The 144,179-nt window shown below is 49.2% G+C and overlaps 5 protein-coding genes and 1 long non-coding RNA gene across 9 annotated transcripts; 3 read left to right on the top strand and 3 right to left on the bottom strand.

Moving 5' to 3' along the window:
• Positions 1–46,025: 46,025 nt before the first annotated feature.
• On the top strand, positions 46,026–93,228 carry LOC144734921 (uncharacterized). Of its 2 annotated transcripts, XM_078617378.1 has the most exons (14): positions 46,026–46,341; positions 52,254–52,428; positions 52,875–53,002; positions 54,220–54,516; positions 56,906–57,388; positions 57,506–63,766; positions 73,725–74,966; positions 76,023–76,142; positions 79,235–79,348; positions 80,326–80,484; positions 80,890–80,972; positions 82,062–82,206; positions 82,487–82,669; positions 83,762–93,228. In XM_078617378.1, exons 1-14 carry the CDS (start codon positions 46,197–46,199, stop codon positions 83,803–83,805), a joined length of 9,579 nt encoding a protein of 3,192 aa, XP_078473504.1. In that variant the 5' UTR covers positions 46,026–46,196; the 3' UTR covers positions 83,806–93,228. The 2 variants fall into 2 exon arrangements, with proteins under 2 accessions (XP_078473504.1, XP_078473503.1); XM_078617377.1 differs by having other exon boundaries at positions 46,027–46,341; positions 56,906–63,766.
• Positions 93,229–95,740: 2,512 nt separating this feature from the next.
• On the bottom strand, positions 95,741–99,153 carry LOC144734922 (uncharacterized). Its single transcript, XR_013588571.1, has 2 exons — positions 98,886–99,153; positions 95,741–96,185 (listed from the first exon to the last, which is right to left on the bottom strand). It is a non-coding gene; the product is annotated as an uncharacterized LOC144734922 (long non-coding RNA).
• A 3,235-nt stretch (positions 99,154–102,388) lies between these two features.
• Positions 102,389–106,854, top strand: LOC144734751 (uncharacterized). The gene is made up of 2 exons (XM_078617108.1): positions 102,389–102,521; positions 104,844–106,854. Exons 1-2 carry the CDS (start codon positions 102,420–102,422, stop codon positions 106,392–106,394), a joined length of 1,653 nt encoding a protein of 550 aa, XP_078473234.1. The 5' UTR covers positions 102,389–102,419; the 3' UTR covers positions 106,395–106,854.
• Positions 106,855–108,289: 1,435 nt separating this feature from the next.
• TOE1 (target of EGR1, exonuclease) lies at positions 108,290–119,483 on the bottom strand. Of its 3 annotated transcripts, none has more exons than XM_078617141.1 (7): positions 119,149–119,483; positions 117,867–117,907; positions 116,859–116,955; positions 116,006–116,164; positions 114,254–114,516; positions 113,095–113,272; positions 108,290–111,205 (listed from the first exon to the last, which is right to left on the bottom strand). In XM_078617141.1, exons 1-7 carry the CDS (start codon positions 119,269–119,271, stop codon positions 110,474–110,476), a joined length of 1,593 nt encoding a protein of 530 aa, XP_078473267.1. In that variant the 5' UTR covers positions 119,272–119,483; the 3' UTR covers positions 108,290–110,473. The 3 variants fall into 3 exon arrangements, with proteins under 3 accessions (XP_078473267.1, XP_078473268.1, XP_078473269.1); XM_078617142.1 differs by having other exon boundaries at positions 119,409–119,466; XM_078617143.1 differs by lacking the exon at positions 116,006–116,164.
• Positions 119,484–121,096: 1,613 nt separating this feature from the next.
• LOC144734803 (gamma-crystallin S-like) lies at positions 121,097–128,966 on the bottom strand. Its single transcript, XM_078617185.1, has 4 exons — positions 128,922–128,966; positions 128,087–128,191; positions 121,886–122,128; positions 121,097–121,392 (listed from the first exon to the last, which is right to left on the bottom strand). Exons 1-4 carry the CDS (start codon positions 128,964–128,966, stop codon positions 121,117–121,119), a joined length of 669 nt encoding a protein of 222 aa, XP_078473311.1. The 3' UTR covers positions 121,097–121,116.
• On the top strand, positions 128,630–141,532 carry TCAF2 (TRPM8 channel associated factor 2). Its single transcript, XM_078617427.1, has 9 exons — positions 128,630–128,702; positions 129,749–130,390; positions 131,852–132,813; positions 133,904–133,939; positions 135,378–135,472; positions 136,578–136,794; positions 137,922–138,161; positions 138,736–139,070; positions 139,894–141,532. The coding sequence occupies exons 2-9, from the start codon at positions 129,753–129,755 to the stop codon at positions 140,131–140,133; spliced, it is 2,763 nt and encodes a 920-aa protein (XP_078473553.1). The 5' UTR covers positions 128,630–128,702; positions 129,749–129,752; the 3' UTR covers positions 140,134–141,532.
• Positions 141,533–144,179: the final 2,647 nt, after the last annotated feature.

Here is a 144,179-nt window from a genome sequence, read left to right as displayed (position 1 = left end):
GATTGGGAGTCGAGCAGGCTAACGAGTCGCCAGTAGCCAGTGTCGCATCTCGTCATTACCGGATTTTCCAGATGACAAGTGGCACTACCCCCCCCCCCCCCCCACTCTGTATTTCAAATAAAAAATAAAATCGGTGGTGCGTTTAATAACGCACGCTCTCGCTGTCGGGTGTGTGCGTATGACCAGATTTGTGTAACGCATGACTGCAGGGATTCATCTTCTTGGTTCTTTCGGCAAAGTCACGTAGAAGGAAAGACTTTAACGAAGGGGCACGCAGTTTCACGTGTGTCTTGCTTTCCCGGGGTATCGCATAATCATGAGAATACGGTAGGATATATGTTTTTTAAATGTATGCAATGACACAACTCAATTCTCTCTTGCAAAAAGGTGTTTCAAAGCTGCTACACGACGCGCCGCTCTTGTAGATTAACATCACAGGGTGTTTAATTTGCACTTAAAAGCCTGCAGCAAACGGCATGGGCGCTTTTGGGGGTCTCCCGGGAGAAATCTGCGCACGCTCCAGGAATTGAACCAGTTGACTCTGCGCAAGCCGGCGGCTCAGACGATATCAACGATGAGCTCTGTGGACCGTGTCAGAATCTTCAGTGAATTCATCGATCATCCGTTCAGGCAGTGCAAGCTGCAGCTCTAGTGCCGGTTCCCACGTTGTGGGCGAATACCGTCTTGGGCGACACGAGCTCGATTCCCACACACAAACGCCAACACCAGTGACGAATATCTGAACTGGTCCTGCCCCCCCCCTAGGTTGACTCGGCCTCAAACGAGCACCTGGGCGTGGTGCTGGCCACCCACCCTCTCGTGTGTCGTGCTGGCCTTCATACAGCGAGGGAAAAAAGTATTTGATCCCCTGCTGATTTTGTACGTTTGCCCACTGACACAGAAATGATCAGTCTATAATTTTAATGGTAGGTTTATTTGAACAGTGAGAGACAGAATAACAACAACAAAATCCAGAAAAACGCATGTCAAAAATGTTATAAATTGATTTGCATTTTAATGAGAGAAATTAGTATTTTACCCCCTCTCAATCAGAAAGATTTCTGGCTCCCAGGTGTCTTCTATACAGGTAACGAGCTGAGATTAGGAGCACACTCTTAAAGGGAGTCAATGGGCAAACTTACAAAATCAGGAGGGGATCAAATACTTTTTTCCCTCACTGTAGGTGCTCGCTAACAGCACTTGCCCCGACAGTCTATTACGACTAGACGAGGGATCTTTGTCTGTACTCTATAGCTGCTGTGACACAGTAGCCGACGAATTTACTCGGCAATTACATTCGTGCCCCATCGGTGGAGGTTCAGTGTAATGCACATGAGCCGCCCGGGACACGTTCATCTGAAGCAGGCACCATGGGATATTGGATTAAATGTAATTTCATTTCGGCAATGTCACTAATCATCTTACCTACATATTTGGTTTAATTACAATGCTGCAGCGGCAGCATCAAAACAAGCGTTATCTCTCCATCGATAAATCACGCCGTCCGCTTTGCTTTGTTTCCCATAACTGTTCACATGCATTGCTTGCGAAATTAGTTAATAAATGCACAACGTTGCTGTGTCTTTCGATATTAGGACTATCTGCCTAGCCAGTACATATTTTTTTACGCCTTTTATTCCATTCCAATTTATGTATGTTTTCCTTGAAACCGATTGCAAGCACACATGCATGTGAGTGAGCTTGCGTTTGTTGGGTCACGTAACCCGCGTGCTCCAGCCACCGCATGCCCAAGTAGCTTCTTTTTGGCCGGATACTTGGGGACAAACGGGCGCGGCACGGGCTAGAGAAGATATGTAGTGATGTGGTACAGGAGGATGTGGAGCTGATTGGACTTGCCGATGGCTGATACCAGCAGTGCCAAGATCGGCCTCTGTGGAGGAGGCTCGTGAAGGACGCTGCTGCTGGGCAGTTGGAGGAGACAGTCGCCCTACAACAACAACAACAACGGGGAGCAGAGCGCCGGGCGGCTAAAACGCAGAACGTTGGCACAGTGAGGAGCACCGCTGGTGCATCTGCCAGTCATCTCAGTCAACCCGTGGCACGTGGGTCTGTTCTGTGACCGCCTGTCAGCGAGCCTTCGACACTTCACGTGGCCCCAAAGTGCACCTGGCCTGGCACAAGCTCCGTGGTGATGTCACCACGACTTGTTTGGTGAACGGCCGTGGTCGATGTTGGTGAGCGGTAGTGCAGCGGTAAGCGAACCGACGACGCATTAGCGCTCACGGCCAACGACAACTCCGGTGACGATTATCTGAACCGGTCCTGGGCCTCCCCTAGGTCAACTTAGCCTGAAACGAGTAGTACCTGGTTCGATGTGTAAGCATTGCCACGAGGGAGACAAAGGCGGCTTGGGCGTGGTGCTGGCCACCCACCTCCTCGCGTTCCGTGCCGGCCGTCGTAGGTGCTCGATAACAGCACTTGCCCCAACAGTGTGCTAAGGCTATACGGGGGATCTTTGTCGTTGTGTGGGTGTCTGTCTGTGTGTGTTCGTGTGTGTGTCTGCACGAGAGGGAGTGCATGCGAATGTGTGCGTGCGTGGGTGCACTTGGGCCAACATTATCTTAAGGCTATACGAGGGATCTTTGTCTTTGTGCATGCGTGTTTGTGACGATTATGTGAACCGGGCATGGGCCTCCCCTAGGTTGACTCCGCCTCAAATGAGTTCCTGGTGCGGTGTGTAAAATCATCGTCGTTAAGGAGACAAAGGCGGCCGGGCGTGGTGCTGGCCACCCACCCCCTCGTGTGCCGTTCTGGCCTTCATAGGTGCTCGCTAACAGCACTTGTCCCAACAGTCTGTTAAGGCTATACGGGGGCTCTTTGTCTTTGTTGTGCGTGCGTGTTTGTAAATCTACATGGTTGGCTACATAGAGGTGCGAAAGAAGTTCAACAAACATTCAAACATTTGTGTTTGTGTGTCCACGTAGGGCCTTCTTAGGTGTTTTCTGACAGCACTTGCCCCGAGAGTGAGTTAATGGCTATATGGGGGACCTTTGTCTCTGTATGTACGGTTAATGGGAAGCAGTGGCGCGGTGGTTCTTGCACTGGGCATTACAACCTGAAAACCCCACGGTCGATTCCTGCTCACGGATAACATCAGTGGCCGCCCATGTGCGTCGTCTGAACAGCAGCACCAGAGTAGACAAAAGGCGACCAGGCGTGGTGCTGGCCACCCACCTCACTTCGTGTGCCGATGCGGGGGTGCTCGTCATAGGTGCTCGCCAAAAGCACTTGCCCCCAACAGCCTGTCAAGGCTATACGGGGGATCTTTGTCTTTGTGCGGTGCCGTAATTGCATCCCGGGGTAGAAATCCCTGGGGCGAGTGAACGTGATCCATGCCATGCCGGCTGGCGGAGTATGGAAAGCCGCAGTATTTAATTTTTAAACTCGCTATCCATTTCAGATCACCTTAGCGTGTCTTGCCAAGGCTTGCAGAATAGTCGTAATGGCCCTATAAATGTTTACACTTCACAAACTTCGACGATGTGTGTTGCGTTGCCGTATCTGTCTGTCCATTCGTAATGTCCACGAGTCCGTTGCGGTGATGCGCAGTTATGTTTTGACATGAGGACGGTCGCTTTAAACATCCAAACAGTTGCAATTATTTAAAATGGTCTCCACAATGACTCTGTGCATGTCCCCCCCCGCTCCCCATAGTATCCATGGATCACTCTTGCCAATATCATCAGGTGACAATCGCCTGATTCTGCTGATGAAACCCAGAAGGTCAAAACCATACCCGGAATTTGCTGCCTTCAGCAAATGTATTACCGCTGGATAATACTAATATTGTGTCTGTAAAGTCAATAGGAAACACAGTACAGAGTTCTGCAAACGTTTTTGCTTGCAAGCCACTTCCCCTATTAAACTGTGCCCGGCTAGGTGCCTCTGCTGTTTAACTCGGCTGACAATCCCAAAGGTTGTGAGGTCGATCGCCGGGTCAGCGGCCGACTCAGCCTGTCGTTCCTCCGGGTGAGGATACCACGAGTCGTACCCTTTCGCGCGTGGGACATCAATCGGTGGGCCATCGTTTTGAGAAACTCGCCCGCGCCGTCCATGGGAACGTGGACAAATTTTCCACCGCCGTAGAGGAACGCCAGCGAACACCCATCGCCGCTCATCGGAGAACGTAAATGTGACTTCGAGCGGACAGAGGGAAGGGGGCGATCATTTGCGCGCGTGTCGCTGTTGACGTCCGTCGTGGCTTTTCGTGAATCTCGACGCGTGCCAATTGTTGGTGCATTGCCAAGCCGCGAGTCGCTTAACATCGCACGCCCCGTGGGTCGCGATACGGCTCTAAGGAGCTGCTAGGGGGGGGGGGGGTGTGGTGGTTATAATTAAAGCTCCACCGCTCAAAAAAACATCATTTGTCTGAATCGCTGCGAATTTGTTTTCTGACACCAACAAAACAACTCCGCGCGTAACAACGCGTCAACGACTCTCCCCCGACGCACCTCTTGCCCTCTCCCCCGTGAACTTTTTACCCACGCGAGTTCATAATTCAACTCCCAGCTGTTAGCACGACACGCTCGCTCTGGGTGGCCCGAACGGTCGGGTGTCGGTTTTTTTACGTGTTTAGTTTTTTTTTTTACCAGCGAGGTTTTAATGTGACGTTGTTGTTGTTGTTTTAATGCCGGGGACATTAACACGAATAGGGAGAGATGATGTGAGAGACGTGAAAGGATGTGCGAGAGAGGAGAGAGAGAGAGAGACCGCGATACGAATTTCACATTCACGCTCTGTCGGATGGAAGCGTTTCGTGCTATCGCACAGCTCATTGGGCGCTTTTTGTGTTACCCCCGTTTCACCCCCCCCCCCATTCCCCCCCCCCACACACACACACAAAACATCTAAAACTTCAAATAATATCGGGCGCGGGAGTCTTTCTTCGCATCATCGCGTTTAAAGGCGTTGACCCATTCTGCGAAAGTCATTCGGTTGAGATGCGTGGAAATCGTCACGTTATTGTTGTCATTTGCTCCGTGATCAACTCTGGCTCGCTGTTATTAGCATCATTATTTTCAGGACTACATAACCACGAATCTGCATTGTTAGTTAATATTAATAATTAGTTTTTTTTTTTATCTAAATGTAGATTACAGTATTTTAATAATGAACTGCTATTCCAATAATCGTAACAATAATCAATAGAAGCTGTGGTACATTATAATATTATTCATTTATAATGACACGATCCGAGACATTTTAGGACGTTATTGCAATAATTACAATAATTATTTACGTTTCGTTTTCACTCCACTGCTGGATGAAGACTTCCCAATGGCTCGTACCGCAGTGCGATAACCACTGCGCCACCACTCATCTACCCCCCCAACCCACCTCCTACTCGTATAATCGGCAATTACATTCGAACAATTACTATGGTAGTAACAGAAGCAGTCTCAATGGCCATCCCTTCAATTGACAGCCGGTCGAGCACAATCGACTACACAGAGCACAATGTCCTGCACAGGGCACAATCGACTACAGAGAGGACAACATAATGCACAGGGCACAATAGACGACACAACCACGATACCATTTGAATAAGGACATTCAGTTATGGCTTCATCGGTTTTCATGCCCGGGCCTGTTTATCGCACAATAGGCAATTCACCCATGCGTGTCTGGGACAAAGATGCGACTGTCATAAAGCTTAGCTTCCTGGAAGAAAAATAAAACACCCATTCGGTTTGCAGGGTTCCCATCTTCCAGTGGTTCGCCAACCCCGCTCATTGCTCTGCCCTTTCATCTCTCATAATCACTGCACCTGAATGACTGCAGGAGAGGATTTGTCACTGCTGCCGGAATGATTACCCGTCCTGGGATAGGCAACACATTCACAATCGATGTTCCCAGTGGGAAGAGTCGTCATTGCGACAGAAGAAAAGACGCCTTCAATTCCCTTGCTATCTCCTATGCCACAACAAATATAAACTACTTTATTTTAACCCCCAAGGTTAAGCCCACTGAGCTATGAGATATTTCTTCAGCGGCTACCTGGCCACGCGTGATAGCTCGTCCAAGTGGCTGGCATAATCATAATAATCATCATCACACGTGGGATGTTTTTCGTTGTAACCAAATCATCTAAACGTGCGTTGATTATAAATATGGGGGGGGGCGGGGGGGGGGGCAACGGAGGAGGAACCTGGAGAAAATTCCACGCTGTGACCACCACGGGGAGAGAGAGTGGAGTGAGAACACGATGACTCCAAATATACGACAACAGGCGTTGTCAGCGTCCGAAATCGAACCCAAGACCCTCCCCCTGGGAGATCACCTCTCCACGGCGGGGCGTGACACACACAGTGTAGGGCGCCATCCTGTAGGCGTGTGTGTGTGTGTGCATAAGGGGGGGGAGCGGTGGTCCGGCGGTTAGCGCGCTGCGCTACGAACCCAGCGACCCGAGTTCGATTCCAGCCCATGGCCAACACCAGTGACGATCATCTGAATCGGTCGCGGGCCTCGCCTCGGTCGACTCAGCCTCAATTAAGTACCTGGTGTGGTGTGTGGTGAGCATCGCCACTGGGGAGACCAAAGCGGCCGAGCGTGGTGCTGGCCACCCACCCCTTCGTGTGCCGTTCCGGCCTTCCTAGGTGCTCGCCATCATCACTTGCCCACAGAGTCTGCGCAAGCTACACGGGGGATCTTCGTCTCTGTGTGTTGCAGTGATTGGCACGAACACGGCGCTTCAATACTGGCAACAACAACAACAACAGGGTCCAATTGAGGACAACTAAACGGGTGCTGACTGGTACGCGCATTCTGAAGATGGCTTTAAAGGCCCTCCCTTAGGTCGCCCGGCGCCGACATTGAGCGCCCGTTGTGTGGCAGCGCGATGATTAGCGTCGGGACGAGACGGACGAAAGGCAGCGGGAGACGTTACCCAGCCGTGCTTTGAGTCCAGCCTTCGTGCGAGCGGCTCGCTTCAGCTGTCAACACTTCTGGAAGGCCAAACGCGTGGATGCGCGTTTGCCTATTCATGAACGCGTGCACGCGCTGCCACGCGCGGGTAATTGCCGACATCGCTTATGCATGCACGCACGCGCGTGAGCGGGGAGGAGCGGTGGTGGAGTGGTTTGCCCACTGCGCTACGAACTCACAGTGAACCGAGTTCGACTCACTATGAGACCTGTTTTACCAGTGGCAATATATAGTAGTAGGTCTTTACCCTTTAAACTGGTACAAAACTGACACCTTTATACAAGGCATCATGTTTGCAATGATCACAACACAAGCAGTCAAAATGCAAACAAAAATAAACAACTCTGATAATGGTAATGATATGCACTGTCCTTGAAGTTGATTGACCAATCAATGAGTTCGACTCCTGACCACCGCGAAGTAAACATCTCAGCGGCAAATGTCATTTGAACTGGTCGACTCAGCCTTAGATTAGTACCTGGTGTGATGAGCGCACATCGCGGTCGGGTGTAGGGATATCCTCATCAATCACTCGTGCGCGTGTCCGCCTTTAGGGGTGTTCGCTCACAGCACCTGATCCCATAGTTTACATAGGCTACACGGGGACCTTTTTTTTAGTCTTTACGCCCATGCTTAAACACACACTAGCACAGGTACGGCGTACAGGGGGTGGGAATGCTATTTACACGTGACACCAAGCACTCGTTTAAGGCTGAGTCGACCTAGGGGGGTCCCAGTGCAGGCATCATTCACCACCTAAGTTAGCCAAACCCGGCAACGAAACCCGGCTGTGCGCTATACGGGGGACCTTTGTCTTTGCACGCGTGTGTGTGTGTGCGCACGTGTGCGTGTGTATGTGCAAGTGTGCGTGTGTGTGCACGTGTGTGTGTGTGTGCGCACGCGTGTGTGTGTGTGCGCACGCTTTACCCGACAAGGGCACGCGCCGAGTCCCTGACACGGCGGCTTTAATGCGCGAGACATCACACGGGCAGCGGCATCCCGTCCATTTATTCCCGTCAAATCCCTGACACGGCACACACCGAGGTCAAGCGAGTGCAGGCGAGAGAGGGGAATGGGGCTCAGGAGGAGGATGGGACCCCAGATCCACCGTTCCCACTATCTCGTCTCTTGCACACCACTACAATAAAAAACACACAGAGCGATCTCATTGCCCGCGCTGGTTAGCGCTGTGATCGATGTTACGAACGCGGCACTCTGTGTATGTATGCGTGTTGAACTTCTTTCGCACCGTACGTCGCCGACCGTGCTAATCGGAGGTGCGGGACAGTGTTCGGGGTTAGGTGTTCGGGTGTCGGGCTTGGCTACGTAGCATGCGAACTAAGTTCAACATACACAGGGCGAGGGCAAAAGGGTTTTCAGACTCCCTTTAAGAGTCCATAAACGACCGATCTATTAGCGTATCCACCCCCCCCCCATAGGAATGAATGGAGAACAACAACAATAAATAAATAAATACGTAAAAGTTTCGACTGATTGCGCTGGGGCAGCTCCCCGATACTGCCGCTATATCGACGCCGCTCGTCCGGGTAGAGGCGGCGATTTCCCAATCTTTCACCACACCCGTCCCCCTGCACGTGAAACACACACACACCACATACACACACCACACACTACACACACCACACACTCCACACACACCACACACCACACACACACCACACACTCCACACACACCACACACCACACACACACACACACACCACACACACCACACACACACGTGGCTTATACGGCATCCCATCAGCCACCACGGCCTTCTTCTGAGAGTGCACCATTTAGTCGGAATTTTTTGAAGCCCGTAATGTTGAGTTGCACCGTTTAACAATTTAGCCAAATTAAGTGCAAACGTAAAATTCCATACGGTGGTGTGTTGTGTTGCGTGTGTACAGTCAGTGTGTGTGTGTGCGTGCGGTAGTGTAGCGGTTTGTGCGCGCTGCGACATGAACCCGGTGACCCAAGTTCAATTCCCGCTCAGGGACAAGACCAGTGCCGGTTATCTGAAGCGTTCCTGTGCCTCCTCCCCTAGGTCGAATGAGCCTCAAATGAGTTCCCGGTGCGGTGTGTAATAAACATCGCCACTGGGGAGACAAAGGCGGTCGGCCGTGGTCCTGGCCACCAACCCCCTCGTGTTTCCGTGCCGCCTTCCATAGGTGTCTCGCTAACAGCACTTGCCCCAACAATCTGTTAAGGCTACAGGGGGGATCTTTGTCTTTTTACTAGGAAGTTGGCGTGGGGGACTTGATTTGTGGGGGGGGGGGGCAGAACAAAAAGCGTGAGAACCACTGACACAGAGGCATGAGTCTCCACACTCATCCTCATCTGCAGGTTGAAGGGAAGACGTCGCTCTATCGTGTTGGTTTAAATAAGATGCCTTACGCTATTGTTATTGCGAGCGTTTGCACGTGCGCGTCATGCAATTTGGCTCACGACTTTTGCACGTGCTGCTCAAAAAACGTACAGCGCGTGTACGTGTGTGTGTGCGCGCGCGCGTGTGTGTGTGTGTGCGCACGTGTGTGTGTGCGTGTGTGTGTTTATGTTCAGGGATCCGTGTTGGGACAACAGAGGAAGTTTAATGAAAAGGAATTAATTTCTGAGTCTGACTTAGGTTCTATCGAGCCGCGTCGCTAGGGTATTTGTGTGTGTGTGGGTGTGTGTGTGGGTGTGTGTGTGGGTGTGTGGGTGTGTGTGTGGGTATATGTGTGTGTGGGTGTATGTGTGGGTGGGTGTGTGTGTGCGGGTGTGTGGGTGTGTGTGTGGGTGTGTGTGGGTGGGTGTGTGTGGGTGGGTGTGTGGGTGGGTGGGTGCGTGTGTGTGTGTGTGCACGTGCATGTGGGGAGCGGTGGTGTAGTGGTTAGCGCTACGCTGCGCTCGAACCCGGCGACCCGAGTTTGATTCCCGCTCACGGCCAACACCGGTGACGATTATCTGAACCGGTCCTGGGCCTTCCCTCGGTCGAATCCGCCACAGATGAGTAGCGAGTGCAGTGTGTAAACATCGCCACTGGGGAGACAAAGGCGGCCGGGCGTGTTGCTGGCCACCCACCCCCTCGCGTGCCGTGCCGACCGTCATAGGTGCTCGCTAACAGCTCTTGCCCCAACAGTCTATTAAAGACTGTACGGGGGAATATTTTTCTTTACATGCATGTGCGTGTATGTGTGTCAATACGCGTGTGTGTGTGCGTGCGCGTGCGTTCACTGAACTGCACATTCCCAGAGACTAAAATTTCATTCTGAGCCATGAACACCAACAGTGGTCGTTATCTCGACCTGACAGGAGCCTGCACCAGACCACCAAGGGTACGCGTGGCGCAGATATTCACCACCAATCTCTCGGGAGAGACAAAGGTGGTTGCGTGTCGTGTGTGTGTCGTACGATCTCCAATGAACGCTGTGCTGCCACACTCTGCGTGTATGTATGGTGAGGTTCTTTCGCATCGTACGTAGCCAACCGTGAAGATCGGAGATTTTTGTATGATAATAATAATAATTACAATTATACAAGTAATAACGTTGAGTTTTATATATGCCGCATATTACAATCGCTGACGAACCACATACAAGCTGGGCAGCGGCAGGGCAGCGAACCGGCCATACCAACAATTGTCCAAGTTCTGCAGTCCTCTTGATACAAAGGGGACCGCAGTGGCGGTATGAAGGAGGTCGTGGGTTCGATCCCGAACCTGACGCATGTACATTTACAATGTGTATGTTCTCCCCGTAGTCGCGTGGATTTCTGTCCGTGCCCTTTGGTTTTTCCATTCACATTTAGAATCAACATCACGCGATAAATGGTCACGTGACAAGCCACTTTGTTGAGCTATCATCTGTGGCCCAGTGTAGTCGTGACGGCACCTGCCAGATGAAAGCCACGATGTTGCCACCGCCTGAGTTCAACTTCCAACATTTAAAATCTCTCCGCAACTGTTGCGAGATAATTGCCCCCCCCCCCCGCCCCGTGCGACTTCGTGTACGAGGGATTACATTTTTAAGGAAATAATTAATCTCAGTGGGCGTCTGGCTTATTTTACAAAAGGCAATGAATAATTCATTGATGCTGTTATTAATGGTTATGCTGTGCATGGAATTGACTGGCGAGGCGCCACTCTGGACTCACCACTACCTGTTCAGGGGTCAACTCAGTCTATCATTCCTCGTGTGTTGTTGTGTGGCAAATCAATAGCAGTTGTCTGATGGATAGTCCGACTCCTTGCCATGAGAACGTGGAATTTCCACTGCTGGTTCATCGTCACCAACAGTGATGAGCACTGTCGTATTGCTCATTTGAGAAACACTTTGATTTGTTTCGTCTAATATATTTGGTTTTTAGCTTTACTCAACACATCCTATTTCAATGCAAACACTTCCTGGGAGCATTTTGCTCTGCTGGAAATCTCTTCAGTGGGAATATTCAACGTTCCGCACGGATGGCCTGTCAAATATTTGCTCCCTAGAGGTGACCGGATGATTTGGGGTGGCTGAGTATTGACCCAGCACCGCTTGGGGTCAAGGGTTCAATTGGAATTCCAGCGGCCACCAGTGACCTAACCACGTGTTCACGTCAGTGACGTAACAATATTATCAGCTCAGGAGGTGCGGCAATTGGTCCGGTGGGGCCCCAATATTTGATTTGACTCGCACAGTCGCTCCTCGGCAATTATATATCACGGCTCCTCTTAGCTAATCGCATCATTAAGCTCACGGTTTCGAATATTTTACGCTGTAGGGGCGCTCCGTCTTGACAAAATGCAGCCACTAAAGCTCCGTCGTGCCTATTTTCAGCATTACGTGGCTGCCCTAATTGCATGAAAAAAAACGAGGAACGCTCGAATTTATGTTAATTTAAACCGCGTTTTTAATTCGTGTTTTGTTCTTTTACACTTTTGTTGAAAACATATCCCGCGGTGGTTGTTCAGGGGACCCCGACTCGTAGCTTTGGCCACCAGGGGAGGGGTGGGGGGGGGAGCCAAGGCAACCCCTGCCCCCACGCTCATTACGCTTCTGGTTCAAGTGGAGCAAGTTACTGGGCCTCGGATCGGTTACCGAGTTTTAATTGTTCGTTTAACTCGCCAACTTTATCTCTCCGCATGATAATAACATCATCATCATCATCATCATTCCACTTGAACCATCTGAATGATGATGATGATAATAATACCAACAATAATTGGTTGTATCTTCATGCAGGAAGTTCCTTCCCCGATAGCAGGGCACGCGCGCGCGTGTGTGTGTGAAATCTACGATACCCTCGTTTGGTGAAGGGGTCAACTTGGATGAGTTTCAGTACAAGCTCTGTGACCTCTCCTTCCGTAGGTTGGTGCCCAATATTGGAGATTTCGCTGAACGGCTCTGCGAGAAGTTTGCTGAATTGGAGTCAAATTGATAGAGAGAGACAAATGTAAAATAGAAACCCGCCTCGCTGCACTGCTTCCTGCTGACACCTCATTACGCGAGAGACGCATGGCCCGACGCAGTTTTCATTTCCCCGTGCTTCACCTATCCAACCCTGAGGTCACTTCAAGACAACGGCGACACCAACGCCAGGGCCGTTCTTCTGCCTATTCCAAATATTTGGCCATGAAATGAAGCAGTTGATGGAATTTTATTTGTTTGTGTTTGCGGTTATCAACGGGGGTTGGTTATTTTTCATGTATTCGCGCTTGAATATTTTTTTATTTTACCAGGTAAGGCCCCCACCGAGCTATGTAGCCCTTTTTCAGAAGCAACCTGGCTGTCAAACGAATGACAGCTTAACGAAGTGGCTTATTATCGTGTGGAAATGCACAGCAGCCAACAACTCCGAACGCGTGTTTCTCAATGTGGAGGGGAAAACCCGGAGGACCCGGAGAAAAATCCACGTGACCACGGGGAGAGAGACACGCGAACTCGAAATATACAGCAGCAGGCGTCAGGGTCGCGATTGAACCCACGCACTCCTGCATACCCGGCGAGGTAGTTAACGTCTCGCCACCGTGGAATACATTCAGAAGAAATCTCCCGTTAATTTAATTTAACTGCGCACCGCTCCTGAACACATTCCAGGAGGGGCCAGACCTGGAAGGAGACGCGTAGGACCTGTCTCGATGTCACCGTCGACGAACATTTCCCGTGAGCTACTGACGCGAGCGTTGTGTCTCTCTCGATTGTTTTCTAGTCGGACTACAATGCCTTCCTTCAGAAGGTTATAGCTGGGCAAGAAAGAAAAGGCTCAGATCAGGATCAAGTGTTGTATTATTGACGTATACGTATTGAATTACAGCATGGCCAATTTCACGCCCATCGCTATTTGGCAATTCAGAAATCATGACCCAATGTAATTTTTTTACGCAAAACAATTGTACCACGCTGCGGGAAGTCAGTGGTTCCCTATGGATCTGCTGTCCCCTCCCCCCCCCACCCCCCTTCCTTCCTTCAAATAAATGTGGAATTCCCACCACTGGTTCCAAACCACAAAAAGAAATATCATAAAACCACCGCCTTGCCGCGTGGGGACACACACAGTGCGCAGACGACAGAAACAGCCGCTGTGTGAGACCCACCTCGGAGAAAGGGGAGGGGGGCGAGAACACACGCGCGTCCGCAGTGGTTCCGCACGGCTCGTCGTGTCCCGAAGCGAACACGAGCTGACTGAGAATCACCCACGCACTGCCACTTCAACCCCAGAGCATCCACAGAGCTGGCTCGGTGCCCCGAGAGAGACGTCGGGGGCCTTTGCCAGGATGCGCGCGCTCTTGGTGAACGAGTTTGACCTTCGATGGGATTTTGCGTGGGTCTCGGTTATTAAAAAAAAAACTAGTAAAATATTTTTTGATATTTATATATTTCCAGGTAAGTCCTACTGAGCTATTAGATGATTTTTCAGAAGCGACCTTACCATTACAAATGATGGCTCAGCGAAGTGGCTTATCACGTGGAAATCTTTAGCAGGCAAATCGTCTGAACGCACGTTGATTCTCAATGTGGATGGGGAAAACCCTGAGGACCCGGATACAAAAATCCACGAGACCACGGGGAGAGCGAGACATGCAAACTCCAAATATACAGCAGCAGGCGTCAAGGTGGGTATCGAACCCACGACCTCCTGTATACCAGGCGAGGTCGTTAACATCTCGCCGCTGCGATGATGATGATGATGATGATAAGAGAGAGAGCCATGCAAACTCCAGATATACAGCAGGCATCGTCAGGGTCGGGATCGAGCCCACGACCTCCTGTATACCAGGCGAGGTAGTTAACATCACGCCACTGTGAAGATGATGATAAGAGAGATGGCCATGCAAACTCCAAATATACAACAGGCATCGTCAGGGTCAGGATCGAGCCCACGACCTCCTGTATACCAGGCGAGGTAGTTAACATCTCATAGCCACTGTGATGATGATGATGATCATAAGAAAATGCAAACTCTAAATATACAGCAGGCATCGTCAGGGTCGGGATCGAGCCCACGACCTTCTGTGTACCAGGCGAGGTAATTAACATCTCGCCACTGTGATGATAATGATAAGAGAGAGAGCCATGCAAACTCCAAATATACAGCAGGCATCGTCAGGCATCGTCAGGGTCGGGATCGAGCCCACGACCTCCTGTATACCAGGCGAAAAGGGCGGTGCAGTCCCTCCAGCTGAGCAGTGCAGTGCAGTGCACCCCGTGTAGTCTTCGCCTGCAACTAATTAGTCAAACTCACGAGGGCGGCAAGTGAGCGGAACCCAAACTGACCGCAGCGGGGCACGATTTAAGGGGTAAGTTTGAGGGATAAAAAACGGGGGCACATTTTATCATTTTAGCACCGTGACCCCAGGATGGGTAAACATTGCCAATATTTTACTACTTCCGTTTGGCTGGCTCTGTGCTCCAAGACTGCTTCTTCCCAGTGTCTCCATGGGGATGTTCAATTATTCTCTTCAAACAAATATTTAAGGCGCGTTTTCTCGAGCGATAACGTGGCAGACACAGGGCTGGCTGAATGGCACAACAACCACACAAATTGAGACTTGAAAGGTGCCAATTACACCCAGCGCGCCAGATTGTGATGTTTCCTCGTTTGAAAAATACATTTTGCACAACTTCAATAAATATCGCTTGCACAACAGTTTACAAAGGGGACAAAAGTGCAGCCCCTGCAATTTCTCACTCCACTGCTTGCAAAAGGCCCTCACCCACTCGAGGGAGATCTAGAGAGCCCCTCTGCAAGAGAGTTATGTGGCCTCATTTTCCACGTCTTTGAATTGGTGGGTGTACCCACACTTTACCCCACCGCACGCGACCTGCAGACCGACTAATGTGTTCCCATTTTTACTGCTGCGTGGACAGAGGCCAGAGGATTTCAGGAAAGTTCCCCATTGTTTTAACTTCCGCGCCGGGACATCAAAGCAAGCCGGAGCACATTTGAGAGCACGCGAGGTTGACAGCACATTAAGGCAGAGAGTCGTAGTAATAGCGGACTCAATATGTTTCAATTGCATTTAAGCTGAACTTCCTTCGCACCGTACGTAGCCAACCGTGCTAATCGGAGGCGCGGGGGAAGGACAACAAACGAAACACAAAAAAGAAGTTTGCTGCTGACGGCAATAAAAGTTGTTTAAAAGTCAAAAGTCTTTATGACCTCGCCTCGCCGGTGTTAGACCAGAGGACGCCAAAAAGCGAACAGTACAAGGCAATGCAAGCATTCACAGCTCGGCTGAAGCTAGTCATCATTTTGATACTGGCAAAAAAGATCTCATTGATTATATCAGTGTCTCTCCTGCATGGGGCCCTGAACCACTGGTGTAAATTCCACATTCCCATGGCAGGGGTCAGTCCCTCCTCAAGGTGCTCACCGTTGACGCATTGCATCGGCCCTCACAGCAATGACAGATCGAGTTGAGCCACACGAGGCGGCTTGGACTTTCTAGCGCGTGCTGCGAGCCACCAGGAGAGGTGCTCTCGCTCGGGCTGAAAGGGATTAACGCCAATGAAGTTCACTTCATTGCTGTGATGCAGGCTATAGCCTTTCGATTATTCCGGTAACGGCTATTAGTCTTTGGATGGTCGTGAACCGCAATGTACTATGTATTTATGGGTAAGGCCCCCTGAGATGTGTGGCTCTCTTTGAGAAGCGATCTGGCCACAAGTGATAGCTCAACAAAGTGGCGTTTCATGTGGAAATGTATAGCAGCCAAGTATTCTAAACGCATCCTGATTCTAAATGTGGAGGGGGAAACCCGGAGGGCCCGGAAAAAAATCCACGCGACCACGAGGAGAGAGAGAGAGAGACACGCAAACTCCAAATATACAGCAGCAGGCGTCAGGAGTCGGGATCGAACCCACGCTCTCCTGTAGACCAGGCGAGGTAGTTAACATCTCCTAGCCACTGTGGCGCCCCAATAGCTGCAGGACTGGCATGAACCCATGACGCAGTGACGTTCACGTGATTTGTATGGGCGCTGGCGCAAGTAATTTAACTGCCCCCCCCCCCAACTCTTCTCAATATCACATTGTCCCCCTCTTCAAAGGCCCAGTGCCGAGTCCCACATGCCTTCGGGTCGAACTGCCTCGCCACTCAAATAGCTATACGACTGCCGTTAGATTCAACACATACAAATCAACAGCATTGATCCTTACACACGTGGCTACGTGCGTACGTCGCCGCGCTTATAAATCGATGTAAATCGATACTTCGTCAGTCCTCGAGGTCAAACCATCGTGCCGCCTGGCCACATCTGCTGCGTGTGTGAAATATCAGTCGCGAGTTCAGAGCCGCGCGGTCGGGATACGATTTGGAGAATCGGGGTCTTGAGCCGCGGCGATTTGTGCCCGGCGGCTTTTCTGGACGTCTCCCGCCTGGATCGCTGGCAGCGCGACTGCGTCGAGGTTGATGCTGCTGCTGGACATTGAGAGTTCAGTTCGAATCAGTTCATTTGGAACAACCCTGAAAGGCAGTCAATCTTCACTCAACTATTTTTTTTTATTTTTACCAAGTAAAGCAAACGGAGCTATATTGGCGCTTTTTCAGAGGCGACCTGGCCACGCGTGATCGCTCGTCGAAGTGTCTGCTATCATCAGCATCATCACACGTGGGAATGTACAGTAGCAGCAGCCAAATAATCTAAACGCGCGTTCTGATTTTCAATGTGGAGGCGAGCAAAGCCGGAGGAGGACCCCAGAGACACATCGACGCGACCACCACGGGGATGGAAAGAACTCGCGCAGACTCCAGATGCACAACAGGCATCGTCAGGGTCCCGGGATCGAACCAACGAACCTCCTGCGTAACCGGACGAAGAAGAGAAACGTCTCCTCGCCACCGCGCCACGCGTGACAAAGCCCCTTTCGACGTTCAGTAGGAACCGAGAATGCGGTTCTCGTTTCACGTTGGCCGTTGCGAGAGCCGCTGATATGATCGTTCGCATTGGAAATGATGCCCGGGGGAGATCGATGAGCGTGCAGGGATGTCGAGGGACGGACGGATTGCGATCACGGCGTGGCAGACGCCGTCCCGACGTCCGATTTGCTCTTACGAATAAGCAGGACGGACTTTTGATGAGTTCATTGCCGACGCGTGTGTCATCTCGTCTGTTTAAAGAGCAGCTCGGTTCTGGGTCTCACGATGACAATTTCACGCCCTCAAATGCACTAATTTCGCAGGGCGCATTTCATCTCGAATCCCGCGTTATTACACTACGGAAGATTTAATTAAAATTGCCTACAAATCCGAAGCAGACAGATGATCATGATGATGATGAGGCGTGTCAAATTCCATGAGGCCGCCCTTTCTCGTAACAAAAAAGGGCCAAGTCGTCGAGATAAGAACACCGTGTGAAGATAAGAAATGTGGGCGCAAATGAATTGGCAATGGTAACCCTTAATAATTACGCGACCTATAAATCAATGGGGCAGTTAATTTCGATTGATGGCGGTGATTAACAAAACCATCCAGTGACTTAATTTCATTTCTTTTTTTTTCAATCTTAGCCCATTAATGTTCATCTCGTCGCTGGGGCCGTTCTGAAGGGTCACGTCCTCGCTCCTCGGTTGCTCGCGTGGCTCGCGTGGCTCGCGTCTGTGTCAAGAGCCCTGAGCAGTGAATGAGCCGGCCCTCCGATATTGACAAGGCGCCGTGGTTAGCGCACTGCGCTACGAAACGTGGCTCCCATGGGTTCGACTCCCGGGCGCAGCTACCAAGAGAGGCGAGTGATATTTAAACGTTTGCATATTTTCGCGCCAATTCCACCCGTACATACCACCCTGGAACATTGTATTTCCGCTACCCCTTCAGAAGACTTGGTGGATTCCGTCGTAATATACAGCAAGGTGGTGTTATTCAGGAAAGCCTCACCGAGTGTTTATTATTATTATTAAGTATTATTATTGTTGACATCTTTCATCAATCCCTTTGCGATGGATGTGGGCAACACGCAATATTCCGCACAGATGAGCTATTGAACCCACTTGCTGTACTGCCATCTACCGGCCATCTAAGAGTCGAGCGGGTTTGGAGCTTCACCCGTCTCCACCGCCTTTGTCCTTTGAGTCATCTTGCTCGACCACTGAATCCCAGGTGGACTCACCAGCGTGGCAGCCGTCAACACCGCGGCAGCATCCAGGGAACATGTCATCGACAATATGCACAGCAAATTTCTGCACAAATTACAAAGACAAAGATCCCCCCCCCACCACGCCCCCATTAGCCTGAACAGACTGTTGGAGGCAAGTGCTGTCAGCGAGCTCCTATGAAGACCGGAATGGCACACGAGGGGATGGGTTGGCCAACACCACGCCCGACCGCCTTTGTCTCCCAGTGTGCGATGTTTATACACAGCACCGGGTACTCGATTTGAGGCTGATTCGACCTAGGGGAGGCCCAGAACCCGTTCAGATAACCGTCACTGGTGTTGGCCGTGAGCGGGAATCGAACTCGGGTCCAGGCACAGTGCGCTAATTGCTGCACCGCCGCTCCACACAAATTATACGCAGTGTGCCAACGGGCGATTCCGTGGCTGTTCCAATCAAAACGTGGAAAATTTTCACTGAATAATAATTTTTAAAAAAGACGAAAACACCAACGTTTTTTTGGCGTCCCATTACCCCGAGCGAGAATATTAAGGCTTTAAACAAAATATCAGAGGGTCCCCGGTTGTGAGCTGGTGCGTGAACGTGATCTTTTTTGACGCACAAATCTTTCCGTTACAAAACTGCTTCGTGTTTTTATTTTTGCGTAATGCAGAACTTGAAATATCGCACACTGCCGACCAAGTAAAAAAAAATGTTTTAACCCAACCCAACACACGCGTGACATGAACAAATACGGGACAGTGCCCGCCTGTTGCAAATAAATTTGGGCGGTGATAGAACATCAGTGACATAACCCGTATTCACACAGACACCTACACACGCTCACACACACAGAGCAATAGTTTGTTTAAACATGACGAAAAACAAACGATGCCGTTATTTCGGACGCATAAAAACAAGTGTTTTTTTAAAAGAAATTCACAGGTACTGCGTGCACAGGTATAGCACACTTACAATGTCATCGTTTCATTATTTAGCTCTTGTCAATCCACTGCTGGTGGGCGTTGTGGTATGTTTGACCATACTTCACCTCTCTGGTCAGAGCAGCATGGTGAAAAGGGTAGGTGTCAGGACAGGGGGTAGGGCTGGTTTAGACATGCTACTGTAATTCGACACTGATGTTAGTCGTGACCAGGAATTTTACCCAGGTAAGATTCAGGCCCATTGCGCAGTGCGCTAACCACTGTACCACCGCTCCACCATCCATTAATACGTCTCGCCAATTCATATCGCCCCTTGTATGTGGAACTTCTTTTGCACCGTACGTAGCCAACCCTGCTAATCGGAGGTGCGAGGAAGGACAAAAAACTAACACACAAAAAGCAGTGTTTGGGTGAATACATCATTGACACGTTTGCGCAGATAATATCTATTGGCACAGACTGTTGGGGCAAGTTCTGTTAGCGAGCACCTATGAAGGCCAGCACGGCACACGAGGGGGTGGGTGGCCAACACCACGCCCGACCGCCTTTGTCTCCCCAGTGTGCGATGTTTACACACACCGCACCAGGTACTCATTTGTGGCCGAGTCGACCTAAGGGAGGCCCAGATCCGGCGCAGATAATCGTCACCGGCGTTGGACCGCGAGCGGAAATCGAACTCGGACCTCTGCCGGGTTCGTCATCGCAGCGCGCTGACCGCTACACCACCGCTCCCCACAGACACGCACGCAGACTCGTGCCACACACACACACACAGACGCGCACGCAGACTCGTGCCACACACACACACAGACACGCACGCAGACTCGTGCCACACACACACACAGACGCGCACAACGGCGCGCGATGAGCCCACACCCCCCCCCCCAGCAAGGCAGGGAGAAACGCCCCGCCCCTCTTACCCTGGCTAAAGGGCAGCCGGTATACATCGCGGTGGCAGCTTCGGCACGGCGCAGTGGCTAGGAGGCTTGCGAGCAGCAGCGAGTCTGCTTCTGAACCAAGCCCCCTTCCATCGTCTCCCCACAGCCAGCGGCCAGCAGCAACTCCGATTACCAGCAGCGGCAAGCAGCATCGTCTTCAACGCTGTGCGTTGAAGTTCCCCTAATCTCGACGGCTGAGACCACCCGTGCAGTTTTGCACGAACGTTTATAGAGAAGCGGTGGATTCCAAGAGCAATTCCGAAAAGTGGCTTTGTCATTTTTAACAAATAAAAAAAGGACCCAGGTAAGTTGCGTCTCGCTCGCTCGCTCGCTCACTCACTCACTCGCATCGGCCCGTTGACATTGTTGGTTTAATGCGGACTTGAATTGCTGGTGGCACGTCGGGATGTCGCTACGTGCATTGTTTGTAAAATTAATGTTTGGGGAAAAAGTTGCCTTCAGTGGCAGGTTCATACCGATCCTATCGGGGGGTGGGGAAAGAGTTGCATTCACGAGGTCGACCGACTCTCAAAATGAGCATTACTCCGTGCCGTGCGTAGACGTCACCACTGAAGAGACAAAGGCGGCCGAGTGTGGCGTGTTACCCTTAATATGCTCGTTAGCAGCGCTTGTACCGGCAGCCTGTAAGTATATGGCTAAACAGAAGACCTTTGCGCATGAGCCATAATAATACAGTTGCTCTGCAGAACGCAACGTGTATATCGGGCATGTGAATGTAACCTGAGCAAAGCATATTGATTTAATGATGTCTTGCAAGAAATAGTAATGCTATTGTCCTAGACACGTCCGCGGGACCGGTGGTGTATGCTGCATATTGCAATTGCCTTTACTCGCGATTGACATGCGCATTGGTGATTGGCTGTAACGCGAGACATTGGTGCTGATGTAAAATCGTGTGCAGGACGTCAACGTGTGATGCACCTTTGCATGGAAGACGTGGAGTTTGGTCGCGGATGAGAGCGACGTGTCATGTGAAAGATGTCCCTACTGGATATTTGTGAAACTACTGGACGTCTGCGGAAAAGAGAGCTTCATCCCATTATATGCATGTTGAACTTGTTTCGCACTTATTTCGTACGTAGCCAACCGTGATAATCGGAGGTGCGGATTCCTCCGGTATAAATACATATTATGCTTCTGAAAAAAAAACAACCTTAACTTGGTATTGCTCCATTGCAGTCGGTTTGATTTCGTTTCGCTGTGGAGGAAATTGCAATAGTGTGTTTGCAGCATGACACTCTCCATGCAATGCATTGTATGTACGAGCCTAAAGTACACCGATAAGGATCCACAGACTGATACAGCCAACAGCAATTGTACAGCTGTCAGTCGCTTGTTAGCAATGGCTATATTCATTGTATCGATTATTTGAGACGGAGCAAAATGGTCAGCTCACTGCTCCGAACCCGAGTTCGACACCTGGGCACGTCCATCATCCGTGGCGAGCGGTATCCGAACCGGTCGTGGGCCCTCCCCTAGGTACAATCGACCTTAAAATAAGTACGGTAGAGACATTCTCCACTCCTCCAATCCGCACTGGCGCACGGCAGCTTTCAACCAGCAGTGGGTAGACGGCAGAGGACGGCAAAATCACGATCGTCAGGGATGCACGTGGTAACGAATCGCGCTTCGCAGAGCGAGACCCCCACCTCCACTGCTGGGCGGGCGAGCGAGGAGTGAATGAATGAATGAACGCTCCGACGAGCAAAGTTCCTCTCTCTCGCAAGTTGCGCGCGGCAAAGTGAATTGTTCTGTTGCGCGCAGTCACTTCAAGATGTTCCTTGTTCATGTTTTTGTTTGTCGCGGTTGCACCCGAGTCAAGAGCCGCATGGCTCACAGGGCTACACCTAACACATGGAACTGAAACGGGCATCGACTGCTCAACCGCTCGTCGGCAGAGCGAGTGCCATTCACCTGGGGCTCTCTAACCCCTGCGCTCCGCAAGGATAAACACAGTTAATTGGTGCACAGGCCGCGCGAATCAGTCGCTTGTATCAACATCACATCCGATGCATTTTGTTGTGCGTGGTTTTTTTTGTTTTACGACAAACAAAAAAATTGTCGCGTCAGTGGGGGGGGGGGGGGCGGGGGGGGACGGTGGCGCAGCGGTTAGCGCATTTCCGCTACAACGGGGGGGGGGGGGTCGCGAAACCCTCGTCTCCTGCAGCCGTGGGGGGCTCCGCGAGGACCGCTGCGTGACGTAATCTAGTCACATGCATTGCGGCTCTTGAAATATTTTAGGGGGGTTTGTTTTATCAAATTCGAAAGTGTCTCCTTCTCTCGTGATCTTGGTTGCCGACCTCTAGCGCGCCGCAACAAACCCGACCGCCCACCCCAGTTCGACAACCCCCCCACCACCCCGGGTGGTCATGGCCATCATCAGTGGCACGGGGGTTTCTTCACTGGAGCGGAGCTTCTCATCAATCAATCCGCTTTGACAGCGGCGTGGTGACGAGGACGCCGCCGTACGGTCACACTAAACCGCTGAGTGGGGTTTGGGGGGGGGAAGAGACCTTCATCCAGCAGTGGATAGCTCAAGGGCGGTACGGACACAGGGGAGACATCCGTGCAGTATTTCGGAGGTTGCTACACGTCTCATCTCCACCGGATTATAAGACGCACCCCCCCCCCCACCCACCACTCAGCCTTGTATTTGGAAGCAGAAATTATGGGTGCGTCCGACAATCCGCGACGTGTGCGAGTGACCGACGACGTTTAACTTTGATCACAGCGTGAATACGGCACAGCGGTCTCGTTCGTATTCCGCCAGAGGATACCGGGCTGAAGCAGCGCGTCCTGGCGTGGGGTAAAAAGTGTGGCCGCTCCCACCTCTTCACAAAAAAAAATAAAAGTCGTCTGGCCGGCGTGGAAGAGTAGGCCAAAACACCCTCTTCGCTGGGCCCTCTCTCCCTCGCTCTCGAGCGCGCTCTACCGGCGGCAGTCGCGCGAGCGGCTCATTGCGGAGCTGCTCCTTTATCGTCCCTCTGAGAATTCCCCGCGACGACGTTTCAGGGCTGCAGCCAGCGACGGGAGCTCGGGGAACCGTGGATCTGTACCGGCGACGAGTCGAACATAATCCCACCATAATCCCTCGCCCCCCCCACGCGGGCGGGCGGATGCCGCAGATTTCCCGTCGAGTGCGCGCGCGCGCGGGGGAATTCCTCCCGCGCGCGTCGGGCGGCTTGGCCGATAGACCTGCCACGCGGTTTGAATGACAACGAGAAGATGGCCACGGCCAAGGGGGGGGGGGGCAAGGGGGGGGCAAGGGGGGGGGGGGGGCACGGCCAAGGGGGGAGGGGGGGGGGCACGGCCAAGGGGGGGGGGGGCACGAACGCACCCTGGGGGTGGGGGGGCGGTAAGGGTGGCGAGTTAGCACCCTGCGATACGCACCCGGCGAGCTGGCGCTCGACTCCCGCTCACGGCCAACGCCAGCTGACGATTATTATCGGACCCGGTGCCGGGCCTCCCCTAGGTCGACTCCGCCTCGAATGAGTCTGTGTAAACGTCGCCACTAGGGAGACAAAGGCGACCGGGCGTGGCGCTGGCCACCCACCCACTCTTGTGCCGTGCCTGCCTTCGTAGGTGCTCGCTAACAGCACTTGCCCCCAACAGCCGGTTAAAGGCTATACGGGATACATTTGTCTTTGTGCATAGCTTTCCACACACTCATTCGGGGATTCATTTCGTCCTGGGCCGAGCTACGGAAAAATCTCTCCCCATCCCCCTACCCACCCCCTTCCCGCTCTCATGGGGAGTCTGGGATTAGTGGGCTCCGGATACAAGCAATCCCTGTGTACAGAAAGTGTTGTCCGTAGCCAAAATGACCGTGTCAAACACTCTGAATAACTGCATGTGTAATAACCACGGAAACACAACTTCCTACGTCGTGATAGTATAGCTTAAGGAGTGGTAGCCACCACTCGCAAAACAAATAAAAGACCCGGCTAACCACGGCAGTGAGAGTAGGTGTGTGTGTGTGAACGCTTAACCCAAGATGTCACGTAAGAACCACAAAGATTCATCGGCGGCAGCTATACTTTTTTTTAAATCTACAATTAAACTGCTTGCTACGTAAACCAGATGCTCACCCTCTTCGCTCCATATTCAAAGCCCTGCACACCACGGTAGCGCGTCCCCTCCCTCCCTCCCGATGTATAACCCCTCCAATCATCTTCCTCGCACTCCCGTATTACAAACCCGTGTCCCCCTCCTGCATCACCGCCCAATCAACCCTCCACAGATGCACACGCCTTCCAAATCACCCCACCCGCTCCAGCCAGACAATAGCAATCACTCATGTAATCGCCGTGTCCTCACCTTCCCTTTATCAGCAGCAGGCCATGCTTTCCCACCTGATGACGGACGCTTGTGTTGCGCACGAAACGTCGTGATTTATTTTATTTTATATTTTATACCCACGTGACTTTACCGAAAGAACCAAAGAGTATGGATTCCTGCAGTCACGAAAGCTTCAAATCAAGATTCCCTTTATCGGTCACCATAAATGCATCGCTCTGGGCGGTCTACCTCGCTACGCGTGCACCCATCTCATCTCTGTGCGTCATAGCTGGGCCATTGACTTGCGCCCTCTATGTCAGTGCTATCCATTATTAAATGTTTTATTATATTTCAAATATGCGAGAGGGGAGTGGTGGCGCAGTGGTTAGTGCACTGCACTCTGAACCAGTCAACCTGAGTTTCCCTTCCCGCCCACGGCCATCGTGAGTGGCGAGTGACATCCAAACCTGTTCTGTCTGAGCCCCCTAACTTCACCAACTTGTACTGACTAGCGCGGTGAAGTATGGTCAAACAACCTCCCCCATGACCAACACATCTGTGGAGATTGACTAATTCGGCTGTATATTATTGATATGAATACAAAAATGCGTAATATGTTCATGAATCATTGAAACTATATACGTGCATAAATAATAATGTCAATAATTATGGATTTGATTCTAATTGATACGATAATTATTGGCATTGCTATTCATACTGAATGTGATTGTTATCCACAGCTGTGCAATTACGTGCATCAGATTTGTAGCGTGTAGGCGATATCTTTCACGTGTATTGCTGTACGCACGTCTCGTTTTGTCATGTATGTGAAGTACACGCATGTGGCCCGTGTCGCACCCAGCGTATAGTGCGTGCCCGCCGAACACATCGCACTTTGTGTGTGTGTGTGTCGCTATGCCCCATTGCTATGGCGCGTACGTGGAGCCACGCAGTACGCATCCATCGCTCATTGATGTCGTCTTCCGAGGGCCGTTAACGTGAAGTGTCAGCAGCGATCCGTGCCAATAAAACGCAGCCGCGTGCCCCCCCGCCCCCCTTGAAAGCCGCGTGCGTTCGTGCGTTCGTGCGTTCGTGCGTTCGTGCGTTCGTGCGTTCGTGCGTTCGTGCGTTCGTGCGTTCGTGCGTTCGTGCGTTCGTGCGTTCGTGCGTTCGTGCGTTCGTGCGTTCGTGCGTTCGTGCGTTCGTGCGTTCGTGCGTTCGTGCGCACGCGGCTGGGAAGATGCGGCAGGCACCCTCGTTCATCGCGTTAACGCATTCCCCGTGATGAAGCAGATGGCAGGCCGGTGATGTCCATTGTCGCCTTCCTGACGGAGAGCTGGGCTGCCATAAAATAGACAGCGAAGCAGGGAAGTTTAGGGAGATGTTTAGTCGTTGTTGTTTTGTTTGAACCGGAGGCTTTAGAGCTATGGCGCATTCCTCGTGAGCCAGAGAGGGTTTGGTCAGTGCCACCTGGGCTAGCGAACGTCACCAGTGGTGACCGTGGGAGATAATTTTGGGTACGTACACCGCCCTGTGTTGTTACACGCTCTTCCTATACAGGATGGCCCAAAAGTCACATAGGGCGATTTGAATTCTTTCAACACTGGCATGAAGACATTTTAATAGTTTATTCTTTAAGTTCATCTTGAATCTATTATTATAATCCTGTGTATTCTCACCTTGTGTAGATGTATCACGTCATCACATTGCCTGTCCCCCCACCCACACAAAAGCGATATTCTCTTTTCAAAGATACCAACACAGTAGCCTTCATTATCGAAATATTTTCTCATCGAAAGCTACCGCTCTGACGTGGCTATCGCACATATTTTCCATCTAGAGATAAGTTTATTTAATAAAATCATGGTTAGAATTTAACCCCCCCCCACCCCCACCGTGAGTGTTACTGATAAGAATTTTTTGTTGAACTCAAATATCAAACAAACCGAGGGGCATTCGATGGTGGTACTGCGTCTCCAAACTAAACTAAAGCTTAATTCTAGATTTGAAGCTTTCGTGACTGCAAGGATTCATATTCTTAGGTTTTGTCGGTAAAGTCACGTAGGTAAAACATAAAAATTAATGAAAGTAAAATAAAATAAAAATCACGACGTTTCGGAGGCAAGTCTCCGTCATCAGGTGGGACCGTCACAGCCAGATTTGCAGCAAATCTGGCTGTGACGGTCCCACCTGATGACGGAGACTTGTGTTGCCTCCGAAACGTCGTGATTTTTATTTTATTTTACTTTCATTAAATGTAATGTTTTACCTACGTGACTTTACCGAAAAAACCTAAGAATATAAACTAAAGCTCTTTTTTGTTTTACCAGGTAAGGCCCCATGAGCTATACAGGTATTTTTCAGAAGCGATCTGGCTATCACAAATGATAGCTCAACGAAGTGGGCTTATCAGCACGTGTGGACATTTATAACAGCAGCCAAATACTCTAAACGCATGATGTTGATTCTAAATGTGGAGGGAAAAACTGGAGGATCCGGAGAAATATCCACACGACCATGGGGAGAGAGGGACATGAAAACTCAAAATATAAAGGCTTCAGGGTCGGGATCGAACCCACGACCTCCTGTATACCAGGCGAGGTAGTTAACATCTTACCACCGTGGCGCCCTTAACCTGAATTTGCCAGTACAGGGTCTGCTCTGGTCACATACAGCTTTGGACAGCCAGATTCGCGTTGGCTATGCGTGGCTGGTTCAAATGCACCTCAACATTGTATGCAGAGGCACAGATGACCTTAACACTGTACTCCGCGCGCGCCTAGCCACGCAACGGGCACCCATACCACTCCATCTCAAGACTGGAGTATCGATCTGCCACAGATTTATATTCTACTCTTTCACATCAATCACGCTCTCTGCGCCATTAATGTGGATAATCACCGCATTTATTTTGGCAAGGCGGCTTTATCATAATATAACCCCACCAACGCCTTTATCCACCAAAAACACCAAAAAGAAATCAGTTTTCAAAAATAAAAATCTCATATTCCAGTAAATAACTTGTGGATTGGCTTTTTTTTTTAAACGAAACTACCACGGCTGGTGTAAAAAAAAAATGTATTTGCGTTGGTCAAATAAACGGAACGTATGCATCAATTCATCACCAGACTGTTGGAATGCAGTCTGGAAGAGCGGCTGGCGCGTCCTGTCGGTCTCGTGGCTGTGCTACTGCGCCCATATTTAGGGCCACCCTACGCAGACATAGTTTGAGTGTGAGGTGGGTCTGTGACTCAGAGGCGGTGTGGCAAAGCTCGGCACAAGTAAACCAAGCAGCGACGCTTAATGGCCCTTGATCAGCTCCAAGTGGGGGAAAGAGAGAGAGGGGGGGGGGGGTTCATAAGTCACGACCGAAACAAATCCGCTGCATCAAACATCAGTTAATATTCAAATCCTAACAACCGTGGTCTGTTCAGAGGCGGCAACGGCTTGGGGATAAGTGGAATGATAATTGTTAACGAAGTGATTAACATAAAAGCGAATTCAACTCTATCTTGACCCGCATCTCTCTTCTCTAATCTCACCACGTATATGTTTGTTGTGTGTGTGCCTGCATTCCCCTTATCTCACTACATCTCTCGTCTTTGTCTCTTTCGTCATCTCACTCACGAGTTTATAAATCAAAAGTAGGGGGGGGGGTAAAACCCAAAGATATAGTTCTACTTAGAGCCCTCAATGGGCTAAGACCGACACTGTCCACAGACGTGCTGATGCTAGGACTGCATCACCGGTGAGCCATCACCGCTGATTCAGCACCCGAGTTCAAATCCTGGGGCTCCCACCCAAGACAAAGCTGGCCTCTGCCCACGGCTGCACGCTAAAACGACGTACAAGTGAAGTTTCACCACGTGATTTCAGCTGCGCCGATCGCCCAGAGCACGTCCAGCAGGCAGGCGCTCATACTCATGCAGCCGCTTGCCTCCACGGCCGCAGATGATGGCGAAGCCGTGAGAAATTGCGTAAGCCCCGGGGCTTTACGTTTCACTCGATGTGTTGTGGAGTAGGGGTTATGGGTGTAAGGCACTACCACGAGGACACCGTACGCCTCGTCCAAGGAACGCCTTATTGTAACTAAGATCTGTGCTGTATAACAGGACGCAAATCAAACAGGTCCGAACAGCTTAATGAGCCGTTCTTCCTGAATTAAATACAATCCATCCACATTAATCCTCTATTATTGTACTCTGTATTCCTGTAATCATATGATCATATTGACAAATATATGTGAGGGCCCAATAAGGCACAGTGGTTGAGGCGTGGCAAAATAATTCCTGTAGCAGCTCGAATGAAGCGCAACTGTGTAAGGATATCGGATGAAGTCTATAACGTCACTGAAGTCGAAGATGTCACTATGATGTCTATGATGTCACGATGAAGTCTATGATGTCACTGAAGTCTATGATGTCACGATGAAGTCTATGATGTCACTATGAAGTCTATGTCACTGAAGTCTATGATGTCACTATGAAGTCTATGATGTCACTGAAGTCGATGATTTCACTATGAAGTCTATGATGTCACTGAAGTCGATGATTTCACTATGAAGTCTATGATGTCACGATGACGTCAATGATGTCACTGAAGTCTATGACGAGGTTGGTGACGGAACGACAGCCAGAGGAGGGAGGCAGAGAGAGAGCGCCCCGATTTTGAGGTCCGTCGCGGAGACGGAGCGATGAGATCGGCGCCACGTGACACAGTGAGAGCTCTCGTGCGCCATCGCCAGAGAGGCATTCTCCATCCGCCCAGCGTGGAAGAGGGTTCGACACTGGGATCGACACCGCGAGCACCGCCCCCGCCTCACGAGCACCCGGCAGCCACCAGACGGCGCACCGCGGCTGTGCGGACAGATCGCTTGCTTTGTAGAGCGTGTCGAGGGAGTTTGGGCTTTCCCTTGGCCAGCACGAGAGAGAGAGACTTTAGTTTTTCTACTTTTAAACAACTTTTATTGCCGCCAGCAGCAACAGCACTGGAGGCGATTCCGATGTGAAATACACAAAGTCACCAGCAACACAAATAATAGCCAAAAATCCACGCGCTGTGGCGCTAAATGCAGCGCGCACAACAAAAAGAAAAGTCACGTGGTGGTGGTGGTGGTCATCGCGCACGCCACGGTGACGAGCGAGCGCTTCAGAAGGTGAACACGAGGGTGCCGTCCACGCTGGTACAGAGAGGGGCTTGTCCGGCTCCCCAGCGTTCGAAAAAGACGTGCACATCACCGACAAACACGAGAGAGAGAGAGGGAACTTTGGCATTGCTCACCCCTCCGCCTGTTGGAACCTCTTTTTGCCCCAGGAAATGTTGCATCCCAAATAGTGCAACCGCGTGTTTTCCATCAGACGTCCCAGAATGCGATACTCATTTTATAGCCCCCCCCCTCTTCCGGGGGATGATGGTCTGAGTCAATCTCCAACCACGATTTACACAAAGCCAACCTTAGGGTTGGCAAGCCGAGCAGTTTAACGCCGACCTCTATGCCGCACGCATCTGTAGCCGTCACATAGTGGATTCACTGCGTTAAGTACTGTTAACAAAAACAATAAAGGCGCGGCCCTGCAGTTGCTTTGCTCACAACCACTGCTGCAGAAGGAGCCCGCGCTAGAGAGAGAGCTCTATAAAGCACTCCTGGAGGGCGTTTCGCCTCCTCTTCCAAATTGACCAAACTCTCTTCCAAATTTCCACATAAGCCACTTCGTTGGGATCCAACCCACGACCTCCTGTATACCAGGCGAGGTAGTTAACATCTTGCCTCAATTTGCAAATTATCAGACCCAGAAGGTCAAAACCAGCTCTCACACTGCACCCAGTGCCGGATTAAGCTAGTACGGGGCCTGTAGCATTTGGTATAAAGAGGCCCTAAATCAAATAAAAAATACCGGTGAGCCAGAACTCGAATACAAATCCTGGGGCTCCCACCCAAGATAAAGCTGGCCTCTGCCCACTGAGATATTCAGATATCCACTCAACCACTTTGATAATAATTTGCAATCTATAATTGCATAGCTATCAATAATAACAACAATTATAAATATACAGCCCTTTGCTGGATGAAGGCCTCTCCAAACTGTTCCAGTTATGGGGGGGGGAGGCTTGTTTGACCATACTTCACCACGTTGGTCAGCGCGGGTTGGTAAAAGGGGGATCCAGAACCTGGGACAATATCAGATATCGCTCGGCACCGATGTTCGCCCTTGGCCAGGAATCGAACTCAGGTAGCTTGGTTCGTAGCGAAGTTGCACGAGCCGCTGCGCGACCCTCGAATGTGTCAGCTGAACAGAATGAGATCATGGGCGAGCCAGGGCTGATTAGGAGAATTCCGTGACAATTACCGCACTGTATTACAAAATTGCCTCTTCCTGCGTTCATGTCCAAGACTAAACAAGACCACATCATTGGCACGGGAGGGGCCGACCACCCCATTGCAAACAGCAACGGTTCAGCAGCTTTTTTCATAGCTGGCCAAAGTTCCCTCTCAAAGTAAAGTTTGTTTCGTGTTAATCAATACGCGAATAAACGTCTTGTTTTTTTTACGTGATTTTGAAATGAATTCACTCAAGCTGCGTCTCAAGAAGCATCTTGCGTAGACAGGCACTCAGCTGACCGCTCGCTCCTACTCAGCTGAAGGCAATGCAGCGGCTAGCGGTCTGCGTAAGAGCATTTAAATGCTATCGAGCGAACACGTGCGACATCACTCTCTGGGTCATCCAACCAGGTGGCATGTGGCTCTGGAATGGAGAAATAAAAAGCCTCGTTCCTATGCACCACGGTTGGCATGGGCCCTGAGACTTGCATGGGAGAGGCCCTCTCTCTGTGCAATTCCTCCCTCTCTTCATAGCGCGGTGCCTGAGCCCCTTCCGGCTTGTGGGTCCCCGCTGCTACCTTTGCACACGAAAAAACATCGACGGTGACATGAACAGACAGCTGACGACATAGTGCGAAGGATAAATGTGAAGAAAAAAGAATAGTGTCTAAATGTAAATGATCGAGGCGATACGCACAAGACATATTTATTTTGGTTGCGGTTTGGCAGTTGCTGGGTGCGTGCACTCTCCTTTGTAGGCCTTGCAAAAGCATTGCGGTGAAGGTAAAGGTGCAGCTCGGCAATTTCCCGCTCTACTTTTCTCGTAATTATCTGCAAACCACGGTGGACGTGCAGTAAATACACAACCTTTATTTGCAGGCCTCGTGAGAGCCCATCGGAACAAGTCTCCTCTGTTGATGGGAGACCTGGGATTTCAAAAAAATGTAACGCTAGGCACGGAACGTTCAGGAAATAACAATCGCAGTCCATTCACATCACAAATGCCCGACAAATTAGGTTTTCAACAAATGTTAATGAAAATGTCCACGGAGAGTCAATACAAAATAAATCTTACAGCTATAGATTCCACACAATTTGCAACGGTTCACTGCCCTGATAGAGTTGTGGTTTCCGTGTTATGGAACGTTGTGTGGATTTATAGCGGTTTGTAGCTGTGCATAACTTGCTGATGACCCTTTATGTGGGCGATTGTCTCCCATGCTGCAGACTGCCCAAACTAGCACAGCAGTTAACAGATGATGATAGAAGCATGACACATTTGATATTGGGTTCTCATTGGGCCATTGAACGAGAACGAAATGTTAACCACCATGAAAAAACAAGATTGATGACATTTTCCAAGATGGCTACCACTTGTTTTTTTTTATCCACGACTGTCCATTTTTGACAGACAATTTGAGAAGTTGTCTGAATTTGGATGATCATATAGCGCCCGTGTGTGTTTGACCGTGCTGTAACTAATTCCGCTCTTAACAAATGCCCCATTGTTCCTGCGGCATCTAATCAGGATGCGTTTACGTCAATGAATCCCATGGGCCGAGTATGGAGGCTAAAACGGCAACCATTTTGTATATCCCCACGTGGCCTGCACCTGCTTGATGACATCGCCCAGTCTCGTATAACCCTTTGAACAATTCCTCCACAACATCATCTCTTTCATCTGCTCTGCTCAACGAAACTAATTCCAACCTTCTTCTTGTCTTGCAAAACAGGTTTAAATCTACCAACGATTAAAGCTTTCAGGTTAAAAAAAAACTAAATTCGAGATATCTCCCTCACTGTGTTTGCGTTTCACAGTGAGCGGGTGGGTGGGTGGTTTTGGGCTCATTTGAAATGCTCACGGGGCGAGAGTGTAAGAAGCGTCTTGTCGGCCGCGTCCAAAGTTGTGCCAAGTCCGCAAAGCGCTTGCGCGGAGCTCGCAAATGATGAATAGCGCACATTTTGTGGAGAATTTTCCGTGATAACCTTCACACCCCCCCCCCAGACACCATACCCATCCATCGGCTGCAACACACGTGACTTTGGTCTACGTCGGTTTTGTGAGCCACGCATTTTGAACTGTCACTCCCGCGTCCTTGTGAAATTACATTTTCGTTAAGTTCGCGCCGTTCATTATTGATGATGATGATGATCATATTGATGATGCGCATCCCGCTATGAATCCACTGCTGGGTGAACGCCTCGCCGAGCCGTATTGGTCACGAGTGGGTTGTGTTCGACCAGACTTCACCACGCCGCTTCAAGTGTCGGTTTGGTGAAGGACAAAAACAAACCCAGGTTTTCCCTGGTCCATAGCCGAGTGTTCAAACCAGGGTGCCCCCCCCCCCCAGGGCTATTCAGACGCACAGCCAGTGGCGGGTCCACTCTAGCAGATGAGAAATCCCGCGCAGACATTTTGCTGGGAGGTTTTTCTTTATCGAAAGCTTGATGTGTTTACTTGTTTATTTTGAATGCACGACAATGTCTAAGGCAAGCGGTGGCTGGTTTGCTGTTGCCAGAAGTGGCATCGCAGCAGACCTTCGCCTGGCAGCCATTTCCACGACGGCTTCGCGTTCCCCATCACCACTGTACCGCAGCGTCGCCGGCTACGGAGACTGAGTCGCCCGAATGGCCGGGCTGCCTCTCTGCTGACTTCGTAAGCCCTCGCGAGGCCAGGCTTTGGCTCAACTAAGTGCAAAATCGATCTTTATACGCTGCTTCCCCCCACCCCCCACCCCCTTCTCTCTAAAGCCACTGGTGATCGGTTTGACTCCGTCAAAACTCTGCCACACACCTCCCGTGTATTAGTGGGTGGGCAGCAAGGGATTCTGATTCAACATTCTGGCAGTGCTGGTTCGGTGAGTCGATTGGCGGTTCCCTGACCCACCGCACCTTGCCCACACCCCGGGTGAAGTTGGCCTTTGCGAGTTTTCGTTTCATCGTCGGTTCGGCGTTCGGTGGTTTACCGATGCGACAACATGACGAGGGCCATGGAACGAACCGTCCTCGGCTGTGTGCGCTCTCACGTTCTCAACAGATACTCTTAACCTATTAAAGCTTAGCAGTCGTATATATATCTATCTATATTATTATTTTTCGATTTAAAGCTTTCGTGACTGCAGGGATTCATCTTCTTGGTTCTTTCGGTAAAGTCACGTAGAAGGGAAATAATAAACATAATGATCTCAAAGTTAAGTGGAATCCCTCCCTGTAGAGGCGGTTAAATTTCGATTTACCGAAAGAACCAAGAAGATATATTATTATTGTTATTGTTTACGTGCCGTGCCTCTTGATGTCATAAATGTAAAATCGGCGTCTGTCGCAGCGCGTGCGAGCGAGCGAACGAGCGAATTCACGTCGCAGACACAAATGGAGTGCAAATTGCAATACCCCTTCAGGGAGTCATCCAGAAAATAACGCGCCTCGAACGTGCGGGCGAGCAGGTGATAGCCGTGCCACACACCGCGTGGATCATTTGAGCATACTTCACCACGCTGGTCAGTGCGCGTTGGTGGAAATGAGGGGAGGTGGGATAGACGTGGGAACGTAATACAGTACAACAATTTACTTTTCTGCAATGGCCACAGTGTAGCCCCTATGGGACCAGAATCATTATGCAGTTGTCATCATCACGACCACCACCATGATTTTATCTTTCTATTCGTCATGCGTAAATCATCATCATAACCTCTACTATATCACTATCAAAATCATCATTATGACCACCACCATCATCATTATAATCATTATGTAGAATCATCATAACCACCAATAGCATCATCCCAAAATCATAACTGAGCACAAATCATCATCACAACCACTGCCACGGCGCTATCGTCGTCGTGATCATCCAAACGTACATCCAACGCACTGCTGCGATTACAAGGGGACAGTTTGAATGCAAGAGCGCACTGCTTTTTTTTTGTTCCACGAACCTCAGTATTTCCACTTACTTGACCGAGCTAAATAAAGACCACAGCCCTCAATTTAATGAACCACACAAGTCCCCTCTCAATACTGGACCGCTGCCTCAATTCACGAATCAATGCAGTTCTCTTCATTTAGCCCCATGCCCTCATTTCTCGTCCGTCCCCCCCCACGTGGAATCGCGGCTGGGGGTTGAGTGGCGGTCGGGCCGCTGATCGCTCTCACCGTTCAGCAAGCCCCCCCCCACCCCCAATCGACGTAACATTGAGAGGCTTTCGTTGGGCAGTCTTTGTTGACAAAGGCCAAAAAATTATGAGTAAAAAAAAAAGAAAAGAAACACGATCGTACACATGCAATGGAGCATCATCCGTATAACGTCATTGTAAAAAGAGCTTCATAGCTCATCGGATTCCTCCGGTGAAAATAAAGATTGCGATTCTCATCCGTAGCCAGATTCCCACTCTCAAAATCCATCAAACCAAAATTTTAAACTGATACATTTTACGAGTAACTGCGAAGTTATGAAGTTATTTCACTATCCAAGGAAAGCATCACACAGTCGTAAGACTCGTTTACAAATCGGCCCTGCCATGGGAGGTTTGGCCACTTAATTGTTTTAATGAATGCTCTAACTGCCCTATCGAACTGTCTCCCTTGGAAAATGTTAATCTCATTGGACCATTACTTGGTTAAATCAAGGATATTGACTGGCCGATGCTGTACAATACTGTGCGTGTAGATATTCTCTCTACACTTGAGATCACAAGCTGTCGCTGCCACTTGTAGATTTGCTTTGGATAACATTTGCGTCGTCTCATCATGTATGCTCAGCCTGTCTTAATTATCATTACACGTGGACCCTGTATGAACGCTGAAGTTCTTTCGCACCGCACGTAGCCCACCGTGCTAATCGGAGGTGCTTCGTGTGGCGGTGAATACCCGTCATGCAATGACTTCTAGGTGAGATTGATGGACCGTGCAGAGTTAAGAGTCAGTGAAATTATGCGCCTGTATTTAGGCAGCACAGAAAGCGGGTTTCGAACAGACAACGCGCGCGCATTGCGCGGTGTTAATCCCCACAAGAGCCGAACAAAGCGGTCACTAGCGCAATTAGTAGGAATCGCGGAAAGATGCGTGCTTGGACTTACGCTGAGGATGCGTGTGGATCAGAGGGCTGACGAGGAGCGTTGAGGACACCGCATTGAACTGTCAAGGAACGTAAGTTGGCTTGGGCAGGACACGCCGCTCGAGGGAGCCGTGGTCGAGCCTAACAGCGCAGTCGCAGCCAAGGGAGGGAACGAGAGCTTGGAGAGGACGTCCATCCTGGAGGATGAGCTATGAGCTCGGCTCGTGTGCAAGTGCGCTCGAGATGAATTGTTCCGTGGCAGGACGGTGAGAGATGCCGATGGTTTTGGAGGAGGCCCTGATACAGCGGTGGATTCATGGCATCGGTTTAATTTTAACTTTTTTTATGTTCAGAAAATAATAATCCTACGATTCATCAGAATTCTTTATTTTTGTTTGGTTGATTCACATGATGTGGCTGAGTGCCACTCTTTAGCCACGGAAAGTGCTAATTTCCGAGTAAGGAGACGATAAATCACGTCCTCTGTCAACGACTCGAGTAGCTAGCCAGCGTCCCGCGCTCCAACGGGTGTCGCATGGCACTCATCTGTTTCCTGAATTCCAAGCCAGTGGTGCTAATTCCATATTCCTATGACAGGGACCAGGGCAGTCAAGATTAAAACAAAGACAATCTGGTGGTGCTCGCTTTACCTACATCGGATGGGTTAAATCGTTTGAAGTGTGGTTTTAAAAAATCCCGTCGACAACATACACAGCTGCAAAATGCACATTGTGTTGTTACGTTCACACGATGTACACGTACGTCAGTGATTGTTTGATGCAAACATTGATCCTCGCCATAGGTTGGAAACTCATTCTCTCAATTGAAAACCCATTTCTTTTGAACCGCTTTTTTGTGCTTAGTTTTTTTCCCTTCCCCCGCATACTCCGATTAGCTACGTACGGCGCAAAGGAAGTTCAACATACACGCAGTGGCTCAGACCTCAATGCAGTTTGCGATGCCACGTCTTGGCAGTGAAGTGCCCTGTTGCGGGAGCCCACTCCTTTATTCAAGTCAGCGCCTACTGATTTAAACCCCCCCCACCCCCTCCATATTTCACTGGACCAAGTCCATCAGTATAATAAGTATGTCCCACATCGATTTACGAGTCCACTCCGTACGTTCGTAACCCACGCCAGATTTACGCTGCAGCCCAACATTGGCATGACGCTGGCAGAGTCCAAAAGCCCTTGGCTGTTTTTTTTTGTCTCTCTCACAAATTCCCCCTCCTCCCCACCGCAGCCGTGCGGATCTATTTTTTTCGTCGTATTATGTTTTGAAAATTAACCGTCGCACGACGTTGAAACCAATCCCAGTCGTGGTCAAAACGCGAGCTCGGAGAAGACGTCTTTGCGGATGTCGAAGAGCCGGCACTGGCAGATGATGGCCACAACACCACGGGGAGCTGCAGAACCATTTCTCGAACAGCTTCAACAGACCTCTTCTTGGTTCTTTCGGTAAAGTCACGTAGAATGGAAATAATAAAAATAAAACTAAATAATTATCACGACGTTTCGGCCACAACGCAAGCAGCCGTCCTCAGGTGAAGAACAGGTCTGTCGAGAAGACAGACTCTCAGTTCGAATAATTTTATTATGTTTTATTTTTATTATTTTATTATTTCAATTCTACGTGACTTTACCGAAAGAACCAAGAAGATGAATACCTGCAGTCACGAAAGCTTTCAATCGAAATTCAACAGACCTCTCTCAGCCGCCGCCAGAATTCAACTCCTTCACGCTCCACAGCGAGGCGTTCTGTCACGTGCCAACCGCGTGAATTGTTACACCTTCGGAGTCGGGCTAGCCCAGGTTCAGCAAAATAAAACCTGTTAAGGTTTCTGTGACAGTCAATGGTGCATGGGTGGCGCAGCGGTTCGCGCAACTGCGCTGCTATGAATCTGCTCAACCTGAGTTCGATGACAGGCCACGGCTCGCATCAGTGGCGAGCGGTGTATGAACCGGTCCTGGTCATCTACCCCCCGCCCCCCCCTTCACCAACCGCTACAGACCTGGGCTAAGAAATATGGGCAAACAACAACCACCACCACCACAACAAGAGCCCTCATGATCTAACGGTGTTTGGGGAGGCGTTCGTCACCAGCAGTGGGCGAATAAAAGCATGTGCAGCCTTCAACAGTGGCCAAGCTTCGCCCATACTCGGTGAACTTGAGAGCGTTGTTAAATCCCCAGTAGCTGCCTGGATCCGAACTGAGAATCTCAGCTACCCCGGCTCAGTGTCCCACCCCCCCCCCCCCAAAACTGTCACCCCCCCCCGCCCCTTGCACCGTTCCATTGACAAGAAGGCTCTATGCCAACGGCAGCGAGCCTATTGATTCTTCTCTTGGCAAACTTTGAGAATCGCTATTTAATTAAACGAGGTCGGTCGGAGCGAAGGAGCTCCCCGTCTCTCCCGTCTCTCCCCCTCCCCCTCTTCCTCCCTCCCTCTCTCTCTACGTGCTCCGTCACACGTGCAGAGGGCCCGCGAATGCATTAGCACGGAATGACCCGCGGCTCCGTTCACGGCGACTCTCAGAGCGCTCTCCTGGAATTATTACATTTTCCCGATCTGTCAATCAAAAATCAAAAGACGTGTGCACACACGTGTGTGTGTATTTATATTACTGATTATCGAAACTAATTGCATTTTGTATTATTATTATAGAGGCATATACTGAGTATAGTGGATTATATTATTTGACCAAATCACCAATCAAATCATCACTTATTGACTCGATGTAATGTAGGTCGCCCTTGCAAAAGAGGCAAAGAATCGTGTGTCTCGAAGGGCATAAATATCACGATCATCCCATGGTTAAATAAAGGATGCTACCACTCCTACCCAGAATGCACCCGAAATATCGCCAGCTATCATGAAGCGAAGCAAATTTTGAGCCTGAATAGCGCTTTGGACGTGCGACCATCATGCGTAACAGGTGTTATGGGCTTCTGCTGCTACTGCAGAGGGCTTACGTCTATGGACAGCAAAATATAACGCGGTAAAATCCATTGTTGTACCGTACCTCTATGCGTTCGCAACTATATAAGCCGCCTTCACAAACCCGCACTGACCAGTGCGGTGAAGTATGGTCAAACAAGCCCCCACGACTCTGCCATCTCTAACAATTGCTGGGCAACGTTTTTGTTTATTTTACCGTTGATCGTCTCAAAAGCCATTGCTGGAAATTCCACAGTAATATGATGGAGCCCAGTTTACCCTTAAATAAATAAATAAATAAAGCCATCTGTCAGTGCGCTCGGTAGGTGGAGGTCATCTGGAGACCCCAGAGGGACGATGATGTCGTGAAGATGCTGGGGCGGGCTGTGGTGATCCTCACCATTACAGCAACATTAAATGTGTAACGATGTAGGGTGTTTAATGAAAATTTTGCACGGTTGGCTATGTATGGTGTGAAAGAACGTCAACGTATGCGTACATTCTAGACGATTCGAAAATGCTTCATTACAAGCTTCCCTAACAGCACCGTTCGAATGCAAAGTCATAATTATTCTCGATGGCAGTGATGGTGGTTGTGATTATGGTGGTGGTCATGGTGATGATGATGATGGCGGTGGCGGTGATAGATAAATTACACACAATTATATCTGGAACAGATGTGGCAACGCTGCATAATGAACAAATACGTTTCAATTATCATCTCATTGTAACATGTCGAAACCATTCTTTTGGTATGAATATAAACTCCACAAGATAGTACAATGCTGCGATTAAAATGCCCACCAGTATAGCGGAATGGTGAATTCCGTGGGTGTTATAGTTCTTGGTTGCACTGCCCTATGCATCTGATGGCACCTGAGTTCGATTCCAAAGCCCTGTCTCACGTCAGTGACGCGTGATATCCGAACTCTCCTTCACCAACTCGCACCGACCAGCGGAATGAAACACGGACAAATAAGCCCGAAGGGTTAGAGGTGCGGGGATATTTCCATACAGCAGTGGGTTGACAAAGGCCTATAAATAAATGTAAGCACATATTCCCGCAGCATTGGTTAAGGAGGATGCTGATTTTCTCGCAACTAAATTCACAAATTGTCGAGGGAGTTATTATTTAACCCCAACAACCTATATTATGGATTAAATTGGTCTCGAAAGCCTACGTGTTAAAGTGAAATGTCTCTTTTAAATTCGCGTCTCCGTTGCAAATCGGCTTGCTGTCTTGCACGACAAAGGGCGATGATGATAATCGAGACGAAAGGGGCCTTCGTCTATGCGGTGAATCCTGGCTCCATCTGGTGGGAACATCGTGAGGCTGTCCCTCATTCAATTCGGAGCGCGATTTATTTTCCTTCCCCAGCAACGTGCGATCTCGATCCTTTTTTGTTTTCTCCGAAATAGTTTTCACAATTGAAAAAGAAGATTGCAATTTTAAAAAAAATTGCGTGGGGGGTTTTGTTTCTCTCTCTCTCTCTGGGAGCGATTTGATCTGCAAATAAAGTATTTAAAAAGTCACCACCTCACAACACTTTACTAGAGGTGACACGCATAGGTGCTGTGTGAGTAACGTGGTGGGGCTGGTTATAAGCAACTGAAGCGAGGGCGTAGGGCCCCAAGCAGCTCAATGGGATGCATCAAAATATGACCTCAAATGCAAATCCATTTAAATATCGCAAGCTAATGAATAGAACAAACACATTAATCCAATGTTCTTCACTCATTTTCAGAGGCGGGGGGGGGCACATAAGACATCATCAGTGTGAGGGCCGCCACACATCGGACACAATGATGTTGTCACGTGTTGTGGATTGTCGGAGGGGCGCACCAAAGGCCACCAAGGGCCGCTAGTGACCCGCGGGCCTTGCAGTGAATACCACCTTGTTAACCAATCTAGCCGTGTCTACATCTCTCTCCCCTCATCTCACTATACATCTCCGTTTTTTGTATGCATCTCACGAACTCTCGATTGTCTTCTCGTAACCCCTTCTGCCATCTCTCTCGGAGTCAATGCATTGAAAGGGGACACACACAAACATCATTTAAACTGATAATTGTTTTTTTTACCCTTTAATCTGGCAACAAAACTGACACCTTTTTTACGAGTCGTGTTTGCATAGACCACAATACCTGCAGTCATAATGCAAACAAAAAACATAACTCTAATAATGTATGCACTGTCCTTGAAGTTGATTGGTCCACACCCGAGACAACTTTCCTTGGAGCCTAGTCTCACATGGGTTTTACTAGCAAATGAGGTACCAATGTGTAAATCATTTTAACTATTTCACTATTTTTTTTATTTTACCAGGTAAGGCCCACTGAGCTAGATAGCTCTTTTTGAGACGCAACCTGGCCACAAATGATAGCCCAAAGAGGTTCCTCATCATCACGTGAACATTTATAGCAGCCAAATACTACAACGGCTGCATTTTCCGCCGCACCTCCGATTGCCATGGTTGGCTACGTAGAAGGTCAACATACTTGCATACATTGAGCTGCCAATGGTCCAGCACCACCCCTATGTGTGTGTATGTCAGGGCTGGAGGGACAAGGGTGGCTGAGCATGATATTGGGCTCACCATCCATTTGTGTGTTCTGCTGACTGGGACCAGAGCTTGCGAGTGTTTGTGGTGCTGGCCACCCACCCCCACGTGTGCCATACCGACCTTCATATGTGCCCGCTAACAGCAGTTATCCCAACAGTCTGTTAAGGCTATACAGGGGATCTTTGTCTTTGTCTGTGCGTGTCTGCCAACCCCTCGTGTGCCGCCGTGACGGCCTTCATAGGTGCTACTCAATAGCAGCACTTGCCCCAACAGTCTGTTTAGGCTATAGTGGGAGGTTTTGTCTTTGGAGTGTGTATACATACGCGTGGGTGTGCCAACATCACTGGCGAATTATATCACAATTGGTCCTGAGCCTCCTCTGGGTCAACCCAGCCTCACTCAGTCCCCAATGAAGTGTGACATCATCCACAATGGGGAGATACAATATGGCCAGGCGTGGTGCTAGCTACACCACTCACTCATGTGCCATGCTGGCCCTTAATAGGAGCTTGTTAAGAGCACTTTCCTCAACTGTATACGTAAGCTTCATGGGTTATCTTTATCTTGTTCATTGTCTTTGTGGTATTAGTTAGTGGTGAGTAAACTGCGAGTTGTTCAATTGTACACATGTATCTTCTTGGTTCTTTCGGTAAAGTCACGTAGAAGGGAAATAATAAAATAATAAAAATAAAACATTATAAAATATTATTATTTCCCTTCTACGTGACTTTACCGAAAGAACCAAGAAGATGAATCCCTGCAGTCACGAAAGCTTTAAATCGAAATTTGTACACATTTACTTAACATCAGCAAGAGAGGGGAAACATATCAAATTATGGAGCATCGTTGACTGAACCACGAAATCCTCCTGGTGCCCAGGCAACGTCGCAGTGCCCTCCGTGGCTCAGACGCGGCTACAAGACGGTACTTAACTACATTGGCGTACGTGACCCGCATGTCCATAGCCAGGGCCAGTCTATCCACAGGATGGACACGTGATTTCACTAAATTTTTGACTAATATTGACCTCCGACCCACGAGAGGTGAAAGTAGCAAAAAGTAACCAGTGTTTGCCTTGCTAAAATATAAGCATAACTCCATTACAGTTCATGTTTTCATATACACATTTAACAAACAATGTGTCCACCAGCCTACAACTGGCTTCGCAGACTAATAATTTGAGTCTGATCAGCGGAGCCACTCTCAGCCGATGTTATCGGCAACAACATTCCGTATAGAATATGTGATTCCATTCAACATTGCACGCTCTTGATTTAAATAGGTCTGCACAGGTAAAAGTATCGAATTATGCACGTATGTTGAACTTCTTTTGCACTGTACGTAGCTAATCGCAGGTGAGATGGAAGGACAACAACACAAATTTAAGACGCTAAATTGGCGAATTAAAAAAACCCCCAAGGAAGTTGCAAGCTTTACAACAACAAAAATCAATGTCACGATGCTCGATTTATTTCATAATGAGCCACTGACGTGTTACTGTGACGCGTCGCGATGACGCAGGCGTTTCCACGCTCGTCATTCACCAGGAGCACGAATCGCGACGCGGTCACAATTATCAAATTTACAATCGCACGAAGCCGCGCGTATGTGCTCATGTTATATGTTTTCAGCTGCCACCTTCGCAGGCATGCAAATCTAAGAGCGCACACTCTTTCAATTACAGGCCCTTCAACAGTAACTCTTTGTCACTTGCAATTCATTCGCAACTGGAATTGGCACCCACGAACTTCCTTTTTGTTGGATTTTTTTCCTGATCATGGGGCCAGTAACTAGCGACGCTCGTGAATGTACAATACATAAAATATGTGCTCCAACTAAAGTGCCACCCATTCGGGAAAAAAAACTATCTCACGGTGACATTTCTGTAAATGCAATTCGTTTTCAGCCACAAATATCGGCCCCCAAAAACCCCAATCTCACCCAATAGGGATTCACAGCCACTGATCCCAAGGAAGTGAGTCCCATGTTCCTTGTAAATTCTGTGAAAACGAGCTTACAGCTCATCGGATTCTTCCAGTATAAATACGATTCTGATTCCAGATTCTGAATTAACTCCCTTGGATAAACTCAATCGTCTCAATGAAGCAATCGTAATAATACTAATAATTGAAATTTATAATGCTGATTCTATTCTAGGATCGCAAGTTATCATGAAGCGGTGAGCTTCTAATGATTATTCTTTGGGTCCTTCGGTAAAGTCACGGAGATAGGTTCAAATTAATAAAAAATAAACAAAAAACTACGACGTTTCGATCACAACACAAGCGATCGCTCGTGTTGTGATCGAAACGTCGTAGTTTTATTTTATTTTCATTAATTAGAACCTATCTACGTAACTTTACCGAAAGACCCAAAGAATATGAATTCCTTGCAGTCACGAAAGCTTTAAGTCAAGATTCTTCTAACGATTCACACGCAGTCATCTCACCTGCACCGTAATAATAGCAGCCGCTACAGAGCCATTAATTATACACGCGATGTGTGTTTTTGACTCTGCAGGAGGTTTCTTGCAATGGGCCCACTAACCCTACACCCCCTTCCCACCAGTTACCCCCTTGATGCGCTATTTGTATAGCTTAGGCAGTATTTTAAACAGCTTTCGACGGCTAATTTTGTGCGTTGTTAATGACTTCGTCAAGCTTATGAAATGCGCAGCACTTTTAGAATTACGTTCGGGGAGTTTGGCCATGCTCTGTATCTTTGGTCGGGATAGACTTTGTGTTCTGCTAGCTCAGCACAGAGCCAGGGTTCCCGTGGCTTGGCAGCTCAAATAATGACATCACCATCTGGTCATATCTACGAGGAACCGAAACATGACATCGGCTGTGAAATGAATACTTATAGACATTACCGCGTGGGGTTTTTTTCGCGGTTTTCCTGCTGTGTGGCTCTCCCGATGCGTTTTTCGAGTTGCACTGCATGTTGTTCGGTGTCAAGAACGGCCTCCATGGAGGAGGTTCGTGAGGGACGCTGCTGGGCAGTTGGAGGCAGTCGCCCTGTTGTTGGTAGGCAGACGCCCTCCAACAACAGTGAAGGGCAGACCAGAGCGATGCTCACAACAATGAGCGGAGTGCCGGGGTGGATAAAATACAGCGAGTTGTCACAGTAGAGGGCACAGGTGATGCGTCTGCCAGTCATCTCAGTCATGCAACCCATGACACCTGGGTCTCTCCCATGACCTCCTGCCAGCCGGCCTTCGACACTTCATGTAGCCTCGGAGTGCACTTGGCCTGGCGCAAACGCTGTGGCCACATCACCGCCACTTTTTAGCGAATGGCGGCTGTTGTTGGTGTTGAGCACGATTGTTGGACTTTCGCTCCATTTGCCACGGTTCAACCCAAAATCACATTCTGACGAACAGTAATTTGTATAATTAGCCATTGTAGTGATGGTGTCCCATGATCGTAACCACAAAATGTAACCCTCTCATGCACCATGCGTACTGTCGGGGGAAACTGCTGCTGTGACTTTGTTAATAATAAATTACATTTGTAAGGTGCATTGAATCAGTAGATCCCAATGTGCCACCGTGTATGGAAAGCCAGGAAATAAAAAGAACCTGCAGGGCAAACGGCCACAACAAGGGGCTAACGGCCAGTTTAAAGAGGCCCCGTTTCAAGACGGGACTTAGATAGCTCTAACTACTCTGATTGTCTCATTAGCAAAGGCAAAGCATTACAAAGCTTGGGAGCTTCACTGGCAAAAGCCCGATGACCTCAGGAAAATAGCCTTGACCTCGGAGTACTCAGTAGAAGACGATCCAAATATCTCAGGGACCTTGTTGGAGAGTAAACATGGACCAGTTCCTGTAAACATTGTTGGCGTTTCAACCACGTTATACACACGCAGACGCCTCAGAACCGTTCGGTGCATGCACAGTCCCCTTCCACAGGACGTCAACAATTCAGTGCGGCCACCTATTGGTGGAATGTATGAACACCTGAGCAGAAACACTGGGTAAAGCAGAGGTGGGAATTCAAGATGGCGGCGGCTCGTGCCGTGTCCTCTCAAAATGGCCATGATCAGAATTTTGTGAATAGATTACTTAACGAAAATGTTCAAGATATATCTGGAGGGCGGGAAAGGGGGTGTTTTTTTTTACTAAAAGGGTTAGATTTTTTGTACGTTTGGTTTAACATTTAAAACAAGAATTTAGCAGAAAGCCAATCCTCCATTGGTGGCTCTGAGCTAGCGATATAAATTCCACATTCCTATGCCATAGACGAGTATCTCTACATGAAGGTCACCTGTGGAGGGACAACATAGTTGAGTCCATTCCCAACTAGAATTTAACTCCCAACCTTCCATTTGCCAGTCTACACTCAAGTTCGTCAATCACATTGCCACCTGGCCAGTATGGTGGGCAGTAACGTGCAGCATTTGAAATACCATAAATGTGCGTGGAGCGATGTCGCAGTGGTTAGAGCACTGCACTATCAACCCAGCTACCCGAGTGTGATTCCCGGCCAGGGCTGACATAAGTGGCGAGTGATTCCTGAACTGCTCTTGCAGTGAACAGTTGTTGGTGATGTTTCATCGTACAAGCCCCGCAAGCTGACACGGCATGGGGCTAGGCCTGCATTCAGCAATGGTTTGACAACGGGGTAGCCCAAATCGATGCACGATCATGTCCGACAGAAGCTGTCACTCACCTGTATGTGTTTTTGTCCCCCGCTCCAAACCCCCAACCCAGGCTGCAATGAGGAAGGCAACACTCACGGCAGGCCTCCTTTTCACGCTGTGTGCATCGGTCTACGCGAGCAACCTGAAAGGTACGATGAGATCCAATCGCACTGCACTGCCAGACACCATCGCTGCACACTTTGCTCCTCGTCCCTGCTTCGTCCTGCCACTCGTAATGACTTCACTGAAAGGCACCTCATGGACACTTGCCGCTTGAGGAAACACAAAAGTTAGAAGTGATGTGCTGGCTCCTGCTCATGCTGTGCCTGTGTCTAACCACCAAACCGCCCTCGCTGACATTCTGGGTTTATATCCCAAGCAAAATGCCTACGGATTTCAGTCCAGTCACCAGCCAGTCAATTGTCCACACCTTCTCCGATTAGCATGGTTGACTACGTACAGTCCGAAAGAAGTTCGACAAACGTACATGATGCGTACGTTCAAGCATTCGCGGATTTATTTATAGGAAGGTCAAAGACGCTTTGGCAGAAGTCTGTGTCAAGGTACAAACAGAATACACGGAATGCAACTGGCCAAATATCCCAAGTAGGGCCCTCCTGAAAAGGGATACCACTGAGACTTGGCAAGGCATAATTTGGAAAAATAAAGTATCGTTATTATTTAATATAAAATGTAAAAATAAGTTTCTACTTAATTTGGTCATTTGCAGGTCGAATGGCTAACCACTAAAAAATTAACACGTGTTTTCAATATCTTTGGGAGTACGTGTGGTTTCAATTTGGGCAATTATGACTGCGCAAGAAATAGTTTTACATTTAATTTGACAAAACCCAGATTTTGAGTGCTTATTTGGCAGAGTGGCACAGATTTAACCACCCAATTGTGTGCACAGCTCACAACACTTCTTTGTTCCTGTATTAGAGAGACCCGGGACGTGTGTCAGGCACATAGTTAAAACAAAGGGCCCATTTTCACTTGGTAAAAAATAAATCACTATTCACGCATGGTTCTCCTGAACCAATGTGTCCCAGTAGTATGCATTTAAGCAGCAAACCCAGGACTGGCTTCGACTTTCTGAGTCTCATCAGTAGACAGTGGCCTGTGATAAATAAATAAATCACTATTCACACATGCTCCTGCTGAACCAATGTGTTCCAGCAGTATCCATTTAAGCAGCAAACCCAGGACTGGCTTTGACCTTCTGATTCTTACCAGCAGATGATGAAAACAACATTTATATAATAAATAAATAAACACAAATAATGCTGGCTGTTGACTTGCCCGTTCGATAACGTGACATGTAATAGCTGCTATCTTGTTTGGGGAAGTTAGTCGATCGGCAGGTTGCATGTGGTGGCGTAGAATATTGGTACCACCCCTCCCTCCCCACCTCTTCCAAGACTTCTATCCAGCATGGAAGATTGGCTTAAATAAAGGACCATCTAGAGGGGGCTATCTGGCAGAGGTCGCAACCGGGTACCCGATACCCATACCCTACCCGATACCCGGTATCCGTTTGCGACCCTGGTGCGGCCGGGTACGGGTAGGCCATGAGTCACTGGTGAGTAACCGTTTGTCACTCATTTCCCAACGTCTTGTCTCTTCTCACAATTCAAGTTCCTAGAATCAACCCACCCGCGCCTGCAACATGGCTTCATCCCAGAGGTCGCAATCCGGTACCCGATACCCGTACCCTACCCGTACCCGGCCGGGTACGGGTAGGGTACGTGTACGGCCGGGTACGGGTACCCGTATGTGACCCTGGTGCGGCCGGGTACGGGTAAGGAATCAAAACCCGTTTGCGACCTCTGCTATCTGGAGCTCCCTCAATGTGGAGGCACCCATCCGCCACCAGCGACGTGAGTGAGAAATCGCAGGGCTGCACCTTTAACTATTTGGGATCTGGAAATGTAATGACGCTTTGCACCGTGAGAGCGTGATAACATATACCCTAATTGGTGGGGAGTGGGGGGTGGGAAGCGAGAAACACAAAACGCTGAATATAAAGAGGGTAAGGGTATGACAGTTCCCTGGACAATTTGGAATGTGATCATAGGTTTTCGTTTAAAAGTGTGGCTTCGTGATCTAGCAGTCTTTAAATATCCACGCCAGCACATTTTCCCGAGATTTGACAGCTCATTTGCAGCTTGACCTTTCGTATTAGCGTCGTGAACCTGGCGACCGCTCGCATTGACATTCCCGTGTCACGTGACTGCCACCAAATCTGTCCCAACCCCCCCCCCACCATTTAACCCACTTTACGATTGCTTGCAAAGGTGATGTTTTCGTTAAATGTTTGACTTTATTAATTTTATTGTAGCAGTATTCCAAAACCATTGGAATGCAATTCAAGGAGTTCTGGATACCAATATTAATATAATTTACCAAAATTACAGTGCTAGTATTTCCCGAAAAGGGAAACTTCTAAATTACCATTTACGGCTGGCTTGGAAAATGAGCGTGCGACTGAGAACGCATTATAAACATTGAGGAAGAATTATTTTCTTTTTGGACAGCCACTCTTCCTGTTGACGTTGGAACAGAATGCACCTCCAATATTTATGTCCCACGCATGTTTGAAATTCACTCGCCACCATCATCATCAGCCATGATATATCCACTGCTGGATGTTTTCTCCCTCGCCTTGTATCCTGCAACCGTCCCCCGAATCGACATTCACTCCAGAGTCCTGATCACGCCCTTGCCTTCAGACCGCCGTCGATTTATTCCGACAAAAATGCAAACCTTTACCGCTCTCACTCGACTTATTTGACTTTGTAGTCGATCCGGAGATGTGGTTAATTGCACATTCGTTACGACGGGACATCAACAATGCTTTTTTGTTCGTTTGTTTGTTAACGAGTCCGCCTTGATCAACAAAAAAAGCGTCTGTGTCCTGCAGCGCGCCGATTTACCGTCGATGCACGATAAGTGGATTGGTGCCATATATGGACATCATCCCGAAGCACATCTGTGGTAGCCCCATGCTGTTCTAGGCACCACAGGTTGTTGCGCTGCACTTCTATGTTCCCCATTACCACGGTCGCAGTGTCTACCATCACTGTCGCCACACGGCTCCCCTCCACTGCCTCCCAAAGCTCAGTCATGCTCCCTTCTTTAATGGACACCTAAACTTACACACAACGTGTACCTCCATAATAGTGTTGTTGTCGTTGTGCCTGTTTGACCATCCCTCTCCTGGAGGAGGGCCCCCCCACTCCTTGCGGTCCGTGGGGGATATTGTGACCATATTTTTAGGTTTTTTCGGTAAAGTCACGTAAATAAAAAATTAAAACTAATAAAAGTAAAATAAAAATAAAATAAAAATCACGACGTTTCGGAGGCAACACAAGCTTCCGTCTTCGTGATTTTTATTTAATTTTTATTTTACTTTTATTATTTAAAAAAATTTTCCTACGTGACTTTACCGAAAAAACCTAAGAATATGAATCCTTGCAGTCACGAAAGCTTCAGATCTAGAATTGTGACCATACTTCACCACGCCGGCCGGTGCGGGCTGATGAAGGTAGCCATAGTACAGCATAGGCAGCCACTGGGAGCTATGCACTTTGAAATGTGAATTGAAAACTCATTTTTTTAGAGCTGCTTTTTGAGTTTAGTTTGTTGTCCTACCCCCGCACCTCCAATTAGTGCGGTTGGCTATGCACGGCACGAAAGAAGTTCAACATCCTGTACATACAGCAATGGATTTGGCTGCACTGCCCTCGACTTGCCCACAACCCCCTTACTGTCCCCGTCCTTTCACGTGAGGTGCCCACCGATCCAAACACTGTCCAGGCTCATGCCTCTATAGCTTTAGCTGCAAACCATTCGACGAAATTGTGCGCGCAATTATGGGCGATTAGCTCACGGTTATCGTTCGCGTTGCATCGGTGTCGCATTCCTTGATTGCGATTGGGGGAATGCGATTATGTTGAGCGGCGTGAGAACGTAAACGGCGTTTAGAAGTTGTTTAGTGGTGCAGTCACTGCCGGATTCTCCTGGTAGCAACAGCAGCTACACATGCTACGAGCCCCGCACTTTCAAGGGCTAAATGCTTTCAAGCTATCAATTCCAGTTCGGTGATTCTGCACTTGCTCTATTACTCTAGTACTATACCACCTTCAACTTTTATGAACGACTGGGTGTTTAAGCTAAACGATTTGGCGTATTGTCTGGCTGTATAATAAATGAAAAAATGCAATTACTTTGCTATGCAAGTAAAAAATTTGTGTTTTAATATTTACGTGTTTTTTGTTTTATTTAGGGCCCCCTTAGAACATATGCTACAGGCCCCGCACTAGCTTCATCTGGCACTGGGTGCAGTGTGCGAGCTGGTTTTGACCTTCTGGGTCGCATCATTTGCAAATGATGGCAAGATGTTAACTACCTCGCCTGGTATACAGGAGGTCGTGGGTTTGATCCCAATGAAGTGGCTTATCATGTGGAAAATTATAGCAGCCAAATACTCTATGAGACCTCCTTTACCAGTAGCAAAATATAGTAATAGGTTTTTACCCTTTTATCTGGTACAAAAACTGACACCTTTATACAAGGGATCATGTTTGCAATAACCACAACACAAGCAGTCAAAATGACGTCACTCCACATCGACCATCCCCCCTCATTAATATTCATGAGCAGGTGACGTCCCCCAAATGGACACCCCCCCACCCCTCATTCATAATCATGAGCGGGTGACGTCACTCCACATGGCAAACCCCCCCGCCCTCATTAATAATCATGAGCAGTTGACGTCCTCCAAATGGACCCCCCCCCCCCGCATTAATAATAATCATCGAGTGACGTCACTCCACATGGGGGGGGGCGAGGCGCCTCCTCCCCCCTCCTCGGCGTCAACTCACAACCCTCACGACAAAGGCAGAACCCTCACGTCACGCGATCTCCGTAACGCTGTTGAGACATCAAAGTAAAAAGGACGTCTTGATGAACAAGGGATTATAACCTTAAAATGAAATAAGTCTGTGTCACCGCGCCCTTACAAATTGTACACCAATGGATGCAATGAATATCACGTCGTGGTCTGCTTTCCGCTTGCAAGTTTCAGATTTACTGCAATACACCCATCCTTGGACGGAAAAAGGCTATTTTAAAATAAGAAAACTGCATCAAACGACTTTTGTCAAAAGCTGCATGTCTACAGCGTTGAGAGCGGTCCACGTACGTGTGTGTGTGCGTGCTTATATGTGTGTATGTGCGTTTGTGTATGCGTGTTTGTGCTATTGCGTAAACATCGCCACTGGGGAGACAAAGGTGGTCGGGCGTGGTCCTGACCACCCACCCCGTCATACACCACAGTGGCAGCCTTCATAGGTGCTCGCTAACAGCACTTGCCCCTACAGTCTGTTACTGGCTATACGGGCAATCTTTGTCTTGTCTTGCATATATATGGGAAGTGGTGGTGCAGCAGTTAGTGCGCTGCGCTTCGAACCCGGCAACCCAAGTTCGATTCCCGATCACGACCAACACCAGTGACTGAATGATTGTATGTTTGTATGTATGTTCAACTTCTTTCGCACCGTACGTATAGCCAACCGTGCTAATCAGAGGTGCGGAGGAAGGACAACAAACTAAAGACAAAAGGCAGTTTCCAAAGAAATTAGTTTTCAATCGAGTTCTAAAGTGAATAGTTCCAGTGGCTTCCTAATATTGGAAGGAAGAGCGTTGCGGACGATGATTGATTGACAGATTAATCACTTGACTAATTGACGGACCAATTGATTGTTCGACTCTTTGACTGCATGACCAATTACGTAGACAGACTGAACAAATGACGGATTGACACGAGCACGCACGAATTTTATCCTTGCGCATGATGATGATGACGACGACGACAGCAGCAGACAGCTCAATGCCAAAGTCGATGTCTGCTCGTCAGGAGAGGAGCTCGCTCGCGTAGTTTTGGCATTCCTCCGTTGAAGGAGCAAGCAGACCGCAGGTGATTGACCGCTGACTTTACTCATTCACTGACCGAACGATCGGCCGACTGAATCGTGCGGCATGCGCTCTGCCCGCCCAGGCGTGGTTTTCCACTACCGGGGCCCGGGCAGCCGCTACAGCCTCACGTTCGAGGCCGCGCGCGCCGCATGCCGGGACATCGACGCCCACATCGTCACCCCCGAGCAGCTGCAGGCGGCCTTCGAGGATGGGCTGGACCAGTGCGACGCGGGATGGGTGTCTGACCAGAGCGTTCGGTGAGTTTGCGTCGCCGCGATTTGCTCCAGCCACATAACAAAAGCTCTGGCCACCCATCCAGCTACCCAGCCGCTCCCACTCGAAAGCCCCAATGCTGCTTTTCGCACTATATTAGAAAAAAAAATTACTGGCTGCCTGGCTGGCACGCAGGTGGGCAAGGTGCACGGTGGAGAGCCGCTGAGGCGACGCCCCCCCCATACCCCTCCACAAAGACCCTGAATATTCTTGTCTCATTCATATTTATCATATAAAATGCATTGAATGTAATTGCATTGACGTAGGGCCCTTTTTTTCTTTCAAGTCATTACATTTTCAAACGCCGCAGTATTAACCAGGGCAACCGCCGGGCTCAAACCGCACACCTCTTGCGACAATCAACAGGTTTTCTCCGAGCCTGACCTCGCGCCAATATTCCCCCCCCCCCCTCCCCCAACCTACCCCCAAGGTACCCGATCGTGCATCCCAGACGTAAATGCGATGGCGACAAGATCCACGATCCCGGAGTGCGAAATTACGGTGTGAAGAGCCCCAATGAGATGTTCGACGTGTACTGCTACGTGGGGGAACTCCGAGGTGAGCAACGTGTCCCGCTCACTCGCTCCGTGGTGGACGGTCACTCCTCATACGCTTGTTTCAGTGTTTAAAACAAAGGCTTCGAGACAGAATTTGAAAAAAACTACATTTTTCGATTGCCTGCCAGGCCAGATTAGGTGTACAACAATCCCGCTACAGGTCAGATGCGATTGTTTGGAGAAAGCATATCCATGGCATTACTCTGGCTACCTCAACGAAACTACCACTAAGCTATGTAGCTCTATTTCAGAAGCGACCTGGCCACCAATGATAGCCCAATGAAAGTGGCTTATAGTGTGGAAATGTGTAGTAGCCAAATACTCTTTGTTTTTTTCAGTAAAGTCACGTAGGTAACAAAATTAATTAATTAAATGAAAACAACTACATTTTATTACGACGTTGCGGGCACAACACAAGCGTCCGTCATCAGGTGGAAAAGCATGGCCTACTGCTGATGCAGACTGTTTTAAAGGTTACAAATGGGTGTAGCCCAAGGGTTATAAGGAGTGGCTGGGTCTAGTGATGTTAATGTGAGAAATTAGCATGTAACTGGGTACGGAAGTAGCTATGATAATGTGAGAGATGAGCATTATGTTAAAGTGAGACATTTGGTTGACCTTATTCTCTCTGAGATTCGTGATAGACTAGCTTAAAACAGAATCCGTTTAGCGTTCGGTGAAGACACAGCAGCAGATGTGAGTGTGAAAGCGATGGATATTACCTTGTTGTCGCGGCATCTCTTGAGGAAGGTTGGCGTCTCGATAAGCTGCGACTTTCTTAATGTGGAGGAAAGAACCAGAGGACCCGCAAAAAAAATCCACACAACCACAGGGAGAGCATGCAAACTCCAAATATACAGCAGCAGGCGTCAGGGTCGGGATCGAACCCACGACCTCCTGTATACCAGGCGAGGTAGTTAACATCTCACCACGGAAAGAGAGAGACACGCAAACTCCAAATATACAGCAGCAGGCGTCAGATCCGGGATCAAACCCACGACCTCCTGCATACCCGGTGAGGTATTTAACATCTCGCCACCGTGGCACCCCACTGTATTTAACAATCTATTATCGTTAAATACAGTGGGGGGGGGGGGGGGGTGAAAAGCTGTGCCCCTGCCAACCCGCACGCGACATCATCTTCAGCGGTCGCCTATCTCTCCGTTGACCTCCGCCCCTTCACCCCCCCCCCCCGCGCTCGCGTTGTCACCCACCCAGGCGAGGTGTTCCATGCGTCGGCGATCGGACGCCTGACCCTGAGCGGCGCCCGCGACCACTGCGAGACGCTGGGCGCCACGCTGGCGTCGCCGGGACAGCTGTTTGGTGCATGGCGCCTGGCAGGGTTGGACCGCTGCGACCCGGGCTGGCTCGCCGATGGGAGCGTGCGCTACCCCATCGTGCGGCCTCGCACCAACTGCGGCGGGCCGGCCGCCGGCGTGCGCACCGTCTACAGGGACAAGGATCGCACGGGGTTCCCGGGGCCCGAGCAGCGCTACGACGCCTACTGCTTCCGCGGTGCGACGTCGCGACGATCTCTGTGACAAACTCGCCGATAAAAATTAATATTGTGAAAAGTAATAATCATTGAATTTCGATTTAAAGCTTTCGTGACTGCATTTCCCATAAATATGCTAAATTCCTCTTGATATGCAAATTGTTTTGTCAAGGCGCTTTTCCCCCTCCAACCCAGCTTAAATATACGCTCCAAGCCTGGGGTGTTTCATTCAGACGCTGTCTTCCCGACAGACCTGTTCTTCACCTGTGGACGGCTGCTTGTGGCTGAAACGTCGTGAGAATTATTTTATTATGTTTAATTTTTATTATTTTATTATTTCCCTTCTACGTGACTTTTCCGAAAGAACCAAGAAGATAATAATCATTGCTTACATACCCAGGAAAGCCACGATGAGTGTGAAGATTCAGCGTGCCCCTGCTGCATTGGGATGTTTGGGCAACACCAATGACATTTACACTATGAGAGATCTCCTTTACTTACCAGTGGCAAAATATAGTGATAGGTTTTTACCCTTTCAACTGGTACAAAAACTGACACCTTTATACAAGGCATCATGTTTGCAATAACCACAACACAAGCAGTGGGGTGGCACGAACCTAGTTTTGTAAATTACTCTCTTCATAGTATAATCACAGTGCCATCAAGTCAGATATAACCCCTTATTTAGCCATATTGAAAGACATTTTTTACATATTTTTTTCAAAGCGTTGTAATTTTTATTACAATTATACTAATTGTGGAAAGAATTGTCACGTAATAAGAATTTTTTTTTACAAATGTTGGCAGCATGATTGCACTTCAAATCAGAAGATGGCAGAGGAATGCGAAATTATAGAATTATTTCTGATGTTATTTCAAACGGTGTCTTATCCACACTCAGCGGCGCATCTTTTGACATATTTCCACGTTTTTATTGTGGCAATCAAACGAAGATTTGCATTTCTTAAATATGAAGCAAGATCAAGTGATGAGCCACATTTAATTTGATGGGTTTGGTGGTGTAATCACTTGGCGATCACTCTACCTGAAATAACTTTTTTTATTTCAGGCAGCTGAAACCCCGATTCATGCGCAGGGTCTCAGTGATGCCAGCTCACTGCTTTGACACAGCATCGCAGCCCGAATATCCTTATTCTATTTTTCTCTTTTACTGGCCACTTCATGTTACAAGTTTAATGCCTTTGTACAGCATCTGCAAATTTGACACCAATTTTATTACAAACTGTGCAATTGGAGTCTTAAGTATCCAAATGGTCTTTCTTCAATAACATACCAAACTGCATCATAGCTACCTAGGATGCAATGCATCAGCAACTTATATTATTTGGGTCTTTCGGTAAAGTCACGTAGATAGGTAAAACAAAAAACTACGACGTTTCGATCGCAACACAAGCGGTCATCATCAGGTGGAGAAAAAAGAGGGGTTAGCCGGGCGTAGCCCAAGTGTCAGCAGCATGGGTGGAGGAGCTTATATTAATGTGAGGGATTAAAAACGGTGGGCCTCCGCATGTAGGGCAGATAAGGTTATGTTAATGTGAGGAGTTAAAAAACTGGTGAGCAACGGACAGTGCTAAAATAGAAACATTATAGCCAGTTATGACTTAAACTAGTTGACAACGTCCTTCCAGTGATTGCTGAGTTTGTACCCATCCTCTCGGTTGAAATTGTGTCTGTATATATGGATGGCTTCATGAACGAATCTTTGTTGATAGCTAGTGGGTTTGCAAAGTACCTTCGTCTTAGAGAAATAAATTTCGTGCGAGCCAACCGCATTAAAATAATGATCCGCCACGGCCAAGGCATTGGACCTACCGTGTTTTAGATCTGCCTTGTGCTCACGAACGCGGTCCGAGACATGTCGCTTAGTTTCCCCAATTTAACCACTGCCGCAGACACAGCTTCTCCGCCCTACATGCGGAGGCCCACTGTTTTTAATCCCTCACATTAACATAAGCTCCTCTGCCCATGCTGCTGACACTTGGGCTACACCCATTTTAAACCTTTATAAACAGTTTGCCTTTAGAGGCTAACCCCTCATTTTTCTCCACCTGATGACGACCGCTTGTGTTGCAATCGAAACGTCGTCGTTTCTTTGTAATTTCTTTTTTTAACCTATCTACGTGACTTTACCGAAAGACACAAAGAATATTAATTCCTCCAGTCACGAAAGCTTTAAGTCAAGATTCATCAGCAACTTTTCATGATTTTACTTTAAACAAGACTATGCATATTTTTTCGGTAAATTTTGAAGCAGTCGTCTGTTACTAAATATCTACGAATGGGTAACTGTTCACAGACCACTTTAAGACTGTTCATATAAAGAAGGAACATGCAAAACGATGGCCACAGCACTGACGCGCTCTCCGCCGATTTTTCTTGCATGTGCAGATCACCAGGCCGAGGGCAGCAGCATCTTCGGTGACACAGCGGCGGCGCTGCCACGAGAGGAGATGACGATGTCGCTGGAGTTCGTTCCGGGCAGGGATTCTGGCTTGGAGCTCCGTCCAGCGACCTACCAACCCCAGCAGCACCGGCAGTACCTCACCGAGCAGCGCAACCAGTTTGTCCCATCGGATGCCACGGGGGACAGCATCCCCTTCTTCCACAGCGTCCAACAACCGCAGGGCAGCAGAAGTTCTTGGGGCCCCGGCGATGATGCGGAGAATGCGACAGCGCGACAGGTTCATGGCGCTTCCTCTGAGCGACACGTATTTGGGGTTGGCGCAGATGTCACCTTGGCAGGCCACGCGGAGGGGAAGCTGGAGAGCTCCCAAGATGGACCGTCGGACGGGCAAGTGATGAAGGTGGAGCGAGTGGTGTATGCGCCACACAGGAGGGTATTCCAGCCTGGAGCGACGGCGGCAGGGAGAGGTGGGGCGCACACATTTGCGCCGGGACGTCAGAGCGACGCACGCGGTGCGCACCTCGTATACGTGGAGACGGAGAAGCACGTGACTCACAAAGGCGTCGTGGTGCCGCGCCCCGCAGATTCCGAGACCAAAGCCGGGGCTGCCCACGGACAACGGGGCACGTTTCACCCACCGAGCGGAGAGACGTCTCATGTTTTGCATGGACAAACGGATTCGACTCGGGAAGAAGCAGGAGCTCATGAAGTTCACGAAGACACAAATTTGTCCCCTGTACCTCACAGCAAGGTTGATGACTCTCAGATTGCGGAAGGAGAGGCTGAAGGGTCTCACTTTGCTGTCATGAGCGGAGAAGAGTCTCACGTTGAACGCAGTGGCACTGATGCTCCCGCTGACATTGAGGGAGAAATTGATGTAGCCCAGGTCCCTCACAGTGCGGTTGATGAATCTCACATTACTGAAGGAGATGTTGAAGCATCTCACATTTCTGGAGAAGAATCACACTTTTCAAAAAGTGGGGCTGACATTCTTTCGGAAATTCATGAAGAAACTGATCAGTCGAATGTCCTTCATGGTGAAACCGATGAATCTCACATTACTGAAGGAGATGTTGAAACATCTCACATTTCTGGAGAAGAATCACACTTTTCAAAAAGTGGGGCTGACATTCTTTCGGAAATTCATGAAGAAACGGATCAGTCGAATGTCCCTCATGGTCAAACTGATGAATCTCACATGACTGAAGGAGACACCAAGACATCTCCCATTTCTACTTCAAGTGGAGAAGGATATCACGTTTCACAAAGCGGGACTGAGATCGCTTCAGGAACTCATGAAGAAAAGGATTTGTTCCACGTCCCTCAAATTGAAACGGATGAATCTCACATGACTGAAGGAGACACTGAAACACCTGACAATGCTTTTACAAGTGGAGAAGAAACTCATGTTGTGCAGAGTGAAACTGGAACTGCTGCTGAAATTCATGAAGATATTGATTTGTCCCAAGTCCCCGAGACTGTGATTGAAGATTCCCAAACTGTTGAAGGAGAGACTGATACATCGCATATTTCCTCGGAGAGTGGGGAGGAATCTGTCATACTGCACAGTGGGGCAGAAACTCCTCACGAGATACACGAAGACACTCACGTGCCCCAAGTGCCTCACAGTGGGATTGGTGAATCTCACACTGATGTCGGAAAGACTGAAATATCTCACATTGTTCCTTCAAGCGGAGATGAATCTCACGTTGCAGAGAGTGGGTCCGATGTTTCTTATGAAATCCATGAAGAAACAGATTTATCTCCGGTGCCTCACAGCGGACTTGAAACATTTCCCCATTTGGAGGGACAGCCCGACACATCTCACACTGCCATTGTGAGTGGAGAAGAGGATTCTCATACTGTTCAAAGCGGAGCTGATGTTCTTCTTGACATTCACGAAGACGTGCCAGCGTCCCAGGGTTCCGAGAGTGCCATCGAAGGGTCTCATGCTGCTGACGGTGAAATCGATACATCTTCCATCATCCCCCTGAGCGGAGAAGAATCGCCCGTATTACACAGCGGGACAAAGGAGCTTCATGAGACACACGAAGACGACCACGTGTCCCAGGTGGGTGACGGTGAAACAGATGAAGCTCATGTTACTGAAGAAAAGATGGAAACATCTCACGATGCTGTCACGAGTGGAGAAGAATCAGAAATTTCACAGAGTGGAATTGTAACTCCTCATGAACTTCACGAAGAAGTCGATGTGCCACTCGTCCCTCATGGTGAGGTTGATGCTTCTCATATTGCTGGAGAAGACACTGAAGCATCTCAAACTACTGTTGTGAGTGGAGAAGAATCACAGAGTGGCACTGACATACCTCATGAAATTTATGAAAACTCCGACATATCCCACATTCGTCAAAGTGGGTTTGAAGAGTCTCAAACTGCTGAAGGCGATGTTAAAACATCTCGTGTGCCCGTCGCAAGCGGCGAGGAATCTCACATCATTGAAAGTGGAGTAGATGTTTCCCATGCTGTAGAAGATGAATTTGGTGTCCGTCACAGTGGAGTCGATGAATCTCAAGCTTCCGAAGAAGTCGACGCATCTCACATTGCTCATGCAACTGGAGAGGAATCTCAGATCGTTCAAAGTGGAGATGATGTTTCTCATGGAGTAGAAGGGGAATTCGGTGTCCATCACAGTGGAGTTGATGAATCTCAAGCTTCCGAAGAAGTCGACGCATCTCACATTGCTCTTGCAACCGGAGAGGAATCTCAGATCGTTCAAAGTGGAGATGATGTTTCTCATGGAGTAGAAGGGGAATTCGGTGTCCATCAGAGTGGAGTTGATGAATCTCAAGCTTCCGAAGAAGTCGACACATCTCACATTGCTCTTGCAACCGGAGAGGAATCTCAGATCGTTGAAAGTGGAGATGATGTTTCTCATGGAGTAGAAGGGGAATTCGGTGTCCATCACAGTGGAGTTGATGAATCTCAAGCTTCCGAAGAAGTCGACACATCTCACATTGCTCTTGCAACCGGAGAGGAATCTCAGATCGTTCAAAGTGGAGATGATGTTTCTCATGGAGTAGAAGGGGAATTCGGTGTCCATCACAGTGGAGTCGATGAATCTCAAGCTTCCGAAGAAGTCGACACATCTCACATTACATTAACAAGTGGAGAGGAATCTCAGATTACAGACAGTGGGCTTGCTGTTCCATCTGACATTCATGAAGACACCCTTGCACCCAATGTCCCTCACAGTGGAGTAGATGAATCTCCCATCGTTGACGGCGATACTATGGTAGCAAGTGGAGAGGAATCTCACATTGCCGAGAGCGGCATCGGTGTTCCTTCTGACATTCATGAAGACACTCTTGGGCCCCAAGCTCCTCACGGTAGGGTAGATGAATCCCACATCGTTAAAGGACAGACGGAGACTTCTCACATCGCCGTAGCAAGTGGAGAAGATTCTCACTTTACAGACAGTGGGTTTGGTGTTCCGTCTGACGTTCATGAAGACAGTCTAGCACCTCAAGTCCCTCATAGTGGAGTAGATGAATCTCCCATCGTTGAAAGTGGAGTTGGTGTTCCTTCTGACATTTATGAAGACAGTCTAGCACCGCAAGTCCCTCACAGTGATGTAGATGCATTTCCCATCGTTGAAAGTGGAGTTGGTGTTCCTTCTGACATTCATGAAGACAGTGTAGCACCGCAAGTGCCTCACAGTGATGCAGATGAATTTCCCATCGTTGAAAGTGGAGTTGGTGTTTCTGCTGACATTCATGAAGACAGTCTAGCACCGCAAGTCCCTCACAGTGATGTAGATGAATCTCCCATCGTTGAAAGTGGAGTTGGTGTTTCTGCTGACATTTATGAAGACAGTCTAGCACCGCAAGTCCCTCACAGTGATGTAGATGCATCTCCCATCGTTGAAAGTGGAGTTGGTGTTCCTTCTGACATTCATGAAGACAGTCTAGCACCGCAAGTGCCTCACAGTGATGCAGATGAATTTCCCATCGTTGAAAGTGGAGTTGGTGTTTCTGCTGACATTCATGAAGACAGTCTAGCACCGCAAGTCCCTCACAGTGATGTAGATGCATCTCAATCTTCTGAAGAAGTCGACGCATCTCAAATTGCTCTTGCAACTGGAGAAGAGTCTCAGATCGTTGAAAGTGGAGATGATGTTTCTCATGGAGTAGAAGGGGAATTCGGTGTCCATCACAGTGGAGTTGATGAATCTCAAGCTTCCGAAGAAGTCGACGCATCTCACATTGCTCTTGCAACCGGAGAGGAATCTCAGATCGTTGAAAGTGGAGATGATGTTTCTCATGGAGTAGAAGGGGAATTCGGTGTCCATCACAGTGGAGTCGATGAATCTCAAGCTTCCGAAGAAGTCGACACATCTCACATTACATTAACAAGTGGAGAGGAATCTCAGATTACAGACAGTGGGCTTGCTGTTCCATCTGACATTCATGAAGACACCCTTGCACCCAATGTCCCTCACAGTGGAGTAGACGGCGATACTATGGTAGCAAGTGGAGAGGAATCTCACATTACCGGGAGCGGCATCGGTGTTCCTTCTGACATTCATGAAGACACTCTCGGGCCCCAAGCTCCTCACGGTAGGGTAGATGAATCCCACATCGTTAAAGGACAGACGGAGACATCTCACATCGCCGTAGCAAGTGGAGAAGATTCTCACTTTACAGACAGTGGGTTTGGTGTTCCGTCTGACGTTCATGAAGACAGTCTAGCACCTCAAGTCCCTCATAGTGGAGTAGATGATTCTCACATCTCTGAAGAAGTTGACACATCTCACGTTACATTAGCAAGTGGAGAGGAATCTCACGTTACAGAGAGCGGAATTGGTGTTCCTTCTGACAATCATGAAGACAGTTTAGCACCCCAAGCCCCTCACAGTGGAGTAGATGAATCTCACCTATCTGAAGGAGTGGACACAGCTCACATTCCATTAGCAAGTGGAGAGGAATCTCACATTACCGAGAGCGACATTGGTGTTTCTTCTGACATTCATGAAGACACTCTAGCACCCCAAGCACCTCACAGTGGAGTAGATGAATCTCACCTTTCTGAAGGAGTGGACACAGCTCACATTCCATTAGCAAGTGGAGAGGAATCTCACATTACCGAGAGCGACATTGGTGTTTCTTCTGACATTCATGAAGACGGTCTAGCACCCCAAGCACCTCACAGTGGAGTAGATGAATCTCACCTTTATGAAGGAGTGGACACAGCTCACATTCCATTAGCAAGTGGAGAGGAATCTCACATTACCGAGAGCGACATTGGTGTTTCTTCTGACATTCATGAAGACAGTCTAGCACCCCAAGCACCTCACAGTGGAGTAGATGAATCTCACCTTTCTGAAGGAGTGGACACAGCTCACATTCCATTAGCAAGTGGAGAGGAATCTCACATTACCGAGAGCGACATTGGTGTTTCTTCTGACATTCATGAAGACGGTCTAGCACCCCAAGCACCTCACAGTGGAGGAGATGAATCTCACCTTTCTGAAGAAGTTGACACATCTCACATTCCATTAGGAAGTGGAGAGGAATCTTACATTACAGAGAGCGACATTGGTGTTTCTTCTGGCATTCATGAAGACAGTCTAGCACCCCAAGCCCCTCACAGTGGAGGAGATGAATCTCACATGATTAAAGGAGAGACGGAAACATCTCACGTTGCCATAGCAAGTGGAGAAGATTCTCACATTACAGAGAGTGGGTTTGGTGTCCCTTCTGACATTCATGAAGACAGTCTAGTACCCCAGGTCCCTTACAGTGGAGTAGATGAGTCTCACATGGCTGAAGGTGAAACTGTAGTGACGAGTGGAGAAGAATCTCGCGTTACTGACAGTGAATTTGGTGTTCCTTCTGAAAAGCGCGAAGACACTGATTTGCTCATAATTCCTCACGTTGCAATCGATGAATCCCAAACTGCTGAAGGGGAGTCCAGTTCTTCTCATATTGTAACGAGCGGCGAACATCGAGTGACTGCAGAAGAAGACTCTCACGCCCCTCAGAGTGGCTTTGAAGCCCCTCTTGCGACTCACGAGGAGACCGACACGTCGCAGATTGCCCGTGCCGAAGACGCCGGTTCATCCCAGGTTATAATCTCGAGCGGCGAACCTCACCTTCTCGAGACGGACGAGTCGCAAATTGTCCGAGGGGAAGTCGAGACGTCGCAGAGCGCCATCGATGTCCCCGAGCTCACTCATGAGGAGGAAACACTGCCGGTCGCAGGCGAGGCCGACCATTCGGCCGAGGAGGCAGGAGGCTTTCCCCAGACGTCCATTGACACGGCCGCCCCACACCCGGAGGTTACCCCGCTGCCCACAGACACCCCGAGCGTGGACCACCTCGACGTCATCCCATACGACGGCAGCGCGGCAGAGCCCGGTAGCTCCCTCGCCCCCGAACAATCCGGGCTCCCCGAGTCCGAGGAATCGGAACACGAGACCGTATCCATCACCGTCGAAGTCCCAGAGTCGTACGAGGAGCTCGGCGTGCCTGGAGAATCCGGGGTTCCGGTTCAAGATTTGTCGGCTGCTGAGGAAGTCTTGGAGTCGGTGCCGAGCCAGGAGAGCGGCATGGAGGCGTTCCCAACGGAGCCAGGCTCGACGGCCGTCCTGGAACCGGAAGTGGGCGTGGGGTCGGGCGTTGCTGAGCCGGGAGGAGTCGTTGGCGCGACGGAGGAGGCACCAGAGGCGCCTGTGGTGCTGGAAGAGGGCGGGGAGAGTGGCGTTGGCGAGGGGCGAATGCCAGGCGGCGAGGACGACCTCTCCGGGGACTTCCTGCTCAAGTCGGGTCCTGGCTCACAGCTGCCCACTGACTTCATGGTGCCCGAGGAAAGCGGCATTGAAATCGGTGAGCGTTACTTGCCAACCCACACAACGGTGATTTATTTGTCTTGCACGTTTGTTTTACGCAGCCAAAATAATGGCAACACGTTAATTTAACTATTTTATTATTAAACTGATAAGCACACAACCTGTGGACTCAGCGCAGTGGAGTACAGTATTCATCAATTTGCGCTGAAGACATTGATTATAAGCTTGATTCGATGCTTTCGTGACTACAGAAATCCATACTCTTTAGTTCTTTCGGTAAAGTCCCGGAGTTAGAAATAAAATAAAATATTTTATAAAAATTATTTTATTCGGTAAAGTCACGTAGTTAGATATTAAATAAATTAATTGTATTATGCCTTTACCGAAAAAACCAAAGAGTACATTGATTTTAATAAAATAATTGTATTATGCCTTTACCGAAAAAACCAAAGAGTACATTGATTTTAATAAAATAATTTAGGCTTCCCCTTCCCCCAGATGTCACATTGTGAGGAGATATTTGTGGTAAGTTAATCCATGTACAGAACGCCCAGTAGGGAAGTGATGGCTCATTGGTTAGGGCACTTTGCTGCGAACCCGATGGCCTGAGTCCGAATCTCGCTCACAACCAACATCATAATAAACGTGTTTGGGTTTAGATCGCGTTATTTATAAATGTGTCGTAACCCTCCACCACCCGACACGGCCAAACAATAAAAAAATGTGTCAGGTTCACAAAAGACAAATAAATAGTTCACTACTTTAGCCCACCGGTGTGTTAAACTAACAGCCAACATCGGTGTCGAATCCCTAAGTCGGTCCTGGGCCTCCTTTAGGTCAACCCATCTTCAATGAATACCTGCTAGGGCGTGTAAACAATCAGCACTGGGGTAGAAAAAGGCGGCCGTGTGTGCTCTGCTAGCCACACCACCCCCTTGTTCGCCGTGCCAGCCTGCGTGGGCTGCTTGCTAACAGCACTTGCCCCAGCGGTCTTGTCCAAGGCTACACGGGGGGTCTTTGTCTTTGTCTCGCAAGTGCGACCCGCCACGAGCCCAGTTGCTGCAAGCTCCCTGCGTCTCCCGAAAGCGCGTGCGGTCATGCGAGTTCACGTCAACAAAACCCCGTATTCGTGACATGTTCTACTGCTGCAGCCCCATTCGCTTCACCTGGTGCTGGCAATGAAGAAATCAAGCGGCCCTTGCCTCAATTGAACTTACTGCACAGATCGTGTGTGCGTCTGTCTGTGTGTGTGTGTGGAGCGGCTTGCGTGCCCTGCTACGAACCCGGTGACCCGAGTTCGTCTCCCGCTCACGGCCAACACCAGTGACGATTATTTTAACCGGTCCTGGGCCTCCCCCAGGTTCGACTCGGGGGGCTGGTTCACAGGCGCGTGTGTCTGCATTAGAAGAACTATCCTCCCCATTATGTTTGTGGGCTGTGCTCACCTTAATAAGTGCTCACGAACAGCACGTTCCCTCGGTCGTGCTCATGCGACGGCATAAAGAGCTTTCTTTGTGTGTGTCCAGACTCGAAATGCATTAATTTATTATTCGTGGCAGATAAATTGCCGGTCCGCCCTCACCAATGTATCCCGGTCCAGTGAACTCGACATGATTACGTGGTGGTTTTGGCTGGGTCACACTGGAGACGAACAAGTCATTCAAAACTACCACCATTGGAACCTCCTTTGCCAGTAGCAAAATATGATTTTTTTTTTAATTCCCCTTTTATCTGGCAACAAAACTGACACCTTTTTTTTTTACAAGGAGTCATGTTTGCATTGACCACAATACCTGCAGTCGGAATGGCAACAAAAAACGATTAAATAATTATCAAGTCATTCAAAAGTCAAGTTAAGTTGATCTTCGGTATAGACAGCAGTCGATTTGCTTTCTTAAACACACATCGCACATGCTAGGGAAAGGGGGATTAAGTATCCTGCACACATTTATAAACCAACATGTGACTATCACACCTTGACACGGTATTGCGTCACTTATGACAGTTCCCTTTGAGGGCGGCTGAAATGGATGGAGAAAGGCCTTCGTTTGTGGGGCGAGAGCTCAGCTGCACATTTTAGTTCCGCTCCAGCCGGCCTTTATTTGCTCAGGTGAGAGAGACTGGGATTATCTCTTCTGCAAATAAAGGGGGTTTTGTGAGCTTAGAGCGAGCGAGATGCTCGTCAATTCTTAGGTCACGAGTTCAAGTCCTGGTCGGGGGGGGGTGACTCGGCCCATCATTTTTATCGGAAGGTCAATAAAATGGGTACCACTTTGCGGTAAATTGTCCTGCGGATATAGACTCGCCCCCACCGCAGCAATGCGGGGGATTTCCGCCACTGGCTCAGACCTGTAAACAGGAGATGAGAGCGCCAATGCCCTCAATAGCCGTTGAGCAGGAAGTCACTTTAGAGCGGACGATTGTCAAATGCGGGCTCTGGGTTATGGCCCGGCGCACAATGGTCCCACTTATGCAAGTAACACTCACAAGCAAGCCCATTGCCGCTTGCAGCACACACCCCCCCCCCCCCCTGTCGGAATGAATGAACGCGGCACCGCGGTTGAAGTTAGAGAACTGGGGACTCATTCCAAACCGACTCAAGAATGAGCGCGCCAACGGCTGAGCAGATAAAAAAAGAACTTTAAACTTTTATTTTAGCAGGTAAGGCCCACTGAGCTATATAGCTATTTATTCAGAAGCGACCTGGCTATCACAAATGATGGCTTATCATTTGACATTTATAGCATCCAAATTACTCGAAGCGCAAGTTTCTAAATGTGGAGGGAAAAACCTAAGGACCCAGACAAAAATCCACTCGCCCACGGAAAGAACACACAAACTCCAAATATACAGGTGTCAGGGCCGGGTTTAGAACTCACGACCTGGTCCATACCAGACGAGGAAGTTAACATCTACGCCACCGCGATTGCCAATAACATTTGATGACAATTTTCGTAAAATAAACAAGTGCTCCATGAATTGAACAAAAACAAAAACACAACTGACGTACTCCCCCACAGAGGTACAATGTCGCATGGCGTTGCGCCTCAAGGTGAGCACCTGTGATTTTGTACCAGCCCAGCCATTCAAACCCTTGGTGGATGTCGGGTGGAGATTTGTTGACAAGTCAGAGAGGGCCCAGCGGGAGGGGAGCTATTACAGGACGTTGCAGCGCCAAGGTGAAAGTGCTCCGGCCTGCGCCGCGTTCAAGCCAGACACGAACACGTTTCGCTTTCCACGTGATTTTATTTGCTGTTTTGCGGCGGAGTGTCACCTTGTAAGGTAACTGTGTGCCAACGCCTGCGAACAAAAAATCCCTTTCACGCGCGGCTCACTGGGTTCGGTGATTTTCCACGCACACGAAGTCCCCCATCCCACCCTGGCCCCTTCGCTCGCACCAAGTCCCCAATGCTGCCAGTGTCACGGGTTACTGCTTTCTTTATTTATTTGAAACGGGAGAAGAGGCCGCCTTTCTGCGTGCGTACCCACCAGCAGAGCCGTTGCGTATCTCTAACCGGCGCTCATAATCGGCCCGTTTGAGTAGAGGGAATTACGTAAAAACAAATGTCTGCGGTGGGCCACGTTCACCCGGGTGGCGTTGGCATCGGCGCTCGCCATCTGTGCCCTCCAGGCGAACAGACGTGGCTTGTCGCGCGTGTGCGGTGCTGCAAGCTGGAGGCACGCGCGTGCGTGGAGTCACACGCGTGCGCGCACACTTACACGAGCACAAAGACACACACAGATCTCCCACTGAGAGCCTGAGGCTATCGGATAAAGTGCTGTCAAATGAAGCATTCTCTCCCTTGCTCAAATCACCATCAGCTTGTGCCAATCCTCTCTTGGTGGCCTTGAGCCAATGGTGTAAATTCCACATTTCTATGGCAGGGGTTGTAGAAATCAGACGAGCACAATTGACTTTCCAAGGGCAGCATTCACTTTTTCGATGCCCGAAAGATAGCGGGCCGAGTGTCTGTTGGCGATCACCTATTCCACCAGCATCGCGCAAAAGGGTGGATGTTGTGGTCAGCATCGTGTCGGACGACTTTTGTCTCCCTGATTGATGCTGACACATTACCGCTGCGGGAAGTCACTTTAGGCTGAGTCATCCTCAGGGAGATCCACGCCGCGTGCATTTAGCCCTTGCTACTGGTGGCGGGCGCGTCCAGGAATCGTTACCCAGCTTCCCCGGATTGTGACGCGGAACCCAAAGCAGCACACCGCTGCATCCCATCCACGCTCGCGTGCAAACGCTTTACAAAATAAACGTTCTGGGATTAAACGCGTACGTGAAATCTCAAGAAGGGATCCATTCATGTGGCGTGTTATTGTTTCCTGCCGAATCGAACCTTGCCGACACGTGTCAGAGAGTATATTTTTACTTGCCACCTGTCTTCCAGAATTCCAAGTTGTATTTTGAGTGGGGGGGAAAAAATGTCATATTTAACGCCTCGACAGGATATCAACTTTGGCAACTACATTCGCCCATTTCTCACTACGTGGCCTTTCTGGGAATAATTTCGATCGCTGGGTGTTTTGCAAGGGCGTGTTTTGTCTAGGACGTTGATGGCTTCTCAAGGCCTAGTGGCATGCATCCATTCACACGATCGGTCTGACGACCATATGGAGCCATTGGAGAGGAATTGCAAATCCTGGGATCGTTGTATTTTAGAAATGTTGTCTCAAACTACGTCAATGCCAAGACAAACCTTTTTCTTAGCATAATGCAGCGCTGTATGCATTTTAAGTATTAATCACAGGAGATTTGAACATTCTGCCATACTCCCCACAGATGTGCTCCAAATTTTCCCAATTTTTTTCTCAATTGGAGACCGATCAGAGCTGCCATTGGAGGACGCTGATCTTGTTTATTTCTTTGCTGATTTTTTATTTTGTCCTCAGAGCACATCTCAGACATTCAGGAGGTGCACCCTTTCGGGCCTGGTTTTATTTTTAAAGGTGTAAGTTTGTACCTTTGTCATCAATTTTCCAAGTCTTTGTAATAAAATAAAACCACTTATTTGAGCACAAAAGTAACCATTGAACTTGTTAAATGACAGCAAATTCCGGCCTTTGCATCGCAGAGCAACCACGGAGTGACATCGCAGACCTATGACCAACGTCCATCAAGGGGTCCGTCCTACACAGCCACTCGACTGTGCAGCAGTTCGCTCGATACCCACCTGTTGACCGAACACGCTATTGTCTCTTGTTCTATTGTGTCTTGTTATATTGTCTCTTGCTCCATTGTCTGTTGCTCTATTGTCTCTTGCTCTATTGTCTCTTGCTCCATTGTCTCTTGCTCTGTTGTCTCTTGCTCTATTGTCTCTTGCTCTATTGTCTCTTGCTCTATTGTCTCTTGCTCCGTTGTCTCTTGCTCCATTGTCTCTTGCTTCATTGTCTCTTGCTCCATTGTCTCTTGCTCTATTGTCTCTTGCTCTATTGTCTCTTGCTCTATTGTCTCTTGCTCTATTGTCTCTGGCTCTATTATCTCTTGCTCTATTGTCTCTTGCTCTATTGTCTCTTGCTCTATTGTCTCTTGCTCTATTGTCTCTTGCTCTATTATCTCTTGCTCTATTGTCTCTTGTTCTTGGCCTGGTCGCCAGGCTGAGAACATCGACTCGCTACACTTGAGAACCATCGTAATGGTCGGGGAAGAACCCAGGGTTGAGACCCATGGTATCCATTCGCAATTCGTTCAGAGATATTAGTTCCACCTGACTTTCAGTCAGCCAGGTAACTTCATTTACTGCATTTATTATTATTATTATCATCAGCCAAGGTCAATCCACTGCTGGACAAAGGCCTCCCCAAGCCACCACCACCACCGCCGGTTTACAAACTTCAGATTGTCACGTTGTTACCTCGGGCAAGTGGCTCGTGAACACATTAATGATTAAGTGTCCTTGCAGAGATCTTTAATCACAATGTAATAATCCTTCAGGAGACGGCTTCGGAATCGGTCCTTTTTATTTCCACTTCACGATACACCTTGCTCACTCACTCTCCGTTGCTGGCAGACAACGGAGAGAGGACAGACCACCCACTAAGTCCCCGCCGCGCACGCGGCAACCCCCGGCCCCGTCCGCGCGTGACCCTGCTCTCCTCCTGCTCCAGTCTGCTCCCGATCGTTCTCCTCCCCTCGCTCTTAACACCTTCGTCACGTGGTTCCCCCAGCCAATCATCCATGGACAGCTCCGACCATTCTCGATGGTTCCCTGTCAATCCCGGGACCACGCCCCTCATCCGGCTCCCCATTAGCTGGGGCCCCGAATGGCTAAGCCCATCCCGCTGATGGCCTGTCATGATGACGCATGGGCCATGGTCCCTATCTCAACCCTTATTGGCTACAAGCAGGACCGGCAAGCCAATCCCCACGTGAACCCCCTGCGGCTGTTATTACAACAAGATAAAACATGTAAATGTAAAATATGACATGTATGGCGAGGAGACATGATAACCTTTGCTGCTGATGAGACGCTCTCCTAGAAATCCGTGCGGCCGATAAGTTGCGTAAAAGGTAGTTTTGTTACTATGTGGAGAGAGAAATCTGGAAAGGAAGCGGTGTTTATCTGGTCCCTCTATTTGTTGGAGAAGAGTGGTAGCTTTCACGGCAGATGTCTGTGTGTGTACAAAGTAACCCAAACGTTGTTGTTGTTGACAAACAGTGCCTTTTGAAGTGCAGCAAGCAGTGCCGAGAGGGTAGCATTTTATTTGACTCGATAACTCCGCAGAGAAATAACAAATAAGACTCCTTCCTTTATTTCAGCAGTTTGAAGGCACAGCAAAAAGAGGTCCCAAATTAAGTCTCAACGCGTAATATTGATCACCCACTTTGATTCCATTGCAAACCACATTTTCTCATCCTAATACCACTTTTTTTTGCCGGTTAATACATTTACGGTTTGTTATATTCGTGTTGCCCTCTACTGTATGTGGACCAGAGGTCACCTTAGTGGATCTCAGAGGCAGTTCTGTGATATCCGCTTCCGTGGGCTGCACTGCTCTGCGAGAGTTCCGATTGGGCTCTTCATCTCGTGACGCGACGCCTGTAGCACAATCGGGTGTAAAAATTGGGTAGAAAATAGCAAAAGTTGGAAAAAAATTAATTTAAAAAGTTTATTTTATTAGGTTACAGAGCGGCTCTGTGTGCCGGTAGCAACTTTGTTTGATGACGCTGCAGCACCCGGCTAAAGCCGCCTTCCATTGCCCCCCCCTCCTCCAACCAGAAGTGGCATTAATGCACCCACTATGGCTTTGCAACAATCTCTGGGCAGGCTTTGCCGTGGAAAAGCCAGCCAAAAATAATTCCATCGCTCACCTACTAAATGTTACACTGTCTTGATTTTCCTGGCCGATGCTCATTTTTGCGAGCTGTTCCGTTACGTTTTTTTTTACGGGTGGGTTGTTTTTTATGGAAAACGTCTGAATTAAACACGTGTTTGTTGTGTCAGGAGAGCCACGTGGCATTGCGGCAGGCGAAGGGATAAACGTTCTTCTTTGTGACACTCGGCCACCCAGGGACCGGCACCGTTCAAAACCCTCGCTTTACGCAACGCACAAGTCTCTGCCGAGAATTAAAAAAAACATAATATCCATCTTAAAAGAGCCACTGTACCCCTGCCGCTAAATTGGCAAGTAAAACATTATTTCAATGTTACGTCTGTCTCCATTAACTTTGCATCCCGACAAAATCTCACAGCGCTTGCTTTAATCACCCCGCGTGTGTGTGTGTGTGTGCTGTTAAGTGTTTATCACAGCAAATTGTGCCTTCTGTGTATTTACGCGGGATGTGTACAGTGGAGGGCATTGCGGTATCTTTTCTTATCATCTCTTGGCATTTAGCGAGGTTGGGGGCCTGACCGTATCCTTCACCGATGTCTGTGTGTGCGGTGTCTCTGTCTGTCCATCGCTGCGTCTTTCAGCTGAGACGACCTCCGTTCAGTGGTTGATGTCCATCAGATCATGGTCTTCCCCTAGCACTAACCAGTGTTCCCTCCATCACCCCGTCCATTGCAGCCAGTCACCATTCGTCCTGGTCGCCCGTCCGAAGCGCTGCGGCTGCCTGCACTTGACCTGACTTCGTAGCAGAGGTCGCAAACGGGTTTTGATTCCTTACCCGTACCCGTACCCGGCTGCACCAAGGTCGCAAACGGGTACCCGTACCCGTACCCAGCCGTACCCGTACCCTACCCGTACCCAGCTGGGTACAGGTACGGTACGGATATCGGGTACCTGATTGCGACCTCTGGGATGAAGCCATGTTGCAGGCGCGGGTGGGTTGATTCTAGGAACTTGAATTGTGAGAAGAGACAAGACGTTGGGAAATGAGTGACAGTTACTCACCAGTGACTCACGGTCTACCCGTACCCGTACCCGGCCGGGTACGGGTAGCCGGGCATCGGGTAGGGTACGGGTATCGGGTACCCGGTTGCGACCTCTGCTTCGTAGCCTTGAGTGTCTGCCTACTGTTTGCAAAACATCCTTCTTTTGTTGCACGCTTTTAATGAGAATCTTCAATAATGCTCTGGAAGGCTTTCGTCTCGAAGGCAGCGATTCCTCCTGTCTTCTGCTTTGCTGGTGCAAGAGTCCACATTTTTACATTCCCAAATGGTCTGCAATTAAATAGGAAAGTAACAATAGCAAGAACGGAACTACACTCCTCACATTGCCCCTTGCGAAAGAGGGATCAGTGGACCGTTGCGCCGTTAAACAAGTGACATCAGCCGGCATTATTCTGCAATCATTGTTGCTGCTTCCAAGATAATACCTGTTGGTGTTCACAATACATACACTGTAAGGGGTACTTCTTCCCCTGTATTCTAAAGGCATAGTTGGGTGGGGGGGTGATGCATCTTATAATGCGGTCGCTGTGTGCGCGTGTGTTTTCTATTTTTATTGTAGCAGGTAAGGCCCACCATAGTTTTATTTTCAGAAGTGACGTGGCCATCACAAGTGGTAGCACAAACGAAGGGAAATTTATTGCAGCCGAATACTCTAAATGTGGAGGGAAAAACCGGAGGGCCCGGAGAAAAATCCACGCGACTATGGGGAGAGAGAAAGAGAGAGACACGCAAACTCCAAATGTACAGGTATCGTCAGGATCGGGATCGAACCCACGACCTCCTGTATACCAGGCGAGGTAGTCAACATATCCGGCGATAGGCACTAACTGTCACACACTAATTGGAACTAATTTTCACAGTCTGGGATTTTCCATGGACACACAAGAGCGGTCTGCTCTTGCGAATTACATCATGGGGGCCTTTCATTGTCCACTGCACTGCAGATGAATCGCCTTGGCAATGTCCACAATAATTCAAACCATCACCCCCATGAACACCGGCTCAGTTGACAACTCGGCCACCCAGCCACACCGCCACCAAGTCCCGCGGTTTCTTTGTGTGTGTTTTTATGTTTTTATGCTTCCACTGCAGCGTTTGGCGGTGACAATGATAGATGCGGGCGTGAGCTTAAGAAAAGCCCCCGGCACTGTTTGTTCAAGACGGGTGTAACCGTACATGGGTTTAAGCAAAACACTAGGGCGCTTGTCCCTGGCTTTGCAGCCTCCTGCTCTGACTGCTCGGGACCACAGCGAGAGTTGCTCATGTGGCAGAGAGCCTCGCTGAGGCCGGCGTCTTTTAAGACAACAGAACAAAAATGCGGAGCGACGAGGAGGCCCGATGAGACACCAGGACGCCGCCGCCAGAATGCGGTTTCCGCCCGTCTGTCCGTGAGCTGAATAAATAAACGTCGCCGCACACGCTTCTTGCAACAAACGAACATCGCGTAAACTGTACAATGCGCGACGATGAAGCGAGAAAGCAGTACATGAATACGTCTCATAATGGGCACCCAGTAAAGATGGAACGTTGAGGCCCACGTTGGCCCAACAGTTACAACCGTGCGTGCCAACGTTGGCCCGATGTCGCCGCGTAAAATCTTGCTAATTCCGCCCGTAAAACCCAAGACGTAATGCTGGCGCCTCTCTTCGGCAGGGCTTGCATCTGGCGAGGGGCCGCTGCCCGAGAGCGAGCACACGGTGCCAGCCGGCGAGGAAGGCCTGCCGTCGGGGGAAGGACCCAGCGACATCCCGCCCGCTCCCCCCGGCCCCACGCTTCTAGGAGAGGGCCCCACCACCGAAGTGCCCGCCAGGCCGTCGTCCGAGCCCACGCACACGCCGCCGGACGACGCGTCGGGCGCCGGCGAATTCGACCCGGAGTGGGTGGCACCGCCGTCGCTGACGCCCAGCGTCGAATCCGTTCCGCCCGAGGAGGACGAGAGCGGAGAGCTCTACCCGGGCTCCGGGGAGGTCGTTCCGGTCGTCGCGACCACCGCCACCGCCGGGACGGGGACGGACGGAGACGGGGAAGGGGCGGAGCTCGTGCCGGTGGCGTCGGGAGACGACGACTTTGCGGAGTCTCTCGGTGAGACGGGCGTGATGAAGCAGGGCAGCGGCGGCATGGAGGGCCCCGTGGTGGAGGGGGAGGACTGGGGGCTGGCGCAGAGCGGCCAGGAGAACGAGACCTTGGTGGAGGGCGTCCCACCGGTGGACGTCATTCCGTACGGAGAGGAGCACCTCGTTCCGGGGATTTCGGACGAGCACCCATTGACCTCGGCCGAAAGCTCAACCACCGAGGCGTCGTCCGGAATTGGATCGGGCGTCGCTTATGGAGAGGCCTCCACCGTGGGCGCGGTGCCTTCCGCTCTGCCGGAAATTCCGCCGGCGTTGGTTCCTGACGAGACGAGCGGCATCACCGTGGGGTCGACGCCAGATGAGCAGCAGCAGCAGGAGGAGGAGGAAGTCGTGTCGATCGTCGCACCACCAGTCGAAGGACTTCCGGGTCAGCTCAACGAGAGCTCCGCCGAGGGTCCAGAATCTGGATCCACTCCCGTTCCGGATGTCCCAGAATTACTCATCCCCGACCACAGCGCCGTGGAGCCCGGGCAGTTCCTCACCCCAGCACCCAGTCCCGAAGACGGCAGCGGCGTCGTTGTCTTCGCAACGGCGCCCCCCTCCGTACCCGCGGAGACCGAGGTTGCCTCCGGCCTCGTTCCGGAGACGACCGTTGCACCCCTCGGCGTGACGGAGGGCAGCGTCGCCGAGGATCGCGACGGCGTCGTCGTCGATGGAGCGGAGGACACCGTGGTGACGACGGAGAGAGCGGACGTGCAGCAGGAGCTGGGGCCGGGGGAGAGTGCTCCAGTGGTGGAGGAAGCCATCTCGGAGACTCTGAGAGGTTTGTGCAACCGCTGCATTTGTTGTTTCTGATCTCCGTTGCCTTTGGTGACGTATTTCATCAAATATGAATTCGAATTATATATGAAATGGATGATTAATTAGATGATTAGAATTCTCCACCGCTGCCAAGAGAAGCCGCACCTAATCCCCCTGAATGTGGCCGAGATCTCACCAGCTCTCGGTAGCTAAGCAGGTTAGAGCCTGGGTGGTGCTTGTTTGAGTGACCACAATGCGATAGGCGTTGTGGGTAGTGGAGGGCAGCGCAGTCACTCCACCTCACATTTACCAACCCGCACGGAGGCCCTCATCCAGCAGTGGACTGACAGAGGGCTACCCGTGTACGTGTAAAGGGTAAAGGCACTGCCTGAATTTTTCGATTTAAAGCTGCTTTCGTGACTGCAGAGATTCATCTTCTTGGTTCTTTCGGTAAAGTCACGTAGAAGGGAAATAATAAAATGATAAAAATTAAACATAATAAAATACAATTCTCACGACGTGAGACGCTGTCTTTCCGACAGACCTGTTGTTCACCTGAGGACGGCTGCTTGTGTTGTGGCCAAAACGTCGTGAGAATTATTTTAGAATGTTTTATTTTTATTATTTTATTATTTCCCTTCTACGTGACTTTACCGAAAGAACCAAGAAGATGAATGCACTGCCCTGAAATTAGTTGTTCACGCCGCAGCTGGTGAAATGACCACCACTAGAGCGAGCCTCTCCAGAATATATTTGGCCTACTCTTCCACGCCGTCCAGACGTCCTGGAAGATATGGCAGGACCCATCCTGAGCCTGACCACGGGTGACCCGCCGATCGCCGCCGAACTGCCGTGTGCCCAACTGCATTTGGCTGCGAGAAATTTCCACGCGACAAGCCACTTCGTTAGGCTATCACTTTTGGCCAGGTCGCTTCTATAGCTCAAGTGGGCCTTACCTGATGAAATTACCAAAAAGTTAAATAGGACTGCTGACGTACACACGCGCACTACTAAAATGGCGTGAGAAACTCGGGCAGTGTTTGTGCCTTCACCGTGTCCTCTGAACTCCTTGCCGCAGCCATGCAGGGCTCCTGCTCCGAGGTGCCGTGTCTGAACGGAGCCACATGCACGGACACGGACGGGGGACTCCACGTCTGCCACTGCGCGCTCGGCTACACGGGCGACACCTGCCAAATCGGTGCTTCCTCTCTCTCGAACTCACACTCATGGTCCAGATTTGAAGCTCTCGTGACTGCAAGGATTCATATTCTTAGGTTTTTTCGGTAAAGTCACGTTTACCTACGTGACTTTACCGAAAAAACCTAAGAATACTCATGGTCCACCCTAGACCGCATCCATTCTTTCCTCGGTTGACGTTAAACCGTTTCCCGCCTTTGCCATGCATAGCGCCCTGAGAACGATCGATTAAGGGTGCTTTATACATTCACATTTGTTTTTAATGAGTTAATTTAGGGCCCAGCTAATGGGTAGCACTACCACTGGCTAAGCGGCTTCGTTGGCTATGACTTGCGTCGGGGTGTCAGGGCCCGGAGCCAGACCTGCTGAGATTTGGCATTCAAAGCCACGCAGCCGCTTACAGATTAAGCCCGGTGATGGTCCCAGCCTGGTCCCCTATGATTGCACGCAAATCCCATCATGTAATCTGATTTGTATTTATTTGGCTCTGTCCAACCGTCCCCCTCCCCCCCCCCCCCCGTTCTGAGCTCCGCGATGTATAATTTTATCAGGAGTACATGTCGTTTGAGCCAGCTGGGTTTTTAAATCCTTTATATTAAGTTCACTTGCTTGCTTGCTTGCGCGCTTACGACCGTGCAAATCTTTCGGTCGTTTTTTAACCCACTTCCCGTGATCCAATCGAGCTGACATTTTCCACACAGACTCGTTGTGCGTGACAATTTATTTTCGTGAAAAATGTTTTCCAAAATTTTCCACTTTTTAGGAAAAATTTTTTTCATATTTTATTTAAAATACCAATGTGATAAAAATGAAACTCTTACTCAAGAAAAACAGAAATGAATAATAAAATAAAACCGATGCCACGCATATAAAGGATTTATAGTGAAAAACTTTGTTTTTACGGGTTAATTTATTCCCCCCAGAGCGCAGTGATGGAGCGCCACCTCGCGTGTGTGTTGCCGAGGGGAAAGGCGTCAGGTGGAACCCGCTTGCCCAGAGTGCACGCTGATCCAATCACAGATGCCCCACTGATTTCCAATGGCTGGCCCTCGTGCGGGACGTGACGGGTTGCAGGAGAGACTCTAGATTTGAAGCTTTCGTGACTGCAAGGATTCATATTCTTGGGTTTTTTCGGTAAAGTCACGTAGGTAAAAAAAAATTAAAATTAAAATGAATAAAAGTAAAATAAAATAATTATATATTTTTTTATTTTATTTTACTTTTATAAAAAAATATTTTACCTACGTGACTTTACCGAAAAAACCCAAGAATATGCAGGAGAGACGTCTGTGAATCGGATTGGTTGAGGTGGAACAATCGGTCACCCCCCACCCGCTCCACCCCCCCCCCCCCCCCCCCACCGCATTCAGTTGGCATGACCCCTGACGGATTCTTTCTCGTGGGGGTCACATCACAGTCCCAGTGAGATGCCAATGAGCCCAGGATATGTACGCATCGCTGGACGGTTGTGAACAATAACACACAACGGCGGCTACATCGGGAAAAGCCCACCGGCCGAGTGTTCGCAGAACCGATAGCTATATTGAGATTGGTGGGAGACGTACAAAGGCTTTGAATTATAATGTCAAGTTCACGATGACTTCTCGCTTTTGGTTTCATGGGATGCCTCCGAATGGATCGCCCTGCCATCCGTGGTGCCATTGCGACACGCAGTAGAAGATAACATACGTGAAGTGGTGTTGCGTTTCGCGCTTTGGACGTGTTTATAACGTTGATGGGGTATCGAGAAAAACACCGGACGGGTTTCCATTGGCGTAGCAGCGGGCCGGACCCTTCGGTTCACTGCACCAGTTCTCCCCGCGGCTAGTCGGGCTTGCCATGGTTAGCCGCCATCTGTATACAATGCCACCTCGCACACCAGGGTGAACTTCGCATTGCCCTGCGGCTGTGACGGAGGATGGTTTGAAACTCGAATATTGCATCGCATTGCTGATTGTGCACGTGACAAACAACCGATCGAAGAGTGAGTTCAAAGACGAGCAGGGTTACAGCGCGGGAGGGGCGGCTGCTCGGATTTTACTCCCTTTCTCTCCACGTGTCACGTCCACTGTCATCGCACCTCGTTCCACCGATTCCCTCCCACCGCGCCCTCGGGTGCCACCCTCTCTGCTCCCTCTGCGCTGTACCGGAGGCATCTCCGTAAGCCCTGCAGACGCCGTCTTCTCGCCTCCTATCAACACGTGCCCAAACCGTCGGCGGCTCGCGCCTCCCTCGCCATTCTCGAGAACGAGGAGCCCTTCGCGAAGGATCTGACCTCTACATTCTTAGGTTTTTTCGGTAAAGTCACGTAGGTAAAAATCAAAATTAATAAAAGTAAAATTAAAATAAAATAAAAATCACGACGATTGATGTATCGTGCTGTGACGGTTCCACCTGAAAACGGAAGCTTGTGTTGCCTCCGAAACGTCGTGATTTTTATATTCTTTTTATTTTACTTTTATTAATTTAGATTTTTTTACCTACGTGACTTTACCGAAAAAACCTAAGAATGTGAATCCTTGCAGTCACGAAAGCTTCAAATCTGACCTCTACATTCCGCCTTCTTTCTCTCGGCGAGATTTTCCCAACGTCCATCTCAGCGTTGTTCCTCGTCTTTGACACCTTTTTCAAGCACTCACCGTCTCTCTCTCTCTCTCGTCTCCCTTCCTCAGTGCCCACAAACAAGCACGTTGTTAAAGACTCAACGAAGAGGATCCGTGGGCTTGATCTTCCACGAAGCCCACGATCCACCCTAAATCGTAGTTGCACAAACCATGGGAGATGCAGACGCCTGATGCACACCTCGGCGTGTTCAGTGTGCGACCGTGGTCATCCAAAACAGAGTAGAACGTAGAACGACGCAATGCCCCGATCAACAAATACGAAGGAGACGTCACAGCGATGCACCGCGCTACCCCTGACACGCTTGTCTGGGCTTGACCACCGGCATGTGAAATTGTCGTCGTCGTTCTGCATCTACGTCAGCAGCCGTACGAAAGAAGAAGTGTCCATGTGTGTGTGTCTCTCTCTCTCTGCATCACATGAGAGTCGCCGTCGTTAACGCGCGTCGTGCGCCGGTGGTGTGTGTTGCAGACATTGACGAGTGCCACTCCAGCCCGTGCCGGAACGGAGCCACGTGCGTGGATGGCATCCACTCCTTCTCCTGCCTGTGCCTGCCCAGCTACGGTGGCCCCCTGTGTGAGCTCGGTGAGTTTTGCTCAGTCGCATCGTTTGGCCGCGTTGTCGGTTGGGCGGAGAGACCGATTTGTCAGTTTGATGTCCAAATGCATCATCAGAGACTGCATTGAATGTGATCTCCCATCAACGGCCACTTTCAGGAATGCCTTAGGTCCCAAATGTGGTCTTACACACACACACAGGCACGCAGATGCCAGACTATAATAGACGCACCCTCCAAATTTGGCTTTCATATACAGGGGGAAAAGAGTCACTTATAATACGGAGAATACGGTAAGAGTACAGGGAGCACTGATAATAATCACGCCCATTACATATCCAGGAAAGCCTCACTAAAGACCTGTTTCCGGTGGGGGGGGGGTCCTGCATTGGATGTTGAGGGGGAGGGTAACCAGAATACAGTACCTGGAGAAACCCCACACATAAGAGGAGGTGACACTGAAAGCACCGCACAGAAAGATTCAATAATTCATTGTTGTACCCCCATCATCATGTGCTAACGTCACAGCAGAAGCAAGCAACGCCTGCTTTTTACAAACAGTGTCCCGTCGAAGCACGCTCAACCCTCAAGTGCATTCTGGGTGATTACCGAATTTTACAAACAACGGGAGGGGGGGAGTACAGGATTATTATTTTTCACCGTGACTTAAAATGTTGAAACAATTCAATCGACTGCCCAACTTTTTGACGTGTGCACACCTGTCAACCCACACGGTTTACCCCGTATTCTTGTGCAGGGAAATTGAGTTTTCAGGTCCATACGGCGTACAGCCCGTTTCAATTCGGGCTTTGTAGGATGAACGCCGAGATGTATAAGGGCACGGGGTGACCAACACAAGGTCTTAATTGGTCTGTAATGAGGCAGGCACTGAAAAGTGTTTGACGGGCATGCGCGTGTGGCCGCGTGCCACCATCTCTGACCACCTCTTTGTCCCCTTCTCACCTCCCTCCTGCTGCTGCTGCTGCCGCCACCGCCTGCGTCGCAGACACGCAGCAGTGCGAGGTCGGGTGGCAGAAGTTCCAGGGACACTGCTACAACTTCTTCCCGCAGCGGCGCAACTGGGAGGACGCGGAGCGCGACTGCCGACTGCACGGCTCTCACCTCGCCAGCATCCTGTCGTCGGAAGAGCAGCGATTCATAAACCGTGAGGGCCCTTTTTTGAGCTCCACGCAAAATTCAACGCGCGCCTCTGTGCGTACGAGCGTGTGTGGTTCTTTTGGTAAAGTCACGTAGAAGGGAAATAATAAAATAATAATAATAAAAATAATTAATTCTCACGACGTTTCGATTGCGACACAAGCTGTGGTTTTCACACCTGATGATGATTGCTTGTGTTGCAATCGAAACGTCGTGATAATTTTATTGTTTGATTTTTATTATTGTATTATTTCCCTTCTACGTGACTTTACCGAAAGAACCAAGAATATAAATCCCTGCAGTCACGAAAGCTTTAAATCGAGACGCACACTCGTGCACGCACACACACGAGCACGCGCGCGTGTCGACTCAAGTCGCGTCGCTGTTTCTGCCTGGCGCCGTGTCGAGACAGGGATGGCCCAGGACTACCAGTGGATCGGTCTCAACGACAAGATGTTTGAGCATGACTTCCGCTGGAGCGACGGACACACCCTGGTGGGTACAGACATTGCAGTACAACATCACGCATCTGACCGTTGAACTGGCGCAGTAATTGTGCATGGTGCCGTGGGCGGTATTGATATCAATTGTACATCCTTTACATATTGTGGCGATTGTATCACTGACAACGACGCTCACCTGACGTGGTGGACACCACGTGACACGGATGATCAGGAACGTAAAAGCAAGCCCTCTGATTGGCGCTTCACAGGCCTGATGAGAGGTGGCGAGATTGAGTTGATTGGTGGAGAAATACAAATGGAAAGAATGGGAAATGGAGGATGATTGACAGGGAGGTCGGTTGGGATGCGTGAGAGGAAGTGGGAAGGTGATTGGCTGGAGGGAAAGGGGGTCAAGGAACGTTCGAGAAAGCGGCACGAGAGATACATAAGTGGAGGGGGGGGAGACGTGAAATTTAGAGACGCTTGGAGCGAAGGGAATACAGGAAGACCTCTGCCTAAGGAATCAAAGACTCCGATTTGTTGAAGCCCGCTGTGTCGGGAGTCACTCCACATTATTCGAACCCGGCTAGCTCGGATCATAGCGTGGGGTGCTAACAGTGCACGACGGTGTCACAGTGAAATTTACATATTCCACGATGTTATTAAAAGGATAGTGGGCCAATTGATGCGTGTCTCGATTATTGTTCAATTTGAAGGGAAACAAATCACTTACAGCCTAGTGCTGTGTACACCAATACTAACACTCGCCTTTCACCACTCAATGACGTCACCACTGCACCTGTGCCAGGCCAGGTGCACTTTGAGGCCACGTAAAGTGTCGAAGGCTCGCTGACAGGAGGTCATGAGACAGACCCAGTTGCCATGGGTTGGCTGAGTGAGGTGACTGGTAGATGCACCAGCTGTACCCCCTACTCTGCCAACTTACTGCATTTTAGCCGCCCGGTGCTCCGTTCGTTGTTGTGAGCGTCGCTCCTCTGCCTTCAGTTGCATGGAGATGGGATGCGATGTGAGGTGCTTTGACTTTTTAAGCCAGGTGCCCCTATCAATGCAAATTCATCACCCCCCCCCCCCGCCACCATCCCTGTAAATTCAACAATTTTATTGAAAACGCATTTCGCAGCAATACGAAAACTGGAGGCCAGCTCAACCTGACAGCTTCTTCTTTGACGGCGAGGACTGCGTGGTGATGATCTGGCACGAGGACGGCCAGTGGAACGACGTCCCCTGCAACTACTACCTCCCCTACACGTGCAAGCGCGGAGCGGGTGAGAGTTCAAATCCAGAACGTGGTGGACCTTTTTCCCTTGCCTCCAACGCAAAACCTTTTCCACTTTTGTGCATGAGCAGTATTACAATGCCACTTACATCTCTTAACGAATCGTTGTATGTATGCGTGCGCGTGTCCCCGTGTGAAGCAGTGGTGCAGGAGCTACTCTACTTCGTTACAAACCTGGAAACCGGAGTTTGATTCCTGTAGCTACGAACCTTGAAACCCGAGTTTGATTCCCGCTCTCACCGTGCGTGTTGCGCGTTCCACCCTGGCAGTGTCGTGCGGGCCTCCGCCCATCGTGGAGAACGCCATGACGTTCGGGCGACTCAAAAGCCGCTACGAGATCAACGCCATCGTCCGCTACCACTGCCGCGAGGGCTTCATCCAGAGGCACTTCCCCGTCATCCGCTGCCACCCAGACGGGAAGTGGGACGAGCCACGCATCACCTGCATCAACCGTGAGTCTTGGGCGAACCTCGCTCGGAGACGCAAGCTCGATTCTCTCTCTGAAATACACTCGAAACTACTTTTTATTTTTACCGGGTAAGGGCCCACTGAGCTATGTAGCTCTTTTTCAGAAGTGACATGGCCACAAACTATTGTTCAACGAAGTGGCTGATCGTGTGGAAATTTATAACAGCTCTTAAACGCATGTTTATAAATGTGGAGGGAAAAACCGGGGGACCCGGAAAAAAATCTTCACGACCACGACAAGAACACACAAACTCCAAAGCTCACATTGCCATCATCAATACAATTACTGTGTTCCACGGACTATAAGATGCACCTTTTCCCATGTATTTTTAAGACAAAAGTTGCATTGTGTCTTATAATCTGAAGAATGCATGTCTTCCAGTAGGTCATTAATGTATTAATTTTGTTCATTTTATTACTTCCATTCTACGTGACTTTACCGAAAGAACCAAGAAGATGAATCCCTGCAGTCACGAAAGCTTTAAATCGAAATTGTTCAGCCTTGATTGGGCAAAACCTTTAACAACAAAATGTTTAAACATTAAATCTAATTAAGACGTGTTTAATCTCCCAGAAGGACAGGAAAAGATAGAGAGAGGTCATCATAGCTTTTTGTCCCATAGGGGATGAAGAGGAGTAAGTAAGTTAATCTGCCAGAATACATCTGGATCAGGCCCATTTAATAATGGCATCCACCACTTAGAGCACCATACAGAGGTGCGGGGAAGTATGTACGTTGAACTTCTGTCGCACCGTACGTAGCCAACCGTGCTGATTGGAGGCACTGTGACACGGCTGACTGTGTCCGCGACACAAATTAAGCCTCACCCACTACTTCCAGTCCCACGGTAAATAGTGGGAGGAGATTTGAAACTTTTATTTCCAACCATTTCCATGTTATCGGATTTGTAGAGTTATCGAACAAAATAATCATGAATCAATTCCTTAAATGATTGGATATCCCAGCTCTGAGTTGAACACTACATTTAAATGTGTACAGTGCTTGAACAAGTCACTTGAATGCAATTTGTCAGAATGTCTTCCCATGTTAATATTTCTTTTGTTTGCTTTTACAGCCGGAACTTACAATCGGATTCCACAAAGATATTCCCTCCAGTGAACCCCACTGAAGACTCCACACATTCCCACGGTGCCCACCCAGGAACGATCCAAACGTCGTACACCACGTCTCGCCCTTGAGCCGTTGGCCCAAAAATGGCTCATTGGTACCACCTAGGGGGGCAAATGCTACCAATGATTATTTTAAAGAATTTTAACATTACGTCACGAATATGTCTGATAGCAAGAACACCGTGGTAGTTTTTTTTTTTTTACGAAAAAGGTCATCGAAAAAGGTCACCGTGTTAAATTTGATGGAGAATATTGTTTCAGAAGGGAAACAACTGAATGTGAAATTAATCGTCGATGGAATATGAACATAAATATGAAGTGTGTCTATAGAACAGAGAGTATGTGTGCTAAGCTTTCTGCCCATGGCGGATACTGGTAGCCTTTCCAACCCATGTGGTACCAACCAATCCCCTTTGAACATCTACTATACACTGCCCAACTACAACAATATAGAGTGACGCACTTTTTACATTGTTGACGTTCTACCTTCTACTCCTCCCACACCCCCATCCTACTTTAGCCTTATTATTTTTACCATGCTCTTGGCCAAAGCTGAATTTTAAGTGTTTAATTCAGGGATGGATACGTAGAATAACGGTCAGCTGGCAAATTCTGTGGCTAGAAAGAGGGCAGAACAATGTTCGGTCACCCCCATCTGAAAAAATGGTTCGCTCCGTAGCACATTCCCTGTAAACTCATGCTTGCTTAGTTTGGACTGCGGGTCGGTCTATTGTTTTATTAGGGGTGGTTTAGTTGTTGTGCCCTCACCGTCCAGATTTGCTCGGGGAAGTGAAAGCCACGGTCGTCAGAACACTTGGGCAGCAAACGATGGACAAAGGAGGCACGTATTTTTTTTCTTGGTATTATTTGGAAACCAAACTAAATTATTTGCTTCGGGTTTTCTGGAACCAGAAGGCAATTGTAGCAATGAATTCTAACATGGAGGCCAGTGTGTGTACCCACAACTTAACAAAACGGTCTCTTTGTACTTCAAGCATTCAAGTACAGTTTAATTGTTTCGTATAAATACAGTATATTACTGTTATAAACAAATGACGTGTTATTTAGCGACCTGCAATATTGAATAACGTATTTAATTTGCAGCTGGGTGTAAAGGGCATGCGACCTAATTTTTGTTTTCTATGCGGGACCATCGCGCTGTTCTGCGATTCAAAACCAGGCAATGCCCTCGTCGTTTTTGGTCTCAGAATTGGGCCCTCACTCGACTCGACAAACGTCTGTGCCCCGTTACGTCCGTCCGTCCGATGCGTTCACCTCCTCGACGCGCCGCGATGAGGGAACCATGCTGCCAGACCTGCTAAACGCTACCCACGTTGTTCTGATGCTTCACCAGACCAGTGTGTGTGCAAGTCTGCCTCTAGTCCACCTCGTGTCTGTGTCACTGATTACCAGCATCCTCAAGGGCGATTGTTAAGTCTGGTGGCACATTGTCGCTCCGGCTTCAGGTGGTGGCAAACTACACTCTGTGTTTTTTGTTTTGTTTCTTGTTTTAAGCAAAGCAAGCTCGTGGTTTCGTTGATCAGCGTGATAACTGGATTGTGATAGTGACGCGTTACCTTCCACCTGGCAGACTGCATGATTTTTTTTAAATACGGCTCCATCTGACGGAGGACGCTTTGACAAGGCCACCTTTCCCGTTCGCAGTATTAAAGTCGAACTGTTTGCTCGAAACTGGCAGACCCAGGAGGTTAGGGCCTATTCTTTGTATTCAGACTGGAGCAAAAGGTTAGCTCTTGAACCTCATCTCCATGACCAACTTTTTGGTGGACTGGCACTAGCCTTGTGCATCTCCATGATCTCGTGAAGTTGTCCCGTGATATCATCATTATTATTAGGCTGGCCCTACCTAGTCCACCAGGTCTCATTTTAGATATAAATCCGGACAGCATCAATATGCTGATGAGATTTGCTTACTAAGTTCAGCATATTTGTCAACAAGGAGAGGCCGAATTATAACACTTGCTTTGTTTTGAGAGCATAATTTAGTCAACATTGTTTGTTATAAACAGACAAATATTAAAAGTATTGTTTTTTAATACACAATACTTTCTGACGCACACGCCCACTCATCCTTCCTATCCCATAAACTAGGCGAGTGCTGCACAGCAACATTGTGCCATCCCTAGGTGAGTGGCTATACCACATGAGATGGGGAAAGGCAAAACGCAGAGCTGTCAAGTTGGGAGACGGCAAAGCCTAAGCCTGGCCAGCAATGGTTGTGAGATTGATTAGCGGCGGTGTGAGTTGCGGGTTTGCGGGGGAGGGAGGTATTATCAAGGAATGGGGGAAAATGGGAGCTGTTTTCGCATTTGCAGGCTGTACCGTTATGCCGTTTACTACAAACCGGTCAAGGCTTCCCAGAGGTTTTTTACCTACGTGACTTTACCGAAAAACCTAAGAGTATATTCCCAGAGGTTCCTGGAGGCCTGAGGCAGAATGCCACGTGGGACCCGTTTATTATTTGGCAATAAAACAACCCTGATGTGAGGCCTTCATTCCTACAAGGCCCAGTGCAAACGGCTCCTTTTACCTCGCCCCCCACCCCCACACCTTTCTGGGCAGGTCTGGTATGGCCTGCAGCGTAGTGAGAAACAGAGCAATTGCGTGAGACTTCCAAGCTCTGGAAACGAATGGTGCCTGGGGCACGTCGTTTCCGCGATGCCACGCATTGCTGGGCTGGAGCTAATCCGGCTCAACGTCACAACGCGCAGATAGCCTGACCACAGCGAGTTTTGTTTCATGGAGATGTAGGATTTTCCGCCTTACTCAGGCGATGTTTTGGGCACGATTGACATCTTTCTGATCCATGAGGAATGCAGACCGTGACCCCGGCACTGACGTGGATTACAAACTTCGGCGAACACTCGTTTTGTGACGGCGCTACTGAAACAATATCCAATCCACGAGATGACTGGCTTGTCTCAGATATTTGTGTCAGCCATTTTGAAGATTCCAGGCCAGTCATTCAGAGTAGCATGGAATGTGTATCCTAAAAGAGACTTTTACCGATATATTTGTCCATCGCCATCTAGCAGGGTGTAAGCAATGCGAGGTGAGTGGAGGCAATCAAATGCACAGCTAAAGAAAATATCGACGATTGGAGGGTTAGATACATTCATGGAACAGACACATTTTAGGTGGCTCTAAAGTATATTATCCCAGACATCTTCCAGCGTGTCACTTAGCTGTTGGTAGGCTTTGCATTTTGATGGAGCAACTCTTCTGTTTGCAGCCGATGATCATGCCCTGGAATTGTATCAAATAGCCAGTGCGTTGCGACTAGAGCAATCGGAAATTGGAGAAAACCCAGCTTTGTCCATCATTCTCATCTCTATTCAACGGTGAGCAACCAATCTTGCCAATATCATGTCATTTGCCAGAGCGTCATGGCGCGCGCCCTTCACTGCAGCAGCAGGTGGCAATAATATAATTTTATGTAAATTCGCTGATAGGAGCAACCGTGCAGATTAAATACCATTGCTGTAAAGCCAGGTCCACACTTGAGCGATCAGTTGCATGTAACCCAACAATGTATATGCAACCGGTTTTGAGCAGTTGCACTGCCGGTTGCTTGATGTAGAGATAGATTCTACTTTCAAAGTATCTGCTCAATGATTTGGGCAACTTACTCGGACCACCATTGCAATAACCCCCCCCCCCCCCCCCCATTATTGCATTGTTGCGTTGGTTCCCCATCTCTTAAACGAGCGGTTATTTAAGATCACGCTGCTCGTATTCAAGGCCTTGTGAGAGCTGGCTCCGCTTTATATTCACGAGCCAATTCAACCGCAATGCCCTGGCAGGGTCCATAAGATCCGTCGATGCTGCCCTCCCATGTTACACCTCGATGTCGGTTACATTCTTGGGGTGATTGGGAATTTACCGTGGTGGTCTCCCCCCCCCCCCCTTCCCCGGTTGTAGATATCCCGACCGTTGGAGATCAGGCTCCCGGGCAATGCTGACAGTGTTTCAATTTCGACTAACAACCTATCTTTTTTAATAATAAGGTTTCTCCTTCATTAGTTTTCTTCCCCTTTGGCTCGTATTCTGCCAACCGCCTCTTTCTTCGTGGCTCCTTGAGACTTTATGAAAGGCGCTTGACAAGTGCACATTCTTATTTCTGTAGCGATGTATTTCATCATGCGCACGCTCGCGAACTGCTCGCTCCGATGTGGACAACGCAGTTGTAGGAGACTACGTTGATTTCCAGAGCGACGTGGTTGTGCAACACATAAGCCCGGTGTGTGCTTGGCTTAAAGCTGTGCTTGCTGATGTTGGAGACCATCCATCCCATCGTTGAGACCGTCCCTTTACGTGTGTGTGTGGCTGTCAGGTGGCTTTTGAGAGCAAGACAGAAACGCTGTACAGACTTGCATATTATTAACACAGTAACAGCTCACGGCAATTAACTGGTGACATGAACAGCGTGGGAAGTCGTGTGTTACAAATCATCGGAATAGTCTGAGGTGACGTCTTAACTTTGTGTCCTATTTTCAAAACCTCTTGACTACCACTGATATGTATACATGTTTTAGTAATATATTTCTTGATGCAAATACGTCGAAAAAGCATTGCCTCAGCTACAGCATGTTACGGTAATGCTGGCATCACACAAATATGGTTTCCATTAGCAGGCTTGTCATCAGGAACACAGTTAAATATTTAGATCAGCGTTGCCACATGTTTGGTAGTTGTTGTTTTTTCCCATTTATTATTGTCAAAGTCTTTCAACTCCGACGTTCTCACACACGCAAGTAAATAGTCCAGGTTTTTACCAGACCCAACCTTACATTCTTATGCAAACCAAACTTGTGAAGAAGACTTCGCTCGACAGGATGAAGTGACATCCTGGTCAGCCAGTGAAAATCCCAATTGGTGGGGGGGGGGATACATGACTGACTGTTTGCTGAGTTGTGTTTTTGGTCAATACATTCTTGAAAGGCCCCTATTTTAAGTTTCAAAACTAGTAACTCAATTCGGTTTGTTCACACGTATCGCACATTTTCTATCCGTTGGGCTTGCAGGGTTTTATGGGTTGTTTTCCCATAGTCATGTCCAATTGCAAGATATATACAGCGTGTCATTTTTAGAATGTTGTCATTTGAAAATGGCAGGATCGTTTGTTGCGGTTGACTTTGGAAGAATGGAATCGAATTTGATTCTTTGGTGTCGCTCACAATAAACCCTACCGTGAATATGCACATCAACCAAATGATCAGCGGCAACGCTTGCAGCCCCATCGACCGATCCAATGATGAAGAACGTTCTGGCTAGGGAGCCTTAATTTGTCTCACAGACGTGACCAATTTAATTGAATGGCTATCGACAGAGACCGAGCTTCAGTTAATCACACATATGGTCACTAGTGGCTGCTGTAATTACAGAAAACTCGACCACGTTTTTGTTAATGCAGTGTTTAAAAAAAAACTGACTTCGGAGGCTGTGTGAGCCATGGAGTTGACATTGGTAATATCGAAGCTCGTGCAGGCGATTCCATAACTTTTTTACAAGAAGCCAAACTCACAACAAATGCATTGACGTGTAGCTGTTGCGTTGCTTCTTTGCAACTTTGTTGACAAAGCTGTGACTTTGTTCTTTACCGTTCTGCAAATGTTACCTTCTTGCTTCTTGCAAAACGCTTGAAATGACCACGAAACCGATCGCTATGATAGAAAAAAAATAGAAAAAAATAGAAAAAGCAAAAAATGGCGAAAAATATGACAAACCCTCAAAACGCAACGATTAAAATGAAGATGGAAATAGGTACGAACGTTACATAAGTTGTTTCCATTTTCATTTTTAGCCTTAGGGGTCATCCATTTAGTACGTACGCAAAAATCTGTCAAAACTTAATCCCTCCCCCCTCCCTGTATGCACGCGGACTTTTTACACCCCCTCCCCCCACCTGCGTGCGTACGCTTGACACACCCCCCCCCCCCCCCCCGAATCCTATAGAACGGACGATATTTAATCCACGCAGAAACGATCAAGGATTAATAATATTAACGTGTTTCAGCAAACAGACAGTCCACCGCCGGACTATCTAACTCATTTAAAGACCAATGTAGACAAATTATTATCGAGGCTTCACCCCCCCCCCCCCCCCCGTTTGCTATGCGTACGAACATTGTCAATAGACCCCCCCATACGCAAGCGTACGCATTTGGGTTAACCCCCCCCTCCTCCCTTCATTCGTACGTACTAGATGGATGGGTCCTTAACTCTATGTAACAAGCTGAACCCATTAATTTTTGTCAAGTGATATTCATGCCCTCCTCCCCCCGTCCCTGCCTGGCTCCAAAATCCTCGGCCACTATTTCACAAATCTCCTCCCTGCCGCGACCCCATTTCTCCACACCTCACAGGATTTCCTCGACCCCCCAAAAAAAACAAAATCTATGTCCGCCAATCGCCGCACGCACCGCTGCAAACATGTTTTGTGTTTACACTATGAGACCTTCTTTACCAGTGGCAAAATATAGTAGTAGGTTTTTCATCTGGTCCAACACCAGTGGAGACTAGGCTCTAAGGAAAGCTGTCTCGGGTATGGACCAATCAACTTCAAGGACAGTGCATATTATTATCATCAGAGTTGTTTCTTTTTGTTTGCAATTTGACTACTTGTGTTGTGGTTATTGCAAACATGATGCCTTGTATAAAGGTGTCAGTTTTGTACCAGTTTAAAGGGTAAAAACCTACTACTATGTTTTGTGTTCTTCCACAAACACCTATTTTTTTTGTCCCCTAGAAATGAACGACATCGTGCACAGCCAGGCTATTGATCAAGTCGACACAAAGTGACCGTTGGGATGACAGTGTAAGGATTCATTGCGGCGTTTTGAAAGTTATAGCTTGTGACTTGGGCACACACGCCGCCAGCCTAGCGTATTGTTTCATAGGTGCGGTCTTCCAATCGCGAAGTTCCAGAGGCATGAAGGTCGTGGTTGTGAGTTCCTTTTTGTATTTGGCCATAAGTCCCAACTGGGTGCTGAGATATTGTTAAATGAATGTTTTAAGAGCCATTGCAAATTGGGGTTTTAGTGAACACTGTTATCTTAGCAACTTTTCAACAGTATGATACAGTGCTATTGTAATATTTAGTAGTAATTGGCGTTTAATCGGCAACATCTATACTGCAATCTTCGTTCTACCCTCAACGTTTGAGGTTTGTTATGATATATTATGGAAGGACAAAGGATATTTAACATTTAAATGTTTTAATTAAACCGTTTGGTCATGCATGTAAGCCATTATTTACATGGATCCTGCGATTACAACACCTGTACACGTATGGTCGCCAGGTAGCTGGTAGGATGTCCTATGAAATATTATTGACTGATGGTCACTTTAGTGATCACGCATAAGGAATGACTCCGTATGAAATTTGCATTCGATCTGAATCCTCCACAAGGGGGTGACTTGTTCGGAGCATTCTCTTTGAAAACGTTACAGGATTCTTGTATAGAATGCACGCGTGGATATCTGCTGAATATAACCACCAATATTGACGAGTAGGCAATACTAAGCCTTCACTATTACGTAGTGCAGCTTATACTTAATATTTGTAAGCGAAATATAATTGCCAAAAACGAAGCACATATACGTACCGCGATGTTTGTATGCATGCATACAACATGAGGAATACTTTTTTTTTTAAGGTGACCATTCAAGTGTTCTGTGAAGATTCCAGATTAAATGTGTTAATAAAACTGTCCTGTGCATGCAAGCAGGTTATTTGAAAACTATAACCGTATTGTTGACGCACAGTGATGTATGTATATAAACACCAATGACACTAAAGAAGTAATCTACCCATACATGGACTCACCCACGCGTATCTATATGAAGGCATTTACTCTACATTCACTATACAGTATTCATCATACACATCATCTCATATCCCACTACAATCATATTTGGTTGGTTAATTAAGGCTCATCTCATGAGGTTTCTCCTCTTTCATCTCCACAAGGCACCTGTGCTGTCGACATCCGATCAAGTGGAGAGCGTCATTAGGAATCCTGGCAATACCCCCCCAATGCCTAGAGTCTTCATTGAAAAATATATGTCTTTACGGATGTCCGTTTTTGGAATTCCGTCAAGAGGAGGTTAAAGTCACTGTTGTGAAACACTGCCAATATCTTTTATTCTAAACATAGCAACAGAAATCTTGAGAATTTTAAGGTGAACAACTTTGGTGTCCCGAGGTGATGCTTTTTTAAATTGAGAAGCCCTACAATAGCACTCGTGTCATCTTGTCCGAAACATGTTCAAGCCTATTACTTGTTTTAGTGTCCCTCATCTGTGCATACGAGAAAGAAAACCAGGACAATTATAACTCCAGTTTGCTAGAGTGTGCATGGTCATACGGTACTGTAATCAAGCTCTCCTGTTAAAAAGTCTCTGGAATTTTTAAGCCAAGGAGCTCATTTCATCAAGTTGAACAGTGTCCTCAAAATGAATGTTGTCGCTCACAAAGATATTACTATGATTATTGTTAGTATTAAAACCAACGCTCTGGTTTCAATGAGCTATAACGATGGTTACACGGCAGAGCTGTCCCACAATTTGTGGACTGTGAATATAACACAATGCGTGCGTTGGTGAGAATTATTATGCTGAAAGCAATGAAGACCGATTCGAGTAAGAGTGGTCACAGAATGTGTAACGTCTGCATGTGTCCAAGTCTGTCTGTACAACTACGGTACTGATATCAAAGCTTTAGACTTAGTTTAGGCAACTAGCATCAGATAAGTGGGGGTTCTGAAGTGGCTATTTAACTCAGCAATTATCAATTTATCAACGGTCTGTCCTGCAATGCCAGAGAACAAAACAAACTCGTGCTGTGGTTCAAACCATTCATGGGACATCGGAGGTGAATAAGGTTTCAGCCTTTCCAGACGGATTCTCGATTATCTGTTTTGTTCATTATTACTTTATTTAAGAAGTCTCTTCAATGCTCTTGTAACTAATATGTTAATAAGCAAAAGACAAGTCTGGGAATGTCGTTGTGGTTAAACAAGTTTTTTGTGTGTTCGCGCGCTAGTCGTATAATTGCTTTTTTCTTTTGCCTTTATTTTTTCACCAATTGCGCATGAGAAAACATTTTAAACTGTAAAACTTCAACGAATAAAATGGCAATAATCTGACACTTTTTTATTATTATTAAAAGTGACCAATATTGTGCGTACTGTTGTGTGCTAGCAGGGCTATTATGCTTTGCTGTGTTAAGAAGTTATGGAAACTTAATTTCATTCCTTCCTCTCCAGTGTTCCAAATAGCGAGAGACTTTAAATCGCTCTGTTGTTTTATTTTATGTTGGGCACGAAACAATGTGAGTGGTCTTCATTGTATGGAATATTTTGCAAAGTCATTAAAAAGTCACACTTCAGATATCCTCGTGTCACACTTGAGTCCACGCGTTGTGTGTTTGAGGTGTCAACGGTTCCGTGACTGAGTGTAATGTTTATTAATAAGTGATGATACAAATTTGTCGATCCACTTCTGGATGAAGACCACATTTCACCGCTGGTATCAAAGAGGGTTTGGTGAAAAAAAGTGGCTCGAAATGCATACATATTCTTTGGTTATTCCAGTAAAGTTACGTAGATAGAAAAAACAATTAATTTGTGCATTATTGATTTGAATTATTAAATTGTAAATATTAATTGGGCATGTTTAGTTGTAAATTTTAAGTTTAATTCCCTATAATTTTATTTAAAATATATTTTCACCTATTTAATTTATTTCTGTATGCTGGACATCCACTTCTAGGGTCCATATTAAATTAGTCTGGATTCTACAGATATATTTTATTATCTGTATTACATATATTATCTTGATTTTCCTGTCATTAGTTTTGCCCTCTATTTGGCTTTGTTCACAGTCTGTGGTCACTCTCTGTGTTGAATATATTCTGGACAGACATGTGTCAGATTCCGGGGGTTTGTCCTTTAGAATCAAGTTAATCTAGTTCTTAATTTCACCATTTGGCCTTCTCCACATCCATTTCCAATATTCCTTCTTTTGAAAAATGTATTCAAGATGTTTATTGTCTTTGCTGGCTGCAGACTGGCTGTATGCAGAGACAGGCTTGGTCCCATGGAAACTAAGCCTACCTCATCTAGGTTTCATTGCCTGGGGAGGTATGGGGTCCTGGGTAGAGAAACCAGGCTAAACAGGCCTGGTCCAGGGAACACAAGGCCTACCTCGCCAATGTTTTATTTCCATCCTAGTTGCATGTAGGTTCCCCTGGCATTCATATACCTCGAAGAAACACCCAATGCACTGAACTCAGGATTTTGAGTCTCCTGCCCTACACGCAATTTTTCCCTGAATGAGTTTACAATGACACATTTCGAGATGCTCTTACACAATAGGACTGGGATACACATTCCAGAGTCACTGTGGATCCATCTTCAGCCATAATTGACCTATGGGGTTTCTTTGCTTGCTCGGGTTTTGGTATAGCATCACGGCCAATACTTCATAGCCATCATTTTTACATCGGATTTTCCTTCACGCTGAGCTCACCCTTCTTACAGCACAGGGGCCCGATGGTTCACTCTCACCCCCAATGCCCCCCCTCCCACTCTCTGTTATATGGGAAACTGATGACAAGTTAACCTTCTAGGCAGTGGCGGCTCCTGCAAAATCTCTCAGGGGGGGCAAATGTCTGGATGATTGATAAGGATAAGGTCCACCCATGCAATGGATAAATTAACAGCTTAAGCATGTAAAGGCAACTTCACTTCTTTAATATTAATGAAAAATAAAGTGACTCTTACAATACATCTTGTTTGTTTCTATACTCACTATTAATATACAATCCACTCAAGTTTATTTTATTAAAGATTCCACTAGGTGGCGACAAATTATATTGTTGGATGAAACGTGCTTACGTATGATGACGTAAGCACGTTAGGGCGAGCCCTCCCGGAAGCCATAGAGAATGCATTGCAGCGCCCCCGTTCGAAAAAAAACATGTTTGAATGTAAGTCTATGGGGCCACTCGGGGCGATTCTCAGCCGGAGTGAAATCGCCCAAAAAGAGGCGGTGCTCCACAGAACGTGACATGACGCTGATTGGACTATATCCAGAGGCACAGTGACGGCTAGCGTGACTCTGTGGTTGAATGACATTGGTGGTGCGTCGCCCAATCGCCCTAATAAAGAAACCGCCCCTGCTTCTAGGCTATCGGAATGAAACCAAAAAAAAACTCCCGTGCGGAGGACAGGTTGGGTGGTGAGCCCCGGGTGTGTGTGTGGGTGGTGGGGGCGGGCGGTCGGCATCCCGCTGCTCCGGTCAGCTCGTCCAGTCTCCCCGTGTATGTTGAACTTCTTTCGCACTGTACGTAGCCAACAGTGCTAATCGGAGGTGCAGGGGAGGGACAACAGACTAAAACACATAAAGCAGTTCTTGTAATACGTATGTGGAAATGCGTGTTGTAGAGGTTCCCGTTTCGAATCCGGCAGGCTGCCCTGGTTATTACTGTGGGTGTATAAGCCATACATGTATGCCGTCGGCTTCACATTCAAGATACCTTAACGTCATGAGAAAAGAATAGGCTATTGTGTATCGGCATCGCGGTCCAATTTAAAAAAATGTATTCGCAAATAACTCAATTTAGATTATACATCGCAGCAGTCACCACCCAATAACAAATGAATGTCCACTTACAGGCCAGGTGCTGAGTCTCTTTGCGCCACACAAGGACAGCTGCCACCGGGGGTGCCCTTAAAAAAAAACGTGAATTGTAGCAAGGAATCCCGAATATCACTGAGGCGCGTGCTGCTGGCACTAGAAGACCCCTCCTCTGGTCTTTGGCCCCAGCTCCACTGCCTCCACTGGTGCAGCAAGACAAGCTCCTCGGCGACCGTAGCAAGACACTTGGAAAGCGAAGGTCGTACAAACATCATTTAATATCCAAATAAAGGTGGCAACCACGGAGACAAACAATAGCAATACGACCATGGTGCACTCCAATCAATAATAAAATCACTGCATGTAAATATTATCCCCCGCCCACACACACACACAATTAAATATGATCAGGGGATGTGCTCATAATGTTCCTATTGAGGTCGTAGCGCATGGTGGAAATCTGTCCTTGGGGTCACATTGGCCTGGGCTGCGCGGTGCGTCCCAGTGACATCACTCTCATGCGAGTGACTTTCGTGGTTGTGGTTGTGGTGGTGATGACCGGCCAGTTGCTCGTCCGCGCGTCCCGAATCCTTGATCGTGTGATGCAAGCCGAGCCACAGCGCCATGGTGAGCAATGCGAGACCGGCAGCGACCCGCGTGCACGTCTCCAGGTGACGCGAGGAACGGACCAGCCGAGGTGGGGACCTTGGAGCAAGGAGGGAGTTGTGGCGAAGAGGGGAGACGCAAGACTGGTCACACCACCTCCCGTTTCATTTGACAACAACGACGCACTTTGACAATTCAAATACATTGTTGCACTCTTCATCAAATGGGTTGCATGACATTTCAATTGCATGACATTCACATCAGTAGCAGCAGCAGCGTCGTGTTGGGCAAAGGATGTATCGTTGAAAGTGACCGAGTTGGACGTTTAGATCAAATAATGCATTGTGTTCTGGATTGGAAGTTTTCGTGACTGCAAGGGTGCATACTCTTTGTTTTTTTCGGTAAAAAGAAAGAAAGAAAATAAAAAAATATTTTTTATTTTATTTTTTACCTACGTGACTTTACCGAAAAAACCTAAGAGTATAATACATTGTGTTCCTGTGTGGTTGACACAAGTCAAACCGCAAGCAGTCGACTCTGCTTTCCTTAATTGATTTGGCGTTAAATATAATTCGTACAGCACATTGATGCTTGACAGGTGAAATCTGATACATGATAGTGGCAATAAGTTATAAAGTAATTTCCGTCGTATCGTAATAGTTAACCACTATATGAAAGCTATTGCATTCAACTTCGAGCTCAGTTGATACAGTTGTGTTTGTGGTCATTATTACAGGAGAAAATTTGTGTAATAACCCGAGGGAAAGGGTGAAGAGGAACATCGGGATAATGAGCGGAGAGGAGAGGGAAGGAGGTGTAAGCAGAGGTAATGAGCGGAGGGAACACACGTGGGATCTCATTTGTGTGCAGAAAACTGTGTTGCACTCATTAGTGTAAGCAGGGCCGGTACATTGGTGGGGGTGCAGGGCCCGGGACAAACCCCACCGCGTGGGCACCCCCCAACGCCTTCAAACAAAACTGTAAGTATTATATCTGACACCGTGAGGTCGAATCACGCCCCCCCCCACCCCGAAGCGCGGGGCCCGAGACGGTCGCCCCGATTCTCCGTACCTCTGAGTGTAAGACGTAGGATTACAATTCTTTGTGGGGAGGGACAGGAGTGGGATAAGAGGGGGCTGGGGGGGGGCACGGAGAAGGGTATAAGGAGGAGAGCGGGGTTCAGGGAGAGAGGTGAGACCAGAGGCAGAGAGAATATTGCGGAAGTCAGAGCTAAGGGAGGGGAATGAGGGTGGCTGGACCCGGCGACTGCAGAGCCAGAGCCAAGTTCAAGGGGTCCTGTCCGATAGAGAGACGCACGGTTCACGTTCGGGGCGTTAAGAGTTGAGAAATTGGCGGGATTCGAGTGGGAAACACCAATCGGACATATTACGCATACAACACAGATAGTTAAGATATACAATTCACTTGAGTATATAAAGTTTGGTCATTTTATGCCTATCAAAATGAAGGCCATTGTCAGTTGCAATTGCCAATTGTGGTGGTGGCTTGCTTGTAGGGCAGCGTTCTCCCCTAATTTTCAGAGGAGGGCCACTTTGGCCGATAAGACACATTTGAAACCATTGGGGATTTGACAGCAGCCACGATGTTATCACGTGCAGTGTCTTGTCGGTGTCGGGGGTGGGGGGGACGCACCGGGTACTCATTTGAGGCTGAATCGACCTCGGGGACGCCCAGAACCGATACAGATAATCGTCACTGGTGTTGGCCGTGAGCAAGAATCGATAACGACCACCCCCTCCGCCTCGCTCACCTGGCCCCCACCCCTCACTTGGCTCCTCCTCCCTTGTGTGACCCCTCCCCCTCAGGCTTGGCCCCTCCTTACTCTATCTGACCCCTCCCCCCTCGCTCACCTGGCCCCTCCCCCTCGCTTGGCTCCTCCCCCCCCTTGTGTGACCCCTCCCCCTCAGGCTTGGCCCCTCCTTACTCTATCCTGACCCCTCCCCCCTCGCTCACCTGGCCCCCACCCCTCACTTGGCTCCTCCCCCCTTGTGTGACCCCTCCCCCTCTGGCTTGGCCCCTCCTTCCTCTATCCTGACCCCCCCCCTCACCTGCCCCCCCTCGCTTGGCTCCTCCCCCCTTGTGTGACCCCTCCCCCTCTGGCTTGGCCCCTCCTTACTCTATCTGACCCCTCCCCCCTCGCTCACCTGGCCCCTCCCCCTCGCTTGGCTCCTCCCCCCCTTGTGTGACCCCTCCCCCTCAAGCTTGGCCTCTCCTTACTCTATCCTGACCCCTCCCCCCTCGCTCACCTGGCCCCCACCCCTCACTTGGCTCCTCCCCCCTTGTGTGACCCCTCCCCCTCTGGCTTGGCCCCTCCTTCCTCTATCCTGACCCCCCCCCTCACCTGCCCCCCCTCGCTTGGCTCCTCCCCCTTTGTGTGACCCCTCCCCCTCTGGCTTGGCCCCTCCTTACTCTATCCTGACCCCTCCCCCCTCGCTCACCTGCCCCCCCCCTCACTTGGCTCCTCCCCCCTCGCTCACCTGGCCCCTCCCCCTCGCTTGGCTCCTCCCCCTTGTGTGACTCCTCCCCCTCTGGCTTGGCCCCTCCTTACTCTATCCTGACCCTCCCCCCTCGCTCACCTGGCCTCTCCCCCTTTCGCCTCGCCTCATCTCACCCGGCTCCTCCTCCCACGTATCTGGCTCCTCCCTATCTGTATTGTCCCCTCCCCCCTCGCTCACCTGTTCCCCACCCCCTCTCACCTGGCTCCTCCCCCTCTCACCTGAACCCCTCCCCATGCACCTCGTACTCTGACCGCTGCCGGGGGGGTGGGGAGTCTCTCACCTGAGCAAAACGACCTCCACTCTTTCCGCTTCCTCGTCACTGCTCGCGGCAACCCTCTCGTAGCGCAGCGACGTTTCGATACTGGCCATGTCCAGCGGTGGATGGTCACGAGGACGAGGTGATGGGGACGAGGTGACGGGGGTGAAGATGACCGAGGAGATGGTCGCACAACCGATGATGATGATGTTGTTGACGATGGCAGAGGGCCCAGCCTCTCAGCAAGAGCCCCGGGCGTTCCTCCTCCTCCTCTGTGCCCACGTCACCTCGTAGTTTATTTATGGGGCCACCTCCCGCCTCCGAGGCGGGCTCACAGAGACGACTCTTTATTTATTAAAACATTTCCCCGTTGGGTGTCCCATGAGTATATCGATTGACACGTGGCGGACGCGTGGCCAGTGACACCTACGGTGGCACATTGGTGTCCCCACCGCCACAGCCTTTCGCAGAATGTTGGGGCGAGTGGCACCTGTGAAGGAGGCCGGCACGGCACACGAGGGGGTGGTGTGGCCAGCACCACGCCCGACCGCCTTTGTATCCCCAGTTGTGATATTCACACACAGCACCGGGTACTCAATTAAAGGCTGATTCGACCCAGGGGAGGCCCAAGACCGGTTCAGACATTGTAGTTTTTTGTATTTCAATACGGGATATACCTTATGTGCGTTATACGTATGTACTGTATGTTGAACTTCTTTCGCACCGTACGTAGCCAACTGTGCTAATCGGCGGTGTGGTGGAAGTACAACAAACATTTAGCATCATTAGAGGCATCAACACCAACATAACAACCATCACTTCCTTGATATCCAGCATCACGATCAGCATCATTGCCAGCATCACCACGGCAATCACCACCCCTAAGGGGTCTGTGGGGGTGTAAGGGCTGTGTCTGTGTGTGCGAAGGGGCTCTATGGGGCTTGTGGGAATGTGAGGACTGTGTTCGGGTTATTACTGGTAGGTACCTCCTGGTTACACCAGCCCACAGGGGATTATTGTGTCCGTCGTGCAGGAAGTGGCTGGGTGGGGAGGGAGGGGCTGGGTGGGGAGGGTAGGGTGGGGAGGGGCTGGATGGGGAGGGTGGGGCTGGGTGGGGAGGGTGGGGCTGGGTGGGGAGTGGGAGGGGTGGGGCTGGGTGGGGAGGGGCTGGTCACCCCGTGGTGCCCTTATAAAACTCAACGTTTAACCTACTCACGCCGGCTTGTGCCCACCCTCACAGTCGGGCATATTTGCGGAATACACCACGCCGCCGTTGACCCTGGCCATTGACCGAGGAACCCAACGTTCCTACCAGCTCCCTCCGCAGGAATGTGTTTCGTGGTCTGTGGGGTCTATAGGGGTGTGTGGGGGTATTAAGGGTCTCTAGCCGCATTAGGAGTCTGTGAGAGTATGAGGGGCCTATGGGGTATTTGGGAGGCCTGTGGGGGTATTGGGTGGCCCTTTAGGGGGACCTGAATGGAAACGTATATTATAGGCGACGTTTCGGGCCATGCCCCTTTATTTTTAGGTGCTCTCAAACAGGGTAATCCTTAACACCATGGCGCCTGATAAGAATTTTAAAAAATTATTCAACTTTGAGAGCAGTTTTTTGGTTCATTTGCAAACGAAGCGTTACCTACGAGTAACAAACCTCCATTCAGTCATCAGGTGCAGAGATCGGTGGTGTCCGCGGTGTTTCGGAATGTTGTCCTCTGATGCGCACCCCTAACGTTGTGGGCAGGACAACGCGTGACAGTTGGGACTGTCACGGTGACAGTTGGGAGAGTCACGGGGCCGGTTGGGAGAGTCACGGTGACGGTTGGGGGAGTCACGGTGACGGTTGGGAGAGTCACGGTGACGGTTGGGAGAGTCACGGTGACGGTTGGGGGTGTGCGTGGAGGGGTCTTATACACAGCCTGGTGCAGCAAGGGACCACGGTCAACAGTGCGCGGTGTAATTCACGCGGACGCGTTTGGCTTGCGGCTGTCGCCCTGCTAGTCTGTTGTTGTTGTTTGATGCGGACCCCAACTGTCGACGGTTGCAACGGCCGCCGAGCGACGGTTGCCAGCTGTGTCCAGCAGTCGGCGCTGTTGTTTCACGTCTGTGAAGACATTAAGTTCATCATTTGAAAGGCTGACATCGCAATAGGTGTGTTACATGCACTATGGGGAGTGGGAGGGGGGCACTGGTGGAGCCAGTGGGGTGGGATGCACGCGCCCCCCCAATGATGCGATCGAAATTAGGGATTTCGATCGGATTATTGGGATTTAATATTGATTTGAAGCTTTCGTGACTGCAGGAATCTATACTCTTTGGTTCTGTCGGTAAAGTCACGTAGGTAGAAATAAAATAAAACAAATCACGACGTTTCGATCGCAACACAAGCGGCCGTCATCAGAAACAGTTCCTGAAGAACCATAGAATATATATAAGTGTTTTTATTTTACCAAATAACGCTCACCGAGCTTTATATATTTTACCTTTTTTTGCCTTCAGGAATGACCTGGCCACAAATGATAGCTCAACTTGAAGCGGCGTATCAGTGTGGAAATGCATAGCAGCCAACTACTCTAAACGCGTGTTGATGCTAAATGTGGACTGAGGAGCTGGAGGAAAACAATTCCACGCTTCCCGATTTTGGGGGTGCTATTCAGGCGTAGGATTTGCACTACTGCTGTCTCTCATTTCGCCAGGCGAAGGCAAGAAAGTCTTGTAAATCTAACTGACGTTGTATGAGGGCTATCTAAACATTGGAAACCTCAAGTCAAGATCACGTAAATGTGGCTGTAAGAGACGCGCATCATTTGCAACGAGCGGACAACTTCAAATCAGACTGTTGGTAGTGATGGGACTTTAAGGGTAAACCTCGATAGTGCAGGATCAGCGGGGAATAATGGACGAGGAGGCGATGCGGACATCAGCGACATTGCCAATGACGACCTCTTGATTGACCCCCCCCCCCTACCCACGTGTGCCCCTCCAGGCCCACGTGGCTGTGGTACACGCTGCAAGGAATGGACAACACCAGCATCTGCAGCAGCTGCAGTCGCTGCAGGTCTGTGAGCGATGGAAGCTTCGGGAGCAGCAACAACAGCAGCAGCAGCGGCAGCAGCTTCATGGGCAGCATTTGCTGCCACGCGTGCTGCAGGTTTTCCCTTCACATTCATCTCACTGCTGCACTTTGCTCACCCCAAGCGCGTCAGGATAAATGGATGGCATTGTTATTACTATTCTCCCGCGTTCAAAACAATATATAGACCTCCGGCCAGATAGTGGAAACACGACTCAAAACGGCGCTGTAAAAATAATGTATCTAATGAGGAACAAGCGGAAAACTTAAAAGTCAGACGTTGGCAGTAATGGGAAGTTAAGGAAGGATGAATATGAAGGAAGAAATGACATGACAAGGTGATGCGGTGACATCAATGACATTGACCTTGACGACCTCTTTACTGATTTTACCTCCATTTCAATAAATCTGTCTTGCCCACCCCCCCGCTCCCGAGTGCTAGAGAGAGGCAGCAGCAGCAGCAGGACCAGCTGAGAGAGCAGCGTTTCATGGAGCAGCATGTCATGCACCAGCTGCACCAGCTGCACCAGCTGCATCAGCTGCACCAGCTGCATCAGCTGCATCACGAGCAGCTGCTGCCGCATGATCAGGTTTCCTTTCACATCCACACGAGTGCGTGTCCTCGTACCTCGCCCATTGCTGATTTGACCGATCGCGCCCGAATGTATTGAGGTATGCAGTTCTTATACACTGGTCAACACACTTTTTCTGGCATAAGGTATTCGAACGGTTTTAAGGTATCAGTTTTTGTCTATCACATCAGGTTTTTGAGATATCAAATATTGCATTTTCAATAAAAACTGCGGAAGAAAAATATTGAATAAACGTGGATATCTACATAAAATTATATTATAAACACACTATCCTAAAAATACAGCACCATATTTTAACACTAAAGCAGTCACTTACTCGCAACAACTTGCAATCATAAGTGACAGAGTTAATTTCGGGTAAAATCAATGAAAATGGGGTATGCCGATAGCATAAAATGAGATGTAATAGAGCAAATCTGAGATCAGATTTGGAATCAGCACCCTAAAGTTAGTCTAAAACAACTGCAATAGTGTTTTTTTGTTGACCAGTTTTATTCTTTGATTCTTTCGGTAAAGTCACGTAGATAGAAAAAAATATAAAATAAAAGTAAAGTGAATAAAAAATATCACGACGTTTCGATCGCAACACAAGCGGTCGTCATCAGGAAAATGGGTTCGCCTCTAAAGGCAAACTGTTTATAAAGGTTTGGAGATGGGCGTAGCCCAAGTGTATCAGCAGCATGGGCGGAGCAACAATGCCAATGCAGCAGCAATGCCAATGCAGCAGCATTGCCAAAGCAGCAGCAATGCCAATGCAGCAGCAATGCCAATGCAGCAAAGGGCCGCCAAGAAATCCCTGCACTCTGCTCCACACACCACACTGCTACGGTGGAGGTTGATTGATAAGAAAACATAAGTCAAGTCATGACCCAAAGTGGTTGATGACATCTTTGCAATGATTCCTGAGTCTATGACCTTCCTCTCGGTTGAAATTGTGTCTGTGTCTGTATATATGGATGGCTTCATGAACGAATCTTTGTTGATAGCCAGTCGGCTTGCAAAGTACCATCGCCTTAGAGAAATTAATTTCGTGTGAGCCAGCCGCATTAAAATAATGATCAGCCACGGCAGAAGTATTGGTCCTACCGGCTTTCAAATCTGCCTTGTGCTCACGAACACGGTCCGAGACATGTCGCTTAGTTTCCCCAATGTAACTGCTGCCGCAGATACAACTTAGTTTGTAGACGCCGGGATATTGCATGTCAGGAATCGTGTCCTTCACAGATGGGATCAGATCACGAATTTTATGTACTGTGTTAAATCGGACCTGGATCTTGTGTTTGTCTGCAATGTATGGCAGGGTGATGGTTTTGATTGGATCCTCAGATGGCCCCTTCCTCACGGTTGGGGTGATGGCTTTGCGGATTGTGTAGTCAGAATATCCATTCGCCTTGAGAGCTTGGTGTACGTGTTCGAGTTCACTAGTTAAGTGTTCATAGTCAGAGATACATTGGACTCTATGGTGTAGCGTTTTGATGAGGGAATTTTTTTGGGATGGATGGTGGTGGGAATCAGGTTTTAGGTAGGCGTCAGTATGGGTTACTTTCCTGTAGACAGAGTGGCTCAATGAGCCATCTGGTCTTTTTGATTAGGACATCCAAAAAAGGTAGCATGCCATCCTTTTCTACCTCCATGGTGAATTTGATGGCTGGGTGTATGGAATTGATGTGGTTGTCGTTCGCTCCAATGTGGCTCGGCCACTCGCGGGTTGACCGGGAGATTCCTAAACATTATTATTACTAATTACTTTTTCCAGGTTTAAAATTTAAATATTCTGTGCCAGTCACGACAGCTGTGGGGTTAGTATTAGTAGTGGGTTTTTTTCTCGCTTTTAACGGCATTCGTCCCCATTGCAACAATCAGTCTGCAAGATGTGGCGGAATGTGCCAGAATTATTCATGAGCTGGTATGTGTCTTGTTGTGTGTACGTGTGTCCTCGTGTGTGTATGTGCTTGTGTGCATGTGCCTGTGCACACAAGCAGTGTAGCGATCAGCGCGCTGCGCAACGAACCTGGCTACCCGAGTTCGATTCCCGCTCACGGCCAACACCAGTGATGATTATCTGAACCGTTACTGGGCCTCCCCCAGGTCGACTCAGCCTCAAATGAGTACCTGGTGCGATGTGTAAAGATCACCATTTGGGAGACAAAGGCGGCTGGGCGGGGTGCTGGCCACCCACCCCCTCGTGTGCCAGTGCCGGCCTTCAGAGGTGCTACTCGCTAACAGCACTTACCCCAACAGTCTGTTAAGGCAACACGGGGGATCTTTGTATGTGTGCTCATATGTGCATGTGTGCATGTGTTTATGCACGTGTTCAAGGAACAGGAGCAGCTTGAGGACCAAAAGCAGCTGGAGGAACAGAAGCAGCTCAAAGAACAGAAACAGGTTGAGAAACGGGATCAGCTGAAGGAACAGAACCAGCTTGAGGAACAGAAGCAGGTTGAGCAACAGAAGCAACTAGAGAAACAGAAACAGCTTGAGGAACAGAACCAGCTGGAAGAACAGAAGCAACTTGAGAAACAGATGCAGCTCAAGGAAGAGAAGAATCAGCTCAAAGAACAGAAGCGGCTTGAGGAACACAAGCAGCTTGAGAAGCAGAAGCAGCTTGAGAAACAGGAGCAGCTGGAGGAGCAGCTGGAGGAACAGCGGCAGTTTGAGGAACAAAAGCAGCTGGAGGAACAGAAGCAGCTGGAGGAACAGAAGCAGCTGGAGGAACAGCGGCAGTTTGAGGAACAGAAGCAGCTGGAGGAACAGAAGCAGCTGGAGGAACAGCGGCAGTTTGAGGAACAGAAGCAGCTGGAGGAACAGAAGCAGCTGGAGGAACAGCGGAAGTTTGAGGAACAGAAGCAGCTGGAGGAACAGAAGCAGCTGGAGGAACAGCGGCAGTTTGAGGAACAGAAGCCGCTTGATAGACAGAAGCAGCTCAAGGAAGAGAAGAATCAGCTAAAAACACAGAAGCAGCTTGACAAGCAGAATCAGCTGGAGGAACAGAAGATGCTCAAGGAAAAGAAGAAGCAGCTCAAGGAACAGAAGCAGCTCGAGGAACGGAAGCATCTTGAGGAACAGAAGCAGCTCAAGGAAGAGAAGAATCAGCTCAAAAAACAGAAGCAGCTTGACAAGCAGAATCAGCTGGAGGAACAGAAGATGCTCAAGGAAAAGAAGAAGCAGCTCAAGGAACAGAAGCAGCTCGAGGAACGGAAGCATCTTGAGGAACAGAAGCAGCAACTCAAGGAACAAAAGAAGCAGCTGAAGGAGCTTAAGCAGCTGGAGAAACAGAAGCAGCTGGAAGAACAAAAGCAGCTGGAAGAACAAAAGCAGCTTGAGGAACGGATGCAGCAACTCAAGGAACAAAAGAAGCGACTGAAGGAGCTTATGCAGCTGGATAAACAGAAGCAGCTTGAGAAACAGAAGCAGCTGGAAGAACAAAAGCAGCTGGAAGAACAAAAGCAGCAGTTCAAGCAGGAAAAGAAACAGCTCAAGGAACGGAAGCAGCTCGAGAAACAGAAGCAGCAACTTGAACAGGTGCTCAAGGAAGAGAACCAACAACTTGAGGAACAAGATCAGCTGGAAGAACAGCAGCAGCTTAAGAATCAGCTTGAGGTACAGAAGCTTGAGGAACAGAAGCAGCTTAAGGAAGAGAACAAGCTGAAGGAACAGAGGCTGTATGAGGAACAGCAGCAGCTTGAGAAACAAAGTCAGCTTGAGGAACGGAAACAGCTTGAACAGAAGCAGCTTGAGGAACAGAAGCACCATGAGAAACAAGCTGCTGGAGAAACAGAAGCAATTTCGCTGAGCCTCAAGACTTTCAGTTCGAGTCCTGCAATGGGATATTTGCTCAATTTAAGTCATGAGTCTCAATACACTTCATAGCTTCACAGGTAGATTCAATAATGCATCGTTGGACTACCACCTTCTAACCACCTCAGTCATATATTAACCAAACGAACATCTTAATTTTTAAAGATTACATTTGTAAAAGGTTACATCGCCGCTAGGGCGGGTTTGATCGACAGCAGCCGGGGTTAAATGCTGTTGGATAACATTCAAGGTGATCCGTTTATAGTTTGTCCACTGAATAGCAGGGAGACATTGCAGAGAAAACGTGTCCCACCAATCTCAATGCACGCGTTACATCTGTTCACACTCTGTGATATATTGAGCCATCGCTTTCGCAATGTTCAATTTGCTGTTGAGAAGAACGTTAAGAGGGTTATTAAAATTAGTCTATCCATGGACCGTCCTGTATTTGCCACGGTGCACAATATCCACTTGTTGAAAAACTATCATTTACTTTGTAATGTTTCCTTTTAATAAATGGTATATTCCACTCTATGTTGGCTCCCGCTGGCCGCTATCCAATTTCAATCCTGATCCAGATGTAATCATGCCCCTTTCAAAATACGGCCGTTCAACGTTGCTGTGTAATTTTGATCTTGTATTGAGACGAGCGGGGGCTGGGTCGACTCGTGATAATGACGCCACAGGCCGGTGGCACACACGTGGTTTCCACGTGGCACACACGTGGTTTCCACGTGGCACCGTGCACTGCATTTAAATTAACACCAACAGCAGCATCCATGATCAGTACACCACTCCATCTCGGTGGATGTTCCAAAGGGTCGCGTTCAATTCTTTGACTGCAATTGCATGACTTCTGTAGTTACCGTATTCTATACATTACGGACTAATGTTGATGATAGGTGTGCTTAATGAAGACACGTTTAATCAACTGCCTACTACTTGCTCTTAGATTTGGATCACAAACATGGTCATTAAGAAAATGGAACAAAAACGTCAAGGTGCACGAAGAAGCATAGAAATGGGCACGCTTGTAAACAAATATAAAGAGGAACACGTGAAACAGATCACAAACTTAATTAGGATTGATTCACGGGAATTTATGAAGGGAGTGGCAGTCACAGCAAGGAAACTACTCTTTGGTTATTTCGGTAAAGTCACGTAGGTATAAAATCTATTAAATTAAATAATGACTTCATTTATTTTATTTTATAGCTGTGACTTTACCGAAAGAACCAAAGAGTATGGATCCCTGCAGTCACGAAAACTTCAAATCTAGCAAGGAAAATGCCCAAGAGGTGATTAGTGCAGATGATAATACCTCTATATACGCAGTAGATGCCTTCTTGGAGCTTCGTATATTTAAACTTAGTATACTGAACACCTTATAACTTTATTACGACAAGGATGCGTTCCCAGCCTTCATAAACTTACCATATTGTAAACAGACAATTTATAGTGAAAATAACATTATGTAATACCACGTGATAATTAAAACTGACAGACTGATGAATGTTATATTTATTAATTTAAATGTATTTATTTTTAGCTTTGTGTAAAATAATGGCTAAAAATGTCAATGTACGCTGTACCACAACTTTGTTCAATCAATATACGCATATCGAGGTATTATTGTATTGGATCATGTGTAGTTTATAGGTGGATTATCACATCGCGGGATCATGAGAGACGGTGATAGCTTAAGGGCACCTTCATCCACCATATGCAAGTACTATATGCAGTAGACCTGTGAAGTTGAAGAAACTTTAATCAATCTCCATTCTTACCAGAAATACCGCACGAGGCCTGCAGTGCAGCATTGTGCGTGCGAGCTTTGGTGGATCCCATTGATGAAATGCCCTCCCTACGTGCAAGATCCAACGGTGGATTGACCACGGCTTAGGTTAATTAAAATATTAAATGAGACATCAAAATCTAATGAAGCTTCTGCAAAAAACAAAAACTCATTTGTAAGTCAAAATGTTTTTTTTATTTTAATAAAAACACGGACATTTTAGAATACTGGAAATTCTCCGAGACATTGCTAGGCATCATGGAGGCACAGGGAAATGCATTGTGAACATTGCATACATTTGCAAGTAAGATTAATACGTTGTGCAAGTCGAAACCTTATGACAAAGTAAAAACATGTCACGCAACCTATTTTATTTTTGGTGTTTTTCCACAATTTCATTATTACTGTTACTATTGGCCTCATGTCATGAGACTTGACACCTGTTTTCCACTGGCACATCCAAACTGTTCCAGAGCCATGCCGAGCCAGCTCTGCGCGATTCAGGAGGCGCAGGTTGTTTTTCCACTGCAGAAGCAAGCTGTGCCACTGACGTCGCACACGTTGAACGAGTGAAGATGGATGTACACAAACTAATAGCCTTTAACAGACTGTTGGGGCAAGTGCTGTTAGCGAGCACCTACGAAGGCCGGCACGGCACACAAGGGGGTGGGTGGCTGGCACCATGTCCGGCCGCCTTAGTCTCCCTAATGGCGATGTTTAAACACCACACCAGGTACTCGTATGAGGCAGAGTCGACCTCGGGGAGGCCCAGGACCGGTTGAGATAATCGTCACTGGTGTTGGCCGCGAGCGGGAATCGAACTCGGGTCGCCGGGTTCATAGCGCAGTCCGTTAACCAATACACAACCACCATACACACTCACACAGTACACGCTCACCAATGGAGCACAAAGTGGTTCTGGCTCGGCTCGGAAAATAGCCAGTGGAAAATCACCCATAACACGATAGCCCCGTGCTGCCGCGGCTCAGATGTGGCAGTGGAAAATTGACTATAAAAATACACCCTACTCTTAAAGCACACTGCATAACCCCACATGTTCGCGAATGACCCACAATTAAAAATATCACATATTCATGGTATGTCCACGCTTAACGCGTATTCACACAACGCATTTTCACTAGAATGCGGTTCTTCCATGATGGAACACTTCGCACAGCGGTCGACGACAATCTACTTTCTTGAGCTGCGCAGGTAAGATAAAGTACGTGGAATGCGCAGTACCCTCAGTTATTTGTCCCGCCATCTGACCATGTGTGTGTACATTGTATCTTGCCGAACTTTATCATTACATTATTTAGGGGGAGTTTATTTTCGCTTAAACGTGTTTTTCGCTTAACACGGCACTTTACAGGAACGCATCTACCGTGTTAAATGAGAACTTGCCGTACTTCTGAGATCCCTTGAGTGACATTTTTATCCACAACATTAGGGGCACACATTTTCACTTGATGTTCAAAGGATAGTAAAATCTTGATTTGAAGCATTCGTGACTGCAGGAATCCATACTCTTTGGTTCTTTCGGTAAAGTCACATAGGTAGAAAATAAAATAAAACAAATCACATTTCGGGTGCAACACAAGCGTCCGTCATCAGGTGGGAAAGCATGGTCTGCTGCTAAGGCAGACTGTTTTAAAAGGATAATCGTCACTGGTGTTGGTAGCTGAGTAAAACAGTCTGCCTCAGCAGCAGACCAGGCTTTCCCACCTGATGACCGACGCTTGTGTTGCGCCCGAAACGTCGTGATTTATTTTATTTTATACTTACGTGACTTTACCGAAAGAACCAAAGCGTAGCATAGTCAAAGTTCAACCAATATGTTTAAGTCCGGAAGAAGGAATTTAGCCCAAGTGAATAATTTTTTATGCCATTTTTGTGCAGTTATCAGTGACTGGACTGGACTGGGCCTTGCTGTATATGCTTATGAACTTACCCAGCCAGTTTAAACACACAGGTGGCTAAATGGATTACAACCTACTACCAGCGTCAGTGCTGCTTACCAAAGCCATCTGGTCACCTTCAGTCTCCTTTTCACTTCCTTAGGGTACCAACATCTGTCACCGACTCAATGGCATAACAGACCAAGGAGTGATTCGTAATAGATGTTTGGGTTAGGTCATATTATGATCTGGCCAAATTTGTGTCATTTCAAAAACTCCACCACCGCACGATACTGCCAAACAAATTATCGTATGTACAAGCTGGCCAATTATTGTCTCATCTGCTAAGTTGAATGACACAAAACTTGGCCAAATAACTGTGGCCTGACCTAGAAATCAATTACGAACCATACAATTGGCTGTAAATACCCGTGCATTGGGTTCGACCGAGGAGCCATTCACTCAATGTGTTTGCCCAACCGTGTCATCTTATCACGATGCGCCCGGGACGAGTTCGAGTAGGCACTCTTGTACACGTGCAGCGGCATAGCCTTGCCACTCAGATAAAGTTTGTTGCGGCAGCTCGGAAGCCAGCTCTCCGTCACGTCTGGCACAATCTGCTCGCCCACATCGCCTCCACACTGGCTAGAGCCCCCGTTTTGGAAGGCAAGGACGCTGGCAAACACAAACCCCGTCATGAACGCATCAAAGCCCGCCCGGTGACTCCCAGACGCCACTGCCACCGCCGAATTCATCAGTTTTATCTCCGACTCTTTCCCGTCACCTGGCTCGCCGCCATCGTCATCATTGGAAATTTTGGCAGGTGCCTCGATTTTGAGAGGCACATCCAACGGGCTGGAAACCCGCTCCTCTAATTCCACCGTCTCCAAGTGTTCCTCGCTCATCCTGGGTCGCTTTGACACCAAGTCGTCACCAAGGTCGGTTTCTCTTTTGGCAACGGTTTGGTTGTCCCGAACGGCTTGGACTTCAGCAATATTTGCTGGGTCATCGACGAGAACACCGGGCTGGCTGCTGGGGCTGCCGTCCGTCTCGCTTTTGGCACGAGATTTTTTCCGGGATCGTGAGCGACGTTGCCGCTTGGTCTGGACCAGCCTCTCGTGGTCATCCAGGATGCGTTCCATGTCGTGCGAAAGTGGACACTTGACTCCCAATGAGCACCAGCCATACCCCTGCACACGCGCACACACACCCAGGAAGCCACAGACAATGGGCACAGTTAATTGGCCCAGCGGTAGCGCGTTTACCGCTCATTAAATATGTCTGCCGTTCAAATTGCAGACCGCCCCAATTAATGCTGCAGCCGTATTAACCATAAAAAACGATGCACCATCCGCTTCATTAACCGCGGACGTTATATATCCCCCAACGTCATTCGACACGAGTAGGCCAATGTGTGCTGGCGTCATGGTCCAAATTTGCCATGTTAAAAAAAAATATATATACCACAAATTACTCCACTGGGATTGCACGCAACAATCAGACTATGTCAGCTGGTAAGCCCGATTCAGGCAGGTTTCTTACAAAGACGACCAACCAACGCCCCCTCCTGGTAGTCTAATGCCCAATTGTCCTGCACAGGGACAGCTGCCACTTGAGGTGCCCTTTGAATGTTTAGGATGAGATGTGATACGCGAGGTGCTTTGAGTTGCTGAAGCATTTAAAAGCACACGCCCTTATCAATGCAAAGACAACTTCATTATTACAATTATAATGATAAGGATAGGTTAGCGAGGCAGGCATTCTAAGCGACACATTGAGGTTGGCAATCTTGGGATCTTAACACGTGATGGAGGGATACTGAGAGTATGCTCGTTGGAGGTCACACTTCGACTTTTTAAAATATAGTTGCCGAGCACAAGCCAAAAGACCCAAACATTAAGTGGCCAGTAACAAACAGCACCATCAATAATGTAATAGCTAAGAGTCAAACATTCCTTGATTTTTCGATTTAAAGCTTTCGTGACTGCAGGGATTCATCTTCTTGGTTCTTTCGGTAAAGTCACTTAAAAGGGAAGTAGTAAAATAATAAAAATAGGAATGAACAAGTTCACAGGAACAGTAACCATGGTAGTAGCGGTGAGAATTTCCTGGGTCTATCATTGGAAAACTTGGTATATTCCGTGAGGTTACATTGATATTAGCCAAGCTGTAAATTTCTTCCCAGTAAAAATCTCTCATCTGCGACCCTATTACCTGTGACTCCTATCATCCAAAGGAGCTGTAGGATACGTGAAAACTCCAATTAACCACGGACCTATTCCTCCAATTATCAACTGCCATCTACAAAATGTTCCATAAGTCATTGCGAAAGGGCTTACAATTACCCATGATTTTTTTTGCAATTACACACGATTATGTGATTTTTTTCCCCCACAATCGGCTGTTAATCCCACGGAAAATAGAATCCACGACATTGTTTGCCCACATTGCACCGGATAAGGGGAACTGTCGTGCACGTTCTCGTTTTAATATCACACCGAATAAGTTTGTGAGAAAATTCACACATTAATATTGTGATGCATATCCTGTGTACTGTGGGTTCTTTGCAAGCCATCTGGCTACCATGAGAGGTTCGTTCATGAGGCTATTCACAAACACAGAGATAATTTCAACTGAGAAGATGGATTCTGGCTTAGCAATCATTGGAAGGATTTGATCAACCATTTCGGGTCTTAATTGATTGTGTTCACGCTTACGGTGACTTTCAGACCGCATTCCATTTTCTGCTCCCCCCTCCTCTTTTATGAACATAGATGGACTCGTCCATCTGGCCAACTGCCAAATCGCTGTCCGTGGTGCTGACGTCAGGACAAACCGCCACTTTTTCAAATTTTCTTTCTGTGGATTTCACACCTGATGATGATTGCTTGTGTTGCAGTCGAAACGTCGTAAGAATTTTGATTGTTTAATATTTATATTATCTTATTATTTCCCTTCTACGTGACTTTACCGAAAGAACCAAGAATAGGAATCCCTGCAGTCACGAAAGCTTTCAAAATCAAAATTAATATTATTATTACACGGTGCCATCATGAGAGGGCATGGTTGTAGTGGTTACCGCAAACCGCTCGCATATGGCAGGCTCCGTCTGCATCGCCTCCTCGCTCTTCTCTGGGCCGGCACGGGGCTCGGGGCACAGCCGCTCATCCACATGGTCCAGCAGGGACGGGGGAACGTCACCAAACTGCACGTGCACGCCGCTGCCCACGACGCCCGACTTCACCCCTCCCCGTGTACTGTGAGAACACACAGAGAGACACATCACTCCCCGTGTACTGTGAGAACGCACAGAGAGACACATCACTCCCCGTGTACTGTGAGAACACACAGAGAAACACATCACTCCCTGTGTACTGTGGGCACACACAGAGAAACACATCACTCCCTGTGTACTGTGGGCACACACAGAGAAAAACATCACTCCCTGTGTACTGTGGGCACACACAGAGAAACACATCACTCCCTGTGTACTGTGGGCACACACAGAGAAAAACATCACTCCCTGTGTACTGTGGGCACACACAGAGACACATCACTCCCTGTGTACTGTGGGCACACACAGAGAAAAACATCACTCCCTGTGTACTGTGGGCACACACAGAGACACATCACTCCCTGTGTACTGTGGGCACACACAGAGAAAAACATCACTCCCTGTGTACTATGGGCACACACAGAGACACATCACTCCCTGTGTACTGTGGGCACACACAGAGACACATCACTCCCTGTGTACTGTGGGCACACACAGAGACACACCCTCTCTGTGTACTGTGGGCACACACAGAGACACACCCTCCCTGTGTACTGCGAGCACACAGAAACACATCACTCCCTGTGTACTGTGGGCACACAGAAACACATCACTCCCCGTGTACTGTGAGAACATACACAGAAACACACCCTGTGTACTGTGGGCACACACAGAAACACATCCCTCCCCATGTACTGTGGGCACACACAGACAATATCACGTGAGTGGCTATATCGGGTGGTGTAGGGTATCACAAAAAAAGATGTGGTCAAAATATTTAGCCTACTCCAAAAATCAATTACAAATCAAACATACATTAGCTCATCCAAAATGCTTGTATCAAAATGCTTGAGGTCGTAATTGACCCTTTCACATTCCTTGTTGGTCGAATTTTCAATTGCTCCAACCTGCGCCCGGGAAAATAACTGCACAGACACAGGCACAGATGCGCCCAACACCTTACCACTTGCGGAAGGCGTACTCCAGGAAGGAAGCTGCCATATCCGTTTCTGTCTCCACAATGTGCTTGGTGTCATAGATGCCGGCTGGGAGCAGGGTGGCCAGGTCGGCCATGAAGGTTTGTAGCGTGGGTGGCAGGGTGGTATGCAGAGCCTGGAACAGGAACGCCAGGTCCAGGAGACCGTTGTGCAGCACTAGTGGCCGTTCGGCAAGCACCACCTCTGAGAACAGAGCCCGAGCACCAGGCGCTGTGCTGTCTGAGGCAGTCTACGGGCACACACAAAGACAAAGATCCCCCCCGTTATAGTCTTAACAGACTGTTGGGGCAAGTGTTAGCGAGCACCTATGAAGGCCAGCACGGCACACAGAGGGGGTGGGTAGCCAGCACCACGCCTTTGTCTCCTCAGTGGCGATGTTTACGCACCGGATCAGGTACTCAACGGAGTCGACCTAGGGGAGGCCCAGGACCGATTCAGATAACCGTCACTGGTGTTGGCCGCGAGCGGGAATCGAACTCGGGTCGCCGGGTTCATAGAGCAGCGTGCTAATCGCTACACTCGCACTCCCCACACACAGACACCCACACGGGAGCAAAGGTGTAGAGAGGAATTGTAGCACAGGGCAAAATATAGCCACCAACAGAATTGCTGCATATTAACAGGATACGCATCACAATATATATTTTTTTAGAAACACTTGCTCAACACAGGCCCAAAGGCCCAACGTGTCAAGCATTCAGCAACAAACAACAGCACCATCAAAGCTGTAATATAGAGTTAACACGTTGACTCGCGGTGTGTGGCGAGTATGTTGGTAAGCAGATGAGTAAGTGTGTGAATGAGTAAGAGGGTGTATTGTTATGACCTGCAGTATGGTGGTACAACACAGTATCGATGAGACTTGGTTAAGGGATCAATCAGTGAAATTCAAGGGAACATTAACCATGGGAGCAGCAATAGAAGCATGATTAGGAGGTGAATCACCCCGGTGAGTGAGCGAGTGACTGGAGAGCATCAGTGAGTGATGGATCATCAATCAACCCGACTGCTTTTCTACGAATTCCATCGAGCGCATTGAGCTAAGAACTGGATGCCCTCTCCCACATATGACAACAGTTTTCCTTAAATAAAGTTTTTGTGGAGTTAGATCACGTAAATGTTAACCCATCACAAACCGACACAGCCAATTCGTAAGGTTTGTCACGTAAACAAAACGTGCTCATTAGTTACCACTTCAGTACGCCCGCAACATTTACGAAAGCCTACGTGTTAAAGGAAGTTTTCCAAGGGCCGAATTTATCATTTGTATCGGAGTAATAACTGTTCATTTATAAGCTTTAGGGGCTACGTGATGGGCTGCGCTGACCAGCATGGTGGAGTATGGTCAAATAAACCCCGTGTCCAGCGGGTTATTGTTAGATTTCTGCAACTATCCCCACACCCATAACAATATTTACTTTAATATTATTGTATATAGCGCCATCGTTCATGCAAATTGTTTCTCAAAATGCTGCAGATTTTTTTTACGTGCACAGTTTTAACACAGAGGTGCCGTAGAAGCGACAGGCAAGCAGAAAGGGCAGCCAGAACCGGCAGCAACAATTTTGCAAGCTCTGTGGTCCTATATTGGGGTGTTTGGCCGAGTCCAAATTGCACACACTCACATTACGCTGTAAGGGACCTGGTATCAGAGTTGCAAACAGGACAGATGAGACGCAAACAGCACACACACTACAAGGCTGGACAGCAGGACCCACCATGTCACTGCCAGGTCGGTAGGGCAGGCCTTGTGTGTACTGCTTGTTAAAATCAAAGCCGTGCTCCACCAGAAATTTTAAGGACTGTGGCTCCACAGTGTACTCCTCTGTGCTAAGCAGCGTCAGGTTCAAAACCTGCACTTCATATCTGCTGTAGCCCTGAACAAACAAAAAATAACATCAAACATTAGTCATACATTTTTTTTATTTGAGTGGGGAGGGTGGGGCTGGGTGGGGGGTGGGGCTGGGTGGGGAGGGTCTGGTCACCCCATGGTGCCCTTATAAAACTCAACGTTTAACCTACTCACGCCGGCTTGTGCCCACCCTCACATTCGCCCATATATGCGGAATACACCACGCTGCCGTTGACCCTGGCCATTGACCGAGCAACCCAACGTTCCTACCAGCTCCCTCCGCAGGAATGTGTTATAAACACACAACCTCACGTCAATAATAAATACTATTACTTACATGTGCATATACTGTATACAATCCGTATTGAGGCAGCGGTCATCATGCACTAACAGCCTTGAGCAAGTGGTGAAAATACCCTGTTCCTACGGCAGGGGCGGATATATCCATGCAACAATCACTGTGGTACTAATTATATCGACCCCCACTGGGATGATGGGCTTCATAGCTCATCGGATTCCTCCAGGATAAATACGTATTTTGACTCTGACGGGCTGAGTCAACCCCCAACCAGGATTTGAACTCACTCGCTCTGCCGCTGAGCCATCTGGCTCATTGGTGTACATGACCAAGAACCTCATCCCAAACCACCTGACATGGTAGCATGCTTGCGATGGCTATAACCGTCTTCTCACAGAGAATCCAACACACACAAACCAACCTTTCCAGGAAGGAGGCGGAAACAGGCGAGGCCGATGGACAGCAGGGAGCGTGTCCTCGCTGCATTACGAATCGCAATGTAGCGCTCTTCTATTGACCTGCAGGCACACACACAACTTGCATTCAAATATCAATATTATACTGGTTGGAACCCCCTGGTTACACCAGCCCACAGGGGATTATTGTGTCCGTCGTGTATGGGAGGGGTGGGGCTGGGTGGAGAGGGGAGGGTGGGGAGGGGCTGGGTGGGTAGGGAGGGGAGGGTGAGGGGCTGGGTGGGAAGGGTGGGGAGGGGCTGGGCTGGGTGGGGAGGGTGGGGCTGGGTGGGGAGGGTGGGGCTGGGTGGGAGGAGGGGTGGGGCTGGGTGGGAAGGGTGGGGCTGGGTGGGGGGAGGGGTGGGGCTGGGTGGGGAGGGGCTGGTCACCTCGTGATGCCCTTATAAAACTCAACGTTTAACCTACTCACGCCGGCTTGTGCCCCCCCTCACAGTCGGGCATATTTGCGGAATACACCACGCCGCCGTTGACCCTGGCCATTAACCGAGCAACCCAACGTTCCTACCAGCTCCCTCCGCAGGAATGTGTTCCCGAGCCAAAACAACAGAGTTGGTGGAACCTTAACAACGCCGGTAGGTGCGTAAGATGACAAGAATGGGGCTTACTTAATATAGTAGCCCATTGGGTTCATACTACCAAGATTTTCAGCAGATTTATATTTTTAGAATATACATTTGCTTGGTTTGCGATGCTACAATGGGGAATTTCACAGTGGAGCAGATGAGAGAATGAGCGGGTTTTGGAAGCTGTTCCAGGATGTATGCCGTGGCACATGGCAACTAATACTAATGTGACGTCTGTCAGCTGAGTCACTTTTGAAAAAGATCTTCTTAGCTTAATGCGCTTTACTCAGAAAATAAACTTCTGATTCTGTTACGAATATCATTTGTGCGTGTCAAGCATGGTACAGACGATTGTATTCAGCGTGATGGTTCTTGTGTTTGAACACTTACTGGGCAAGTAATGCTTTTCTGTTACCCAGACCACTCATTTCCTGCGTAAATACAAAACACACGCGTGCACACGAGGTCACACGTCAACTCTGCTATCGAATGAGATAACACATAACGTGTCACTTATCTACGGGATCTTTTTTTGCCAGTATCAAGACGATCAAACAAAGACAATGCCTTAATCGCCCTTTCTGACATTAATACAGCTGTTAAGATGTTCAAACACCTTAACAGTCGCAAATTAAAAGGCATCGACTCTTGTGCAAGTGCAATATAGTAACAATAATCAATACCTATACATCCAGTAAGGCCGCACTGAATCCAAAGACCGATTTTCAGTAGGAGGCTCTTTCTACATGGGGTATATTTTAAGATTAGATTTTCAGTCCATTTATGATGAGCATTATACAACACGTGGGAGGAAAGCCACACGCGCGAGGGGGCAACGCTCTATCCCATACAGACGGAACAGATGGAGATTAGTCCACACTTTGCTGTACCACCTCCTGGCGAGCCAGGGGAAGGGTGTCCTCCTCGCAACATGCCGCGCGTGTCGGTGATCCACCAACCCTCCACAGCGCCGGGTCACAGGTCGCGTGCGCCTTGTGGCCTCGCAGGATCGCGAGAGGCGGCGGCTTGGGGAGGCCTCCACCCAGCAGTGGATCGATCATGGTCGCGCATCCCACTCACCCCCCCCGCACGCCTCACCCCCCCCCCCCACCTCGCCGCCCCCCACCTCGCCTCACCGTCCCCCTCACCCCCCCCCCCACCTCACCCCCCCACCTCACCTCGCCGCCCCCCACCCCCCCGACCCCCACCTCGCCTCACCTCACCTCACCGCCCCCCCCCCCTACCTCACCCCCCCACCTCGCCTCACCGCCCCCCCCCCCACCTCGCCGCCCCCCACCTCGCCTCACCGTCCCCCTCACCTCACCCCCCCCCACCTCACCCCCCCCACCTCACCCCCCCACCTCGCCGCCCCCCACCCCCCCGACCCCCACCTCGCCTCACCGCCCCCCCCCCACCTCACCCCCCCACCTCGCCTCACCGCCCCCCACCCCTCCGCCCCCCACCTCACCTCACCGCCCCTCCCCCCGCCTCACCACCCCGCCCCCCACCTCACGCCACCACCTCACCGCCCACCCCCACCTCACCCCCCCACCTCGCCTCACCGCCCCCCACCCCTCCGCCCCCGCCCCCCACCTCACCTCACCGCCCCCCCCCCGCCTCACCCCCCCGCCCCCCACCTCACGCCACCACCCCACCCCCCACCCCGCCTCACCGCGTCCATGGCGATGAAGGAGGCTGCGCGCACGGCGCGGCGCGCGCTCTCCCAGCACGCGGCCGCGTTCCCCGCGTGCACGTCCAGCACGGGCACGCGCCCGCCCCCGCGCGCCCACGACATTCGGCTCAGAGATTTACGAACGAACGCGCGCGATGGCCTTCTTCTGCTGCTGCTGCTGCCGTCAATCGGCAGACCCCCGCCGCGACTTCGTTGGCTACGTAGGGTGCGAAAGAAGTCCAAATGCGACGCGAACTCACGTAGCAGAGAACGACTCAGCCACCACGACCACCGCGCGTGGCGTGTGACTGGCGCGTGACGTCATGAACGGTGGCCGAGGCGGGCACCGCGCGATTGCAAATCCGCGGGCGCGCGTGACGTAGCCGGAGGGGGGGGACGACGGCGTTCCCACGACTACGGGAACGCGTGCTGCGATTAGTTCATTCATCCGTGCTGCGATTCATTCATGCATGCTCCCGTTTCATTCACACGTGCTCCGATTTATTCATTCACACGTGCTCCTGATTGATTTGCGCGTGCTCCCGATTCATTCAAAATCCCAGGTGTGCCCGTGGGAAAATCCCAGGTGTGTTGTGGCAAGATCCCAGGTGTGCCCGTGGCAAAATCCCAGGTGTGCCCGTGGGAAAATCCCAGGTGTGTTGTGGCAAAATTCCAGGTGTGTCCGTGGCAAAATCCCAGGTGTGTCCGTGGCAAAATCCCAGGTGTGTTGTGGCAAGATCCCAGGTGTGCCCGTGGCAAAATCCCAGGTGTGCCCGTGGGAAAATCCCAGGTGTGTTGTGGCAAAATCCCAGGTGTGTTGTGGCAAAATCCCAGGTGTGCCCGTGGCAAAATCCCAGGTGTGCCCGTGGGAAAATCCCAGGTGTGTTGTGGCAAGATCCCAGGTGTGCCCGTGGCAAAATCCCAGATGTGCCCGTGGGAAAATCCCAGGTGTGTTGTGGCAAAATCCCAGGTGTGTCCGTGGCAAAATCCCAGGTGTGTCCGTGGCAAAATCCCAGGTGTGCTGTGGAAAAATCCCAGGTGTGCCACGGAACTGTCGGAATTATAGGAAGGAACGACACCCCAAGCCCCCAAACGCCCCATCTCCAGCCCTTCCCTCTCCATTGTTCACCCTGGCGCAGTGCTGCAGCAGAGAAAGCCGTCAGCCACCACCACCGGCCCTCCCAACCCACTCGGTCGTGCATGCGTAGTTGGGCCAACAGACGCAGAGACGTGGAGACACACACAGACACACAAAGACACGGGCACGAATACACGGACGCAGTTGGGCTAATTATTGTCAAGGACCTTGACAACGCCACTTGATTGCCTTGTCCTCGGCGAAATCAGGACTGTGTAAGCATAGAACAGTGCATTCCCTATCAGCCATAATGCATTCCCATCCATCCACGCGGGCCCACTGATGTATTGGTTCGGTGTAGACGCGAATATCGAGCAAGCTCGAGTGTGTGTGTTGTTGTAGTGGGGAGCGGTTGTGTAGCGGTTAGCGCGCTGCGCTACGAACCCGGCCACCCGGGTTCGATTCCCGCTCACGGCCAACACCAGTGACGATTATTTTAACCGGTCCTGGGCCTCCCCTAGGTCGACTCAGCCTCAAATGAGTACCCTGTGCGGTGTGTAAACATCGCCACTGGGGAGACAAAGGCGGCCGGGCGTGGTACTGGCCACCCACCCCCTCGTGGTGCCGTGCCGGCCTTAATAGGCGCTCGCTAACAGCACTTGCCCCAACAGTATGTTAAGGCTATCTCTGTATTTGTCTTGCTGCGGAGTGAAACAGTCTGAGAAGTGCCTGGGCTCGTGCATGAAGAAGAATAAGATGAAACCGAGACGCTAAATGCAATTCAGGTTCATTTATTTCCGCGAAACGTTACGTTCACAGCATCGTCGCGCGCGCACGGGAGAACCCGGAGTTTTTGGTTTTCACCCGAGACGAATGCACGCGGCGCGACTTCAGTATTTCTTGATGCCGCGGATAGACTGAATCACGGGGCTGGAGGCGCCCCAGTCGCTGCACCTACGGTACTCGCCCTGCTCGAGCAGGTACTGGCGCCCGCGGTAGTTGGGCTCCTCGTAGGCCACCCAGGCGCCGTCCAAGATGCGCATAGAGCGCACCTCGCGGTGGCGGTAGCGGTCCGGCAGGTTCGAGCAGTCGTCGGTGAGCTCCATCTCCTGGCCTCCAAAGTCATCCTGCTGGTAGAGCTTCATCCGGTTGCGAGCGCTGTTGTACTGTCGGGAGGAACAGAAGCAGGTGAGTGCAGTGGGAGTTTGTTCCAGTGAAGGGAAAGCAAGACGGGAAAAGGATCGAGAGCGTGAGTGGGCGCAGAGATTTTGGAGTAAAATATTTTTGGGTTTTTTCGGTAAAGTCACGTAGGTAAAAAATTTAAATTTATAAAAGTAAAATAAAATACAAATAAAATAAATTCACGACGTTTCGGAGGCAACACAAGCTTCCGTCTTCAGGTGGAACCGCCACAGCACGCTTGCTGAAGACGGAAGCTTGTGTTGCCTCCGAAACGTCGTAATTTTTATTTTATTTTACTTTTATTAATTTTAATTTTTTACCTACGTGACTTTACCGAAAAAAACCTAAGAATATGAATCCTTGCAGTCACGAAAGCTTCAAATCTAGATTTTGGAGTAAAAGTCGGGGCAAATCGGCACCGAATATCTCGTGAGAACGCACTACTAAGCCACACGGGCGGGATTGCCCATAACTTACGCCACGGATTGCCCTGCAGGATCCGATCCGCTCACAGTTGCCCACCATGCGCTGGGAGTCGGAATATTCGCCCTGCTCCAAGATGTACATGCTACCATTGTAGTCCGGTCGCTCGAACAGCACCCAGGCGCCTCCCTCCACTCGGATCGAGTTGCATCTCGTCATGTGCGTGCTCATGTTGGGGCAGTCCTGGATGCATTCATAGCGGCGGCCCTGGAAGCCTCGCTCCTCGAAAAAGACGATCTGCGGACGCACACGCGAGAGGAACAGCGCGGGTCTCGACAACGGTGGCTGTAACGCGCGTAATGCAAGGGGGACGTTCCTCCCAACCAGCCTGTGGCGGAGTTTTCGCGGTTGAAATCGCGCAGGCCGCCCTGGTTACAGCCAGCAGGGCCGTATTATCTAATAGACCCACAGTACGCACTGTGCCTCGGGCCTACGAAAAAATAATGTTTTACCATGTTTTTTGTTTGCTTTGTACGATTAAAAAAATGTAACCAAGATATATTCTGGAATATTTTTTTTTTTATAGTAAGACTAGGCACCGTGTTTCCAATTAAATTTGCGTATCTGCGGCACGCAGCGCGCTCCCGTCGAATTAGGGCACAGACGAAACAATAACGACATCTGTCCAGCGGCTGGACGAGGTACGCGTGGAACAAGCGAGTGGCAGCGGCGGTAGTAGTGACATGGGCTGGCAGCAGTACCAACTGGAGACATTTACACTGAAGGCCTACGAAACAGAAGTGTCTAGGGCCCTACAAGAACCTCAATTCGGCCCTGGATACAGGGAATAATGCTTCGGCGTGTATCGACTATTAAAAAATATCACTCGTTCGTTTATTAAGTTTATTAAGGGCCCAGCTGGTCCAGGATTGGGCAAAATCCCCGGCCCACTTTTCACCCCATGCCACTGGAGGGTGCAATAAGAAGCGTTACGAACCCTGCATAACAAATGTAACAACAACGTAGTGAAGAATCACAAGTAGTTTCGACACTCAGTGTCTCGCCAGCTTGAGTCGGGAGCGCTTGAACCAATGCTGTTGAGCAGGCAGATACGTTTTAGGCGAGATGTTAACTGCAGGAGGCCATGGGTTCGATCCCGACCCTGATGCCTGCTGTACATTTGGAGTTTGCGTGTTTCCCTCCCCGTGGTCGCGTTCATTTCTCTCCGGCTTCTACGGGTTATCCCTCCGCATTTAGAATCAACATCACGCGTTTACAGTATTTGGCTGCTGTTAATTTTCCACGTGATAAGCCACTTCGTTGAGCTATCATTTGTGGCCAGATCGCTTCTGAAAAAGCTACATAGCTCAGTGGGCCTTTCTTGGTAAAATAAAATGTATTTATTTTTCATAGTTTTAGTTTATAGTCTTGGTTCTTTCGGTAAAGTCACGTAGAAGGGAAATAATAAAAATATAAAACAATACAAATTCTCACGACGTTTCACGAAGTTTTAGTTTAGTTAGACATGCCCATTGAGATAGCTGTAGCTATAAATAAACGTAGCAAATTGCTCCATATTAACGCAGCTTAAATTATTTTTATATTTCACGATCATTCAGCAATTTTCGAAACGGAATATCAATTCGAACAAACATAACTAACGTTCCGAAATATTTTCTCTTTCTGAAATGAACATATTTCGCGGCGGGAAAACGTGCAGTGGGTGCATGTAAAGCACCATACCTTCTTCATGGTGGAGTAGATGCTGCAGACAGGAAGATCCAGAGTGGTTTGACTCATGCAACTGTCGCCCTATTTATACCGAAACGCGTTAATTGCTGAAAGAGCATCACCATTGTCCAACCACCACCGCCATCACGGGGAGTTGTTGCTAAAATGCAACACAGCCCTGCGGTCAGTGTCTGTGGAGTCAGCGAACGTGGCCGTCGTTTTGCTCAAATCGCTGAATCGAGAAACGCGAGCACGTGCGTGATTCGTGAATAAAAAAAATTGTGCAAATGCCCACAACACGGTGCGGAGACAAAACACCCATGGTGGACATTCGAAAGTGCTTGCTTTTTTTTGCTTATAGCTGAACGTCATAACACAGAAAAATGTGCCTAACGATGAACGTTTTCAATCGGTGCGTATACTCCTAACTGCTACTACTAACTACTGCTACTGCCTGCTGTCACGCGTGGCTCAAAAACGCGGTCGTTGGTAGGAAAAGTATGTGAAGGGTGGAAAAACTGAAAGGTGCGCGGATGAGACGTGGAGAGATGCACGCTGGGAATTAAAGCGCGCCGCGGTGGCTAGGAGATGTTAACTACCTCGCCTGGTATACGGGAGGTCTTGGGTTCGATCCCCACCCTGATGATGCCTGTTGAAAATTTGGGAGTTTGCGTCTCTCTCATCATCATCGCGGTGGCGAGATGTTAACTACCTCGCCTGGTATACAGGAGGTCTTGGGTTCGATCTCCACCTTGATGATGCCTGTTGTATTATTGGGAGTTCACGTCTATCTCATCATCATCACGGTGGCGAAATGTTAACTACCTCGCCTGGTATACACGAGGTCTAGGGTTCGATCCCCACCCTGATGATGCCTGTTGGAAATGTGGGAGTTTGCGTCTCTCTCATCATCATCATCACGGTGGCGAGATGTTAACTACCTCTCCTGGTGTACAGGCAACAGGACGTACGGACAGGTTTGTTCGCATCTCTGAAAGTTCGTACGTCGAGTGTTCGTAAGTGGAGGAGTCAACGTGTGCGTCTCCACGCGCTCCTCTGCACACTTTTCGGCTTTCGCTTCCGTTTCCTTTTGTCGGTGTCGATGTTTGACCCGCGTCGCAGCTGGCGAGACCAATGGATGTCGAAATCCAGTGCGTGCACGTGTTGCATTGCGACGAGCCACTGCTGCTTAATAAATGATGCACTCCAAGCCACGGTCGTGGCCGAGTTTCTGAACCACAAAACAGCACCCTCGTAAATGCTCCGTGCTTTGGGAATGTCGCGAATACCAAATGTGCTCAATTATTATTCACCATTAGAGCACTGCAGTTGCAACACAACCCAATATGGGTTAAACTTCCGAAATTGTCTTTAAAGTCGTTATTTTTCGACCGGAGTGCTATTTCTGCGTCGCGACATTTAACACCCCACGCTGACATTTGTTCTTGTCGCTTGTTACATCTCAGCCGGGCTCGGAATGTGCGCGCTTTGCAAGTGTCTCCGAATCGTGCGAAGCAGCGATAGGTTGGTGCGAGTCGGCAATTAGGGTGCTTCTGCTGCAGCACAGCCGAGGCGCGGTCCTTCGGAATGTGGCTGCGGCAGTGAATGGGGTTGGTGGCGTGAAGTGCGAATTCCCGAAGGCCACGTCGGAAAGGGGCTTTTTGGTTAAAGACCCAAAGTGTAATTTACCACCCCCCACCCACCCACCACCACCACCACAACAAACAAAATAGACTCTCAAAGCTGGCATGCATTGCCACGATTTGGCTACGTACGGTGCGAAAAAAGTTAAACGTACGTACGTACGTACATGCATCGGCAAATAAACAACGTTCGTGTACACAGGCCGCCTCCGTTTGCGCAAAGTGATGCACGCGAGAGAGCGGGTGGTAGTGAATGGTGAGAAGGCTTTGGGAGTGGTTGGGGAAATATTCGGCGTCCTGGTGATTGGGTCTGCGATGAAGCGCTGGTCGTGTCTAATTGCTACGTTCGGCTGTGAGAATAAGCGTTCAACTTGCCGGTGAGTGAGTGAGCTGAAACAGCAATAAACGGCTCGTTTAACGCATACGCATGTGTCAATTGAATGTGTGATGTCGGGTGGTGGATGGTCTTACGACACAAATGTGGCCAGATAATTACGTTGGCTCGCCCAAAATATCTAACGTGCATCTCAAACGGTTGCTTAAAGCCAGAGATGTGTCATTATCAGTGTGCGTAATGTACACCCCAAAAGCTCTATACGCTGGGTATCGAAAGTACATACTAATGAATCAGTCCTTTGTCAATCCACTGCTAGATGACAGCGTCCACACGCCGTGTTGGTCGTGGAAGTCGCTTGAGCATACTTCACTACGTGGGTCAGTGCCGGTTGGTAAATGTAAAGGAGATGTGGTCCAAGACCACAACTGGGAATTAACTCAAGTCACCGGATGCATAGTACAAGTGCGCTAACCACTGCGCCACCGCTCCGCCCCATACCGATACGTTAAAGGAATGCCTGGTACCGATTTTGGCTTCTCTTTTCTTCTTGTTCCACGCTCTACTATCGGCGTACCCTCCACACCGTATATCGGTTTGAAGAATATCGGTTTCATCTTCACTCACATCGTCACATTTTGGGCGATACCGATTGTATTGACATTGGTGCATCGTGGCGAGAGAAGCAGTGAAGATCGACACAGCACGTCAGGACAGTCAGTCTGGTCGCACGGAATTAAAAAAAAATTCTCTCCATAAATGTCAGCTGTGTTTATTCGCACCCGCCTTGAGCGACGAGATCGGTCCGTGTGACAGGTGCTCGATGGATTGTCGTCCGACTGGAAATCGGTAAAAATACAACAGCTTCATAGCTCATCGGATTCCTACGTAAATATTCTGGTCGTTGCATCGCAGGATCGCGAGAGGTGGCAAGTGGCTCTGGGAGGCCTTCATCCAGCGGTGGATCGGTCCGAGCTCATGACGATGTTGAAGAGATTTTAACTTCTGACAGAACAGGGGCATTTTGCATCTCGGTGTCATCTTCCTCTTCTTCTTCAAGCACGAGCGCAGGGGCTTCTCAGCCTGTTTCATTCCGCAGCAAGACAGATACAAAGATAGCCTTAACAGACTGTTGGGGCAAGTGCTGTTAGCGTGCGCCTATGAATGCCGGCACGGCACACGAGGGAGTGGGTGGCCAGCACCACGCCCGGCCGCCTTTATCTCCCCAGTGGCGATGTTTACACACCATACCAGGTACTCATTTGAGGCTAAGTCGACCTAGGTGAGGCCTAGGATCGGTTCAGATAATTGTCACCGGTGTTGGCCGTGAGCGGGAATAGAACCCGGGTCGCCAAGTCACAACACAGGTGTAATATCGTTGAGGACTCTTGGACGCCGGGGTTGGAGGCACACGTATTTATTCCGCGTCAGTTGACACAATCACGGACATACAACACTGGAGGGGGTATCGGCCCCCTCACCCGGCTAGCTGGGGATACACTTGCTAGCTATGCCTAACCTACCTCCTAGTCCTCCACTAACGGGCTAGGGGAGGCTATCTGGCCCGACACTGGTAAGTCGGGCTTACGGTACCCGGAGTCCCAGACCAGCTCTGATAAGAGCACCGGCTCTGGCTCTCGGGACCACGCCGCTGGCTCGGTCCTGTGCGGCCCTGATAAGGGCGACGATCCAGGGGAGTCCAGGGCTCTATCTGGACGATCTTCGGTCTTCACTGGTTTAGCTTAACATATCTCCCCGAGCCCTCCGGCTCATCCCCTTTTATACCAAACCCCCCGCTGAGGGGTGGGGCCCCGGGGGATCCCAGCTCCGAGTCAGCCCCCCAGGCTGCCCGATGCGGACGTCGCTGGGAGCACCTGCCCGTGCACCGACATAGCCACGCCCACTGTGTTTCTTTCCCATCTGATCCCATTGTATACAGCCCCTCCGTAACACCCCTACACAGGCACTCACGCACTCACATTCAAGTTTATTTGTTTATCCAAGTGAGAACTCAGGAGGCTATAAGGATAATTGAATTCACAAGAGTGACCATTCACCCCACTCAATCACATTCACTCACCCATTCAACTACTCACCCACCCACTCGCGCACCCATTCAACTACTCACCCACCCACGCACACACTCACTGACGCACCCATTCATCTACTCACCCACCCACGTACACACTCACCTCTACCACCACACTGCAGGTCACAATACTAATCTCCATGCTTCTGACATCGCACTGCTCCACTCTGAAATTCCTTCCCATAATCGTATTTTTTCAAACAAGCCCATATAGCCTTTCTCGATGTAAGACATGTGTTACCACTGTACACTCTTGCATACTACAGCGTTGATAGGGGTGTACAGCGAGACGACCCACAGACACAACACAAACGCGTTCGTCTTCAATGGCAGCGTTGCAATTACTCAATTTGGATTCCACAGCAGAGAGCAGCAGCTGCTGGCAGACAAATGTCCTCTCGCAGGCCAAGTGCCGTGCCACCTTGTGACGCACAAGGACAGCCATCACTGGGGGTCACCTTGGAATGTGTGCGATGAGATGTGATGCACGCATGTTGAACTTCTTTCGCACCGCACGTGGCCGCCCGTGCTAATCGGAGGTGCGTGATGCAAGTCGCTTTGAGCTGTTGAGACAATGAAGAAATGCGCCATGGCAATGTAACAAAAACACACACACACATCACACTGGAGGTGTATTCGAAAACAAGTTTGGCTGGCTCCGCTGGCTGGCAGGCGGGAGTGAAAGACGGACGGACGGGGGCTGTCACGTCCAAAGGTCGCGAGTTCATATCATTATCATTAAAATGTCTGCTCACCGAAGCATCATTTGAGTCACGATGTCACCCGCGGAGGAAGCGAGCGTCTCCAAACGCTGCGCTGCGAGTCTCGAGAAACGCGCGCGCCGTGCAGCCGACACCTGTCCCTGCGGCAGGTGCCGAGAGCCGGGGGGAGGCGAGGGGGGGGCACATCACCTGAGCAGCCTCCCACCTCACCCCATCCGTCATTCCCAACGCAGGGGTGTGACTGGGGGACCGTCCTCCCCCCAGCCAGCCAGCCGCACCGTGCTCTATAAAGCGCGCCGAGCAGCAACAGCAGCAGCCGTGGGGGACGAGACGCAGACTCCACGAGCAGCAAGTAGGTCAAGTCGCGACTCTGCAGTAGCCGTCTCGTGACTCGGGTTGCCATGAGCATTCTTTGGGCGCCATGGTGGCGAGATGTTAGCTGCCTTGCCTGGTGTGCAGGAGGTCGTGGGTTCCATTCCGAGCCTAACGTCTGCTGCTGTGTATTTGGAGTGTGCGTGTCTCTCTCTCGCTATTCCCCCATCGAAGGAGCGTAGACGACAGTCCTGGTTACCGGTTTTGCCGTCCACATCGACACGTGCAGCACTAGACGCCGCATGTTCGCGCTTAGAGTATTTGCCTGCTGCTATGAATATCCACGTGGTGAGCCACACTTCGTTGAGCTATTACTTCGTGGCTAGGTCACTTCTGAAAAAGAGCTGTGGAACTGAGTGGGGCTTACCTGGAAAATTTTAAAATAAAAAAAGTTTAGTTTTATACTTTGTGATAATTGGTTCTTTACCCTTCTATCTGGCAACAAAACTGACACCTTTTTTGTTGCCAGATAGAAGGGTAAAGAACCAATTATCATATTTTTTACTGGCAAATGAGGTTCCCATAGTGTTTATACTTTGTGTTTGCCTTGTTAACTGAGAGACGAAGAGAGTTGCCACCACTATGGTGTAACTGATAGCGCACTGAGACTTGCAAACTCAGAGGTCGCCGGTTCGATTATGTCGCCCGGCACGGCAGTGGACACAATGGGGCGAGTTTCTTCATTCCCCCAGACTCTGTGTCCACCAGGCAGCCTGGAAGAGTAGACCAAATGCTCTCTATGCAGCAGTCGCCTCCAGTGGCGTGGCGAACAAATGCAGGGCTGCGCGTTTGCCTTTTTTGAAAGTGAGAAACTACGGCAAATGGTACCACGCGGTGACCTCAGGCCGCCGTGCGATGTGTTCGTTTGCCGCGTGCCGATCGGTGCATTCATCGCTCGCGGTCCGCTGGAGACGGATTCACCAATTGTCATCGTTTCAAGACTCCTCGATTGCGACCCCCCCCCCCCCCCGTGTATCGTTCGCCCGCCCGCCCGCGTAATCGCGCGTGCCTTTTTTTTTATTATAGGACAATGGAGCAACAACGGGCCTACGAGATTCTGAAGAAGGGCATCGCGAGCTTGGATTTCGAAGGGAACGCCGTTCCCTCCGAGTTGCTCCTGACGGGAGACGAGGCGTTCCCAGTGGTGGTCAACGGGAGCCACCAGGTGCTGATCGCGGCGTCGCGCTACGGCAAGGGGCGACTCGTGGCGCTTGGCCACGAGAGTTACCTGGAGTCGCCAAAGTTCGCCAAATTCCTCGTCAACGCGGTCACGTGGCTGAGGCAAGGGGCGCCGCACGGTCACGTGTCCGTGATCCACAAGCTCGAGGGGTTGAAGAAAATCCTCGACGGGAACGGCATCAAAGCCGGCGTCTCCGAGAAGGTCGACAAGAGCGCCGCGGTCCACTGCACGACCACCTTCTCCTCGTTCAGCAAGGAGGAGGAGGAGCTGGCGCGTGACCTCGTGGCTTTCGTGAAGAGCGGGGGCGGCCTGCTGATCGGGGGCCAGGCGTGGAACTGGGGCAGCCACAACAAGGGGAAAGATGCCATAAGCCACTTTCCCGGCAACAAGATCAGCGGCGTGGCGGGAGTTTACTTCATGGCGCACACGGCGAACAAGGGCGTGTTCAAGATCAAGGAGTACATCCCTGCCAACTCCACTATTCTCAGGTGAGAAATTGCACAGGCGACTGGCACATTCTGGTGCTGCTGTGGCGAGATGTTAACCACCTCGCCTGGTTTGCAGGAGATCGTCGGTTCGATCCTGCCCCTGACGATGCCTGCTGTATATTTTGGAGTTTGCGTGTCTCTCTCTCTCTCTATCTCTCTCGCTCGCCGTGGTCGCGTGGATTTTTCTCCGGGTCCTCGGATGTTTTCCCCCTTTGCCATTTAGAATCAACGTGCATTCAGAGTCTTTGGCTCTTCGAAATGTCCACGTGATCAGCCACTTCGTCGAGGTGTCACTTGTGACCAAGTCACTTCTGAAAAAATAGCTACACAGCTCAATGGGCCTTAGCTGGTATTTTAGTTAGTTTAGGATACCTGACGACATTCCTTTATTGTTCATTCCAGAACTATTCTGCAAATAGCGACGCGTAAGACAGTATGAGTTGCAACAATACTCGATACCCCTCTGTCAATCCACTGCTGGATGAAGGCCTCTCAACGCTGCGCTGGCCATGAGGGGGTTTTGACCATACTTCACCACGCTGGTTAGCGCTGGTTGGTGAAAGGCGGGGTAACTAGGACCGCTTCAGATTGTCAATGATGTTCGCCGTGGGTGGGGATGGAATTCGGGTGTCAGAGTTCACAATCCGCTGACCATATGCCCCACCACTCCCTCCCCGCTGGGTAATATGTATCCGCCGTAAGTGACTCAGTGGTTCGCAATCGGAAGGTTGCGAGTTCAAATCCTGGTTGGGGGGGGGGTGATGATGATGATGGGGTGACTCAACCCATCATCATCATCATCCCTCCCTCTGGGGTCGATAAAATAAGTACCACTTTTTGTGGGTACGTCAGTCGTGTTTTGTCCTATGGATAGACTCGCCTTCGCCATGGGAATGCTGACATTTACCCGAACTGACTCAGCGCCGTACAGTTCAGAAAAGCAATGTTCGTTTGTGCAGGAAATCTCTCACTTTTATTTGAACAAGATAATGACACTTTCGTGTCGTTTGATAGCTGCATTAAAGCGCTACACTCGTGGATAATTTAACTTTTTTTACGTGAGCATTGACGTCATCTCTTTAATGGGGGGGGGGGGGGAATTAATGAATGAATACCAATTTCTCGCATGTTTTGTTTTTCTAAACGTCTGGCTAGATTATCAGTTACTCCCGCAATGTGTATCAGCTACTCCCGCAATGATACGAATTGCGGGATTAACTATCGTTTCCCACACCTCTGCATTATTCTCTCTCTCTCTCTTTCTCCCTCTGAGAGAGTGAACGGCCACCATTCGCGAGCGTCAAACAAATAAAATATACATAAACAATGACAACAAATCGATTGTCTTGGTTCTTTCGGTAAAGTCACGTGACTTTACCGAAAGAACCAAGAAGATGAATCCCTGCAGTCACGAAAGCTTTAAATCGAAATTTAACAAATCAATTCTTTCATCCGGAGCAGACAAAACATCCACTGGACCAACGACTACAAGCGCCTGGTGGCCGGCGTCACCGCGTTCACCGTCGAGGGCAACCCGTCGCAGCTGGTGGCACACGGCTCCACCGCCTTCCCCGTCGTCGTAGACCTCAACAACCGCACGCTGATCGCCGCGGCGCGCTACGGCGAGGGACGCGTCGTGGTGCTCAGCCACGAGGGGCAGATGGGCACCGAGGCGATGAGGCCGTTCATCTTGAACGCCGTGCGGTGGCTCGACGCGGAGAGGCACGGCAAGGTCGGTGTGAGCGGCGTCAAGGGCTTGAACGAGATGCTCGGCAAAGCGGGCTTCTCCAGTGCCGCGACCGACTTCCGTCCGGGCCTCAGCGTCTTCTGCTGCGGCGCCTACATCAACTTGCCAGCCCAGGAGCTGCACGAGTTCGTCGCGGAGGGCGGCGGGCTGATGATCGGCGGCCACGCTTGGTGGTGGGCCTCCAAGAACCCGGGGAAGTCCGTCTTGACCGAAAACCCGGGCAACAAAATTGTCAACAAGTTCGGCATCAGCATCCTGGGCGCTGGCATCAGCGGCGGAACGTTCACGCCCATCGCGCTCAAGGAGGGCACCGCTCCGTTCAACGTGCGCTACGCGGCGTGCCACTTGGTCAAGCACCTCGTGCACAACCACGCGGGAGATCCGCTGGAGCTGAAGAAAATGTCGACGTGCCTGATGCAAGATTACATGCCTCTGCTGCACGGCGACGATGACGACGCCTGCTTCAAGCCCTTCCAGCAAGTCGGCCGGCAGATCGTCACGTGCGCGAAGCTGCCACCCGTTGGCCACGATGCTCCCGTCAAGCTCAAGTCCACCGATGGATTCCTGATGGCCCTCGCGAACGCCATCTACAGAAACGGTGTCAAGGTGGAGAAAAATATGCCCAACCTGGGCCAAAAGTTCCCTGGGATACCCATAAAGAAAACCGCCGCAAAAGGTAAACGCGTCCTCTCTGGCCAATTACAAACGGTCGCTCTCGAGAGGATATACCCTTGTGCAACAAAGCGTGACGCTCAATTGAAATTCCCTTCCATCAGCGTGTCTCCCTATCCTATCCCGTGAGCTCCTAAGTGCCCATGCAGATCAGTATATGAGACAGGCACCGGCTTTGTAATTATATGTTAAACTAAAATAAAAGCGAAACCATGGTAAGGCCCACTGAGCTATATAGCTCTTCTTCAGAAGCGACCTGGCCACAAATGATAGCTTACATCACAGCCCATCTCAACACATCATTTTTTAAAGGGCACCCCCAGTAGCAGCTGTCTCTGCGTGACACAAGGTAACTCAGCGCCTGGCCTGCAAGCGGGCACGAGTCTGCCAATAGGGGGGTGTCGATGATTTCTGCTATGTGTATACAATAAATCACGATCAATTTTGCGGTGTCATTTTTCCAATTTAGCAAATGTTTGAGCCTTAACGCCGGCACATACCGACCGCTGAAACAGTGGGGCAAGTTGGGGTCTCTTTCCACCCAGTCGTATGAATGGGAACACCACGGTAAGTCGATCAACAGGTTCGCCTGCGGGCATGGCCACCTTAACCAAGACATCTGTTCACCGTGGAAGAGAAGGCCAAATAACCCGTACCCTTTAGAGGTCCCCCGCCAGCAGTGGCGTGAGAAAAGCAAGCGACATGCATCGCTGCAACTTCACCATGTTTATAACTAAACACAATTTTTAAAATGAAAAAATATTGAGCCACCCAAAAAAAATGCAGGGTGGGGAGGGGACAAAAGATTGGAACTTACATTTTTTTCACCCAGATCCACAAAGATTTATAAAAGGAGATGTTTAATTATTCCGATACAATTATTCAATCCATCACTCGCTTCGAGGACACATGGCCCGCATTTCCCATTAATTACACCACGTGGCTTTTCGATACAAAACTCGTGCGCGCCTTTAACCGAGGGTGTTTCCTGCATTGATAATTCAGCGGAGTTGGCAAGTGAACTTAAGCGCATGTGACGTGGTCGAGTTTAATGTTTACAATGTGTGCATTAATGCATTGTTTTGTCTTTCTAGGTGTGATGCAAGTCACAATTGATGGGAATAATCATGGTAAGAACACCCACATCGACATACAAGACAATCTCATTCTTAGCCACTCTTTAAGCACACTTAGATTTCTGGGTTTTTATGAATAACCGCTCATTAGTTGTGTTGGAAAGAGCTACCCTTCTTCACATATCTCAGAGCGCTTTACAGGGAGCAAGTGACTTGCGTCACATCTCATCTCTACACATTAGAAAGGGCACCCCAAGTGACATCTGACACTGCGCAGCACATTGTGACTCAACACCGGCCTACAAGGGGGCATCAGTCTGCCAGTAGTCGGCGATTATCGCTCTGTGTGTTCCCGGTTAAGTAATTTGCCGTGCAATTTTTTTACATTTTGCAAGATTGGACCGTGACGTCACGGGATCTTTAACGCCCACCGCGGGAGTGAAGCAGATTTTTACGAGTAAATACAGCAGGCACCACCGCAGTATTAACCAGGGCGGCCTGACAGATTCGAGAAACCGCGAACCTCTGCAAACAAGCGGCGAATGCCACTCCTGCCGTGCCGCGTCACCGCCCATATCCAATTCTCTCGCATGTGCACGTGCGTGCGTGCGCGTGCGCGTTACGAACGCGGCGACCCGGGTTCGATTCCCCCTCTCGGTCAACCCCAGTGACGATTATCTGAACCCGTCCTGGGCCTCCTCTAAGTCGACTCAGCCTCAAATGAGTACTTGGTGCGGTGTGTAAACATCGCCAACTAGGGAAGCAAAGGTGGCCAGGCGTGGTACTTGCCACGTCACCCCCTCGTTTGGCGTGCCGGCCTTTGTAGGTTGAACTCGCTAGCAGCACTTGCCACAACAGTGTGTTAAGGCTACATCTTATCTTAAAATGATTGACATAGCGCCTTGGTACATATTAATGTAATGGTGGACATGTGGTGAGTGAAATGGATTAGAGGAAACAATGGGGGGGGGGGGGGGGGAATCTGTGATGAGTGAATTCGGTGAAAGCGAAATCGATTATAGTAAATGATGATGAATGGATTGAATGAATGAATGAGAAATGAGTGAAAGCCATGTAATGAGAATACGAAGAGGGAAAAGTAACGGTGGCGGTTATGATGGGGAGATTAAGGGGGGTCGTGGGGTGAGCTAGGGGTAACAAGAAGTGAGTTTTCAGTGAAACTTGGTGAGCGAAGGTTACTGCTCAATGTGGAGCGGGGAGGGGGCGGGAGTTTGTTCCGGTGCGAGAAGAGACAGAGAGCGAAAGCGTGGATTGAGCGCAAGGAGCAGGAGGGCCAGAGCTAAGTTTAAAAATAAAAAATAAAAAATTACGAAATGATGAACGAAGCAAAGTGCCGAATACACCGAGCATCTTCTTGTTTCCACTGATCGTAAACATTTTTTTTTTTAAAAGAGAGAGATAGCGAAGATTGAGACCGCAGAGGGCGAGAAGGCGACACGTGGCACGGTCTTTGTCTGTGCGTGCGCTACAGAGAGCGACTGCTGGAGGAGCACCGGGCTCTACGCGCCTCCCGCCGAGACGATCCGCATCACGGTGCCCAAAGCCCACATCAAGGGCGGCCTGCAGGTGTTGCCGCACGAACGGCGAGACGTGCATTGGCGCCCGCGTTCTTCCCCTGTTGCACGCGTAACGCCGGCGCCGCGGTGGCTAGGAGATGTTAACTACCTCGCCTGGTATGCAGGAGGTCGTGGGCTCGATCCCGAACCTGGCGATGCCTGCTGCTGTATATTTGGAGTTGGCGCACTCTCTCTCTCCCGTGGTCGCGTGGATTTTTCTCCGGGTCCTCCGGTTTTTCCCCTCCGCGTTTAGAATCAACATCACGCGTTTTAGAGTATTTGGATGCTAAAAATGAAAAATGCACGCGATGATGAGCCACTTGCTTATCAGTGGCTAGGTCGCTTGTAAAAAAGAGCTACACAGCTTAGCGGGCCTTACCTGGGTAAAATTTTTAAAGGTAGTAGTTAGTAGTAGTTGCATTATATAACAATAGGTTTTACCGATAATAAGTTTTCCCCCTTTTTTGTGGCAACAAAACAGGTGTTAAGAAGTTAAAACACCAAACTGAAACCTTTTACAAGGAATCATGTCTGCTTTAACCACAATGCTTGTGGTCAGAATGCAAAAAAAAACACACTCTAGTAATATATGCATTGTCCTTGAAACTGATTGGTCCACACCAGAGACAGCTTTTTTTTAGCCTGTTAACCAGAGGACGCCAAAAGCCGTACAGCCCAAAAACAATGCACTATCAGGGTAATGTGAGCTCGGGGTGAGCATCTCACCCCGAATGAGACGTGACTCAAAAGAAAGCTGTCTCTGGTGTGGACCAATCAGTTTCAAGGAGAATACACATATTATCAGAGTATGCGGTGAACATGCAAACAAAAAAGATGCTCTGATAGCATACGCATTGTCAGTATCAGAGCATGTCTTTTTGTTTGCAAGTTCACCAAAAGTACGTGTGCTTAATGCAGACATGATTACTTGAAAAAAAAAATCTTATTTTTGTTTAAACGTCTTACCACACCTGTTTTATTGCCACAAATGGTAGAAACCTATTGTTATATTTTGATTCTGGCAAGAAAGGTCACCCATGCCGCAAGTAGCCTTGCTCCAGAGGGGGTTCAGCCCTTGTCGTCTGCCGCTGACCCGTTCCCTCTCACCTGCCCAGATCCAGATCGGCTCGCACACCGACGTGCTCTTCGGCAAGAAGGAGCCCGTGCTGCGCCACCCGGCCATCACCCGCAGGTTCCCGGTGCAGCAGGAGACGCTGGAGGTCGGCTCGTGCTGGGGGGGCCTCATCTACGTGGTCGTGCCCAAGCAAAGCAAACTGGGAGCGGTGGATGTCGTCGTGGACGGGGCGGTGCAGGCTCCCTGGTTCCAGCTCGGTGAGATCGCCCCCCACCCGCTCCATCTACTCCCTCCACTCCCCCCCCGCCCGATGCCCCCCCTCCCCCATCCACTCCCCCCGCACACTCCCCCTCCCCCCTCTCCATCCACTCCCCACTACCCCCCCCCCCTCTCCATCCACTCCCTACTACCCCGCCCGCTCCCCCCCGTCCGCCCCCCCTCCCCCCGCCGCTTCCACCCCCAGCACCCCCCCCCCCCCCCCCCCACGTGTAACACAGTTGCCGAGCACAGGCCCAAAGATGTGTATATATCTAAGGATTGAATCTTGACTTAAAGCTGTCGTGACTGCAGGAATTCATATTATTTGGGTCTTTCGGTAAAGTCACATAGATAGGTTCTAAGAAAATAACAAAAAAACGACGACGTTTCGATCGCAACACAAGCGGTGGTCATCAGGAAGAAAAAACAGGGGGACAGCTGCTAAGGCAGACTGTTTTAAAGGTTTTTTTAAAAAGGTTATAAAGGAAAACCTTTAAAACAGTCTGCCTCAACGCTTGTTTTGCGATCGAAACGTCGTAGTTTTGTTGTTGTTTGTTATTTATTTATACCTATCTACGTGACTTTACCGAAAGACCCAAGTAATATACGAGGTTTGATTAAAGGCAATGCCTCTTTGTTACAGCAACTAAGAGAGGCAAGAGAGCTAGAGTTGATAATAAGAGTTGGAGACTTGCATCATGGAGCAAACACGGTGGCGAGATGTTAACTACCTCGCCTGGTATGCAGGAGGTCGTGGGTTCGATTACCGACCTTGACGCCTGTATATCTGGAGTTTACATATTCTCTCCCTGGTCGTGTAAATTTTTCGCCGGAAGTCCTCCGGTTTTCCCCTCCACGTTTAGAATTAAGACACGCGTTTAAAGTATTTGGCTGCTGTAGATGCCCACGTGATGAGCCATTCCTTTGAGCTATCATTTGTGGCCAGGTCGCTTCTGAAAAACATCTATATAGCTCAGTGGGCCTTACCTTGTAATTTATTTTCTAAGTTTATAAGCGGCCAGCGACAAACTGCGCTTTCAAAAGCCACGAACACCACGTTTAACCCGCCAATTAGTATTACTATAATGACTGTTTCAACACAGGCCCTGTGCGCGCTTTCTCACAGGCAAGACCGGCGTGGCAGATTGGCAGCAGACAATCCGTCACTACCCGGCGCCCTGGTCCGAGTTTGAAAACGAAAACGTCATCCTCACCATCCCGTCCACCGATGCGAGGATGGTGAACAACCCTGAGAGTCTGATGAAGATGTGGAATAATATCATGCAAGCCGTTGCCACCTTGTCTGCCACCCCATTTCCATTCTCAAGACCAGAGAGATTTGTGGCCGATGTCCAGATTGTTATAGGTAATACCAATGCAATGCTTTACAACGTGCTTTGAAAACTCGCGTGTCATCGTATTTGTCTCCGTGCGTCTTTCTGTCTTTGGGGCCGTCCATAAATGACGTCACGCACCTGGGGAGGGGGGGGTCAAACATTTGTGACGATGTGTGATAAGGGGGGGGGGGTTGAGAAATTTGACGTCACATCAAAATGTGCAACTTTAAATAAATATAGACAACACGTTCTACTTAATTAAATATACTTTTTAATATATTAGTTTAATTTAGGATTTGTTTTCATGATTAAAAGAGTTGTTACCCAATAACTACTGTTAGCTAACAATTCATGTGTATTTAAAAAAAATTGCAGTCGGATGTTTTATTTGTTTAAATCATCTCTCTAGACTCTTTATTTGTGTTATGAACAAGGGGAACTTCCTGAAACGTCGCCTATTAAATATTTTTTAAGGCCAGCGTCGTTGATGAATGTATTGAGTTATTTTTGTTAATTGTGCTTGTGCACGACTGCCCAACACGGCAGCAGCATCAACAAAAAAATACTCTGTCATCATATTTAAACGCAACCGCTATTTCACAGGTTTAATGCATTCGGGATATCCCATCATGCTGCACGTGTCGTGCATCAAGGGCATCATTGACGAGAAGTGCATGATCAGGGGCATGTGGGCTTCGATCCATGAGCTGGGCCACAACCAGCAGCGGGCGGCCTGGGAGTTCCCGCCGCACACCACGGAGGCCACCGCCAACCTGTGGTCCACGTACGTGCACGAGACGGTGCTGGGCATCGCGCGGGAAAAAGCGCACGCGGCGCTGCAGCCCGCCAAACGGGCCCAGCGCATCAAGGACCACCTCAAGAAGGGCTCGAAGCTGGCCACGTGGTCCGTGTGGACGTGTCTGGAGACTTACCTCCAGGTACGCGACAGCGTCGAGGGGAGCTGCCAACGGGTGGCGCAGCGGGCGGTTGGCACATTGCGCTCGCTCTAGCCGCTGTCTCCCGGACACAGCGGTTGAAAGAATTGGGCGAGTTATCTTAAATCCCTCCGTTTCCGTCCGCCCAGCGGAATGTAACGCGCGACCTCACAGGTCGATGGACGGGTCGCGTGCGATGGGTCTAAAGTGCGGGCGCTCCACACCACTTGCGAGACGTCTGGCCAGCGTGGATGGAATAGGCCAAAAATGTTCAAGGGTGTTCACCAGAGCTCCCTCCAGTGACAGCCCTTCCTCCGGTAGTGGCGTGAGCGAGCACAATTGCGGGACTGCACCTGGAGCACAATTACCGTGCACTCTTGCCGGGGTCTCCAACGCAAGTAACATCAGAACTCCAATAAGCTGTGCTCCTGGTGATCTACAAACCCTAAGAGTTTGCGGCGCGCCCGCGGTTTGCAACCGCTCCCGTAATCCGCGGGAGGTGGAGATCCTGAAATCCACTTGTCCACGGAACTGCCCTGGGGTTTGTTTTTTCTCACACGTATGAACACACGTTGGTGGAGCTGGTCAAGCGTACCAATGCAGGATGGCAGAGCTTGGGAAATGTTGGGGCCAGTTCTGGCTGTGTTCCCGCTTGTCTGAGGTTTCCCGGTCCTTGAAGTAAACGATCTCTCGAAAGTGAGAGTGAATGAATACTGCGCACGTTACAAATTAGTATTTTTGGCCCTGCTGGCCAAGACTGTTGCCGTTTGCTAACCCTTTGTGTGCTCTCTCTCTCTCTCTCGTCGCCCCTCTCTCTTGATTATAGTTGCAGGAGGCATTCGGGTGGGAAGCATTCATGAAGATCTTCACTGCATATCAACGCATCGATACCAAAGGGTTGGACAACAAAGGAAAGATGAATTTGTGGGCAGAGACATTCTCGAAGCAAGTCAACAAGAATCTGGTCCCCTTTTTTCAAAAGTGGGGTTTGCCCATCAATGACGACGTTGTCAAAAAGCTGGGAGGTTTGCCCGAATGGAAGGAAAATCCGATGTTAAAATACTAGTAGTGGGGACAGGTCGCATTCCACCGAGTCCCGCAATATGCAGGCAGCAGTGGATTTGCAAATGCATTTCAATGGGATAGGTTGATACGTAATTGGTTTGTGAAAACGACATATTTACTGAACACGTAGGTTTTTCGCTGCCAAGATTATGACTCACTCATTTTTTACGTCGTGGGCTTTCACGACCAATGATTCGTATCATTGCTTTGTTTCGGGTTAGGTTGTGTAAAAAGTGTGTGCCGTTAATCCCTCCCTGCGCCCGAGACATCGAATGAATAGAAAGTGTCACGCACCACTGGTGATGTTTGGCCATCCTGTGACTTGCAATCCAAAGGCAGCAGGTTCGATTCCATATCCCGGAAATTAAAAGACCGGGGAAAGTTTCTCAAATCCACCCAACCCCAGCATCTTTCCACTCAGCATTCTAAACGCATGTACCACAATTGATCAACATGTCGCGAGCAGTGGGATAAAGTTTGGGTACGTCCATCTCTTTCAAGACGTCAGCGTGGAAGAGTAGACCAAATACCGTGCTTACTCGAGGAGTGTCGGGGGTGCTATCTAGAACTTCCTCGTAGTGGAGGTGTCTCCTACCAGCAGTGGCGTGAGAAATTCCAGATTTGTGCCTTTACCTGAATGTGATTGGCTTTATCTGCCTCGCCACTTCCTTCGTGACAGTATTGACATTTTTACAGGTGTCAGTTAAAAGTTAGACTCGTATTAGATGTTCGGATTAGGCCATGTAATGATTTTCAAGTTTTGTTGTCAAAAAACCCTCTTTGCCACCCGACGCAGACAAACAAATCAAAATTGTCACGTGAACACGCGTTCTAGCACGTCAGTTCATCAGAATCAGAAGTTTATTTCCCACCGAGTGAAGCCCTTGGAGCTCAGACGCTATTTGTTAAGCGCGACTTTGGCTGGCTGACGTCAAAGCATTCCAGAATTACAGATTTTACATAGCAAAACAATATAAAGAACAATTTACACAGCCAAAGTTGACACTACATAGCCTCACCCACATCTCAATTATGAACTAATATTGAATGTGACAACCTACGTGTTCAGTTAAACTGGTCACCGAGGTTACAATGTTGTATGTGGCAAGTGAACGATGGGAAGTTGTTTCTAATTATTTTTACGTGAAAATAATTTGTGGTTGGCATTGTATTCAGACAGACATAAAGAGCTGCTCTATATGCTTTGTGTTGAGATGGTATTAGTCATACCATGAGTCACATATGGTGTTAGTGGTAATATATTTGAAAAACACATTTTGTGATGACTAGCAAACAGCCTAATGACAACATCGTATTTAAAAGTGGGGACTTGTAATGGTTGCTTCTTCTGAAACTTGGTGTTACAAGTTGGTGATTACTTAATAAATGAGTTTTAAGTATGTGCGTCAAGATGTGTGTAGAAACTGGAATATGGGATGTCATGGCAACATATATCCTATATTTCACATGTAAATTTAATTCGGGTGTGACTACGTGTGCGACTCCGTCAACAGTTGCTAAAGTCACTCACCTTCACGTCCACTCGCAACAAAGGCAAACAGCGAAATAGCATAATTGTTTTTTTACCCTTTTAGCTGGCAACAACGAACAAAACACGTTCCTTCGGAGTGGGCAGGTAGAAACTTGGTTGGACAGCGCATTCGTGCACGACAGACAAATATGCACGACAGATAGACAAATAATCCCTGGTGGGCAGTGTGGAACCTGTTGTTCCTACCTGTATAAAGATAACTTGACTTGAGGTAGCCAGGCAGCCAGCCAGGTAGCCAGCCCCCTTAACTATCGGTGCCTCCCCCTTGCTTAGGCACCTCCTCTTACCCCCCCCTCCCTTAGGCCCCTCACCTGACCCCCCCCTCCCTCAGGCCCCACCGCTGACCCCCCCTCCCCTGACCACCCCCCCATATCCTTAGGCCCCTCCCCTGACCCCCTTTCTCTTAGGCCCCTCCCCTCTCCGTCCCCGGCAGTAGGTCTCCACCAATCAAAGAGCTGTTTATAGTATATATATATTTATGCACAACAGACAGACAAAAAATCCCTGGTGGGCAGTGTGGAACATTGTTCCTACCTGTAAAACACAACTCAAATACATTATCAGAGTTGTGTTTTTTGTTTGCATTCCGACCGCAGGTATTGTGATCAATGACTCCTTGTAAAAAAAAAGGTGTCAGTTTTGTTGCCAGATAAAAGGGTAGAAAACCAATGATCATATTTTGCTACTGGCAAAGGAGGTTCCAATGGAGCGAATTTGCAGTGAGAACGCAACATGATGAGCTAAACTAAACCATGTTTTATTTTACCAGGTAAGGCCCACTTAGCTATATACTTATTTTTAAAGAAGCGACCTGGCCACAAATGATAGCTCAACGAAGTGGCTTATCATGTGGACATGTATAGCAGCTAAATACTAGAAACACATGTTTTTGAATGTGGAGGGGAAACCGGAGGACCCGGAGAAAAATCCACGCGACTCCTCTAATATATATTCATAGGTTTTTTCGGTAAAGTCACGTAGTGTAAAAATTAATAAAAGTAAAATAAAAATAAAATAAAAATCACGACGATTGCTGTATCGTGCTGTGACGGTTCCACTTGAATACAGAAGCTTGTGTTGCCTCCGAAACGTCGTGATTTTTATTTTATTTGTATTTTACTTTTATTAATTTACATTTTTTTACCTACGTGACTTTACCGAAAAAACCTAAGAATATGAATCCTTGCAGTCACGAAAGCTTCAAATATAGAATCCTCTAATATACAGCAGGCGTCAGGGTCGGAATCAAACCCACGGCATGCACTGTGTGTGTAAAGATTAGGGGCCGTCCATAAATGACGTCACGCACCTAGGGTGGGGGGGGGGGCTCAGACATTCGTGACGATGTGTGACGAGGGGGGGGGGTTTAAGAAATGTGACGTCACATCAAAATGCGCAACTTGAAATAAATATAGACAACACGTTCTACTTAATTAAATAGACGTTTTAATAAATGTTTTCTCCTACAACATCAGAGTACAGCGGCACATTAAATACGCACTACAATGACAATAGTTTAAAGTGATTTGAAGCATGTTTTATTTGGGGGGGGGGGGCAAAGCTTTGTGACGTCATATTTGAGGGGGGGTCTGACTTTTTGTGACGTCGTGTGACGATGGGGGGGGGGGTCAAAAATCGAGTAGGAAACTCACTACTGTATAGTATTGACTAATAAACACAAGCGCTTCAAACCATTCCGGGGCCCAAAAGCTGCGCTATTTAAATCACATTTTCAATACAAGGCAGAGGTTTACATGTTTTATTCGATATGCAGATAGGTTTTGTTTTAACATTCCTATGTATTTACATTAGAATTCAGCACATCACACGAGATGCCCCAGAGTGGTTCCTGCAATTTTCTGCAGCAGGGCGATTCTTGTTTTGATCTTATCACAGTGGGGATCATAGCGCACTCGGCTACCACAGAAGGACACGTCAAGGGGGGCATCTGCTGCGCGATTGTTCAGGTGGAAAGCACTTGTGGTGGTTTTGGTCGGAGTCTCTACCGACGGAAATATAATGCCTCCAATAACACATTCCTGCGGAGGGAGCTGGTAGGAACGTTGGGTTGCTCGGTCAATGGCCAGGGTCAACGGCGGCGTGGTGTATTCCGCAAATATGCCCGACTGTGAGGACGGGCACAAGCCGGCGTGAGTAGGTTAAACGTTGAGTTTTATAAGGGCACCACGGGGTGACCAGCCCCTCCCCACCCAGCCCCACCCATCCCTACCCAGCCCCTCCCCATCTATCCCCACCATCCCCTCCCATCCCACCCAGCCCCACCATCTCACCCCCCACCCAGCCCCACCCCTCCCTCCCCTCTCCACCCAGCCCCACCCCTCCCATTTTTGTATGCACGACGGACGGACACAATAATCCCCTGTGGGCTGGTGTAACCAGGAGGTTCCTACCAGTATCAGTGCCCTACCCTATTACAGACCAATTCAGACCTTATTGGTCACCCCGTTAATCCCACAAAGTTACTCATGAATTAC

The sequence above is a fragment of the Lampetra planeri genome, chromosome 53 (genome assembly GCF_965212315.1).
Source record: "Lampetra planeri chromosome 53, kcLamPlan1.2.h2, whole genome shotgun sequence".
Lineage (NCBI taxonomy): Eukaryota > Metazoa > Chordata > Hyperoartia > Petromyzontiformes > Petromyzontidae > Lampetra > Lampetra planeri.
The sequence above is the reverse complement of the archived record's forward strand: the minus strand, read 5'-3'. Positions and strand labels throughout refer to the sequence as shown.

Bases quoted from the DNA above. Each gene is read 5' to 3' on its own strand.
- LOC144734921 (XM_078617377.1), top strand. From the start codon at position 46,197: ATGTCCGACAGAAGCTGTCACTCACCTGTATGTGTTTTTGTCCCCCGC. The intron at 46,342-52,253 runs GTACGATGAGAT...CTGCCCGCCCAG, and splicing joins CTACGCGAGCAACCTGAAAG to GCGTGGTTTTCCACTACCGG. The intron at 82,670-83,761 runs GTGAGTCTTGGG...TTGCTTTTACAG, and splicing joins ACGCATCACCTGCATCAACC to CCGGAACTTACAATCGGATT.
- LOC144734751 (XM_078617108.1), top strand. From the start codon at position 102,420: ATGGAGCAGCATGTCATGCACCAGCTGCACCAGCTGCACCAGCTGCAT. The intron at 102,522-104,843 runs GTTTCCTTTCAC...CACGTGTTCAAG, and splicing joins AGCTGCTGCCGCATGATCAG to GAACAGGAGCAGCTTGAGGA.
- TOE1 (XM_078617141.1), bottom strand. From the start codon at position 119,271: ATGTCGTGGGCGCGCGGGGGCGGGCGCGTGCCCGTGCTGGACGTGCAC. The intron at 116,165-116,858 runs GTTGGTTTGTGT...TTGTTTGTTCAG, and splicing joins TCCGCCTCCTTCCTGGAAAG to GGCTACAGCAGATATGAAGT. The intron at 114,517-116,005 runs GTGGGTCCTGCT...GTGTGCCCGTAG, and splicing joins ACCGACCTGGCAGTGACATG to ACTGCCTCAGACAGCACAGC.
- LOC144734803 (XM_078617185.1), bottom strand. From the start codon at position 128,966: ATGCGGCGTCTAGTGCTGCACGTGTCGATGTGGACGGCAAAACCG. The intron at 128,192-128,921 runs GTAACCAGGACT...TTGTCTCAACAG, and splicing joins CGATGTGGACGGCAAAACCG to CTCAAAGCGACTTGCATCAC. The intron at 121,393-121,885 runs GTAAGTTATGGG...TCCTCCCGACAG, and splicing joins CCTGCAGGGCAATCCGTGGC to TACAACAGCGCTCGCAACCG.
- TCAF2 (XM_078617427.1), top strand. From the start codon at position 129,753: ATGGAGCAACAACGGGCCTACGAGATTCTGAAGAAGGGCATCGCGAGC. The intron at 136,795-137,921 runs GTGAGATCGCCC...GCTTTCTCACAG, and splicing joins GGCTCCCTGGTTCCAGCTCG to GCAAGACCGGCGTGGCAGAT. The intron at 138,162-138,735 runs GTAATACCAATG...GCTATTTCACAG, and splicing joins CGATGTCCAGATTGTTATAG to GTTTAATGCATTCGGGATAT.